Source organism: Bos javanicus, chromosome 19 (genome assembly GCF_032452875.1).
Source record: "Bos javanicus breed banteng chromosome 19, ARS-OSU_banteng_1.0, whole genome shotgun sequence".
Classification (NCBI taxonomy): Eukaryota; Metazoa; Chordata; class Mammalia; order Artiodactyla; family Bovidae; genus Bos; species Bos javanicus.
The window spans coordinates 39,895,553-40,023,052 of NC_083886.1; the positions used below are offsets into that span (position 1 = coordinate 39,895,553).

Below are 127,500 nucleotides of genomic sequence, written 5' to 3' on the forward strand. Positions count from 1 at the left end.
TAGTGGCTCAGATCACGGTCACAGCCTCTGGGGCCAGGTCAGGCTTCAGAGGCTGTTAGCCCTCTCGGAACATCCCAGGCAAAGGCTGACCCACATTCGATATCCAAAGCATTGAGAGTTTCTAGGCTTCATTTTAAGAACTCTTCTCTATCCACTACACTCACATCATCAACAAGATTTTGAAAAAAAAAAAAAAACAGGTAACTGTATGAGAAGCGCAGTCTTGGCAGCGTACTTTTTCTTTGCTTCTAGAGACACAGGGGTACCCTCTGCCAGGGTTTCAGGGAGCGACGCACTCACCCTGGGTTCCGGCTTCCACTACAGTGATCTGCAGAGCAGTGGCATCGTCTCCCCAGTCTATCTCATCACCCCCAGCTTCCTGAGTGGAGAGCAAAGAACCCCTGCAGTGTTGGGAGAACTTTCCCCAGCAAAGGGAGCCAGGATAAACTAAAGCCCTCAATAAGCCCAATGATGGCACATTTCAACTGTATGAAGAACCTGCAGCCCTGATGGAGGTGGCAAAGATGGCAGTGGGGCCCATGCATATAGGTACCACCTGCCTATACCCCACACCTGCCCCAAACACCAAGAGAAAGAGGTCAAAACTCTGACATGTCACTTTGGAAACTGCCTCCTCCCAAACTATATGTGGTCCAAGAGCTGTGAACTTCAAGTGATGTCTTTGAAGAGAAAGAGAGAAAACTTTTTTTTTCCCTTTGGCCACACTGAAAGGCACCCAGGATCTCAGTTCCCTGACCAGGGATTGAACCCTTGCCCCTTGCAGTGGAAGCATGGAGTCTTAACCACTGGACCACTAGAAAATTCCCAACATGTTTCTTATCACCAAAACAGCAATCACAGAAAGTCCTCAAGAGAGATGGACTGAGAGAGCATCCCAACCTTTGAATCCGATTCCAGGGAGATGCCCCAGTCAATTCCAGCAGTCTGGGCAGAGATGCCAGAGTCAGCCCCTTCAGAAGCCACCTCCACCCCAAAGTCACCCCAGTCAATCTAGAAGGGAAAAAAAGTGTTAGCTCAAAGAAGATGGGTGAGAAAAGGGGCCTGCCAAGTTCTTCTAGGTCTCAGTAGGGAGCACCAGCACACTGTTCAAACATAATGGCCTCCAAGCTTCCCAAAGGAGAGTCTGTCTTCAGAGAGCTCAGGGGACTGAAGGGTTCCCAGTTCAAAGCTGACCAGCCTCCTGGGCCTCTTCAGCACTCGTATACCCTGTGGTCTCAAGAAAGCCAGAAAAACGAAGGAGTAGGGCCTTCTGGGCCCTTCCACCTACAGTCTCTCTCACAGGAACACCCCTTTCTTCCCTCTGGACTCTAAGTTCAAAGGGGACGGGGGAGGATTGACCCGTGTACGAGGGGAAGAAGCGGCTCTCACTCGGCCTGTCTTACCGCGTCTTCTTCCACCTGCTCAGGGGGCTCCTCGAGGTGTGGCCTCTCCACTGCCGAGGGCTCCGTGCCCGTCCTCCACTCGTACACCGTGCAGTTCCCCCGCGTCTGCACAAACCGCAGCATCGGCAGCACCTGCTCTGTGGGGCTGCAATGGAGCGTGCCGCTGACCCTCCTGCTGCCCCTTGTGAGGCCAGGCCCACCGCTGGGCCTGGCACTCAAGTGTCACGTGGGGAGAGCACAAGTGGAGAAGAGAGCACAGCCGGGGAAGCAGCTCGATGGTCCCCGCCCCTCCTCCACAGGGGAGAAGCCAGGGCCCTCAATACCTTTCACACACAAACCCCACACAGGCCTGGTACAGGTCAATGGCTTCGCCCAGGGTCTGGGCCGCCGCCCCGATCTCGGCCAGCTGACTTGGTAGGTCCTTCACCAGGGCCAGCAGTTCTCTTCGGACATTGTCCCCCTAGAGAGGATCCACGAGGTGGGCTTAGACAGAAGTGGTGGGTAGTGGAGTCCAGCGTATTAAAGACAATGCCTGAAGATTAAAGATGGGCAAGAAACTGGCCCAAGAAGGGCCCAACCGGCAGAGAAGGAAAGCCCTCCGCAGAAGCAAAGGCACTGGGCCCAGGAAGACAGACAGAGGCCCCAGGCATGCGTCCCCCGCAGGAAACCTGGGCTGCTCACCGTGATGCCGTACTGCTTGCACGAGTGGTAGAACTGCTCCTTCATCTCGGCAGCCCCCGCCTGGCCCTCTTCCTCCTTGCGGCTGTATTCTTGCTGCAGCTGCTGGCACTTGGTGATCTGCTTCTTCAGGGAGGGGATCTCATAGTTGACATTCCGAACCAGGAGGCTGGAGAGTTCCACTGAGAAAGATGGGCCCAGGAAATTCACTCCAGACCCCCACACCTAACGCAGGCACGCCCCAAGGACATGCGCAATACCCTGGCCTGGTGGCAACGGGGGTTGACCTCCCAGCTCCTCCCCTTCCTGGCTGTGGAACCTAAGACAGTCATTTAACCTCTCCAATCCAGTCCTCAACTATAAAACAGGGATAGTAATATTTATCATGAGAATTAAGAGAATTCATATAAAATACAAGTATAATTCCTTGATTTAGTAAGTATTAATATTTGGTCAATATTAGTCCAGTAGGCTGCAGTCCATGGGGTCGCTAAGAGTCGTGTCACTTTCCCTTTTCCCTTTCATGCATTGAAGAAGGAAATGGCAACCCACTCCAGCGTTCTTGCCTGGAGAATCCCAGGGACCGGGGAGCCTGGTGGGCTGCCGTCTATGGGGTCGCACAGAGTTGGACACAACTGAAGCGACTTAGCAGCAGCAGCAGCAACAGCAGCAGCTATTATAATTATTTACACTGCTAGCAAATACAACCCAAACTACAGTCAGCCTTTTAGTTATTCTCTCAGGCACTTGATACAGGCCCCAGGTCAACCTGTGCCTCTTCTGCCCAGTGGAGCAGAGGGGTGCCGGGGGAGCTAGTCATCAAGAGGTGACCAGCAGAAGACCCATAAGCACCCGTCCAAATGCCCACAACCTGCCTGGTGGTCATCCTCCTCCCAATACTCATTGAAATTTATTTTCCCACCTCCCAAAATCTACACACCAGCCTCTCCTCTCACATGAACTGTACCTCCTAGAAGCCCAGTGTCTCAAACTTCGAGGAGGGAGCCTCCCTGTGGACACTGGGACTCCCAGGTTGGGCCCCTTACCTAGGTAGGTGTTGTCCTTCTCATAGAGGGCTACGATCTCCTGCCAATCCTAAGAAAAGAAACAGGAAGTGAGCCAGGAGAGCAGCCACATCCCAGCTCAATCCCCCAACAGGGGACGCTCTCCCAGTCTCTGCATCCTCATCCTCCTTCATAATGCTGGCTAGACCACTCACTTTAAGAGTATGGTGCCAACGAGCAATTCCCAAAGCAAATGTAAACCCAGGGGTAGGGGTCACAAAGAGTTGGACACGACTGAGAGACGGATACTTTCACTTTCAGGATCTACTTTTGGCATGAACTATGGGGACAGAGAGAAAGTTGAGGAAATATTCCACGGGGATATCTCCAATGGATCCTCAGCAAGACCAGACAGCCTCTGACCCCCTGGACCGGATGCCTCCAGCTGCGCGTTACCACCGTCATCCATACTTGCCTTCATTCGCTGTGAAGAGTACCGGCCAAAAATATTTTTGGTGGAGGCTTCAGTGCCTTTGAGAAGCTCCACAATTCTTAGGCAGTGGAAGTAGTGAATGTCTGGAAAGCAAAGAAAAACAAAGACTTTGAAAATAACAGTCTCTAATCCACCACTGCGGTCACCACACATGGCTGACTCATGTATATGCCAGTAACTTTAGAGGGCACAGCTCTCCCCTTCATCATTCTGTGTTGAAATAAACCAGCATCTATACCCCAAATAAAAGCCTCTCTTTCTTTAGAGGTCAGTCCTATGACTAAAGAAAAGGGAACAGCTCAGCAGATATATACCACCCCAGGAAAGAGGAGGGTCCAGTAATGCAGTCCTGAAGCACTCACAGGATCCAGAGAGCAGCTGGGCAATCTCTTGGCTCTCCGGCATGTCCTGGATGGCAGCATTGATCTTCTCTCGGATGGTCAATACCAGACTCTGCCATTTCAGGTTGCAGTGCCTTCTGTCTACCAGCCAGTCTATAGCACAAACCCAAATTATAGTATTCCCATGGCCAAAATTGCATCACTCATTCAGGTGATATATGCTAAGGCATTGGCTAAAAGTTGTACTCATATTGGTTAAGGTGTGGGGGGTCACAGGAAGATGGGAATGAAGACAGGCTCAAAGGAATCCTTGGGGCTAAATAGATTCCAGCAACCTGACTTTATCCACAATGTGACTTTTATAAAGTAACTGCCTCAACACAGAGTAAAGGAAAGCTTTGAATGGGTCCAGACATCAAAGTGCCACTTTGGACCACTCTAAATTCTCCATGATATTTTTGCTTCCCTGGATAATTATATCTTTCTTACTGACAGAGGATGCCATTCAATTTATACTTTCTCAGGGCTGGGATTAACCATGACAATGAAAAATCCAAGATGGTTACACCAAATACCAGATGAATGAACAACTGCAAAGCCCCTAAGGACTAAATAACACTGGACTACTCTTACCAGGGAAGCACCATCCTGCACATATGAATACCAGTGTGACTGACCTCCTGGATTCTGGGCCAGACCTGTTTTTAGTTGAGGGTATAGGTGCATAAGAGCCATGTACATTTCCTCATAGGAGAGAGCTAAGACCAAGACTTGTGGTCAGCTGGTCCTGGCTCTAATTACCAACTTTCTTGGGCAAGTCTCTCAACCTCTCCGTGCCTCAGTTTCTCTACATGTAAAATGGGGAAGATAAATATACTGAGTACAAACGGTAAAACACTGAACGTTGTGCCTGGCGCATGGCAAGGGCTCAATGAATTGTAGTGGTCTTCATTTTCATAATGTTAAGCACATAAAACAGCATTTGGTATAGAATAAACCCTCAATAAATGGTTGGGTTTTGGGACCAATAACAAGCATGTACATCAAGAGTGTACAGGTCCTGAAGAGCTGGGACAAATTCGAAATGAAGTTAAAGATGCTCCACTAAGTGGCCACCTTGCCCTTGTTAATAAATCTAATTGGTCAAACGCTGGGAGCCCACACTAGTTATCAGTTACATTCCCATTGCTGCACTCCACTAAAATCTTCAAAAACAAAAACTATGTAGATGTCACAGAAGTAGAAGCAAAGGGATGACATAGTCAAACAGATGTCATCTTAATGACACGACTGGCATCAAAACAATTAAACTCAAAGACCATTTAAAAATCCAGGAGCGGTGCACCGCCCTAGAGGGGTCAGAGTGAAGAGGTCCTTCCCTGGCTCTGAACTGGAGAGGAGGTATATAGACCCGATACAGACACCAGGGAGATGGCCTGGCCACTAAAAGGTTTTATTTTCGACTGGACCTATGTGCCTCTTCCTCCTAAAATCAAAGGAAAAAATAAAAAGGAAGAAAATTGTTTTTCCAGCATAATACAATACTGGAACCTGACAGACTTAGGTTCTAACTTCACATCTGCCATTCAGCAGCTGAACACCTTTAAGGTAAGCCTTTAACTCTCTGCTGTCCCTGAAAGATATGATTGACAACATGTTTTATACGTTAAAACAGAAAACACAGGTCAAGTATAGACTCTAAGCGTGGTTCCTTCCCGCTCCTTTTACTGAGGCAGGTCCAGCCAGCCACAGATGGGAGCACAGAACACAGCGAGTGGTCGGCGCTTCCGCTGTTGGTGACAGAGGGCAAGGGGGCCAGGTCTCCCCTTGACAGGTAGTTGAGCGGGGGCGCCCCTCCTACCGAGTAGCTTGCTGGTCTGGATGTCGATGGGCACGTGCTGATGGTCCTGGCGGGAAACACGGCGGGGAAAAGTGCGTGAGTGCTGCGAGCGGACAAGCCACTCGCGCGCTCACTTCATCCCCCCAACCGTCACCCTGCGGGGCCAGCACAACGGGACGGGGAGGGCCGCCCCCCGGAGAGAGCCTGAGGAAGCAGGTCAAGAAAGGACCGGCTGAACTCAGCCCAGGGGCCCCAGGGCAGCCCCCCATTTCCCCAGCTGCTGTTCCCCCACCTGCATCTTTCCTTCACTTCCGTTTCCGGCCTCTGACCGGGACACGCCCCACGTACCATTAATCCAGTGCTGTTGTGGCTGAGCCTCGGGTTAGGCACAGATGGGTCTTCTCTGGCCACGTCACCGCCTTCCTCAGAGCCAATCGGGACGCGCGCTCCATCCCAGGCCTCAAGCCCCACCCACCCCGGGGTTCCGAGTGGCTGAGCCCGGGAAGGGCGGGAGAAGAGGAGCCAGCCAATGGGAGACGCGAGGCGGGCTCAAGACCTGGCGGGAGCCGGGGCTCCAGGAAAGGGCTGTAGAGGCGGCATAATCCCGGCAGGCGGCGCCCTGGAGCTGGTCCCAGTCGCTGCCGGCCAGGCAGGCACGGAGCCCTCTGCGTAAAGATTAACGAGTCTACCGACAGGGTCCTAGCGCCTACTGAGGAACCTAGAGGTCCTTGATGTGGTTTAGATACGCTCAGACATATCCGACTCTTTGCGACCTCATGAATAGGAGCACTCCAGGCTTCCCTGTCGTTCACCATCCCCCGAAGTTTGCTCAGACTCATGTCCATTGAGTCGGTGATACCATCCAACCATCTCATCCTCTGTCGCCCCCTTCTCCTCATGCCCCCAATCTTTCCCAGCGTCAAGGTCGTTTCTAATGAGTCAACTCTTCGCATCAGGTGGCCAAAGTATTGGAGCTTCAGCTTCAGCATCAGTCCTTCCAGGGAATAGTCAGGGTTGACTTCCTTTAGGATTGACTGGTTTTATCTTGCAGTCCAAGAGACTCTCAAGAAGAGTCTTTTTAGAAACGCCCTATTGCCTCACTTTACCGTGGGTCATGGTTTAGAAGTCTTCTGTGGCACTTTTGTCACACACTACCTTCTCACTGAATTTATGTAATAGACAAGTGTTGAACACCTGCTACGTGCTATGTGATTAGGGCAGGGATCGGGAGGGAGGAGGGTCAAAGGAGGCATCCCAAAGATAACACCTAAATTGAGTGTTAAAAGAAGAGCTGCAGAAAGAGGGAGATGTGGGAGTGGTGTTCCAGGTGGAGTAGACTGTACAAAGCTTTGCAGGCTTTGCAACGAGGTGCAGGGAACAACAGGCAGGCAAGACTGGCACGATAACTGCAGGAGTCCAGTGTATAATTAAAATGCCCTTGTTAAAAATTATGAACTGGACTTCCTTGATGGTGCAGTAGATAGGAATCCACCTGACACTGCAGGGGACCTGGATTTGATCCCTGGTCTGGGAAGATGCCACATGCCTCGGAGCAACTAACCTGTGTGACAATTACTGGGCCCGTGCTCTAGAGCCCGGGAGCCACAACTACTGAGCTGGTGTGCCTGGAGCCTGTGCTTCGCAACAAGAGGAGCTACCACTTTGAGAAGCCCCTGCACCACTCTCTGAAGCTAGAGAAAGCCTGTGAGCAGCAACAAAGACCCAGTGCAACCAAATAAATATATATATATATACATATATATATATATAAACTGCATAGGTCTCACACTTATGAAGCCGGCCCTTCAGACAGGCCAGCTTCTGTGCCATGAAATGTTTGAGGCAGGGGTTGGCTGGAGAAGGGACTGTAAAGGCGGAAGGGTGGTATCATATCATATCATCTCAGGAAGGAACTTGGACTTCACCCCTGCAGGGAGAGAGGAACCACTGGAGGGTTTCAAGGCTTTGAGGCTTGAGGCAAAGAGGGACCTGTACAAACTGCCTGCAGAGACTGATGGATTCGTGGGAGGTAAGGCTGAAGGCAAGGAGACTGTTAAAAGGTTATTATGCAAGAGTTAGAGCTTGACTTGACACAATGGCATAAGGAGGAAGAGAAGAACTAGATTTCAGAGATGGTTTGGAGGCAAATGGACAGGTTTGGCAGTTGGTTGGCTGTGTGGCTGGAGAGTGGGACAGCAGGGTGACGCATAGGTGGTTGAGTGGGAGACCCCCACCTAATTCAGGGATGCGGGATGCTGAGCATCCTGCAGGGGGTGAGGAGGAGGGCATCTCAGCTTTGAACTTGTGGGGTTGGTGGCCCAGGGAGTCTCCCCTGTGAGAAGTGTGCAGGAGGCACTTGGGTCTGCAGCTCTGGATTTCAGGGGGCTGGAGATACAGCTTTGGAGAGCTAGACTGACTCATCTGCAGTCCAGGTTGTGGCTGAAGCTGAGGGAGAGCATGAGATGGGTCCAGAAGTGCAGAGGAGAGAGGGTGAGAGGAGAGAAGAGAGAGGGTGGGCAAGGGGGCTCACAGGGCTGGATGTGCCATTTTGCACCCTTCCCCTTCCAGGTTGTTAACTCCTCCAGGAGGCTCTGCTTGAGTCTTTCTAAGTGACCCATCTCCCCCACCACCTGTGCCCAGCACATCACTTGGGGCTTAGTAAATTTTTTATTGAACTGTGTGATGTGATAGGGCAGTGAGAAGACCTAGATTCCTGCCCAATGAGATCCTGGGCCATTTTGATAAGCTCTCTGCCAGCCACGGTTTCCTCAACATGGAGATAAAACATCCTGACCATCTCAGGGTATTTCTATTTACAAGCTTAAATAAACAAACCCACTAGATGTATGTAACTCTTTATAGTTTACAACATACTTTCATAGATTTTTTTTCTCATTATTTGCAAACTCTGTGTGTGTCTGTGAAACAGTAATCATTATTGTTATAGAAGGGGTTGAAAGTCTTCCATAAAAATGGCTCATAGGGCAGAACTAAGAGCCTCTTCAGGGCTCTCTCATGGGAATTTGGCTCCCATTGTAGAGTCCTGACTCAGGCTATAGGAATGGCTGGAGCTTCCCCATGATTAAACAAACTTACTGGGTTCCAACTATGTGTTCCTGGCTCCCTGGGACATCCCAAGAAGCATGGCCCTGCCCCACCCTCAAGGTGCATCTCTCCTCCTTGAACCAACAGGCAGGGCAGGGCAGGGCAGGATGAGCCTGGAAGGCCCAGCCCTGGTAAGGTGGTAGAGGCAGAGACCACCAGCACTTCACCCCCACCCCCTCGAAGCACCCCAGGTGACTCATGCAGAAAGAAGCGTGTTTGAGAACAGCTCTGCCCAGGTGCTAGCGTCAGGGTGGTGGCCCCAGAGAGCGTAGGGGTGCGGATTTTGTGCAGTATCTTCACTGTTTGTCCTTTTCTGAGGCCATCGAGAGGCTCAGGGCCAATGGGCAGGTAAGCACACAAGTTGTCTGGCCTCTAGGGCATCGAGATCCTTGGGGCTCCCATCCTCTGGATAGTGACAGGGAGAGGCTGTGAAAGGCTCTGACTGTGAATCTCAGTTCTCTGCTGATTTAGCAGGTGGGGTGCTGTCGGGGGAGGGGTAGCACTTAGGAAGGTGAGGGAGAAGCTAGGAGGCCTATGGAGGATTTAGACAGGAAAGCACAGGGCCCCGGGGTGCTGTGTATGCGGGCTGCCTTGCCATCCTTTGTTGTTAGCTTGCTTATTAAGTGATAGTCTGTGCCCAATGCCAGTGTAGATCTAAATGTTTTACAAGCCTTATCTAATTTGATCCTTCCAAACAACCTTATAATCTGGGTACTGTTATTAGCCAGGTTTTAAAGGCAAGGGAGCCAAAGCTCAGGTAATTAAGTAACTTGTCCAAGATCATAGAGCTGGTAGTTGGTGAGGCTGGGATCCAAACCCAGGCCTGTCTGGCTCCCCCGCCCGCATTCTTGTTCTCCGTGGGATGTGGCTTCTCTGGCAGCCCTGCCTGCTGCATTCACGCAGCTGGGCCACTGCAGCCGCAGGCTTCTTCCTCCCTCCTCTTCGGCCCAATTCCCACTTTCTCCCCTGATGTTGTGTCAGACAGTCAGCACCCCCACCCTGGCAATTCCTGGCCTTTACCAAAGTTCTTTCTTACCACGCCCCATTCTGGGCAAGAAGGTCCATTGCTTATGTTCTTGCAATATCTATAAAAGGAAGGCTTACCCTTGACATTCAAATAATCCATTTATTTTATCTACCATATGTTTATGACTTTATGGTCCATGTCTTATGTGTGTTTGCTCACAGCAACACTGACTGTGCTGTGTGTGTGTGTGTGTGTGTGTGTGTGTGTGTGTGGTGTATCTGCCTGCTGGGCTGAAGGCTCTGAAAACTCAGCATTCTCAGCTGGCCTCTTGCTGGTTGCAGTGTAGTCTCTGGGTTGGTCTTTGCAGTCTGTCTCCCCAGCTAGTCAGTGCGCACCTTGTGGGCAGGGAGTACAGGCCTGTTCATCTCTGGGACCCCAGCCCCTGGTATGACCCGGACACTGAGTGTCAGCTGCTTACTGGATGCTTGTGGAGGACGGAATGAGAGCAGATGCAGCGGATGCAGGGAGGTATTTAGCAGTGAGTGGGGACCATGATCACTCGGTCTGGGGGGAGGGCTGTGCATGCCCTGGTTCTTTTCTTCACCCCTCCCCCTACAGCTCAGGACTTGGAGTCACTCGGAGCTCGAGGGAGGAATTTCAGGCGAAGATATTAGGGCTGGTTAGCTTCATAAATTAAGCATAAGCCAGAAGGCCCATGAGGTGCCAGTCAGCTGGGTGGTGCTCTGGGACCCATGATAAACCCTGGCCACCATGCCCTCTCCTTGTTAGTCGTCTAAGGGAAAATAACTCACTGGGGAGTTTCATGAATTGGGTTCAACGTGTCATCTTCTGAGGATTGCCCCTGCGTTCCATGGTTTCTTCATCCCCATCATGGCGGGTGGAGGGAATCTGCTCTTTCACGGGAGGAAAACCAAGCCCATTGCCACACCTCTCACCTCTTTAGCCTCCCTTCTCATTCTGTTCAGTGTTAGTTACCCCCTATTTGTCAAGCACTATTGCCAAGATGGGCCTTCCAGGTGGCTCCGTGGTAAAGAATCCGCCTGGCAAAGCAAGAGAGTCAGGAGACGTGGGTTCAGTCCCTGGATCAGGAAGATCCCCTGGAGTAGGAAATGGCAACCCACTCCAGTATTCTTGCCTGGAAAATTCCATGGATGGAGGACCCTGGAGGGCTACAGTCCATGGGGTCACAAAGAGTCAGATGTGACTGAGCGACTGAATACATTTGCCAATGTGTTGGAGACCTTAACGTGAAGACACGGTCTCAGCCCTCAAAGGAAATGACTGTATGATATGTGAGAGGCCCACCACATTTTAAATCCCATGACAGCACATCCAGAGCCTAACTCTGTGCCCATACATAGTAAGTGCTTAAAAAAATCCATACAGACAAAATAAGAGGGATGCTTAGAGGGTTAAAGAAACAGAAAAGGGGGAGTATCCATCTCAACTCGGGGGTAAAGGCATGAGATGCGGGTGGAAACCGTCAGAGCAGATTCCTGGGAGAAGTAATACTTGAGCTGAGTCTGGTAGGATGGGAACGAACTGTGGGAGGAGGGAGAGGATGGAGGAGAGACATGTAAGAGATGGGTGTCATCCTAGGAAGAGGAAGTAAGTAACATGGATAAAGCACATAGGTGAGAGATGGCATGGCTGTTCCACAAGAAGTCTATTGTGGGATATTTATGGGAAGAGAAATCAGGTTGAAGAGACTGGCAAGATGAGACCACAAGGAACACTCAGGTCCCTGACGAAGGGTTGAAATTTTATCCTGTAGATCAGATTTCCCAACCAATAGGCAGCTGATATCTGTCAAGCTATAGAGTTGTGCAAAGAGCCCAAGAATCCATAAAAGCAGTTGTATTATTTTAGTGCTAGAAGGACAACAGTGGGCAGGTGGAGATGTTTTTCTGTATTGAGAAAGGATCTTTTTAGAGAACAGGAAACCCAAATGGCCAATACATGTGTGAAAAGACTCTCAGTCTTACTAGAAACTCAGTGTCTGATTAACTGGGGCTGCTGTAACAACTTATCACCAAACAGGTGCTTTAAAGAGCTTCCCTGGTGGCTCAGATGGTAAAAAACCCACCTGTAATGTAGAAGACCTGGGTTTGATCCCTAGGTTGGGAAGATCCCCTGGAGGCGGGCATGGCAACCCACTCCAATATTCTTGCCTGGAGAATCCCTGTGGACAGAGGAGCCTGGTGGGCAGCCCATGAGGTCCCAAAGAGTCAGACACAACTGAGTGACTGAGCACTGTGCTGCACTTAGGGTGCTTTAAAATAATAAATATGGGACTTTCCTGGTATTCCAGGGCTAAGACTCTGGGCTCCCAGTGCAGAGGCCCTGGGCTCAGTCTTTGTTCAGGGAACTAAATCCCGCATGCTGCAACTAAAAATACTGCATGATGCAACTAAGACCCAGCACAGCCAAATAAATAAATATTGACAAATAGAATAAGGACTTCCCTGGTGGTCCAGTGTTAAGAATCTGCCTGCCAACGCAGGGGACATGGGTTTGATCCCCTGTTCGGGAAGACTCCACATGCCTTGGAGCAACTAAGCCCGTGCGCCATGACTACTGAGCCCACGCTCTAGAGCCCGTGAACTGCAACCACCAAGCCCTCACGCTGCAGCTACTGAAGCCCGCGTGCCTAGAGTCCACACTCCACAAGAGAAGTCACCGCAATGGGAAGCCTGGGCACCGCCTCTGCTCACTGCAACTGGGAAAGCCTGAAAAAGTGGTGAGGACCCAGTGCAGCTAAACATAAACGGATGAAATAAAATAAAATTTTAAATAAATTAGAAATGTATTCTCTCACAGTTCTGGAGGCCAGAAGTCTAACATCAAGGTGTCAGCAAGGCTGGTTCCTTCCACAGGCTCTGAGGAACAGTCTGTTCCTGCCACTCACTCAGCTTCTGGTGGCTACAGACAGTCCTTGCTGTTCCTTGAGTGGCAGCTGCATCACTTCATCCTCTGCTCTTGTCATCGCATGGCGTTCTCCCTTCATGTCTCTCCTCCTGTAAGGACACTAGTCCTTGGATTTAAGGCCCACCCTAATTTAGTATGTTCTCAGCTTAACTAATTACGTCTGCAAGCACCCTATTTCCAAATAAGGTCACACTTCGGGATTCCAGGTGGACCTGAGTTTGGGGGACACTATTCAATCCAATGCACTAGAGCATGCTAGAGACTATTCGCTCAGTCGTGTCCGACTCTTTGCGACCCTGTGGACTGTAGCCCACCAGGCTCCTCCATCTATGGGATTCTCCAGGCAAGAATACTGGAGTGGGTTGCCATTTCCTTCTCCAGGGGATCTTCTCGACCCAGGGATAGAACCCAGGTCTCCCGCATTGCAGGCAGACGCTTTAACCTCTGAGCCACCAGGGAATCCCAGGGATCGAACCCACATCTTTTACGTCTTCTGCATTGGCAGGCAGGTCCTTTACCACTAGAGCCACCTGGGAAGCCACAATCCAGTGCTCTAGGGAAAAGTAAATATATAAAACACAAAAATGATCACTTCACTTCCGTCGCATTGGCAAAAATGTTAATGTCTCTGTCCTGGGTTGTGTTCTCCAGAGTAGGTGAAGTTTAAGGGGCAAGATGCTTACTAGGGATCACTTCCTGTGAGAGGAACCAGACAGAAGCAGGATTCGGCAGAGAGAGAAATCCAGCTGTAACGCAGGCCTTGCAGAACTTCCGTCAGTTTAGTGAAGTGAATACGGCCCCTCAGCATGTCCTTCATGGGGCTGAAATGGCTGGACCTGACATCCCTAGAAGGGCAGGCCCTTGGGAGAGATGCTCTCTGCAGCTGACGTGGACCCTGGAAGAGCTGACAGCTGGAGGCCAGCAGCTGAGGAAGGCAGTAAGTCCTTCTTTGCAGGGTATTCTGGTTGGCACACTCACTACCAGTCTGACAGTACGGAAATGGTCAAAATGAATAGTGTGGTAGGACAAAAAACTCATCTTCCAGTCCCCCGCCCCGCCCCCGCCGAGATGTCCACATCAAATCACTGGAACCTGTGGATATGACTTTGTTTGAAAAAAGAGTCTTTGCAGATGTGATTAAGATCATCCTGGATCGTCTGGGTGGACCCTACATACTCTCCCGAGTATTCTTTTTTTTTTTTTTTTTTAATTTATTTTTGTCTGTACTGGGTCTTTGTTGCTGCCCCCAGGCTTTCTCTAGTTTCAGCAATCAGGGCCTACTGATGCACAGGCTTCTCATTGTGGTGACTTCTCTTGTTTTGGAGAACGGGCTCTAGGGTCTGGGCTTCAGTAGGTGTGGCACGTGGACTTAGTTGCTTCATGGGAATCTGGGAATCCAACCAGTGTCCTCTGCAATAGCCAGTGGATTTTTAACCACTGGGCCACCAGGGAAGTCCCTCTCCCAAGTATTCTTATAAAAGAGAGATAGAGATTAGACAACATGAAAGAGGGGAAAGTGACGTGAGGATGAAGGAGACAGAGAGGGGAGTGATGTGGCCGCAAGCCAGGGAATGCCTACAGGCACCAGAAGCTGGAGGAGGCAAGGAACTGTCCCTGGAGACTCGAGAGTGATCATGACCCTGCTAAGACCTTCGTCTTGGCCAGTGAAAGTGATTTTGGAATTCTGACCTCCAGAACTGTGAGAGAATACATTTCTGTTGCTTAAATCCATCGAAGTCTGTAGTAATGTGTTATAGTAGCCACAAAGAACTAATACAAAGAGTGATAGGAAAATTGCTGGTGGGGATGCAAGTCGGTGAACCCACTCAGAGGCTCTATCTCAGAGTGCAATGAGGATTCAGAGTTCTAAGTATTTGCACAGTCCACATGAACACTGGCTGCTCGTATTCCCACTGCCCACTGAGGTCTCCTTGAAGGAGAGCAATGGCAGCCCCTCCAGTGGCAACCTCAACACTCACCTCAAACCTGCCCTGCCATCTTCCTGGCTGCACCTGGTATAGCTTCCAGGGACCAGTCTGTGGCCTTGCCCCACTTGCCCTTCAACCAGGCTGGCCACCCCCAAACTCTCATCTCCTGGCCTTCCAGAGGAAGGGGAGTGCTGAGGAGGATGGCAGGCCCTCCCTTCTCCCTGCTTTGGGAAATAAATATCCCTGGAGCCTAGATCTACTCCCTGGGCAGAGGTCAATAAACTAGGAATGATCTTTTGGGCCAGGTTAGATCTGCAACCCAGTGGGGCCCCATGCATGTCTAACAGGGCACCAAGGTCCTTGAGACTCCCTTAGGTGTATTTCAACTTGCTTTAGCCAACAAGGACACATTTCGGAAAACTTGCACATTTCATGTTCCTATTTGGAAAATTCTAGAAAACAATACAGCAGCCTTGTGGGGGTGATCTGTTTAAGGGATAGTCATAGTTTATAGCCTTATCTCAAACTCCTCTCCCAACCCTGCTCCTCCCAGAAATAAACCTACCAAAGGTCAGGGGTTGGGCCTAGCTTCCCAGGCTGATCCCTCCCAGGATGGGGAGCTGAGGCGGGCCTCTGCTCCTGTACCTGGCCCTGCTGGCCTTCTCTGAAGGGCAGGTCACGTAGGCATCTGCTTAAATCCCACCCACTGGGGTGCCTTCTCCAGAGTGGAGCTGAGAGAACATAATTCTGCCCCCTCTGGATTGCACACATCAGAAAGGCCTGGATTTTGAAGCAGGGTGGTGTGGGGTGAGAGGGGGAAGGGAGTGCGTATTTTCAGCACAAGTCCCTTCCTCCTGTACAGATGGAACAGTGTCCTGACCCTTGGTTACAGTCCCCAAGCTAGTGCTCATCCCATCGTCCTTCTACTATTTTCCCAATACCTCAGTTAACTTTTTAGCCTCTTCAGTATCTTCTGGACTGGACACTGACTCTCAACCAGGCTTTCGGAGAAAGTGACAGATCTAGAAATCTTCCTGGGACAGCTGTGTATACCTCTCACGAGAGTTAGGAGAACCTTACAAAACAATATCCTTCATTCTCATAGATCCCCAAGTGAGCATAGCTGAAACAGCCAGAAGTGAAATAAATGGGTTTTCTCTCACATTTACCTGGGACAAGTGGCTGCATTAAGAATTTCTTAAAGACAATACTTATATTTCTTATTTGTATTTTAAAGTTTGCATTAAGTACTAACTATGTGCCAGGTCTGTATCAGTGACAGACATCTTGGGGCTCAAGGAGCTAACTTTTTTTTTTTTAACTTTTTATTTTATATTGGAGTATAATTGACTAACAGTGTTGTAACAGTTTCTGGTGGACAGCAAAGGAACTCAATCATATATATATATATATATATATACACATACACATGTATCCATTCTCCCCCAAACTTCTCTCCCATCCAGGCTCCCTCATCACCTTGAGCAGAGTTCCCTGTGCTGTACAATAGGTCCTTATTGGTTACCCATTTTAAATAAATATAGTATGTACATGTTGATCCAAACTCCCTAACTATCCTTTCGCCTCATCCTCTTCCTTCTCTAAGTCTGTAGTCTGTTCTGTAAATAAGTTCATTTGTTTCATTTCTTTTTAGATTCTGCATACAAGGGATATCATAGGCTATTTCTCTCAAGGCGCTAACATTCTCTAAGGGAGGCAAATACGTGACTGGATCATTACATTACCATATATGTATATGTGTATGCACACACTTAATCATGGTATATGGCATGTTAAATAGAAGCATGTGAGGAAGCCCAGTAGGAGTAAGACAATTCTCTGGGGAGTAGGGGGCATAATAATTTGGGCCTTAAAGGATGAATAGGAGTTTGTCTTGGTTTACTCAGGGGGTGGGGAGACCATTCCTAATCTCGTCCTCTTAGATAGCTTCCATACCAAGGATGGCAAGCAGAGAAACGCCTTGTGTGCACGTTCAGGGAGAGTTTGGAAGAGACGTGCAGACTAGGAGGGCCAGGCCAAGTGGGTTCCACTCTGGGCCATGGGGAGCCTCTGCAGGACTGTCCACCTGAGGCCCAGGGACACAGGGGCTGTTTAGGATGGAGGCAAAGACGAACTCAAGAGGCCTTGAGAAGCTGAACCATGTAGACTCAGTGCTGAAAGTGTGGGCAGGTTTGAGAGCTGGTTAATTAGAATTTAGAATATAACTTGGAGGGGGTGCCAAGGATGGGGGAATTGTACGCTTTTCCTCTACCCAGTGCCCACCCCCACCCCACCCCCACCTCCAGATCTCCTCGGTCCTGGAATGGGCCACACAGTCCATGGCGGAAGGCAGAATTTCAAGGTCTGTGAAGACTGCTTCTAAGCGAGGGAGGAGGGGATGTAGACACGGGAGGTTGCGGTGGGTCTGGAGAACCTGGCCTAAGGAGGAGCTGGTGCCACTCAACCCCCTTCTAGGGAGAACTTGAGGAAAAGCCTTCAGGTCAGGAGGGAACCACAGCCTCCCACCCAGCACCCGCCTGAGGCTTGGGGTGGAAGCAGGCAGCCTGGGAACCGGTCTGCCAACCAGTTTGACCAGGGACTGGTTTCGACTCTTGAGTTCAAAGCAGCTGGGTGCTCCCGTTTCTCCCGCCAGCCGCCGGAGCAGCGGCCCTTAACCCTTTCTGGATTGTGCCTGGGGTAAAGTCTAGGTGGCAGTTCATGCTGGAGAGGGGTCTGGCCTCTTTGGGGCATGGAACAGGTAGGGATGACCTCAGTTATGGCTGGGGTGCAAACAGGCCCCTGAGAGTGGCAGAATGAGGCGAGAGGCTCCCGGGTTCTCCTCACCCCTGACTTCCCTTGGGGTTTCTTCTTCCTGGCCAGGCGGTCCTTGGAGGACCCTGTCTTCTGGGTGGGTGCAGGGGCGCTGGGATTGGATTTCTGGGGTAATGAATATTCATCAGCTGAGCCAGCCTCTGTTTACTTAGCCGGGAGGGGCTGGGTTTCAGGTTCACCTTGACTCCCGGAGCCACAGCGGAGCAGGTACCGTCCTGCACCTGTTTCTCCGCACCTGCTTCACAGCTGCTCCTACCCAGCTCTCCCAGCCTGAGCCTTGCCCGGTGCGGCAGTCCGGAGGCACCCCCACCTCCCCCAGTCTCCCGGGGCGCAGCTCCTGCACTCAGCTCCTTCTCTAGGGAAGCTCTCGCCTCCAGCCTCCCAGCAGTCGGGCTCACAGGTACCGGTAGAGGGTGGGCGGGAGGGGAAACCAAGGCATGGACCTCTGTCTGGGGGCTCAGTTCTGCTTCCATGGCTGATACGCCCAGCTGGGAAGGGGGCCCGGGCATGCCGACTCCCATCTCTAGGTGGGCAGGCAGAGCTCGACTCATCCCACTGGCTTCTTGGAGTCAATCCAGGCCTCCAACAGAGCTCCTTCTGGAAAAGTTTTACTCCAGAGCAGTGATCTGTTAACTCTTGCTGGACAGGAGCTTACCACCTGCTACCCCCTCCCCCGCTGGAGGATGTTTCTGGCTGTCTGGTAGGAATATATATCCCTGTCCTCTCCACGGTACCTGAGTGTCACACAGAGTGGAGAAGTACCACAGGGGCCATGCAGAGATGCAAGGAATAGAGGTTCTGAGTTTTGTCTTACTGCAGGAAGGCGACTCACCCCTTCAACCCCACCCCCACCCCCCACCCATGCCTCCAGCCTTCCACCTCCACCCCAGTCAATGGTTAACTTGTTCCAGCTCAGAAGGAGCCCAACCCTGTCTGGCAAGGCCCTTAGGGCAGTTCACAGAACCCAGCTGGCATGGTGGGAGCTGTCCTGGGGTGCCCACATGCATGCCAGGGTGCTAACCACCATAGGCACAGGGTGGTAGGCTATCCTGTGAGGCCGTGTGGATTCCTGAGCTGTGCAAACAGTGGAGGTGTAACTTGCATCTTCAGGGCTGATTTCTATCATCCGATGGATTGCAAGTCCCCGGGGCAAGGGCCTTGCCCTCAGTGCGCCTGCTCAGGCCCTGCAAAAGCAGGTATATCACCAGCTGCTGAGTCTGTTCAAAATTCCAAGTACATCCCCTCCCCCAGGTCCCTCTAGCCTCCTGTGACTACGCGTGGGCATGCTACTGTTGGCCTCTGGCTTTTTCCAACTTTGGATATCGGGGAAGTTTGACTGTTGTGTCACATTTTTTTCCTAAAACAAATCAGATTTTACACAATCTTGAGGTAGCTCACTATTTAAAAGAATCTTGTAGCCCCCTTGTTTTGAAAAACAAAGAATAGTCCTCTAATGTATCTGTTCTGCACATTCAGATTTCCATAGATTTGCCTTGCTTAAAGGGCTAAACACCTGCTTACTGGTGTGTCATGTCCTCCTGGACAGAAGGGACAGCAAGGCCTAGCAGAGAGTATTTTGGAGAGACCAGAATTCAAGGCCAGGAGCCAAAGGCACCAATACTTTGGTGCCATGGTGGAGGCTCCAGGGCAGGGCCCAAGGGCTACTCTGACCTCTTTCTGTGGTTTTCTGACAAGTGGCTCCCTTTACTCCAAGGAGAGTTAAGACCCATGAATGCCAAGTTCAGAGACCTGTTAAAGTGATATATTTTAAGTGGCACAAGCAGTGGGTACTCTCATGGAGCAAGGCAGTTTGGTGGTTACTGTTGTTTCAGGAGCTGAATCCTCCATTCCCCAAGTTCCTTAGCAGTCCCAGATGGGCCGTGGTGGGGTTGTGGGCTTTGCCCCAGACCAGGTGGTGACTGGGGCACCCATAGGCCAAGCAAGCACCCTGACCCTCCTTCCTGGCCCTCCCCAAGGCTCCTTCCAGAAACCTATTCTGGAACACCAAGTTCTGTGCAAGGCTGTGCTAAGCCCAGGTGGGGCAGGCTGCCAAAGCAAAGCTCTCAGGCTGTCTCCTTGGTGCACTCACCTCTCCAGGGTGCCCTGAAAGTATTTACCTGACCACTTACCCCTCCTTCACTTTCTAAGTGGGAGCTGCACTAGATCTCCTTGGGATTTTCTTGCTTCTTGAGCTCAGCTCGAGGGACAGAGCTGGCAAAGTGGGATCTGCTTCCTGGACAGAGAGGTGGGGAGGAACCCCCTTGCTCTGGGCAAGTGGATGGATATATGCAGGGCCAGGGGACAACCACAGCAAGGAGGCCACGGATGCAGGCACTCAGTTCATTTCAAGCTTAGGTCAGCATCCTGTTTTCATTTCTTTCTTTTTCTTTTTAAATACTTTTTTGGCTGAACCACACAGCATGTAGGATCTTAGTTTGCTGACCAGAAATCAAACCCATGCCCTCTGCATTGGAAGAACGGAGTCTTAACCACTGGACTGCCAACAAGTCCCTCTTTCATTATTTATGAATTTGACCTGCTCCCCCTCTAAAAAAAACTCCAGACTCATTATGGAAAATCTGGGAATCAAAATAATAAAATAAAAAATTTATATATATATATATATATATATATATGTAGAGAGAAAGAGGAGAAAACATCCCATATTCCTACTACCTAAAGAAAACCAATATTAATCATTTGTCATATTTCTTCAGGTCTTTTTAGAAAATGTAGTTAAGACCATCAGTTTTTAAAAGTAGGTGATATATTTGCCTGACCTTGGGCTGGTTGATCATCTAGCTTTCTGATGTGCTGGGGCTATTGCACCCTCCTCCTCAGGACCTGCACAGCTCACACTGATACCAACTCCAGGCTCGCTGTGCTCTCTACGTGACAGGCCAATGAATCAGAGAGATGAGGTGTTGAGGCAAGGAATACAATTTTATTCAGAAAGCCAGCTGACCAAGAAGATGGCAGACTAATGTTTCAAAATAACCATCTTTTCAGGGTCTGAATGCCAGGTTCTTTTATGGATCAGAGATGGCAGGGAGGAGGAAACAAAGTAAAAAGGCCATTAATTTTGCAAATATCTCCTAGAATGGCAAGCCTTAGGCAGGGGGATGTGTTAGTTTCTTCCTTCCTGCCGTCTATGGGTGGACAGGGTTCTGAGCAAAGGCACTTTAGTGTAACAGTCAGGCAGAGGGGCAGGATTCTCTGAGACAGGCCATTATGTAGGAGTATAATAACAAAAGCAATGGAAAGCAAGTCAAGGAAACAGTTTCAACATGGAGCCAGAATTGACTTCTCCCTGCAACAGTACCACAGAGTTCTGAAAATCAGACCACCAACCTCTCCAGGCCCAAAGATGTTTCCATTTCTCATCACTCTGCCTGCTCTTTCATTGATCTTAATATCTCTAGCCTATACTCTCTTTTTCTTGTGTCCAGATAACTTCATCTGCCAAAACTTCCACCAGCTCAGGCAGCAACTTCATGGACTAGTGAAAGGTGAGGCCACTACTGTGTCAGGACACATCATGTTGTCAGTGGAGAAGCTTGGATTTCAGAACCCTGCCCCACCTCTCATGGGATACCCTTATGGAGGGTCCAGCCTGTGATAACCAGACCCCACATGTACCTCTTGGCCCCACCAAACCTCCTTTCAAATGTTCAGGTTTCCGTCGAACTCCTGTCTTTATGGAAGCTGTATGGGCAAAGGGAACCACCCCTCAATAAGTTTTACTTTGCAAAGCATGTCTACCTTGTGGGCAAGGATTAACATTAGGGCTCAACGTTAGGTCTGGAAAGGACAGGTGGACATAAGGTCCAAAGATGTACCTTGCCAGAGGTCATGAGGCTGGAATAGTTCTTGGGACTTCCCACTCCCAGCCTGATGTTTCTCTCTCTTATAAAAACCCCAGCTGCTTCCTCAGCCCCAGTGGTGACCACTGGGAAGTCCAAATTACTCTGAACATCACAAATCCTGTTTAATTTTATAATGAATTCCAAAGAAAATGCATAGGGTATTTCTGTCTGTCTGATACCAGGTGATCACCTGTCTGGTCCTGGCAGCAGGGCCTGGAGGCATAGCGGGAAGAGTTTGGGAAGGTGGCCAAGGCCTAGTTGCTCTATGACCTGGCAAGCTATTCACTCTCCTGCAGCCCCAAGGGGCCTGGAGTGTCAAGCTGTCTGGCAGCGGTGTAGCTGTCCCACTGTCCCGTACGCCTGGCTCAGATGGCTCCCCCATGGATGTTTTCTTGACCGCCTCTTCCCCAGACCCTTGTCTCTCCTCATGTTCATCAAAAGGATTGCATCGCTTACCTGAATCCTGGGTTCACTTGGCCCCACCTTCAATTCTTTCAAACCCGGTTGGGAGACTAGAAAGGGCTGCTCCAAGGCCCCTACCCCTTCTCCCCACTGACCCCTTTCTCTACATCCCCTGCTCCTGCAGGAAGCCCCACCCTCAGGTCTGGGAACGCCATGACCGAAGTTGGTTGGTGGAAGCTGACCTTCCTGAGGAAAAAGAAATCCACTCCCAAAGTGCTGTATGAGATCCCTGACACCTACACCCAGAGTGAGGGTGGTGCGGAGCCCCCGAGGCCTGACAGTGGGAACCCCAACAGCAACTTTAACACCTGCTTGGAGAAGATTGTGGACAAGAACACCAAGGGCAAGCACGTCAAAGTCTCCAACTCAGGCCGCTTCAAGGAGAAGAAAAAGGTCCGAGCCTCATTGGCGGAGAACCCCAGCCTCTTTGATGACAGGGAGGGCAAAGGACAGTGAAGGGGGCCGAGGAGGACGCTAGCACCTTCCCGCTCCCTGCCATCAGCTGGGTCTGAGACAGGAGCTTGCCACGCTGGCCTCTTTGGCCACAGCTGAAGCCGTGGGGGGACTTGATGCCTGCTGGCAGGAAATGTCTGGTTTTAGGTTTGTATTTATGTGCTCTGGCTTTCTGGAAGGCCTGAGAGATCCCAGGTCCTCCTGCCCTCCCCTACCACATACAAAGGCACTTCAGTTCAAGGTTGAAAAGTCCCACTTGGGAAGGACAGCCCTCCTGGAAGCACTGGCAGCGCCAGCAGGGAGGTGGGCGTGGAAGGAACAGAGCAGGGGATCCGGACAGACCTCACCCCCTGCCGGGGCACAGGGTCAAGGGTGAGTTTAAATTACTGCTCCCTCTACTTTCTCTACCTGTGATTATTCTCTGGATCAATTCTGAGTGCATTTTCCAGAAGCCACGTGATGGGGGTGGTTTCCTGGAGCTGAGGTGGAGATGATGAACTTGAGTTCACCTCCTAACTCAAGTGAGAAACTTCCTGGAACTTTGTCCCCAGGTGTGAAGGGGGAGGGGACCCTGGCACTCCCTAGGAGGTGCTGCGGAAGGCGGGACCAGGGACCCCACAAGTTCTGCATGCACCCTCAAAGGGAAAGTACACAGCCCCTTGGGTCCAAACTTGGAACGGGGGTGGGAAGTTCTGGCAGGAGCCCTCCTATCCCTACTAGTATTTAAGATGGATCAGCTCCAGAGATGAGTACTGGAGCCTTGAATTTTGTTAAAAAGAAAAAAAATTGTAGGTTTCTTTTTGTAATAAACAATGCTGCAAAAGCAGAGAACCTATGTATGCTCTTGTCTTACATTTACTGAAATGCTGTTTTTCATGACTTTACTCTTTTTTACTTTGTGTTCAAACTATTCCTTTTGAGCATCAGGAAAGGTCCCCAGGTGAAAAAATATAGTTAGTGCACGGGGCATTAACTTCACCACCAAGCCATCTTAGCATCTGGAGATGGAGAGCGCAAAGGAAGGAGCTAGTTATACCTCAGCAACAGAAAGGCCTTTCAGGTGCTCTAAGAGAATGGAGCAGACCTCTGGTGACTGACCCCCAAATCTCAGGGGTTTAGTTTGGGATCCAGATTCAAATTCTGGTTCCTCCTTTAGCAGCTGGGTGATTTGGGGAACATTAAAAAACAAAAACAAAATCTCCTCTGAGCCTCAGCTTCCTCTTCTGTAAAAGGGGCTGTACTAATATCTATTTCACAGACCATGGCCAGTATAAGCTTCCCTGGTGGCTCACTGGTAAAGAATCCACCTGCAATGCAGGAGTCATAGGAGATGCAGGTTTGATCCCTGGATCTTCCCTGGATTGGGAAGATCCCCTGCAGGAGGGCATGACAACCCACTCCAGGATTTTTGCCTGGAGAATCCCAGGGACAGAGCAGCCTGGAGGGCTACAGTCCAAAGGGTCGCAAAGAGTCAGACATGACTGAAGTGACTTAGCACATGTACATGGTCAGTATCACATGACCCATAAGTAGTCCTACGTCTGTGCCTAATGCATATCGGTTTCCTTTCCTCTCTTTTATGAAGGAACTCCACCACAGCTCATGCTTCCGTTTAAGGATGAAGAGAGAGCTTACTCCCTATGCTGTTAGGTCTAGACCCTCCTCAAGCCCCAGGAGCTGAGAACTGGGAAAAAATTGGCCAAATCTCTGGAGCTCATGGTGGGAACAGAAAGAGACCAAGGTGACAACTAAACAATGTGATTCTGTGGCTTCCAGGTCAGCTCCTCACAGGCTGCTGGGCCACCCCAGGGAGGTTACTCAGGACATTTACCAAAACAAACAGACCTGTACAAAGGGGGCCTTTGTTAGCTGGCCTCACCCAGGCCACAGGCAACTCTGAAGAAGAGGGAGGGAGCCCAGGGACTGGAGGGAGGGAAGGTGGGCTCAGGTGTATGGCCTTCCCCCAAGCCTCTTCCCCATCCCGCCCCACCACATGGAACTTTCTAGGGTCCCCACAATCATTCAGTCCATAAAGCCTCCCATGGAGGAGCTGACTTTCCGCCGACTGCAGCTCTGCCCAGAGTTAGCACCTGATACTCAGAGGGTTTATAATCAGCCAGCTCTGTGGTGAGTACCCCACGAAGTTCCTCCTGTAAGCCTCTCATCATAGGTGCTGTCATTACCACCGTTTTCTAGTTTTCCAGCTGCATTAGCTGAGGCTTAAGAGATCAAGTCACCAGACCTGGGTCAGGGGTTCCTAGTGGCAGAGCTCGGACTGAGGCCAGATCTGTGCATATGGCTGCTGCACCACACAGCCCCCTTCCCCCTGGGTTTTTATCTGCTTAGGGAAGGGAAGCCTGACATGCTGCAGTCCATGGGGTTGCAAAAAAGTCAGACAGGACAGAGCAAATGAACAACAACAGGGAAGGGAAACTGAGGCTCAGAACAAGGAAAGGAGTACAGTCACCTTCTGCAGTGGGAAGGTGGGGAGAGAGGGTCATGCCTGGGCCTTGCGGTCCTGGGAGGCGAGCATCCTCTGAGGGGGCCGCCCAGAATCTGGAACCAGTGAGGAAAAGCCAACCAGCTTCAAGGGTGAGACCCCAAACCATAGGGACCTCCCGCTTCAGCCATCCTGAGGTTCCCTGAGGCAAGGGGTGGGGAGGGGTGAGAGGCTGGGCCCCAGGCCACTGACCTGTGCTTCTGTCTCATACGGGCAACCACCAGGCCACTATCTTCTCTCTTAGGTGAGAGGGTCTGTGGGTTCCTCAACCCTGTGCATGCCACTCCACTCCACGGCCCCAAAGTGATGGCCACAGAATCTCCCACGAAAACTCCACACATATCCTAAGTTAAGGGATGGACGGACGGGCTGGGGGCAGGCAATAAGAGCCAAAGGAGACCTGGCTGCCCAGGAAGTCAGTGCCCAGGCAGCCGCAAGTGTTCACCAGGCCAGAGGAGGAGGAAGCACGAGTGCAAATATGAAAATATGAGCAGGAGCGGGAGAGGCCACGGTTATTGACCACAGTTTCACTGGGACGGGACCCAAGAGGGGAAAGGGGGGCAGGAGGGGCCAACTAGAACTGGCCTGTGCTGCCTAGAAGGGGCCAACCCTGGGCATCGGGCTCCCCCTGCTGGACACCCAACCTCCCCAAGTGGAGAAGCTTAAGGTACGAGGAGTCGCTTAAATTCTTCAACTCCCCTCAAACATGGGGGAGGGGCGGGGGACGAGACCAGGCTAGATTGAATATTTACATCATCCATGGCTGATGAACTTTTATTTTAGACTTGGCACAGGGACTGTCAGACAGAGGAAAGGAAAGGAACAGCTGAGACCAGGCTCAAAGCAGGGGATATACACAGACCCCATAACATAACAGGACAACGTAGAGAAGGGCACTCCAGCCCCTCTCCTGCAAGTGGCCACAAGGCTAGCACTGTGCCTTCCTGCACCCTGGCTTAAGGAAGCCCGTGGGGGTTGGGGGTGGTCAACACCCAGAGGGCCGCTCTTGGAGGAGGCAGTCAGTAACAGATGCCAAAGCACACACCCATACAGTGGAATGAAGCGGTTTACAGAGTTGCAAGCTCAATGGCCAATGTATGCAAACAGTCAGTTCTCTGATCCTGGCTTAGTCACAGCAAACATTTGCCCAGCCTGGCTCCTCTCCGCAGCCTGGAGGCTACTCATCCACGTTACCCCTGGTCACCAGACTTGTGCTCGAAGAAGACTATAGCTCAGCACAGGCCTCAGCCAAATGCTACCGAAGAATCCAGCTGCAGAAGTGGTTGGTTTAGAGGTTGAGGCTAATCTGGTTACCTGGAAGCAGGGGTGGTCCTGTTTAAAGCAGTGTGGGATTCAATGGGTCTGGGGTAGGCTCCCAAGGGAAGCCAAAGGTGCTGGCCTGTGGACTACACTGCAAGTGAATCAAAGTCGCTCAGTCATGTCTGACTCTTTTTGACCCCATGGACTATATAGTCCATGGGATTCTCCAGGCCAGAATACTGGAGTGGGTAGCCTTTCCCTTCTTCAAGGGATCTTCCCAACCCAGGGATCAAGCCCAGGTCTCCTGCATTGCAGACGGATTCTTTACCACCTGAGCTACAAGAGAAGCCCAATGCAAGTAGCAAGGATCTATTAACAGGGGCTCTCAACCTTGGCTACACAGAATTCCCAAGGACCTTTGAAATGTCCCCAAGTCCAGGCTGCACTCACACTGGTCAAATCACCTCTGAGAGTGGGACTGAGCAGCAGGGTTTTTAAAGCTCCTGGGTAATTCCAGTGAAAACCAGTGACCTAGGAGTCATCATCAGTAGGGGTGGAAGGGAGGTAAAGGGATGTGTGTCAGAAAAGTACAAGCTCTATTATTTAATTTTATATCTGGAAAGTGAAATACATATAAATGTATGTATATATGTATTTCAGGTACATATGTGCTGTGCTAAGTCACTTTAGTCGTGTCTGACCCTTTGCGACCCTATGGACGGTAGCCCACCAGGCTCCTCCGTCCATCGCATTCTCCAGGCAAGAATACTAGAGTGGGTTGCCATGCCCTCCTCCAGGGGCTCTTCCAGATCCAGGGATTGAACCTACATCTCTTACATCTCCTGCACTGGCAGGTGGGTTCTTTACCACTAGTACCACCTGGAAAGCCCTCACATACATTGAGTTTTTATAAACAAATATGGAAAGTAAGGCCTGATGAGAATCTTCCTGACCCACAGGTACTAGCATGAGTTCCTTCTACAAAACTCCTGTCTGACAGGGAAAGAACACTCACTAACTAACCTACTCCCTCTTAGGCAGCTCCAATTGTTTGAAATTTCTTCCCATATTGAGATGAAATCTAACTTCATCTAACTTCCACCTATGGGTCCTTTAGAGCTACAGAGAATAAATTTAGTCTCTTTTCCATATTGCCCTTCTTCAGATAATGGAGGGCAGCTATCAGTTGGGTAAGAGGTTTAAAAATATCCTATTAGTAAATGAGTTAGTTAAGGTTTGTTATAAGCGCATCAATTCTGACTTGGTTTAAGCCAAGAAAAAATAAATCTCTCTTTTTTTTTACAGACAATGGGTTTTCTGAGGTAGAAGGAGGAATTGGACAACCCCAGGTGTGAGAAGTAGGGATCCGTGGATCGTTCAGAGAATTGCAAGAGCAGCAGCCAGAAGTTGCTGTTTCTAGGCCACCATTATTTACTTGGCTATAACAGCTCCTATGCTCTGAGTCTCTAGATTCCAAATTTTAAATATGAAAGAAAAGAAAAACCGATTGGCTAGATTGCCTCGGGTGCTTCTGCTGGGACCAATGGGCTCTGGTCAGACTCTTGTCATGTGACAACAGACAAGACTGCTGGGCCGCACCCCCTGTCACACCAGCCCCACTCCTACAGGGAGCTAGTCCCGAGATTTTCCATTTGTGATGGTCTGTGCCACTGTTAAACTCCACTAGACTAGCTGACTACGGAGAATTCCAAGGGTAAACACTGAAGGGCCCTGAATATAAGAGGCAGGAAGGGAAATGGGTTGAGTTTAGAAGGGTCTGGCCCCACATCCCATACCCTCTCTGGGGCACTGGCTCCAGCTCCACTCAGTGCCAACAGATTGGGAGTCAGGGCGCAAGTCTCTCATAGACCCAGTCTTCCTCGCCTCGGTGGGTCATGGGCCCCAGAGGGGAGTCTCCGGTTAGTAGGCCTCGTCGAAAGACGATCCGGTCATGCAGGCGGTTGGTTTGGCCCTGCCAGAACTCCATCACCTGTGGGTACAGGATGTAGCCACCCCTACAAGGAGAAGTAGACGGTTTGGTGCTCTGCATTTTTCTAGCCAGGCAACCCTCACCACCCTCCACGCCATCCCAGGGTCCCGTGAAGGAAGCTGCTGGCATGCATCTGACAAGGGTTTCCAGGGACGAGTATATCTGTAATTCCAAGCATGGCTTCAAGGAAGCATGAGGGTCCCAGTGTCCCTTTCTAGGTGACCCCCCCATATCACTCACCAGTATTTTGGCTTTGGCACCTCTTGTTCCTGGTAGAGTTGCTCCAGTTCCTTATTTTTCTTTCTCAGATACTGTCCAGGGGAAGGAAATGAAGGAAGGGCCAGACTCAGTCAGTGATTCATTTAATCACCACTTACAGGGCCTGTGCTCCGTGCCAGGTGCTGGGGACACAGGTGACCTTCGGGGGCACAGTTCAACAGGAGGGTCAGACAGACACAGGAGGCCTGACCCCTGCTCCCCATATTCACATTCCCCAGGGAGACTATCCATTTCACTTTTCTGGAGAGAGAGGGCCCTGGCATCCCCTGGGGACAGCCTCTGGGGCTGAGCCAAGGCACCCACCACTCAAAGGACTAAGGAGAAAGCCCCACTCACCTCCCGATCCGGGATCACGGAACTCTGGTGACTGACCACAGCCCCAATCTGGCTGCTTTTGGGGCGGGAGTGGAAGTAGCATTCAGCCTCCTCCTCAGGCAGCTTCTTCACGGGCCCCTCCACACGGACCTGCCCAGGGATGGCCCTGGTTAGATAGCATTCAAGGCCACCTGCCTTCCCGACCAGCACTGGCTCCAGTCTTCTTTGTTCTTCTCTTTATCCACTGCCCCATTGCACCTGACTCCAGGTAGCCCAGCTAAGTGAGAGTCATCTGAAAGGCAGGATGTTTACGCAGCCTGGGGACCTTCACCAGGTCCATCCATAAACTCACGCCCCTCCTACCTCCAGTCCACCCCCGGCTGTCCCAGGAATGCTCACTCACCTGACGGTGCAGGGGCTCCCAGTAGAAGACAAGGGAAGCAAAGGGATTCGAGTCCTGGAAATGGAAGAGAATCCACAGACGGTCATCAGGACAGCAGAGAGGAGGCCTGGGCACAGGGGGAAGCTAGGGGGTCTGCACCGCGCAGGCCCACTGCAGATGCATTCACTGTAGCATCTTGTTAAGTCCCCAAAGGTGGGCCTACTTTTACAGGCGTGGAGATAGGCTCAGAGAGGTTCACTAACACTCCCAGGTTCACAGAGTCAATGGAAGACCTGCGCTGAAAACCTCAGCCAGAGGGACTCCAAAGTGAGGCTTGCCATTTCTCTCACCCACAGATTTGCAAATCCTCTGAAATGCACATTTGACTGCACTGGACTTGGGGGAGAGCTACTCATTTTAGATTCATTAACTGAACGTATACGAAGTGCCAGCTCTGTGCTCAACACCAGGAGAGGTGCTGGGGGTTTAACAGAGACATCTCAGAAGCAGCCCCGCCCCCACGGAGCTTACCATTTAGCAGAGGACATAAACATTAATCACATAATCCCCCAAATACACGCAGTTAGAAACTAAAACAATGGCAGAAAGGAAATTTGTAAATTATAGTGACCAAAGTGAGAGGGGCTGGCTCAGCCTGGGAATCCAGAGGCTTCCGTGAGGAGGTGACGTGGGGGCTGAGACCCGAAGAAATAGGAGCTACTCAGATAAACAGCTAGGGAGGTGGAGGTGCTTAAAGCTTGCCCTCATTCACAGCAGAGAGAAGGCAAGTGCAAAGGCCTCTAGTCAGGACAGTGCCTGAGCATGGCTGGCAAGTGGACTCGGGCAGGGGTGGCATGAGTAGGCGACCAAGAAGCCAGGGCTGGACCCTGCAGGCCCAGGAAGGGTTTACCGTGAACCCTCACCAGCTCTTTTCCCTTTCGACTCTCGAAGTTAGTGAAGAAGCGGAAGCCATCCTTGCCAAAGCCCTTCAACAGCACCATGCGGGCAGACGGTTTCCCATCTCTGGGGCAAAGAGCAGAGCACTATGGTGAGAGACCCTCCCCACAGGATGTCTGAGCACCCCTACACCTGTGCCCCCTTATTCTGCACTCTCTGGGCACTCAAGCTGCCCACGGGAATTTGTCCCAGAGATGCAAGCATGACACCATTGCCTAGGGCCCTATAATGGACTGAACTGGGTTCCACTAACATTTTTGAAGCCCTCACCCACAATGTGACTGTATGTGGAGATGGGACCTTTAGGGAATGATTAAGGTTAAATGAGATCCTAAGAGTGGGACTTTAATCCAGTAGGACTGGTGTCCTTATAAGAAAAGGAAGAGACACCAGAGAACTCCCTCTCTCCCTGCATACACAAAGGGAAGGCCATTCGAGAACACAGCAGAAAGGCAGCCATCTGTAAGCCAGGACTCTAGAGAGGCTTTGCTAGAAACCAACTCGAAACCAACTCTGATAGCACCTTGATTTTGGACTTCTGGCCTCCAGACCTGTGAGAAAACAAGTTTCTGTTACGCCACCAGTCTCTGTTAAGGTGGCCCAAGCAGACTAGCTCGGGGGGTATCCAGGGGCACAGTACAAGAGCCTTGGCTCCAAAGCCTTATACTTTAGTGAGGAGGGGAAGAAGAGTTGAATAAGAGGCTAATACAAGAGATGTCTCAAGGGATTTATGACTGACTGTCAAATGAATGATACAAACCAGCACTGTGCTAGATTTTAAGAGAGGGAGATGGCTTTATGGAGATCTACCTCCCCAGATGGGAACTGGGGAGACTGGGAGCTGAGGGAGACAAGGGTGTGTGTACTGGGAGGTGGAAGCATCAAGGGCAGAGATGAATGAGGCACTACGTTTTATCACTAAATGGAATTGAGTCAAGTCTAATCTTTGGTTTACAGGTAAGGACACCGAGGCCCAGAGAGGACAAATTACTTGCCTGAGGCCACACAGCATGTTAATAATAGAACTAGTCATAAAGTTGTCATCCATCAAACTGAGAGCTTCCTAAGTTTGCTACTTCATCTGCACCCACCTACAGAAGGGCCCACGGCTATGCCTACCTTGTACACGTAGCCAGACACATGGCGTTGGCTTCCATTATGTCAGGACACTGAACAGCCTCCTCGAACCAGGCAGCAAACTGCTTCACAGGGTCCAGGGAGGTCAGATGAGTCTCCTCAAATGCCTGGGAAGGGAGAGTTTTATTTCATTTTACAAACACATGGAGTGTCTACTGTATACATGGCTCTGTTCTAGGCACTTTTCAAGTGTTAACTCATTTAGTCCTCATAACAAAAACCCATCCCCAGGAAGGTTCTGTTAGCCTCATCTTATAGGTGAGAAAACAGGTACAAAATGGTGAATAACTTGACAAATCAGGGTTTCATATCACGGGTGTCAAACCTATTACCTGGGAAGCCTAAAAAAAAAAAAAAAACTCCTGGGCTCCACCCAGTAAATTCTCATTCAGCAGGTCAATTGCAGAAAGGGGGACCCCTTCCAGGGCCTGAGGGCGGGCTCTTGTCTGACACTCAGAAATGAATTGTCCAAGGAGGTACACTTGTTGCCAAAACAAGACTTTATTGGGACGGAGGGCCCGGGTGGCAAGCAGCAGGGGAAGGGAACCCAGGAGGACTGCTCTGCCACATGGCTTACAATCATGTTTCATGGTGATGCTGTTGGTTTCTGGGTTGTCTCTGGCCAATCATTCTGACTCAGGGTCCTTCCTGGTGGCACGCACGTTGCTCAGCCAAGATGGATTCCAGTCAGAAGGATTCTGGGAGATGGGTAGGACATACAGACTGTCTCCTCTCTCCTTTTGACCTTTCTCAATTCTTCTAGTTGGTGTTAGCTTGTTAGTTCCAGGTTCTTTCCCAGGACCTCTGGTTTAAGATAACTCATGCAAGTGGTTACTTTGGGGCCTGGCCTGGGTGGGCAGTTTGGGTCAGTGGTTCCCCTAACAAGTCTGAGATTTAATGAAAAACTGCATGTTTCACAAGCATTTCTGGAAATGTTCACACGTAACTAGATTTGGTAACCAGGCTCTGGGCCCTAATTCCAAAATAGTTCTCTTGGTTTCTCATCTGAGGAAAGAAAAAGAAGATCCAGGAGCTTTCTCCTGCACCCCTAGGTAAGTTATTCCTCCTCCTCAAAGTGTTATTTATTTATCAAACATTTATTGACTTCCTGGGGTCCAGTGGTTTAAAACCCACCTGCCAATGCAGGGCGCTGGGTTTTGATCCCTAGTCTGGGAAGATCCCACATGCCGGGGGGCAGCCACTAAGCCCATGGCCTGCAGCTATGGGAAAACCGCACACCTAGAGCCCCACGCTCCCCAGTGAGAGAAGCCTTTGCCCAAGGAAGACCCAGAGCAACCAAAAATAGACAAAATAAATTAACTAGTTACATTTAAAAACAACAACAACAACAAACATAAGCTTTCCAAGTGGCTCAGTGGTAAAGAATCTGCCTGCCAATCCAGGAGACACATGTTCTAATCCCTGGGTTGGGAAGATCCCCTGGACAAGGAAGTGGCAATCCACTTCAGTATTTCTGCCTGGGAAATTCCATAGACAGAGGAACCTGGTGGGCTTCAGTTCATGGGGTCGCAGAGTTGGAGACAACTGGTGACTAAACAAGCTGATTATCACTGTTCTAGGCACTTTTCTCGGGAGAAGGCAATGGCACCCACTCCAGTACTCTTGCCTGGAAAATCCCATGGACGGAGGAGCCTGGTAGGCTGCAGTCCATGGGGTCGCTAAGAGTGGGACACGACTGAGTGATTTCACTTTCACTTTTCACTTTCATGCACCGGAGAAGGAAATGGCAACCCACTCCAGTGTTCTTGCCTGGAGAATCCCAGGGACGGGGGAGCCTGGTGGGCTGCCGTTTATGGGGTCGCACAAAGTCTGACACGACTGAAGCGACTTAGGGGCAGCAGCAGCAACAGGCACTATACTAGCTTTACTACTTTGGCCACCTGATGCAAACAGTCGACTCATTGGGAAAGATCCTGATGCTGGAAAGATTGAAGGCAAAATGAGAAAGTGGGCAAAAGAAGAGGGCAGCAAAGGATGAGATGGTTAGATAGCATCACCGACTCAATGAACATGAACCTGAGCAAATTTTGGGAGATACTAAAGGGCAGGGAAGCCTAGCCCCGTGCAGTCCATGGGGTTGCAAAGAGTCTGACGCAACTTGTCGACTGAACAGCAGAGGTATTTTACAAATATCAAAGTCCATAACATCCCCGTGAGGTCAGTGATATTACTTGTGAAGTGAGGAAACTGAGACCCAGAGAAGTGAGTAAACCGCCCTAGAAGTGCGCCCAACGACCGGCAGGATTCCTTCCAGGCAACTCCCGAATGAGCGCCCTGAGTGACTATAACGAGCTGCCTCTGGAGTCCACCTTCATCCTGGTTTCTCCAGAAACCCTCCCCCATTGATTGTCTTTGAACCCCCGCTTCTCCCATAGGGTAACCCCGAGCCCCAAGAGGTGGATCAGAAACCCCAGAGGATCCCTTCCATGCCCCTCCCCTCGGGAGATGACTGCGGAGGCCCTGCAGGGCAGCGGCACCTCTGGGTCCCCGCGGTAAGTCTTGCGCATCGGTCCCAGGTCCATGGCAGCACCGCGGCTGCAGAGGTGGCGGAGGCAGCGGGGCCACTCGGCAGGTCGCCCAAACGTCACGATGACGCTCCGCAGCCAGAATATCATGAGGCCGCTGGCCACGTGACTCGGCGTGGCTCCGCGCTGGGTTCCGTTGCGTTCGGAACCAGTATCTTAGCCGGGGAGTCTCCCGGCAAGGAAGAATTTATCAGTCACCAAGCCAGGCCGACAGCCTAAGTCCTCCGAGCCACTGGGAGCCAATGGGAAGCCAGAGTCGGTGGAGGCAGCCGGGAGCGGAGAGGCCATTGGTTGGAGTTTTCCAGGAGCGAGGCCAATTAGAACAAGAACAGAGGAACCCGGCAGCCAATGGACGGCGCCTCCCGGGGCGGGAGCAAAGAGACAAGGAAATGCTGTCACCGAGGTTAACACGCACGTGGAGGTTTGTTAAAGGTATAGGGACTGCAGCGGCCCAGGCGGGAGGGGCAAGGGATGAGCCCCTGGGGGCTTGTGGAGATAGTCAGTATTAAGAGGCCCCCCTCTAGCAGATGCCCGAAGGCTAGCTTAGAGATTGGCGGTCTGCAAAGGACAAACGGAAAATGGAATTAGGGGCCAGACTCTGAGGCAAAGTGTAGTGGAGACACAGAAAGGGGCGATCTGGTGGGGGGATGAAATTTGGGCTCGAGAGTGGGAGAGGCTGAAATGTGACTTCGGGTCTCGTGGGATAGGCGTGTGTATATAGTGTGTGAGTATGGGGAGGTACTCTGGTGTCTGGGAGGATCAGTTGGGTCAGGAGGAGACTATGGGTAAGAAAGCAGATGGCCTGATGGGAAAGGGGAAGAGGGAAATGTGGGATCAAACTATCCCAGATGAGAACCATCTTCCTCTTTCAGCTCTGAACTGCTGCTCTCCAGCCTCATTTCTGTAATGCAGGTCAGAGCATGCTCCTCCCTTTCCTCATGGTTTCCTCTTTTGTGGTTGCCCCAGAGCTCATACTACCCAGTGTTCCAGTAGATGGAAAGATTGCCCCACCGCTCCAGGGCCACCTCTCTCTTTGTTGTTTCTCCTTTTTCACATTTTGCCCCTTCTAGGTAGTTGGAGTCACCAACCATAATTAAAGGCACAGGGGAGCAGGTTGCCATGCAAAGTCACTTCCAGGCTGTGGACTAGGGGCTGAGTAATAGGACACTTGCCAGTGCCCATTCCAGCTTTGACTTGGCTGGGCAGCCTAGGGTCAAGGCCTCTCTGTAGTCCTTCCTGAACATCAAGAGGGGGAGCTGCAAGAGCCTTTTAGGCAGGCACCCCAGGCCTGTGTCAGGTAAGGGGAATGTCCCTGCCCTGCCCAGGTGTTTGCATTACTGCCAAGCTTCATTAAGCCCTGCATTAGATGACTGTCATTCTTTATTACGTGCTCGTAGCTTGAGCCAAATGGCATCTGGAAGACAATTTTGCTGCAAAGAAATAATTCATCTCAAGGTTTAATGATGTTGATCAATGGATTCTCCACTGGTTGAAATTTTTTTGTGTGGCCATCATTTTTCTCTATTGACACAACTGAGAGAGAGGTGACTGGACTTTCTTTCTTGTTGAGATTGTTCTTCCACATATGACCATTGCTTCCCTCCTCCCTGCATTTGAACCTGGATAAGCAGTGATTAGTACTCTTCAGCTCACATGATTTTGTTCATGGGGCTACACTCTTAGCACTGCTGGGTTATGCGACCCTGGGCCCAGATTCTGGGGCACGAAGACTAGGATCATTTGAATGACTTGCTTAAAATTTAAAAGCCAAGGGCTCAGTGTAGTGGGGAAGACATGTGTTAAAGACCAGGCACTGAGCTAGGTCTGAGAATATGAAGATAAAGGTGCATGGTTCCTGCCCACAGGGAGCTTACACTCTATAGGGGGAGACAGATCTGTAAACTGAGGATTTACAGGAAGTTTAACAGATGTATCTGCAAGGTAAAGGGAGCAAAAATGAGAACGTGGTCTCCAAGGGTTATGCAGTTGGGAAAGGCTTCATAAAGGGAACAGACGTTTGATTTGTCTTAATGAGTAAGTGTTCTCCAGATGGGGAAAGAACAGTCATTCCAGGAAGAGGGAGTAACTTGAGTGTGATACTGCCAGAGCAAGGTAGTGAGAAAACAGGCCAGGCAAGGAGGCAGGGGCTAGGTGACAGCTAAAGATCAGACAGGTGGCAAGGGCCAGCTTTAGATATCTCTTCTCAGTTTTCATCCTGTGCTGCTGTCGAACCAGGGTGTCTAATTCCTAGTTTTTTAAGGCCAGGTAGCACGAAAAAGTACTAGATTCTGACAGCCTCTTCCATCCTTGGCTGTTAGTGAGGAAATTTACAACTAGTTGCCCTTTTTTTTTTTTTTAAACTTGTTGCCTTTTTATATTTCCCCTTTGTCTTGAAGATAATCAGTAGGCTTGTATTATGCTTTTCTGCCTAGTGGAATTTGGTGTCTAGATCACAAAGGGGCCCTGCAGTGCAAACCACAGTGGGGACATGATGCCCGCTGTGGGTGCTGCTCCTCCTGTGACCCCAAGCAAGGGGTTTGACTGCTTGGGAGAAATGAATTTCTTTTTTACTGCTTTTCTTAAATATTTTGCTTACCACCCCCCAACTTTGTACATTTACTAATCTTTTCTTGGAGGTCTTTAATGAATAGAAGCTATATTGCAATACTGCATTGTACAGAGACACCCCAGTTTCTCAATATGCAGCAAAACGTTGGAGACATTGTTTGGGGACTATGCCTTGCCTGTTTTCTATTGCCTATTTTCTATTGCCTATTATTTCTTGCCTGTTTTCATAAATGCATAAATGCTTTTGCATTTATGTTCCTAAATCACCATTTTTAGTCTAATTGTTTGATTAAATTATACATTTCAGTTACATCTTGGTGGCTGGATTTTTGTTTGGGGACGTGGCTCTGGTTACCAGTAGGTGATGGGCAAAGGAGGGTGAGGCAGTGGCAGGGAGACATTGGGAGATGCTGTTCTCTAAGCTAGAGCTGGGAGTGGGGAGCCTGATGCCTGAGTTTGGGAGGTATGAAGTGGAGAGGAACGATTTAGCTCAGCAGGATGCCTTTAGGTGAGCTGGGCGGTGAGTGAAAGTGAAATTGCTCAGTCGTGTCCAACTCTTTGCGACCCCATGGACTGTAGCCTACCATGCTCCTCCATCCATGGGATTTTCCAGGCAAGAGTACTGGAGTGGGTTGCCATTTCCTTCTCCAGAGGATCTTCCCAACCCAGGGATTGAACCCGGGTCTCCCACATTGTAGACAGACGCCTTACCGTCTGAGCCACCAGGGAAGGTGCTATTCTTTAAAGTGAGGGCATGTTGGAGCAGAGGTTTCAGGGAAAGATGAAGTCGCCATCAGGCCTGTTGAGTGTGAGGGTTTATGGGACAACCACGTGTGGTCAGGTTGAAAAAGCCCTTCTGAAGCTGGGGGAGAGGTCTAGACTGATGGGATGGTTTAGGTGTCATGAGCCTCCAAGGTGGCACTTGAAGCCACAGCGAAGGATGAGAATGTCTGGGAAGGGAGGGGAACCTGGAGGAGTTAATGATGCTTGTGCAGTACAGCCCCCAGCTTTCCAGGGAACCAACAGCAGGCTGAAACCAACCCCAGGTTTACTGGGGACCCAAATCTCAGGAATTCTCTGGCCCGGCCTTGGGTGAACTCAGCCTGGAGCCTCAGAACGCACAGAGGGGTACTTGGTGCTCTGCTGGCAGATGCCTGAACCCTGAGTGTGGTTACCAGGGGACCCAGAGCGGGGTGCAAGGAGGCTAACCCTTACCCAAGTGTCCCACTTGCGGTTATGGGGTTAACCCCTCATGTGATCCTTTTCACGTGCTCACGGGCTGCTTCCCAAATATGTCCCTTCGTTTTCATATGTGTACCCCATGAGAAGCTCCTTCATGGGAAGGACTCCTTAATGTCCCCGGCTCCTTCTCACAATCCCAGCCAGGAAATGCTAATGTGTAATATTTATGCATAATCTGCTTTTCTTAAGCTTCTCTGAACCTGGTGAGTGGAGCTTGGGGTTTTGGGCATATGGTAGGACTGGAGGGATGTTAAGGTTTCCAAGGCTGAGTGAGCTCTGGGGCGTCTATCTTAGGCCCAGCACTGAGTGAGCCACAGGAGCGGGAGGAGGCCTGATGGGGTCTCAGCAGGCCCAAAGGACATGACCTTGTGGCTCCTTAGTTTTATTTAAGGACTCCTGGTCAATTGTCTTGGCCTGACCTGTGGTCATTTATTTCCTCTTGCCCAGGATCCCAGTGAGCAGGTATCTGATGCTCCTCTCCAAGCCGATTCTCTGCTTCTCCCTCCATTCTTTGCTTTCTTTTCACCCACACTTCTATTCTTTATTCCATCCTCCCAGGCTCACTTCCTGCTCTTCTACTCCCTGAGGGCCCCTTCACTAGGAAACCCAACTGTCACCTGTCCTGAGATTATTGCAGTTCCTTGAGTAGCAGTTCCCAGACCCAGAGACCTTGGTCAGATCACAAAAGGTCCCTGACCCCCAGGTTAGATTCCCTGAATCCACCACCATCTAGACCTCGGCCACGAGCCCCTGATGGGTCCAGTGACCTGAGCTGCTGCAGGTGGCTCCCATCATTAAACTCAAGTGCGGGGCCTCAAAGGGTAATTGTCAAGATGGGCTTAGTAGTTTGAAGGATGCCTGAGGTCTACTTGCTGGTTTAGTTAGGAAAAAATCGTGCCCGAAGTGCCTTCAGGAGAGGAGCGTCTTTCCCAGACCCCTTTTATTCAGCCTCATAATCCTAGTATCTGGGATGGGTGAGCTGCAGCATTGAGCATCACTGAACAGACAAGAGAGGTGGCCTTGGAGCACTGGACCCTGGGCGGGGAACTCCGACTGTGTGACCCCCACTCTCACGCTGCTGGGGGTGGCCTGATGGGGGTGTCATTTTCAACCAGGGCCAATCAGGTGTCCTGGGGAGGCCTCTGGCCTGGAGTGAGCTTGGGCTGCATCACTCTAACAGTCCCCACCCCTGCAACTCTTTTTTTTTTTTTCCCACCCCTGCAACTCTTAAGTCTCAGTAAGGGATAGATTGAAGCAGATGAGGCCTAATTACCACTGGGTCTCTCTGTTCTTTCCTCAGGCCATTAGCCATGCCAGGCAGAATACATCTTCCTGCTCCCCTTCTAACTCAGGCATCCCATAGGAGGTAGAGATGATCAGGTATGTGTCTCACTGGAGAAGGGAAACCCTGAGTGACAGCATGCTGTTCTGCCCGTTAGGGACTGGCACCTCATTTCCAAAGGATGCCGAGGAGTCAGGTCAGCTTCCACCCTTGAAGCATAAACCACAGTTCCCAGGAAAGGGTAGTTCTTTGTGCCTGAGAGCAAAGCCGGTGGGGAACATGTGGCAGAAAGAGATCAGTTGTTAACATTCCCCTTCTTTCCGCCAGTCCCAATCCAGAAGACAGTAAGGCAGCTTTCTGGTCACACACTCCATGCTTGAGAGTGGATGAATATACCTCATGTCTTCTGCCTCCTGCCAGTGCAGCGATGAGAGGTGGGGCTGCTGGGCTAGGTAGGAGGCTTCATGTCAGGGATGTCAGTAGTGGGTCTGGTATCACTCAAAGGGCTTAAGTATGCTTGTTGGACGGGCCTCCCTACCTTAATAAAGAAGTCATCAGGGCAGAAAAACCTGTGATGCATCTTTTTATTTCTTCAGCTGATTTGAGGGTGTTCAGGCTCTAAAGACAAGGTGTTTGCTTGCAAAAATGCAGGCTGCTGGTGGCAGAGGAAACTGAGTTAAGGGGGTGGAGAGCTCCAAGCGAGCCCTGCCACTCCTGCACAGAACGCTACCATGGCTGGATCCTTCTGAGGCTGGTTACGAGGAATTGTTGATATAAGAAGAGCACATACCGTTCTCTATATGCTTGAGAACAACTTGTCTCTTCTCCTTCAGGCCAGATGCTCTTCAGGCCCTTCCTAGGTTTAAACACAGGTACTGAACTGGCTCTAATCTCAGCCTGCCTACCATCACGAGGCCAGATCTCCTCATAGCCTTGCCCCATCCCCACCCCTCCAAAAATTCAGATCTGCAGTAAAAACCAAAATTAGCCTGCTGCCTTCCCTGGGGTGCTGGGGTGAGGGGATAGAAGAAAAACAGAATCTGTGGCCAGGGTTCTCTCTCGAGCTGGGTTCTGGCCTGGCCCTCCACTCTGGGAAGGGGTCTTGTGGAATTGTTTTCTCCAGATTCTTTAGCCTTCTGCAAGTGACTGAGGTGAAGTCCTTTTGGGTTTCTCTCCCAAGCTTCTTATTAACGGGCTCGGAGGCCAAAGCTCTCCTCCAGGGGTTGGAGAGTTGAGTGGAGGAATTCACATGCTGGTAAGGAAGGCATTGCTATTGACTTGAGCCTGTGGACAGAGTCTGCCTGCTTTGATCTGGGCAAAACCAGGCAAAACAAAGCAGAAACTCCTGCACCAAGCCCAGCCCTCTGGAGTCCCACCAGGTGGTCTGGGGGCTTGTGCCAAAGCCAGGTCCATGTGGCTGAGGCCCTTTCTGGGCTGCGTCCTGGATTTGCCAAGGGCAGAAGGGCAAGGCCCCACCCTGGTCCCAGTGTGGATTGCTCTGAAGAGACCAGGGCTCCCTTCTCAGGATTCCCTGCTACCAGGGAAAAGACAAAGGAAGCTGCATTGCCAAGTTGCAGATTTTGCCTCAGGCAACTAAATTTATTAGCAAGAAAAAATTTTTGTCAGCCCAGCGCTGACCAACAAAGTACATCGTTAATAAAGGATAACAAATCTGTCACTTAATTCATAAAACATACCTCAAGCAGTTACAACTAAAAATAAAGTTGGATTTTTGTTTTAATTTAAAAGCCTCAAAAATAACAAGCAATATGTTTTTAAACATGTAGTAGACACAATTGTCTATTATACAATATACACTGTACACAAGTAGGGCTCGGGCTGGTCAGGGTTGGGGAGATGATGGGGAGAGGGAGGAGGTTCAGGATGGGAAGGTGTTTCATCTGAATCCAGATTTGAGTTGAAATGCTGTGTCATTTAGAAAAGAGAATTGCTAAAGTGAGAAAAAAAATTCATATGCTCATCATTGCCCCCCAAAAACCCTAAACTAAAAGCAGGCATGGGGGAGGTGAGTAGCAAGGACAGGAAGAAGGGAGCAATTAAATAAACGTCTTTAAAGCACACACACTACACAGTGTTCATCATCGGAAGTAGAGTATAAGGCAACGCTCTCCATAGAAAAAGGGGGATCAGGGAGTGGGTGGGTAGCTTTACTTTTAAATAGAAAGTTGGAATGTGCTGGAGGAGAGTCAGGGTGGGGTGGGGCGTGTGGAGTGGAGGCGGACTGGCTGCCAGTGGAGCCCTGGGTGCAGGGCCCCGGACGTCCAGGCGCCCGCAGTGGCCGAGGGGGCCAGGGAGGTACAGGAGAGGGAGGGGGGATGGCACGATGCGACTCCGGCAGTGTTGGGGGGAGGGGGCTCACTTTGCTCCTCGACGGAGTGAAATTCATGTTTTTCCTTTGGAAATAAGGGTTCCCACTCGTCCTGATTTAGAACGTCTCATTGGGCATGGCCAGTGTCCATGGTTTGGGCAGGCCAGGAGCTTGTGGTGAGAGGGGAGGGCCAGGGCGGAGCCAAGGGGCTTCAGAAGGAGGTGCATATGGGGCAGCAGAGCCCCTTCCTGTGGGGACAGTCGCACAATAGGAACGGGGGTTGAGGCGGGCCCATGACAGCGTGGGCCTCCTTTCTGTCAGAGGCCCAGGCAGGTCTGCATCTGTGGGGCCTCTGCCTCAGTTGGCCTTACAAGTTCTTCGTGACCAGGTGGGTCTTGTAATGCTTGGTGAGGTGGTCACTCCTCATGAAGCGCTTCTGACACTGGGCACACTCGAAGCGTTTGTCCCCTGGGAAGAGGAGATGCCTGTCACTCACAGATATGTGTCCCTCTGCCTAACCCCGGCTCAAAGCCCTCTCCCCTCTGACCTGCCAGCCTGAGCACTAACAGCCCGAATCACACCCACCAACCGGGCTGGGTTAGCTACTGTTCTGAGTATTGACTCTGAGGCTACAGAGGGTGGGTGAGACCTGCCCCTCCTACTGGCCTCGCATCCCAGGCCCAGGCCACGTGTCTGCTCAGTGGGAGCATCTGCTAGAATAGCAGTTCTCAAAGCATGTGCTGTGGACCACTGGAGGCAGCCAGGTTTTAAGTGGTAGATGGATGAACATTTTTCTACTTTATAGTTTTGTATTTATTTGTCAGTACATTAAAACACTTAGTTATGGTCTCAAGTCTGTGATGTGAAAAGTTAATCCTTCACTGGACATAAAAGAGTAAAAATAGTGAAATGATTTAAGGAAAATCATTTGTTAAATAACAGTAGGAAAGCTGGGAGCCAGAGGGCCTGGGCTGAACCAGCTCCACCAGTCACTGGCTATGTGACCCTGCGCCCGCTCCATGCCTCAGAAAATGGGCAAAATCATAGTACTGTTCGTATAGAGTCGTATGGCAATTAAATTAGTTAATGAGAAAATGTCTAGGAGATTGCAAGACTCAACATCGACATCTTAGGAATCAGTGAACTAAAATGGATGGGAATGAGTGAATTTAATTCAGATAACCAATTCCTTAGAAGAAACAGAGTAGCCCTCATAGTCTACAAAGAGCCCGAAATGCAGTACTTGGGTGCAACCTCATAGACAACAGCATGATCTTGGCTTGTTTCCAAAGTAAACCATTCAACATCACAGTAATCCAAGTCTATGCCCTAACCACTGATGCTGAGGAAGCTGAAGCTGACCAGTTCTATAAAGACCTACAACACCTTCTAGAACTAACACAAAAAGATCTCCTTTTCAGTATAGGGGTGGAATATAAAAGTAGGAAGTCAAGAGAGACCTGGATTACAGGCAAGTTTGGCCTTCAACTACAAAATTAAGCAGGGCAAAGGCTAACAGTTTTGTCAAGAGCACACACTGGTCATAGGAAAAGACCCTTTTCTAAGAACCTAAGAGACAGCTCTATACATGGACATCACCAGATGGTCAACACCCAAATCAGATTGATTATATATTCTCTGTAGACAAACATAGAAAAGCTCTATACAGTCAGTAAAAACAAGACCTGGAGCTGCCTGTGGCTCAGATTATGAGCTCCTTATTGCAAAATTCAGGCTTAAATTGAATAAAGTAGGGAAAACCACTAGGCCATTCAAATAGGACCTAAATCAAATCCTTGTGATTATACAGCAGAGGTGATGAATAGATTCAAGGGATTAGATCTGGTAGACAGAGTGCTTGAAGGACTGAGGGTGGACGGAGGTTTGTAACCTGTACAGGAGGTGGTGACCAAAACCATCCCCAAGAAAAAGTAAGAAGGCAAAATGCTTGTCTGAAGAGGCTTTACAAATAGCTGAGGAAAGAAGAGAAGCAAAAGGCAAGGGAGAAAGGGAAAGATAAACCCAACTTAATGCAGAGTTGCAGAGAATAGCAAGGAGAGATAAGAAGGTCTTCTTAAATGAACAATGCAAAGTAGAGGAAAACAACAGAACAGGAAAGACTAGAGATCTCTTTAAGAAAATTGGATATATCAAGGGAACATTTCATGCAAGGATGGGCACGATAAAGGACAGAAACAGTAAGGATCTAACAGAAGCAGACAAGATTAAGAAGAGGTGGCAAGAATACACAGAAGACCTATACAAAAAAGATCTTAATGACCCTGATAACCATGATGGTTTGATCTTTCACCTACAGCCAGACATCCTGGAGTCTGACATCAAGTGGGCCTCAGGAAGCATTACTACAAACAAAGCTAGTGAAAATGATGGAATTCCAGGTGTGAGGAGATATTTAAAATCTTAGAAGATAATGCTGTTAAAATGCTGCAGTCGATACGTCAGTAAATTTGGAAAACTAGGCAGTGGCCACAGGACAGGAAAAGGTCAGTTTTCATTCCAATCCCAAAGAAGGGCAATGCCAAAGAACGTTCAAACTACCGTACACTTGGGCTCATTTCACATACTAGCAAGGTTATGCTCAAAATCCTTCAAGCTAGGCTTCAGCAATATGTGAACTAAGAACCTCTAGATCTACAAGCTGGGTTTAGAAAAGACAGAGGAATCAGAGCTCAAACTGCTAACCTTTGCTGGATCATAGAGAAAGCAAGGGAATTCCAAAAAAAAAAAAAAAATCTACTTCTGCTTCATTGACTACTACTCCTTTGACTGTGTGGATCACAACAAACTGGAAAAATTCTTAAAAAGATAATACCAGACCATCTCACCTGTCTCCTGAGAAACCTATATGCAGGTCAAGAAGCAACAATTAGAACTGGACAGGGAACAACTGACTGGGTTCAAAATTGGGAAAGGAGTACAACAAGGCTGTATACTGTCACCCTGCTTATTTAACTTACATGCAGAGCACATCACATGAAATACTGGGCTGGATGAATCACAAGCGGGAATCAAGACTGCTGGGAGAAATGCCAACAACGTCAGATATGCAGATGATACCACTATAATGGCAGAAAGTGAAGAGAAATTAAAGAGACTCTTGATAAGGGTGAAAGAAGAGAGTGAAAAAGCTGGCTTAAAACTCAACATTCAAAAAAAACTAAGATCATGGCATCCGGTCCCATCACTTCTTGGCAAATAGAAGGGGAAAAAGTGGAAGCAGTGACAGATTTTATTTTCTTGAGCTCTAAAGTCATTGCAAATGGCGACTGCAACCATGAAATTAAGACACTTGCTCCTTGGAAAGAAATCTGGACAGCATATTAAAAAGCACAGACATCACTTTGCCAACAAACGCCCATCTATTCAAAGCTATCGTTTTTCCAGTAGTCATGTACGGATGTGAGAGTTGGACTATAAAGAAGGCTGAGTGCCGAGAAATTGATGCTTTCAAATTGTGATGCTAGAGAAGACTCTTAAGAGTCCCGTGGCCTACTAGGAGATCAAATCAGTCAGTCCTAAAGGAAATCAACCCTGAATACTGGAAGAACTGATGCTGAAGCTGAAACTCCAATATTTTGGCCACCTGATGCAAAGTACCAACTCACTGGAAAAGACCCTGATGTTAGGAAAGATAGAAGGCAAAAGGAGAAGAGGGCAACAGAAGATGGGATGGTGAGATAGCATCACCGACTCAATGGACATGAATCTGAGCAAACTCCTGGAGAGAGTGGAGGACAGAGGAGCCTGGCGTGCTGTAGTCCATGGGGTTGCAAAGAGTCAGACATGACTTAGAGACTGAACAACAACCACAAAAACATGCTTGGCACAGTGCTTGTTAAATAACTATGCAGCTATGGCAGAAGTCATCAAGGCATGCAGTGCAAGTGACCTCACTGTGGGAAACACTGTGAAAAAGGCAAGGCTTGTGAGAACCTCCCGGGTAGTCCTGCACTGGAGAAGCAGTCTGTACCCTGCGCTCAGTGGGGCAGTATACCATGGCCAGGCCAGAAATCGCCACGTTGCTGGTGGGGAGCTGACATGGGGTGGGTTGGAGGGCGCTGCAGGGGAGGGAAGCAGACCTGTGTGGGTGCGGGCATGCCGCTGGAGCTCGTCGCTCCGTGTGAACCTCTTGCCACAGAAGAACCAGTTGCAGACAAAGGGCCGCTCGCCGGTGTGCAGGCGCACGTGAGCCCGCAGCAGGGACGTCTTACGGAAGGTCTTGCCGCAGTCGGGGATGTGGCACACGTGCTTCTTCTTGCCCTGCTCTCCAGACCTGGGAATTGGGTTGAAGGTGGGGTAGAGGAACAAGCAGAGAGAGTGGGAGGTAGAGATGGGGCAGGACAGGATAGAGAGAGGACGTGGGGTCAGGCCGGACAGCACAGGAAGGGGAGGAGGCCAGGTGGCAGGAACTGCTGCCTGTCCCCTCTCTGTGTTCCAGAGAGGGCTTGGGGAACAGGGTACACGCTGGGCTGGCCACCTGGCCAGTTGCCTCGAATTACCTCTTGTCCCCGTCCTTGCAGTTGGGACACGTGCAGGCCATGCGGCGCCGCTTTTCCCCAGGCTGGGTCTCTCCAGCCAGGGCCTGTTCCATCTGCAGCTGGATCTGGGTGGGGCTCAGCCCACTGATGGTCAGGTTGTTTCCAGATACATTCTGCACAGTCAGCTGCTGCTGTCCTATGGGAAGGACGGGGGCAGAGTTCAGGGTGAGGAAGCTGAAAGGTGCAGAGGAGGGAGCCTGACCCCTGTCTGGCCTCCTGCACAGGGTGAGGTTGAGAGTCATAGTGGCTAACAGTTTTCAGCCTGCTGTGTGCCAGATACCATCTTAGAGATCTTAAATGTTGGTGATGGACAGGGAGGCCTGGCGTGCTGCAATTCATGTGGTCGCCAAGAGTTGGACACGACTGAGTGACTGAACTGAACTGAAGCTTCATAAGCCCATGAAATAGGTACTGCTGCTGCTGCTGCTAAGTTGCTTCAGTCGTATCCGACTCTGTGCGATCCCATAGACGGCAGCCCATCAGGCTCCCCCGCCCCTGGGATTCTCCAGGCAAGAATACTGGAGTGGGCTGCCATCCCCTTTTACAGATGAAGAAACTGAGGCTCACAGTCACACAGCCAGAACTTGTAGAACTTGGCTCTGAACCCAGTCATCAACTTCATAGTCAATGCCCAGAACCACCATGCTACACAGGCTGAAGTCACTTCCAGACACTGCCCACCTGGGTCTTATCTTGAAACGCTTTCCCAGAATCTCCTCCAGCTTTAGGTCCTTGTGAGACACCAACTCTGCTCCCAGAAAAGCATCCAGGAATTATTGTTCATAGAGGGAGAGACAGTGCCTTGCGCTCTGGAGTAAGTCAAGTCCCCCAGGACTTGCACAAAGCCATCAAAGCAGGGGAGTGCCTGCAGGTGAACTCCTCCCAGCTGCTAAACCAAAGGTGTAAAGTGCCCAAAATTCATTTGAAAGGATGAAGGGAGGAGATTCAGACAGATTCAACTACTCTGAATAGTGCCCTTCACCCAGCTAAAGAATGCAATGAACCATTTTTGCTCAGTAACTAGTGTTTTATTAGCTGCAAGGTGGCTTTCATACTGAAGATATTACTAAATATTGCCACCGAACTGAGTGCCATACAAGCCAGTCTTGCTACCAAAGGCTCCCTTCTCTTCTATCAACCTTAAGTCAAGGCTTTTCTTCAAGTACCTTTACCCAGAGCCTCCCTTGAACATGTCTTTGGTCTGCACCAAACTATTTTGTACGCATATGTTAGCTGGAAAGTTTTCCTGAGTGCATCTTATGCTCGCCATCATATTCAAGGTCTTTAGCTGTTGGAAGGGCCAACATGTGTCTTAAACTATCTCACAAAGCTGCCATAAGGACCAAGGAACATGCTTCTGAGATGGAAGGGACCAGGCAAACATCAGGCCCATGTGTGGGACGCACAGGCATGCTGCCCACACCCCGGCCCAGGGGCCTTCCCTCACCGCCAGTGTTGGTGATGGTGACGGGCACGCCCTGGACCTGGACACCATTGATGTTGATGGTCTGCATGGCCTGGGCCGCCGCTGCCAGCTGTGCTGCGTTCAGGCTGATGATGCTCCCAGCAGGAGCGATCTTTGGCAGGGGTCGTTCTTTTCGGAGAATTGCAGCCGAGTGCTTTTTGCTGGTCCCACTCAGATGGGCAGCACGGGACGCGGGGCTGCTACAAGTGGTGGTGGAGGCAGTCGCAGCTGTTGCTGGGGGGCTGTCCTGGACAAGGACCGTCTGTACCTCACCAGAAGGCGTACGGATGTAGACCTGGGAGGGGCCAGAGAGAAAAAGTCAGTGCCCCCTGAGAGTCCTGGCACCTGCCACGTTTCAATGCAACACCATCTCCCTGCCCCAAGAAAGAAATGGGGACCTCTTTGTCCACCCAAGTCTTCTCCAACTAGCCCAGACCTACATTTGCCCGCTGCTGATGCCCAACAAACAGGGCTGATGGCATCCCTGTACTAAGCTGACAGATGTTATCTGCTGATTTGAAACAAAACAGTTTACTTAGCATAGAAAAATATAATGCCAAATCTCCGAACTGAAGAATTAGAAGGCAGCTAAATGATGACCTCACAAAAGATGCACTGTGAATGCTCTTCGAACAAATGAAAACAGCCTTTAGGAGATCCTTTTGCCACAAAGGAATCACTGGGGCAAGTGGTGAGACCTGAATGGAGTCTCTGAATTAAAAAGTTAGTGTGCATCCTTGCTGGTTTTCTATGCTTGATGGTTGTGCTGTTGTTATATAGAATGTCCTTCTTGTGTATAAGAATTACACACTTTCTATAAAACATTCGGGAGTAACAGGGGCAAGATGGCAACTTATACTCAAATGATTTGTTAAAAAAAATTCTGCTATGATTTTGATTGGAGTTATTATTCTTTTTGATTGGGATTATTTTTGATCCTTGGATTATTTAGAACCAGATTTCTCAGTTAAAAGCAAACAAACCTCATGTTATCTATTATTAAGTACACATCTCATCCTCAATTTTCTGGTATGTGCCTGCCCCTTTTGAAAATCATTGCTAAAAAAAAAAAAAATTATTGCTATTTTCTGCATATCTGAAATTTCTGTTACTAGAACATTTTCTTTCTCACAATATAGAGCAGAGTCCAACACACTTTTTCTCTAAAGGGAAGATAATACATACGTATTTTAGGCTACGCAGGTCTTGAGGTCTCTGTCTTACAGTGAATAACCACACAAATTGGCCAGATGTGACCTCAGGACTGAGGACTGCGAATCTCTCATAGAGAGTACAGTACACATTTTTAAAAACATGCATATCCTTTGACCCAATTTTAGGAATTTATTTAGTGATAAGATTGAAATTAGCCTAGAAGATCCATAGTTAATAGCTGGGTTTTAGCTGGATAACAGACAGTACCTCAGGAAATATACGATCATTAAAACATGACGTTGTAGCGCTAATCTTTCTGCACATGTATCCTTACTTCCTTAGGAGGACCCCGATTTTAAGCCCTGTCTCCATCAGTCTCAAGACCCGGAACCTTAGGGGAGAGAGGGAGGCACCTGGAGGCTGCAGCACCTGAGCAGTCTTGCCTCAGTTCTTCACCATCAAGGTAGGTCTGATAAGGGAGGCTCACACGTGCTACAACAAATTACACTGATTCATAGAAAGCCACTTGGCAGTGTGCAATATACCAGAAGGGAGGAGGCACTTAAGGGCAGGCCTCAGATTTCCTCCCCAGGGTGCTTCTTCACCTGCACAACTCCCTACTGTCATCACTCACCCCGATGCCCTGGTTCTCTCTACAGACAGCTGGATTATAAATTCCTCCATGGCAGAAGCTGGTTTTTTATATTCAAAAAGAAATCCTTATACAATTTTAACTGTAGCCCCTGCTACACATAACATAGTGAGCCAGGGCGGAATAAGGGAAAAAAAGTGTGGGTCTGAAATCTGAGTTGAATCCTGGCTCTTTATGTTGAATCCACTTATTTGTGCTCTATTAGATCTGGATATTAATAATTTCTCTGAGTTTCAGCTTCTCCATCTGCAACATGGGCCTAATCTCTGGCTTTTACTAAATTTACACAAAGTATAAACGCTGCCCTGCAGAGCCATATAAATTTGAATATTACAGCCCCCTAATAAATGCCAAAAGTAAGTTCCTGTTTAGGTCAGCATCACAGATGGATGTATCCTAAATGTTCCTGCTATAAAGCTAGGGAGGGGTGCCTCTTCTGAACTTTTGTCATTAACAATGATTAGCATTTTTCTCATTAGTTTTCTTACTTTATATCAAATTCTATGATTCTGACTAGAATTTTTTCACTCTTACTATCATTCTGAGTATGTAGTTCTAGAATACAAAAACGTTTTTTTTTGCGGCATGTGGGATTTTAGTTCCTCTACAGGCATTAAACCTGTGTCCCCCTGCAGTGGAAGCAGAGTTCTAACCACTAGATTGCCAGGGGAAGTCCCTGAACTTTACATATCTGCCACCTACTCATCCCCCTACCAAAAGACTCCCCTAAAGGAAGTTTTCAAAATATGGGTATATATGCATGTTGTACTTGATTTCTAAAGACAAGCAGTATGTGGCCCTACAATCTGGCAGAAATGGGCCCTTACTACCCATCCCAAACGATCCTGACTCCCAACGCTGAGGTCAGATGGGAAGATGCACCAGCATCACCTAGAAAAGCGAGCCAAGTGGAACGGAGCATCAGCCATTTAGAGCTGAGGAGGAGAGGGAAGTGCTGCGGAAAGGTCAGCGTGATACCTGAGTAGGTGACGGCTCAGCAGCCTGGATCTGGAAGTTCTGGGAGGGCTTCTGGGGGACGGTGGGGAGTGTGGCGGACGCTGCCTGTACCACCCGCAGGGCCTGCTGTGGAATCTGCACCACCTGCTGCTGCTCGGCCTTGGGGGGCACCACCTGGACCTGCTGGACCACGGCTGGCTGGCCCCCGCCGGGGCTCTGAACAATGAGCAGGTTGTTTCCTGCTTGGATAATGTTGTCTGCGGTGGTCTCGATCAGCACCGTCTCCACCTGCTCGGCCACAGCCACAGGGGGCTGGGCGGCAGGAAGACTCTTCTTCCTGGCTTTCTTGTTAGTCTTAGACAGTGGGGCAGGGGGGCTCTCCGTGAGGAGCTGAGTGGCGGCCCCGGGGTCGCTGGTGTTCACGAGGTTGTTGACAGGCAGAGTAAGGGTCACATTGCCACCGCCACCTGTCAGCTTCACCACATTGGCCCCGCTCTGTGCCGAAGTGGTGGTCGTACTTGACTTCTGGACAGGGGCTGGCTTGATGGGGACGGGCTTGTGACTGGACGGGGACGGGGTGATGATGGCTTGGTTGGTGCCAGGGATGATCTGGATCTGGTTGGTCAGACTGGGCTGCACCTGGATGGTCTGAGGACTGCTGGCCTGGATCTGAGGGACCGCCTGGTACTGGATACTGGTGTTCGATCGGGTCCCTTTGTTGACCACGGTGGGATTCTGGATGGCAAACACCAGCTGCCCCCCAGGGTAGGACGTGCTCAGCTGTGACCCCTGAATCTGAAGTATGTTTCCCTTGGAGGACAAGATTCCAAAACTATTCTTGCTGGGGCTGAGAGGGAGAGGGGCGGGTTTGATAGGGACGAGTTTCCGTGGAGTGGGCTGGGGGGGAGCAGGAGGCGTCACCGCAGCTTCAACAGCTGGAGGGCCGATTTTGCTACATGTCGCGGCAAGCAGCGCTAAGGGAGATGGCTGGGAGTCCTGCAAAACACCAGGAGGAGACCAAGAGTGAGATGTGAGGCCTGCTGCCCAGGAGCCCCACCCTTTAGGATCCTCTCCTCCTGGCAGGCTCCTCCCCACCTGACGAGTGGGGTGCCAGCATCCTTCCCCCGCCGTTGTCCCAGTCTCCCCATCCCCAGTGGTTTCTCCACTGAGGAATTAACAGAGAAAAGGTGGAAAGTGTCCTTCTCAGGAAGGAACTCCCCAGAAGCACCCCTTGACAGGGTGAACTAGCAACATGAGCTGACCTCTTACTCCCTGGGCCGAATGGTGTCTAATGGGGACCTGGAATCACCCTCAGCTTCTAGATGGAGCTCTATTAGCCTCCACCCCACCCCAGCGATAAAGGATCCTTGAGTCATCAAGTGAGGAAGCACTGAGGCAGGGAAGGAGAGAAAGACAAGCGGAGGGGACAGGAGGAATAAACCCTTTGGAAAAGTGTTTTCCAGTGCTTGGGACATGACATTTTCGATGGAGGAGGGCTGCTCTTTCGAAGCTACAAGGAAAGAGCCTCTGGGGTACAGGGACAATCTCTGTTTTCCTTGTATGGTCAGTGGGGACTGGTGGAAGGACCTTGAGTTGCATTCTGCTTTTCCTCCTGACTCAATTGTTGCACCTTAGATGAGCTACCTTGGTTTCTTAGGTCAGAAAAAGTGAAAAACTGAACCCAACTGGTCTCATAGCCTTGGGGAGTTATAGTGAGCCAGCACAGAGCTTCAGTTGTGGTTTCATGTCAGCTTCAGCAAGTCCTTGCAGGCTAATGCAGCCCCCAACCCCCAGAGCCCACTGCCCACTCGCCTGGGTGGTAGAGGCGGCAGGCTGCAGGTAGTCACTGGGACTGACAGCGGCAGTGGCAGCCATGCTGGTCTGTGGATCTGTTGGAAGAGAAGAGATGGAGTAATACTCATGGTGCTTGACAAGAACCCTAGTCCCCTGGCCTCAGATTTTCTTTTTGCCTCTATTTGCTGTTGCTTCTCCATGAGAGGTTGATGACCTTTCCCCACACTACCCTACTCAAAGTTAGCAACCCTACAAAGACCTCTCTTTCTCAGACTTAGCCATCCAGGCTGTGAGGACAGCTGGTCCTGCCTCCACTGGGCTGTCTTCCAACCATCAAAAAGTCTAGAAGAATGTAAAGATACCGAGACTATAAAAACATGGGCTTCAGTAACTAAGCGGTGCCACCTAATGGAGCCCTCTCTGCCAGGCACTGCTGACTCTCCCCAGCTAGACTGGAGCCCCTGTACGGTGGGCAGGGGCGTCTCCCCCAGCTATTCCTGTAGCTCTGACAAGGGCTTCTGCTCACGCCTGCTGTAACCAGATGCCAAGCCAGTCTGGGAGAGAAGCATCGCTGAGCTGGGATCTCTGACAAGAAGGACACATCCACTCCATGTAAAAGTCTAGATCGCTTTATGCTCAGCCTTTATCACATGAACACAATGGCCTAGGTATCGAGCTATATACATATATATAGAGAGCGAGCGAGCACGCATATGAATAATTACTTTAAATGAACTTATAGTTTTACATAGCATGATAGGCATGGCCCCATAGTATCACCGAGACTAGGAGAGTTAATAACAATGTAATGAGAATGAAAATTTCAAAAATCCTACTTTTTTTTATATGTGTATGTAATTCTATATATGAATACAGCAGTGAAAAAATCTATTAAAAAAAAGGCTAAAATGTTAAAAGCCATTATCTCCTGGTGGTAGATTTTTGCTTCATTTAAATAATTTTCCCCATTTTTCTGTATTTTCTCATTTCCCCACAATGAATATACTCTACTATACTTTCATTTTAAATAAGGAAAATAAAGAACGTTGAGCAAGTAATGAAGGAATCTCTACTCTGAACTTAGGTCTGATCTAAGAGAAACATTAGACAAGTAAAATGGAAATCAGGGGAATCTGAGACTCTAAGCCATCTTATAGTTTATAGATCACAAGAAAAAGAGCACCATGCAGAGAGTCAGACTTGTATACACCTCAGACCTTTGGAAAGCAGGTTTCAGGAAGTACAGAAACAAGAAGGGCATCACTCAGAGACGGGAAGAGGCAGAACGGCTCAGGCATTGAGCGCTGGGAACCACTCACAGTTTGGCTGGTCTCTGACTTCTCTTTGGGAGAATGATTCTTAAATGAGAAAAGGTAAAGAAAAGGTAAAGCAGCAAACTGCAGCCCAGGACAGGTTAGTAAGCAGGCTTGTCAATGCCTTAGACGGTTTCCAGGCCCCGAGGCCACATGAGCTGCACTCCACAGTAGGCAGAGACTTTGCAGCAAACTGTGTGAGGAGCCAGAGGGCAGCTCTGGGCAGATTGCACAGGTGGATCCTGAAACATTACAGACACTGATCCTCAGCAAAACCCTAGAACAAATGACTAAACAGCACTACTATTACTAAGGTAAGGAAGGCAGTGATCTCAAGGAATAAGCATGGGGTTGCTAAAACCAAGTCATACTGAACAAACCTGTTTCTTTTTTATGGGGTTTTGGATGGCTACACTGAGAGAGTAGTATACAAAAGCTCTGTATCAACAGGGCATTTGATGGAAACGGTCATAGTATTCTAATGAACAAGGCAAAGAACTACATGCAGGATAATAGTCTAGTTTGGGGGCTAAGCTGAACATGCCTCCACCTAAGCGCTGAGATCCAGTCTGTCCTGAGCAGTGTGCTGCTGTGAGGTCATCCAGGGTCTCCTGCTAGAGCTGGGTCTCCCAACCGGGTCGGCAGGGTTCCCCTCGGAGGCTTTTTCTAGCAGAAAGTTTTATTCTTGTGTTTTCACTGCGATGATCATCTTTTAAAAATGAACATATACTGGGACGTCCCTGGTGGTCCAGTGGTTAAGATTTCGCACTTCCACTGCCGAGGGCATGAGTCTGACCCCTAGTCAGGGCTAGGATCACGCACTGACTTGTGAGGCAGCCAAAAAAGAACATGTAACTACAGATGAGTAACTGCTGCGTAACCAAGATTCGCACATTTCTGGGCCTCTGTGAGTTGTGCACAACTGTACTGGTACCAAGTGGCACCACTCTAACTACATGGGCTTAAGACAACTTGATTCTGCACATTTAATTCAAGGCACATTTATGCAAAGTGATGGATGATGGCTCTTCAGAAGCCTCGGAGGACCACGTCGCTGGACACTAGAGACTGCAGGGTGGGTGTGCAGAACCCAAGGAGCCAGGGTGTCAAATCTGTGCTGAACGTACACTGACAGCAGCAATTTAGGTTCAGTCAACTTCTCCCCCCACCAAATGATGCTGCTGATTTTATTGGCTTTTCTTTAGTTATTGAATTAATTTTATAGGAACTACATCTATGAACTGATAAACAGATTATTATACATAATTATGGTAGGTTGCAGCCTTACAGTATAAACAACCTAAGTTGACTGAAAAAACATCTTCCCTTTAGAGCAGTGTTTAAACTATTTAGACCATGAACCACAATCATAAAAACAATTTACATCAAGACCCAGTATATGCACATACACCCCCACATACTTCCCTGTCCTGTGCTCATGCAGTAAGAATTTCCTGAAATAAAATTTGCCCTTGCTACATGTGACGGGCTTTGATATTTTTCTACTCTATTTCACTTTTTTAAATGCCAGTTGTGACTCACTAAATTGGTTTTGTGCCCTACAGGCTGGAATCATGGCTTCAAAGCAGTCTATCCACCACCCAAGTTAGGGAAACCATGCAAAAGACCTAGAAGGCAAATTAACTTTATGGATGTCACAAAACTGAGGATTGTAAACACAATGGGTGTCTGTACGAGGGTTCAAAGAGAACTTAAAAAAACTGGTATGTGCAGTGCTTAAGAGCATGAGGCTCCAGACCAAAATGAGCATTCAGACTGTGGGACGGCCGGGGCATTCCTCTCCCAGCCTCAGCACACCACCTGTAAAACAGAGGTAAGGTCGTCCTGACACGATTCTAGGAGGCGTCAGTAATGAAAAATATTGAGCCTAGAGTGGGTAATCAATAAATGGTGGTTTAAACTTTGAAGTTGAGTAAACACTGCATTTCAGTTAAGAAGAGAAAAAAAATCACATGCATATAGGACAGGAAGACAGAGCTTAATCGTGTTTCTCAAGTGAAAAAGCCCCAGTGGTTTTGACTCAAAGTTATATGGGAAGCAACAGAACCTAGATGTGGTTGCCAAAAAAGCTACTGCAATCTTGGGCTGCATTTCCAAAAGTTCAGTCATAGAAAATAATAGTCCTCGTCTGCTCTGTACTGGGCCCCGCCTGGAGTGTCGGGTTCCGTCCTGAGGGATGTTTTGAAAGAGGGATTTTCAAGCGGAGCTTGAGGGCAGCTGTGGTGGTGACCAGGACACCAGAGCAGCAATATCCACCAGGACATCTATTCCACACATGTACTGAATGAGAAGAACCAAGACTTTGGGGTGGACATTTCAGTTTTCTAGAGGGGAGAACTTTCAAACACTGGGATCAGTTGCCTCTTGAGGTAATGTTCTCCCTTCTCTGGAGTCATTTAGCCAGAGGTGCGATGTGTGTCCCTCCGGTGGGGTGGGAAGGTGCATGAAATGATCTGATCTGAGAATTTAAATCTTTTTATAATCCTCAAACCTCACTGCAGATAAAAACACAGGATGAGTTGGTTGCTGGCAGGGCTGGGAAGGGCAGGCAGGGGCTCTTCCAGGAGGCTCCCCTGGGCTCAGGTTCACTTAGCTAAAAATGGCGAATGACTCTCCCTCTGACATCCCGTTATGAAACAGGAGGACACCAGGAAAGGATAGAGTGCAAACAAAATGAAAACTGGCCCAGTGCTTATTCACCTCCCTTTCCCATCCCTCTCCCTCTGCGGTCATTAGCACCCTGGAGTCAAAGTGTCTAGAGATTCCACTGGGCTGAGTGGCTTTTCAGTTAGGAAGTTACAGCAGAGTCCTGATGCCACTGCAGAATGAAATCCCAGGATGTGGCAGGGAGATGAGTCTCCATATTGGTTGTCCAGCTCCACAGCCCGGGGGCCACAAAGCTCTGCGAGACTCTAGGAGAGAAACCACTGGTTTGAGATCTAGAAGAATACTTCAGGGGCCGGCCGGGGAGGAGAATGAAACCAACCAAGATGGTGCAGGGAGAACGCCCTCAGTCTGCGCTGGCGTCAGGACTCTGCTGTAACTTTCCCCTTTCCCTGTCTCATGAAGTTTTATGGTGATTTGCTATACCAGCAATTGCAGCTGTCTTAGGCTCCAAGGAAAATTTCCAAGGCTGTCACACAAGGCTTCCAGGCAGGGGTTGGGGGGTGTTCAGTGCCTGACGGGTCCACCCTTGATTTTCCTTTTCCCTATACTGGAAACCAACTTAATTCCAATTTAAAACCATGAGTGTCCCAGATCTGGATGAACATACGATAGTTCGTCTCCACCTCCATCCCTCCAGCTGTAGCTTCCTCATTCCTTGGCCAAACTTAGTGGAAAAGCTGCCAGCACCCTGCTGTCCCCCTCCTTTCTCACCTCCTCACTTGGACTTGCACCCCAGGTCTCTGCTGATACTGCACTTGCCAGGCCACCAGGGGCCCCCTCATTGTTAAATTCAACAGACCCCTGACCCTTTGACCATTTCCTCCTCTTGAAATCCCCACAGATTTCCTCCTACCTCTCCAGCCACCTCTTCCCTTTGTGTGTGGGCTCCTTTTGCCATTCCTTCAATACGGATGTTCCTCACTAACATCTTCCCCACCCAACACCCATTCCAGAAGTGACTGTGCCCAATCACATGGCTTCAAGTACCTTTCCCAGGCTGATGAGCCCTAGGTCTATGAATGGCCTACACATCTCCCCTCTGAGTGGTGGACCAGTACCTCCAGCCCTCTGTGGTCTTTTCACCCAGGACTGCCAATGCTGAGCTGTTACCTGGGCCCATTCTCTTCCCAGCCTGCTCATCCCCAGTCACCACGGGCCTCCTTCCAGATCCCTGAAGAGCCTCCATCTCTTCCCAGTTCTCATCCCTGCCCTGTCCTTGCTCAGAACTTTCTTCTCTCTTCACTAGCTAACATGACTCACCCTTCAGATCTCAGGCTGGTTTTTTTTCCCTCAAAAGTCCACTGTGTAAAAGGCATGTCATTTCCTCGGAGAGGCCTTCCAGGAGCCTTGAGATGAGGTTAACTCCTCTGGTAATTCACCATTCATTAAATCATTATGGGCTTAATGTCTCTCTTCCACACTCATGGAAATCAGGGGGCTCAGGTCTGTTTTCACTGCTGAGCCGCTACATCAAGCCTATTACACAGCACAGTGACACAGTGACACCAGTGCCTGAAGGCTGAATGGATAATAAATATTTCTGGTTACCCAGACGCTCTTTCAGACGTACTTCCAGAGTTCCATCCTCATCACCACCCAATCATCAAGTCCTCCTGGGTCTGCCTCCTAAATATGAATCTCTCTCCATCTGCCTTATGCTAGAGTTAACCACCTTCAGCCCAGCCCGAAATACGGCCCAAAGCCTTCAAGATGGCTCCCTAGCCTCTGGCCTAGCCACCTCTAATCCAGCCTCCACAATCTTGTCTGAACAATCTTTTAAAATGTAAATTCACTCAACTACTCCCCCAGATTAAATCCTTCAATCAGTTCAGTTCAATTGCTCAGTCGTGTCCGACTCTTTGTGACCCCATGAATAGTAGCACGCCAGGCCTCCCCGTCCAACACCAACTTCCAGAGTTTACTCAAACTCATGTCCATCGAGTCGGTGATGTCATCCAGCCATCTCATCCTCTGTTGTCCCTTTATCCTCCTGCCCCTAATCCCTCCCAGCATCAGGGTCTTTCCCAGTAAGTCAACTCTTCGCATGAGGTGGCCAAAGTACTGGAGTTTCAGCTTCAGCATCAGTCCTTCCAATGAACACCCAGGACTGATCTCCTTTAGGATGGACTGGTTGGATCTCCTTGCAGTCCAAGGGACTCTCAAGAGTCTTTTCCAACACCACAGTTCAAAAGCATCAATTCTTCAGTGCTCAACTCTCTTCACAGTCCAACTCTCACATCCATACATGACCACTGGAAAAACCATAGCCTTGACTAGACAGACCTTTGCTGGACAAGTAATGTCTCTGCTTTTTAACATGCTATCTAGGTTGGTCATCGGAGAAAGCAATGGCACCCTACTCCAGTACTCTTGCCTGGAAAATCCCATGGACAGAGGAGCTTGGTAGGCTGCAGTCCATGGGATCGCGAAGAGTCGGACACGACTGAGTGACTTCCCTTTCACTTTTCACTTTCATGCATTGGAGAAGGAAATGGCAACCCACTCCAGTGTTCTTGCCTGGAGAATCCCAGGGATAGGGGAGCCTGGTGGCCTGCCGTCTATGGGGTCACACAGAGTCGACACGACTGAAGTGACTTAGCAGCAGCAGCCAGTACTCTTGCCTGGAAAATCCCATGGGCAGAGAAGCCTGGTAGGCTGCAGTCCATGGGGTAGCTAAGAGTCGGACATGACTGAGCGACTTCACTTTCTCTTTTCACTTTCATGCATTGGAGAGGGAAATGGCAACCCACTCCAGTTTCTTGCCTGGAGAATACCAGGCACAGGGGAGCCTGGTGGGCTGCCGTCTATGGGGTCACACAGAGTCGGACACGACTGAAGTGACTTAGCAGCAGCAGCAGCAGGCTGGTCATAAATTTCCTTCCAAGGAGTAAGCGTCTTTTAATTTCATGGCTGCAATCACCATCTCCAGTGATTTTGGAGCCCCCCAAAACAAAGTCTGACACTGTTTCCACATCTATTTCCCATTAAGTGATGGGACCAGATGCCATGATCTTAGTTTTCTGAATGTTGAGCTTTAGGCCAACTTTTTCACTCTCCTCTTTCACTTTCAAGAGGCTCTTTAGTTCCTCTTCACTTTCTGCCATAAGGGTGGTGTCATCTGCATATCTGAGGTTATTGGTATTTCTCCTGGCAATCTTGATTCCAGCCTGTGCTTCTTCCAGCCCAGCGTTTCTCATGATGTACTCTGCATAGAAGTTAAATAAACAGGGTGACAATACACAGCTTTGACATACTCCTTTTCCTATTTGGAACCAGTCTGTTGTTCCATGTCCAGTTCTAACTGTTGCTTCCTGACCTGCATATAGGTTTCTCAAGAGGCAGGTCATTTGGTCTAGTGTTCCCATGTCTTTCAGAATTTTCCACAGTTTCTTGTGATCCACACAATCAAAGGCTTTGGCATAGTCAATAAAGCAGAAATAGATGTTTTTCTGGAACTCTCTTGCTTTTTCCATGATCCAGCAGATGTTGGCAATTTGATCTCTGGTTCCTCTGCCTTTTCTAAAACCAGCTTGAACATCTGCAAGTTCATGGTTCACATATTGCTGAAGCCTGGCTTGGAGAATTTTGAGCATTACTTTACTAGCGTGTGAGATGAGTGCAATTGTACGGTAGTTTGAGCATTCTTTGGCATTGCCTTTCTTTGAGATTGGAATGAAAACTGACCTTTTCCAGTCCTGCAGCTACTGCTGAGGTTTCCAAATTTGCTGGCATATTGAGTGCAACACTTTCACAGCATCATCTTTCAGGATTTGAACTAGCTGAACTGGAATTCCATCACCTCCACTAGCTTTGTTCGTAGTGATGCTTTCTAAGGCCCACTTGACTTCACATTCCAGGATGTCTGGCTCTAGGTGAGTGATCACACCATCGAGATTATCTTGCTCATGAAGCTCTTTTTTGTACAGTTCTTCTGTGTATTCTTGCCACCTCTTCTTAATATCTTCTGCTTCTGTTAGGTCCATACCATTTCTGTCCTTTATCGAGCCCATCTTTGCATGAAATGTTCCCTTGGTATCTCTAATTTTCTTGACGAGATCTCTAGTCTTTCCCATTCTGTTGTTTTCCTCTATTTCTTTGCATTGATCACTGAGGAAGGCTTTCTTATCTCTCCTTGCTATTCTTTGGAACTCTGCATTCAGATGCTTGTATCTTTCCTTTTCTCCTTTGCTTTTTGCTTCTCTTATTTTCACAGCTATTTGTAAGGCCTCCTTAGACAGCCGTTTTGCTTTTTCGCATTTTTTTTTCTTGGGGATGGTCTTGATACCTGTCTCCTGTACAATGTCATGAACCTCCATCCATAGTTCATCAGGCACTCTATCTATCAGATTTAGTCCCTTAAATCTATTTCTCACTTCCACTGTATAATCATAAGGGATTTGATTGAGGTCATACCTGAATGGTCTACTGGTTTTCCCTACTTTCTTCAATTTAAGTCTGAATTTGCCAATAAGGAGTTCATGATCTGAGCCACAGTCAGCTCAGATGAATTTAACTCAGATGACCATTATATCTACTACTGTGGGCAGGAATCCCTTGGAAGAAATGGAGTAGCCATCATGGTCAACAAAATAGTCCGAAATGCAGTACTTGGATGCAATCTCAAAAACTATAGAATGATCTCTGTTCGTTTCCAAGGCAAACCATTCAATATCACAGTAATCCAAGCCTATGCCCCAACCAGTAACGCTGAAGAAGCTGAAGTTGAATGGTTCTATGAAGACCTACAAGACCTTTTAGAACTAACACCCAAAAAAGATGTCCTTTTCATTATAGGGGACTGGAATGCAAAAGTAGGAAGTCAAGAAACACCTGGAGTAACAGGCAAATTTGGCCTTGGAGTACGGAATGAAGCAGGGCAAAGACTGATAGAGTTTTGCCAAGAGAACGCACTGGTCATAGCAAACACCGTCTTCCAACAACACAAGAGAAGACTCTACACATGGACATCGCCAGAGGGTCAACACCAAAATCAGATTGATTATATTCTTTGCAGCCAAAGATGGAGAAGCTCTATACAGTCAGCAAAAAAATCCTTCAATAGTTTAGGCCAAAACAAGCTGCCCCTCCCTGACTACCTCCCCCCTCCCCACCCCCAATCTCTCCTACTTTATCTCTTGCCCTTTCAACTCTCTCCACAAACATTTCAGTTTTTTCCATTTCAGGAACTACAACACATTCTCACCTGGAGCCTAAGCACACTCTCTCCCATTTGTCTGGCCAACTCCAGTCCTTCAGAGCTCATGTGTAGCCCTCCTGACGTCTGGGGCAAGTGCTCCCCACGTGTGAGGCAAGTGCCGCTGCTCTGTGCCAGTGTATATGCACCATGGGACCTTCACAGAACTTTCCCCCCGCAACAGGGCACGGAGCGCAGCTCGTTCTAGAGCTCTTTCCATAGGCTGCCTCAGGGAGCACCACGTAACAGGAAGAAGCTTCAGACGGGACCCTGGAGCCCTGGCCATCAGACCGGGGGTTGTTTCACTAGTCTTTCACTGGAGAATACTACTCTTGAGCCAGGGAATGAGAGAGAAGGGAAACAAAGAAACACAACTGAGAAAGAACTTGGCTCAAATTCCACAGCCAGGCCTTGGGGGTACTTGTTTTTACTGTGTCGTGGGGTCTTACCACCCTAACTATGGCTTTCTTGGCTGTCTGCTATGCTATTTCCCCTAGAGGAATTTCACTCTGTGCAAACAGTTCTTCTGTGGCTATTTTGGTCAGCTCACCTGGGCCTGAAGCCAGCAACAGTTCCTAGGCCCAGTCCAATTGCCTAGCCTGGAAGAATTCAGAGCTGGTAAGGGAAAGACTAAACCATAGCTGGTTTTAGGAAACTAAGCTGGACCTCAAAGGGAGCTAAGAATGGACTGAGAGAGAAAGGATCAAGAAAGACTCTAAAATACTCTGAGCAAAAAATCCAACAATTAGAATAATCATATAAAAGAGATCCGTAACAGTAGAAGGAATTTCATTGATTTTCATGAAAAGAGAATAGTTCCAGGTGTGGCTATTGCCAGAGGCAAGTAAAGATTGCAGATCCTGTCTCCACCCACTTATTGAGCCCTCCAGTCTTCTCCCAACTTTGACCTCAGCCTCAGCCCATGTGTGTGTCCAGAATTTCATCAAGAAGACTCCCTTTATCAGCCAAGATCCATTATTTCTCTCCTTATCGAACAAAACTCCTCGCAACAGCCACTGTACTTGCTGTCCCTCATTGCTCTCCTTCCAGTCTTTCTTGAACCTGTTCCAGCCAGGTTGCCCCTTTCCATCCACACCACAAAAATCACCTCCCCACCCCCCCACCAGGGACCTCCACTTTCCCAAGCTGGATGGTTAATTCTTAGATCTAGGCTTGTGTTATCTGACAGTTGGCCCCTCTTCCTCCTTGAAATAACATCTTCACTTGGCTTGCAGGGTGGCCTCTTACCCCTCTGGCTGCTTCTTCTAAGATTCCTTGGCTGGGTCTGTCTCTCAAATTCTAAATGCTTAATCTGCCCCAGGGCTCAGTCTTAGGTCCTGTTTTTTTTCTGTCTACACCTGTTTGTTGGGGGATTTCATCTAGTCTGGTAGCTTTAGAAACCAATCATATATATAGGTTCATACAGACCTAGTCCGGGCTTCCCTGGTGGTTCAGTGCTAAAGAATCTGCCTGGAATGCAGGAGACACAGGTTCGATCACTAAGTCGGCAAGATCCCCTGGAGAAGAATATGGCAACCCACTCCAGTATTCTTGCCTGGAAAATCCCATGGACAGAGAAATCTGATGGGCTACGTTCCACGGGATTGCAAGAGCCGGACACAACTTAGTGACTAAACCACCACAGTCCTGATGACTCCTAAACATGTATTCAGACTTGTATATCTTGACTGCCTACTGTTATCTCCACTTGGATGTACTGGTAAGCAACTCAAGCCTGCCCTAGCCCCAAAAAGGGCTCCTGTTAGCTCCCTAATTCCGTGCCTCCTTCAAACTTCCCCGGGGCAGTGAATGGAACTCCACTTTTTCAGCTATTCAGCCCTAAAACCTTGGGAGTCACCCTCGATCTTTCTTTTTTCCACTCTGTGTTAGTTGCTCAGTCCTGTTGGACTCTTTTGTGTCCTCATGGACTGTAGCCTGCCAGGCTCCTCTGTCCATGGAATTTTCCAGGCAAGAATACTGGAATGGGTAGCCATTCCCTTCTCCAGGGGATCTTCCCGACCCAGGGACTGAACCCGGGTCTCCGCATTGCAGGCAGATTCTTCACTGTCTTAGTCACTAGGGAAGCCCACTCTCTACTTGTCAAGAAACACTTGAGCTCTATCTTCAAAATATATACAGAATCTGACTGCTTTCACAACCACTTCTTTTTATCACCCAGGTTCAGGTCCCCATCATCTCTCGCTTGGATAACTGTGAAAGTCTCCTAGCTGGGCTTCTGACTTTGTCCCTGCTGGTTTTATTCTCAACCAGCATCCCGAGACCCATCAAACTTAAATGCAATCCTGTTACTCCTCTGCTCAGAGTCCCTGCTACTGCTATTGCTGCTAAGTCGCTTCAGTCGTGTCCGACTCTGTGCGACCCCATAGACGGCAGCCCACTAGGCTCCTCTGTCTCTGGGATTCTCCAGGCAAGAATACTGGAGTGGGTTGCCATTTCCTTCTCCAATGCATGAAAGTGAAAAGTCAAAGTGAAGTCGCTCAGTCATGCCTGACTCTTAGCGACCCCATGGGCTGGAGCCTACCAGGCTCCTCCGTCCATGGGATTTTCCAGGCAAGAGTACTGGAGTGGGGTGCCATTGCATACTATCGCCCAGTCAAATTAAGAGTCAAAGTCCACACCACAACACATAAGGGGTCCATGTGACCTCTCTGACTTAGCTGTCACTCTCTCACTCACCGCTTAGGCCATGCTGGCCTCCCTGCTATTCCAGTACATGCCAGCTAGGGCCCCTCTTCAGGGCCTTTGTACTCACTGTTCTCTCTGCTTGAGTTCTTACCGTCTGCCCTCCACAGATTGTTGTTTAGTCGCTAGGTCATGTCCAAATCTTTACGACCCCATGGACTCCCCAGATTAAGCCTGGCTCAATCCCTCCCATCCCTCCTTCAGGGTTTTCTCAAACTCCCTTCTCTGACAGCCCTACGTAAACCATACCCCTCATGTTCTCCTGTCCTCTATTCAGTTTTCCCCTTAGCACTTCTTATTGTCTGATATCCACTAGTTACTTCATGTCTTCTACCAGATGTACCTTCCTTACCTACTGGCAAGGAAGACACTTCATATATAGAAAACCCGCAGATCTGCATGTCCTGGCACTAGGTGCTGGCATCCACTCACCAGGTCAGCTCAGCCGATCCAATCGCAGAAGGAACTCAACTCTGCCGGTCACCTCACATGGGGACAAGAGTCTATGTGTGGACCAGCACAGTCGAGTCTTTCTCCTGGACAGAAACCTCAGACGTGCACCTCATCACTACACACCAGATGCCGCATCTCAATGCCTCTTTCAATGAACAGGTACTGGGGAGAAATTCTTTCACAAGTGAGTTAAGACGATGCGGGTCCCTGCTGTCTGAAGACCTCTAATCTGTCTCCACCCTGCAGCTCTCTCCTGAAAATGGGACCGTATCATTTGCTAGCTCGCATCCTATCAGACTGGAAAGGACCCTAGAGAAGTGAGTGGGGACATGGGACAGCCAGCAGGGGATGGTGAGAAAGAGTCCCAGGCAACGGTACAAAAATACTGGGCCTCAGAACACTGTCAAAAACAGGAAAGAAGAAACCAAGACACACTTTTTCCCCTCTAAAGAATATCATTATGTACAAACTTTATGTACATGCTTTCTCTGCTTTGACACATTTGTGAGTCACTCTGTACATTCGTCTGGGACATAACTGGTTAAAGTTAGTGGTGACTTCATTTCCCCTGGGACGAGACAGTCACCATTTATTCTTCTGATGGCTGGGAAATGTTTGGGTCTGCTCTGAGGCTAGTCTGAGAAGACTTCCAGTTAGACACTAGCTGGGGGCAGAAAGAGTCCACATCCAGTCACACGGCCCTGCCTGCCGTCTCTTCCTCCCTATTCACACCCTCTGAAAGGCGGCTTTGTGGTTCCACCGAGTCCCCTAGGAGAGATAACAAACACTCCACAGAGGAAGCTCTAGAAAGAGGACATTTGGGAGTGTGCAGGCCAGTGCCTGCTGCTTTCTGAGCCGTTTTCACTGCGTGGCTGGGATGAAGAGACCACCTAACAGCCTCAATCATGGCTTGGGGACAGATGCATCCAGTGAGGTGGGGCTTCTGGCTAGAGACAACATGCAGTGCCGATGCGGAAACAAACTGTAGCTCAGGGGAATGAGATGGGCAAAGGGAGGATTCCGTTGGGTCTGCAAGCACCTTCTTCCTGTGCCAAACAGCTCTGACGTCTCAACGTTGCTTGGAGTTGCTCACAGAGGGTAAACTGAGAAGCAGCAAAACTGAGCACTTTGTTCTTTGTATGCCTCTGCTCCTGAGCAGCACTCATCTCCCAAGAGCACGCCAGCTTGAAGGCCAAGCTGATGAGAAGCAACCCCCCAGGCCAGTGGGGGCCTCAGAATACCCAGGAGAGTGTAAGCCAGACGAGCAGTGGAAGTGGCAGCGTCCCCAAGCTGCCAGAGCTGATTCAGCTTGCTTCTGGGCTCGCTTCTCACCTTGAGTGAGGCAATACAAAAACCCGTTTTCCATTTCGGAATCCTGTCAACTGGAACAAATCCACCAGTGGGAGCATCTTCACAAGGGCAATCTCTAACCTCTTTCCTACTCAAACAGATAGTGCCCTTGAATTAGCACTGCCCCACATTTTCACCTTCTTCATTCATCTTTCCACCCAGCTTCAACAGACAACTGGCAAACTGACAGCAAAGTGAGACCCTCCCCGCCCTGAGGTCTCCAGGAGAATGCTGCTAGCCAAGGAAAGATCTGATAACCGAAGAAGTAGTTCTTAACAGAGAAAAGTGACTCTGAACTATGTTTCAGAAATACAAAGATCTAAGTGCTGACTCTGTGTAGAAAGGAATAAAGAAAAAATTCTTTTTCCTTCCTTCAATAGAAGGAAGTCACTTGAGGAGATCCATGTGGATTCAAAACAAAAGCAAAGCAAAAACAAAAAAGCATCAACAAATGCATTCCATAATGATATCCACTTCTTAGCCCATCTTGGCCTCCAGCCCAGCTGGTTTAGAACTTGCTGGGAAGACATTCACAAATCCAGTTAAGCTGCTCAAAGGGAAACTCCAGATATAACACCCAATACACTAATAAGAAAATACTAGAGTGCCTCCGAATAGATTTTGCTCTAAGTCTGCAGCTCACGAAGTTTCAGATTGGACAATGTAATCATTTAAACTCAGAAGTACTCATATCTCTACATTTTCTGATACTCTATGCACCCTTTAAAGCAGTTTTTCTCTGCACCTTTCATTCTGTGGCCATTGTCTATCTCCTGCAAAATAATTCCTAAATTTTTCAATCTCTCGACATAAAGCTTCCAATTTGTGTGTTGACAGAAAACAAAGGAGGTAACATTACATCTTAGAAGAATATGTTACATTTCATCATAGAAATGTGGGTGAGCAAGGTCTATAAGATTGCTAAACCCAAGCCAACACTAGGGTCTACTGGTTAGCTGCAACAAGCTTAAATGTTTTCAAAAAGGCCTTGGTTGGGCAATCCTTGCGTAAAGCAAGCTTGTGAATGATCATATACCTATAGCGAAAGCAACTGTTTAGGCTACAAGAGACTGTGCAACTTCTCCAAAACGCTACTATTCACCAACAGAAGAACTAGAAATTTCAAGGCCAAAGATATCAAAATGAATTGTCCTCTCTGCTGTTATGCCAGGAGGCTCCTTTACCCAGACATTTGCCAGAATCTTCTTAACGCTTCTTCTCTCCTCTGACAGGCCTGCAGAGGCCCAACCTTAATAGAATCTGAGAGAAAAGAGCCTATCCGTCTATAAGAAGCCAAATAGTGAGGCCAAACTCTTTCTCCTGGCATCAGTTCTCCCTGCAGAGCTGTGAAGTGACGCTCCAATGATGAACTAACTCTACTTGGGTCTCCTTGACAAAGAGACCATGTCTTTACAAGCCTAGCCCAGAGGGTTCATAATTATGTCAGACCAGCTTTTTTTTTTTTTCTCATTGTTGCTGCTTTTAAACAAAGAGGTTAAGCCTCTGTATAACCTAGTGGAAGAACCAGAATTAGAAAACTTACCAATCACCCCAGCCAATAAGAATCCATTTCCAACAGGTATTAATGCCTGTTAGAAGCCACTGGTCTGACAGAGTGTGGTCCACTGGAGAAGGGAATGGCAAACCACTTCAGTATTCTTACCTTGAGAACCTCATGAACAGTATGAAAAGGCAAAATGGTAGGATACTGAAAGGGGAACTCCCCAGGTCGGTAGGTGCCCAATATGCTACTGGAAATCAGTGGAGAAATAACTCCAGAAAGAATGAAGGGATGGAGCCAAAGCAAAAACAATACCCAGTTGTGGATGTGACTGGTAATAGAAGCAAGGTCCGATGCTGTACAGAGCAATATTGCATAGGAACCTGGAATGTCAGGTCCATGAATCAAGGCAAATTGGAAGTGGTCAAACAGGAGATGGCAAGAGTGAACATCGATATTCTAGGAATCAGCAAATTAAAATTGACTGGAATGGGTGAATTTAACTCAGATGACCATTATATCTACTACTGCGGGCAGGAATCCCTTAGAAGAAATGGAGAAGCCATCATGGTCAACAAAAGAGTCCGAAATGCAGCACTTGGATGCGATCTCAAAAACGACAGAATGATCTCTGTTCGTTTCCAAGGCAAACCATTTGATATCACAGTAATCCAAACCTACACCTCAACCAGTAACACTGAAGAAGCTGAGTGGTTCTATGAAGACCTACAAGACCTTTTAGAACTAACACCCAAAAAAGATGTCCTTTTCATTATAGGGGACTGGAATGCAAAAGTAGGAAGTCAAGGAACACCTGGAGTAACAGGCAAATTTGGCCTTGGAGTATGGAATGAAGCAGGGCAAAGGTTAATAGAGTTTTGCCAAGAGAACGCACTCACTGGTCATAGCAAACACCCTCTTCCAACAACACAAGAGAAGACTCTACCCATGGACATCACCAGATGGTCAACACCGAAATCAGACTGATTATATTCTTTGCAGCCAAAGATAGAGAAGCTCTATACAGTCAGCAAAAACAAGACCAGGAGCTGACTGTGGCTCAGATCATGAACTCCTTATTGGCAAATTCAGACTTAAATTGAAGAAAGTGGGGAAAACCACTAGACCATTCAGGTATGACCTCAATCAAATCCCTTATGATTATACAGTGGAAGTGAGAAATAGATTTAAGGGACTAAATCTGATACAGTGCCTGATGAACTATGGACGGAGATTTGTGACACTGTACAGGAAACAGGGATCAAGACCATCCCCAAGAAAAAGAAATGCGAAAAAGCAAAACGGCTGTCTGAGGAGGCCTTACAAATAGCTGTGAAAATAAGAGAAGCGAAAAGCAAAGGAGAAAAGGAAAGATACAAGCATCTGAATGCAGAGTTCCAAAGAATAGCAAGGAGAGATAAGAAAGCCTTCCTCAGCGATCAATGCAAAGAAATAGAGGAAAACAACAGAATGGGAAAGACTAGAGATCTCGTCAAGAAAATTAGAGATACCAAGGGAACATTTCATGCAAAGATGGGCTCAATAAAGGACCGAAATGGTATGGACCTAACAGAAGCAGAAGATATTAAGAAGAGGTGGCAAGAATACACAGAAGAACTGTACAAAAAAGAGCTTCATGAGCAAGATAATCTCGATGGTGTGATCACTCACCTAGAGCCAGACGTCCTGGAATGTGAAGTCACGTGGGCCTTAGAAAGCATCACTACGAACAAAGCTAGTGGAGGTGATGGAATTCCAGTTCAGCTAGTTCAAATCCTGAAAGATGATGCTGTGAAAGTGTTGCACTCAATATGCCAGCAAATTTGGAAACCTCAGCAGTAGCTGCAGGACTGGAAAAGGTCAGTTTTCATTCCAATCCCAAAGAAAGGCAATGCCAAAGAATGCTCAAACTACCGTACAATTGCACTCATCTCACACGCTAGTAAAGTAATGCTCAAAATTCTCCAAGCCAGGCTTCAGCAATATGTGAACCATGAACTTGCAGATGTTCAAGCTGGTTTTAGAAAAGGCAGAGGAACCAGAGATCAAATTGCCAACATCCGCTGGATCATGAAAAAAGCAAGAGAGTTCCAGAAAAACATCTATTTCTGCTTTATTGACTATGCCAAAGCCTTTGATTGTGTGGATCACAAGAAACTGGAAAATTCTGAAAGAGATGGGAATACCAGACCACGTGACCTGCCTCTTGAGAAAGCTATATGCAGGTAAGGAAGCAACAGTTAGAACTGGACATGAAACAAGAGACTGGCTCCAAATAGGAAAAGGAGTACGTCAAAGCTGTGTATTGTCACCCTGTTTATTTAACTTCTATGCAGAGTACATCATGAGAAACGCTGGGCTGGAAGAAGCACAAGCTGGAATCAAGATTGCCGGGAGAATATCAATAACCTCAGATATGCAGATGACACCACCCTTATGGCAGAAAGTGAAGAGGAACTAAAAAGCCTCTTGATGAAAGTGAAAGACAGGGAAAAAGTTGGCTTAAAGCTCAACATTCCGAAAACTAAGATCGTGGCATCTGGTCCCATCACTTCATGGGAAATAGATGTGGAAACAGTGGAAACAGTGTCAGACTTTATTTTGGGGGGGCTCCAAAATCACTGGAGATGGTGATTGCAGCCATGAAATTAAAAGATGCTTACTCCTTGAAAGGAAAGTTATTGAAAAGCAGAGATATTACTTTGCCAACAAAGGTCCGTCTAGTCAAGGCTATGGTTTTTCCAGTGGTCATGTATGGATGTGGAAGTTGGACTGTGAAGAAAGCTGAGTGCCGAAGAATTGATGCTTTTGAACTGTGGTGTTGGAGAAGACTCTTGAGAGTCCCTTGGACTGCAAGGAGATCCAACCAGTCCATCCTAAAGGAGATCAGTCCTGGGTGTTCACTGGAAGGACTGTTGCTGAAGCTGAAACTCCAATGCTTTGGCCACCTCATGCGAAGAGTTGACTCATTGGGAAAGACTCTGATGCTGGGAGGGATTGGGGGCAGGAGGAGAAGGGGATGATAGAGGATGAGATGGCTGGATGGTATCACCGACTCGACGGACATGAGTTTGAGTGAACTCCAGGAGTTGGTGATGGACAGGGAGGCCTGGCATGCTGTGATTCATGGGGTCGCAAAGAGTCAGACACGACTTAGTGACTGAACTGAACTGAGAAGCCACTGGAACACTGACATCATCAGCCCAATTGATAGGCTGTCTAACAGATTCGCCCCCTTCATTGCACACAAGAATTTAAAACAAAACAAGACACTGCAGTTATATTCATTATTGCAGACAACAGGTTTCTTTATGCTATCAAATCTAAATTACTCCTATGGTGTGGATTCTACCATCATTCCCTTCAAAGCCTACGAGCTGGCCAACACCCTAAATGTTCTAGCCTGAAAAATCATCCAAAATACCAACTCAACACTTAGTCCTCCACTGTCATACTTAATGCCTTCCGAGGTACAGCATGCAAGGTTACTGCATGCCAGTGTACTGCCCAACAGTCATCACTCTTCTATCTGCAATCAAACCCGTGTAATGGTGACCATGGGTCAATTCACTGTTTAAAGTGGATTTACCAGTTCCTCCCTCCCTTTCTCTAAGAAAGCAACAGATAAGTGAGCAAGAAGTAGTCTCAGAAGAAGACACAAACTTCGGGATAATATGCACTGAGAAAAGCCAGACTGAGGCGCCCTGGATCAAGTTAATTAAGAAACAATTAAACACGACAGTATCTTGGAATCAAAACCAAGGAATGCCGTGAGGACAGGTTTCTCAACTGCTCAGAAGAGAAGACACAATTCCTTTTCATCTAAAATTAGAAAGCCACCCAGAACATAAACCAAGAAGCATGGGTAGAAGGCTGAGAATCATAAGCTAGCAATGGGCATGGAGGTGGGGTGGAGGAAGAAAGTAAATATCCATATTGTTTTACTTCTTCTGTTATTCATTAGGTTTGCTCCTGGCCTTTGGGATTCGGCAGTTCCACCCTCCCCACACCCATGGGATATCAGGCAACAGGCTGGGAGCTCTGTCCACAAGTTCTTAAACGTCTCACAATTCTGCTAAGCGTTGGCAGATATCTAGCTGGAAGCTCAAAGATGCAAGTGAAAATATTAAAAGGTTTCTGCCCACTCCTCAGTCTAAGGCGAGAGGTCATCTACTTAGGGAGTGCCCTTGTGTGTCCTGATACCATCTCTAGACTTTCTACCCAGAGAACTACGTTGGCTTCCACGCCCATCAGTGCCCATGTGTTGGCGCCGTCGGAATTTCAAGTATTCCCCCGCCCCTCTCTGCAGTCGGGAGAACACTGAATCGCTGGTGGGCACCTAGAGTCAGAATGCAAGAGGGTCCCGGAACACAGGACAAGCGCACAGGGAGCCGACCGCCTCCTCAGAGCAGACCCAGGCAACGTCCCCGGGCCGGGAAACACTCAGGTGGGCCGGCGACCAGGCAGACGGGGTGCCAGGTTTGCCCTGGGTGCCCGCTCCTCTCGCCAGCCCCGGAAGCGCCTCCCTCCCGCCTAGCGGGCTCCGAGGGGGCGGGGAGTCGAACGCCCCCTTCCGGGTGCCTCCGCCTGGCTGGCCAGCCCCGCTCCTCCTCCGGGCGGGAATCCTCCCTCCCCGCCCCTACCGGAGCCGGGCCCCGGCGCCAGGTCCGGCCCCAGGGGGGAACCCCCAGTCCCGGCTCCCTCTCCCTGCGGCCTCTGCCCGTCTTCCCGACCCTTGAGAGCCGGGAAGACCCCGCCGGCAGCGGTCAGGACCCACCGCTCATTACGACATCTTCCTCCCTGGCCTCCGCCGCCTCCGCCGCCACCGAGAGCCTGACACCGCCCGCCTAGCACCCGCCAATCCCGGAGCCTGCCATCGCCCGAGCGACGGCAGCGTTCACCAATAAGAGCTCGGTACATTGGGGACCGACAGCACTATCAACCAATCAAAGAGAGGCATCTAGAGCGACGTTGGCTTGGCCAATAGACCTGTGAAATGTCACTGACGGACGGTAGAGGGCACCAACCGGAAGCTTACTGAAAAGTGAACGACATGTTCGCCAGCCAACTGAAGGGAGGCAAAGTCCCACCTACCAGGTGGTTGATGGACAGCAACAGGAAGCTAGATGGGGAGGGGCTTAGCTAAGGAGTGGTTTTGTATTGGTCGTGGTTGACCTTCCACCCACCTTTAATCCAGAAGATGAGTGATAGATCTGCCCTAAAACCAATCAAAAGTCCTCAGGGTGAGGCCGACAAATGCCCTATAAATAGAATCTACTTTGATCCTAAATCCAGCGTCGCCCTGGTGTGGTAGGGGTGTCTCGCTCTTCTGTTGTTCAACCCGTTGCCTGGTGAGTTGAAAGCCACCAGCCTTTTATTCAATTTTTTATCTTTCATCGCTTCTGAAGAGGGAAGTGAGCCTCCAGGCGACTTTGTCAGTGAGACATTGGCAGCAGGCACAATAGCGGGAGTTGGGGCTGCGTGACACTTCTCAAAGTATTTTCACCGTCTCAGTTCAAATCCCTCACAATCCTCTCCTGGTTATTGCATCAACCTGCCAACGTGGGCATCAGAATCACCTGAAGCTCTCTAAAAGATTCTAGGACTGCCTCTTGTGTCCGGCGCACGACAGAAATATGCATTCTAACGAGCGCCTCTGGTGGACAGAATTGGCCTCTGCCCCCACTTACCTCCTTGAATGAAGTGCTGTTAGTACAGCACTTGGCAGGCGCGACCTGGGTAGGTTTATCTTCCCTATAAGATGTGTAACTTTGGAACGCGTTAGTGAGAAGGAATCCACTCTGGTGTCAGACCAGCCTGGGTTCGAAACTCGCACGGCCTACTTACAAGAGAGGTAGGGTACCGAAACTCCGTGCATCTTAATGTCCTCATCTGTGAAATGAGGCTGCTCACACCTACACCTTAGAGCAGGACTTTACTTTTTTTTTTTTTATCATAACCCCACAGTGAGAAATACATTTGCATTCTCACCCAGTACAATTATACTCCTGTGAGTGTATGATAAAATTTTACAGAAACAATACTTAACCCTTCCTACCATGATCCACTGATGTTTTCTGTCTTGTCCTATCTTTTTCTTTCTTCCCTCCCTCCCTCCCTCCTTTCCTTTTTTTTTTTTTAAATATTGAAGTCTAGTTGATTTACAGTATTGTGTTAGTTTCAGGTGTATAGCACAGTGATTCAGATATATATATGTGTGTGTGTGTTTGTATTCCTTTTCAGAAGGAATGTATTCCTTCTGAAATACATACACAGTGTGTGTGTATTCTTTTCCCTCATAGGTTACTACAAGTTACTGAGTATAGTTCCCTATGCTATACAGTAGGTCCTTATTGGTTATCTATTTTATATATGCATGCATGTTCAGTTGCTGAGTTGTGTATGACTCTGCGACCCCATTGACCAGGCTCCTCTGTCCGTGGGATTCTCCAGGCAAGAATACTGGAGTGGGTTGCCATTTCCTTCTCCATGGAATCTTCTCAAACCAGGGATCAAACCCACATCTACTGCATTGGCAGGCGGATTCTTTACCACTGCACCACCAGGGAAGTTGTTATTTTATATATAGTAGTGAAAGTGTTAGTTGCTGAGTCATGTCCAATTCTTTGCGACCCTATGGACTGTAGCCCATGGGGGCTCCTCTGTCCGTGGAATTCTCCAGGCAAGAATACTGGAGTGGGTAGCCATTCCCTTCTCCAGGCGATCTTCCCAACCCAGGAGTCATACCCAGGTCTCCTGCATTGCAGGCAGATTTATTACCATCTGAGCCACCAGGGAAGCCCTATGTGTATATGTTAATCCCAACCTCCTCCTATTTTATCCCTTCCCTTACTTTCTTTTCTTGATCATGACCAGCAGTTTGAATAACATTATCATGAAGGGTTGATGTAATAAAATACAGAGCAGTATGCCCAGTATTGTTGAATTGTTAATTGTTGAATAATTGTTACTAGTCTCTTCCAGGCTATCCCTTTGAAAAAAATAGGACTTCCAAAGAATTCACTTTTTCAGTTAAGATCCTTCATTGGCTCCCTTCGCCCTTCTGGATAAAAAGTCCATACTCCTTTCTAGGCAAACAATGGCCTTCACACTCTTTGTGTACCTTTCATGTTTCATCTCCCTCTGCCATCCTATTCTCTTTCCATAATCCTACCTTTTTGCCTCAAGAAAAGGTTCCACAGTTCCTAAACACATACTCCTCTATTTCCTGTCTTACTTTTTCCTTCCTTTTTCCTGGTAAACTCCTATGCATCCTTCAAGAACCTGCTCCAAGTTTGATCTCCTGCTAAGCCAGAGCCTTTTCCTTCTCTGGGCTGTTCTTGGCACAGGCAAAGGGCTTCACTCTCTCACACTGCATTACCCACTTTCATTCTTCTGACTTTTGACTGTGGACTGCAGTGGAAGTTTTGAGGCCAGTACTAGAAGACTGGCAAGAAATGTATGCTGAGCTAAAGAATGAATATTTGCATACAATTACATCTACATATGACTTGTTTATGTAGACCGTACATTCTGTTCCCATGCCATTATTCAAGGTAAGATTGCTTCACTTTTGAGCCAAGGACTCCACCCAGGTTCCATGAGTCAGCTACTTTAGGGTGCAGGGATTTGAGGGGCGAGGTGGGGTTGAATTTCCTGCTGGGCTGCTGCCAAACCTCTTGTGAGATGAAGGCTGGGGCTGCTGTGCTTCTTGCACCCCAGAAGCCCCGTCATGAAGCCAGCAGAAGCAGGAGGGATTTGCATGTGTGGGTAGTGGGCAGGGTGCAAAAACTCCGAAGAATTTGGCAGCAGTTTTGAGTAGTTTAAATGGTTCTTTCCTTTAAAGACCACCATGTTTCTTGTTTCCACCAAAGGTACAGCTGAGGAAGGGGGTACCTGCCATGGAGAGGACCCCCTTGTACTTTTGCCTGGACCCTTGGAGTCTTTGAGCCTCACTTACAACGCACTAAAGCCATCACACAGTTTCTCTTCCCACAGACCGCTTCCCACAGATGGCCCCCAGACTCTACAGAGAGGACAGGCAAGGTTGCCAGCTCCTAATGCCTGCTTTCCCCTGGCTGCTCTTTAGATTCACTGCTGCTGCTGCTAAGTCGCTTCAGTCGTGTCCGACTCTGTGCGACCCCATAGACGGCAGCCCACCAGGCTCCCCCATCCCTGGGATTCTCCAGGCAAGAACACTAGAGATTGTTTAATAAATTCTAAACCATGGCCAAGAAAATCAGTATCTCTGGGGGTGCAACCCTGGTGAGGGTATTAAGTTCCTCAGGTTATTCCAACAGGCAGCTAAATTAGAGAACTGCTTGTCAGCCCAAAGATGTTTTCTGGTGGGGGTCCTCAGGTAAACCACTATGAATAGTCTATAACCTCCACCTGTACCCATTCCTGTCCCTCTTCCTGAGTTTCTCCCCTGCCCATCCTACCTGCTTCGATCTCCACAGAGCCAGGGCAGACAGGTGGTTCCAGCTGCAGGTCTCAGCATCAACCAGGAGAAGAATCTCTTCCATGGGTGCGTCTGGATATAGCTTCTCCTTTGGTGATCTTCCATGGGTGCATCTGGACATAGCTTCTCCTTTGGTGATACCTGCCTTATTTCCAACCACTTTCAGCCTCTTCCTGCTCTAAGTTGTCACTTTCTCCCCATTTCTAACTTGTAAAGTTAACCTTTTCTCCACCGCTAAAGTCCCTCTATTTGTCTTGTCCACCACAGCACCTTCCACTCCCAGCACATTGCTTGATATATAGCCGGTGCATGGTACATGCTTGTTGACTGACTGAATGACTGCGTCTGGAGGAGTCCTTGGGCCTAGAAAAGAAAACAAAGGCCCTTGCTAAACCATCTAACTTCCAGGAAAACAAAACCGAACTTTTAAGTCCCACCCTGGTGCTCCGGGCTGGTTGCATCTACCTGGGACTTAACCACCCCCTGCCCAAAACTTCCCGCCCCCTGTTCAACTACAAATGCCATCTCAACCAAAGATTACCCAAAACGTCCCGCCTGATAACATTTCCCTTATCGCTTCCACAAACCTCCCTTTAAATATGAAGCCTCCCTGATCCCTCTGGCGCTCAGCCTTAGGCCGACTGTCGCCCCTCCTTGCCTGAATAAAGGTAACCTACCTCCATTGAGGTTGTCTCTCCTTTTCTGCCTCAGCTGAACTATACCTTCCATTTTTGGTGCTGAAACCCGGGAGAGGGCACGGCACTCCTGTGTCCTGTCGCTCTCGCTCACTCACTCACTCTCGCTCTCACTCTCCCTCTCGTTGTTTCCCCTGTTGCTGGAATCTGGAAACGTGAACTCACTTTCTGCCAGGGCTCATAAGTTCCCCTCAGGGATGCCTAGTGCCTTTGTGAGTGGTGCAAGCCTTGTCCTAAGGCTTTATTGGTGCTTTATGTACCCACAGGCCTCCGGCTCTATCCCCTTCTCTCTCTCTCTCTCTGACAGCCTCCGGAATAGGGAACTCTTGCCATTCGACTGCTCTACATGCAACACTCCACTCAAGCCGGCCCCTAGATTAAGGTAAGATCTGGACGGTGTTCTAGAGGCACCCTAGAACCCAGTCCTCTCCGGGTCCTGGGGACCCGTGGCCTAAGGCCACTCTGTAAGCAACCGTGGGGGATGCACCTCGACACAGAGCTCTCTTTTCATAATTCCTATTGTTATGGATGACAACTTGAACTCCCAATAGGAGTCTCTGCTTGCCTTTCAATTATGGGGTCTGGCCAGTCTGTCCCAAAAGATTCCCCTCTGGCCTGTGTTCTCAAAAATCTCAAACCACTCTTACTCACTGAACTTAAAGCTAACCACTTAAAACAACTCTGTATACAGATCTGGCCTCAATACCAATTGGACAGTCAAGACCACTGGCCTGAATTTTGCACATTTGACTTTAACATTCTTCAAAATCTCACCGACTTCCCTAAACGGAATGGCAAGTGGGAATGGCAAAGCCTTTTAGGCCCTTCGGAGCAGGCCCTCCCTATGCAAGGCCTGCTCCACCCATGAGGTCCTTCTATGCAGCTTGTCTCCCAAACAAAAGGGCTCTTCTTCAATTAACCCCCTATGGTGCCTTCCTCACCCCTGGAGTTTGACCCCACTGACGAGCCCCCTCCCTACCAGCCACACCTCCGACCCTCTCCTTCCCCTTCATCCAACTCACCTACTGACTCCGAAACCTCTCCTGACTCTCCCTCAACCCCACTACCGCATCTTCCCAACCCGACCCCTTCCCTCCGCCCCGCCCCCCGCCCCCCACCACAGGGTCAGTACCCACAGAGTCAGTACATGTTTCCCCTGAGAGAGGTGGCAGGACCAGACGGCCCCACCCGAATCCACGTGCCATTTTCATTGTCAGACATGAGCCAGATAGAAGAAAAGTTAGGATCATTTTCTGTAAATCCTGCCAGATACAGAAAAGAATTCCTGAGACTCTCCAAGACCTATAACCTCACATAGAGTGACGTATATTATATCCTAAATGCCACTCTCACCCCAGATGGAAAAGACCGTATCTGGCAAGCAGCAAAAGCCCATGCTGATCACTTACATAACCAAGACCTGGATAGCCCAGCTGCTGATGAGGCGGTCCCTCAGTTAGATCCCTGCTGGACTTACCAGCCCAGTGACCCAGGTATCAGGAGACTCAATCATGATTACCTGCCTTCTAGAAGGAATGCAGAAAAATACTCCTATACATGTCAGTTATGATAAAGTCAGGGAAGTCACCCAAGGGGCGGACGAAAATCCAGCCTTATTCTTGGCATGCCTCACAGAGGCAGTCCAGAAGTATACCAACCTAGATATCACCACCCCTGCTGGGTTACTGTACCTTCATGTTCAGTTCATCAGCCAGTCCGCCCCGACACTAGACGCAAGCTTCGACAACTAGAGAAGGGCCCTGAGACCGCCCACAAAGAGACCTTCTAGAATTAGCCTTCAAGGTGTTCAATAATAGGAAGAGGCTACGAGAGAAAAAGACCGTGAGAGAAAAGCTAAATATGCCTTTTTGGTGGCAGCAATTAAGGGAAGAGATCAGCCTGGCCCAAGTCATCCTAGGCCGGGGCATAAGACCCACCCCCCCGGACCCTGCTTCCAATGCAACCAGTCAGGACACTGGGCAAAGACATGCCCAAACCCACGGCCCCCGACAAAAGCATACCCAAACTGTGGTTGTTTGGGACACTGGAAAATGGACTGTCCCCAGGGATGCCCTGGCACTCCTGGGGAGGACCCCACCTCCCAGACCTGGAGAATGTAATGTCCACAGGGATGCCCTGGCACCCCTGGAGAGATCTCCACTTCTCCCCAGAACCCCAGCATAACCCTACGAGAGTTGTTCCAATGACGGGACCTGGGTTCCAGCCCCCCAGCCCATGTCCTGGACACAAGCTTGGAACTTAGGGTAGACGGGGTAGTGGCTGGTGAAAAGACCTCCTTTATAGTAGACACTGGAGCCACTTTCTCTCTCAACTTCCTACTCTGGCCCAACTCAAGACTCAGAACTCACAATAAAGGGGGTCTCTGGAGAAACCTATATGCAGGTCAGGAAGCAACAGTTAGAACTGGACATGGAACAACAGACTGGTTCCAAATAGGAAAAGGAGTACATCAAGGCTGTGTATTGTCACCCTGCTTATTTAACATATGCAGAGTGCATCATGAGAAACGCTGGGCTGGAAGAAGCACAAGCTGGAATCAAGATTGCCGGGAGAAATATTAATAACCTCAGATATGCAGATGACACCACCCTTATGGCAGAAAGTGAAGAGGAACTCAAAAGCCTCTTGATGAAAGTGAAAGTGGAGAGTGAAAAAGTTGGCTTAAAGCTCAACATTCAGAAAATGAAAAAAAAAAGAAAAAAAGAAAATGAAGAGCATGGCATCTGGTCCCATCACTTCATGGGAAATAGATGGGGAAACAGTGGAAACAGTGTCAGACTTTATTTTTTTGGGCTTCAAAATCACTGCAGATGGTGATTGCAGCCATGAAATTAAAAGACGCTTACTCCTTGGAAGGAAATTTATGACGAACCTAGATAGCATATTAAAAAGCAGAGACATTACTTTGCCAACAAAGGTCCATCTAGTCAAGGCTATGGTTTTTCCAGTGGTCATGTATGGATGTGAGAGTTGGACTGTGAAGAAAGCTGAGCACCGAAGAATTGATGCTCTTTAACTGTGGTGTTGGAGAAGAAGACACTTGAGAGTCCCTTGGACTGCAAGGAGATCCAACCAGTCCATTCTAAAGGAGATCAGCCCTGGGTGTTCTTTGGAAGGAATGATGCTAAAGCTGAAACTCCAATACTTTGGCCACCTCATGTGAAGAGTTGACTCATTGGAAAAGACCCTGATGCTGGGAGGGATTTGGGGCAGGAGGAGAAGGGGACAACAGAGGATGAGATGGCTGGATGGCATCACCAACTCGATGGACATGAGTTTGGGTAAACTCCAGGAGTTGGTGATGGACAGGGAGGTCTGGCGTGCTGCGATTCATGGGGTCGCAAAGAGTTGGACACGACTGAGCAACTGAACTGGAGTTCCCTTAAGGCCAAAAATCAGCCCTCCATTACTGTCAGTTTGGAAAATCGACCCTCATACACTCATTCCTCATAATGACTCAGTGTCCCATGGCACTCCTAGGGAGAGATTTGTTATCCAAATTGGGGGTCTTTATTACCATACCCCACCTCTATAGAGTCTCTATATTCTGCATGAAGATGGCACCTGGACTGTCCCTATCCCTCACCCCTGGCCTTCCCATGGATTTACCCACCTTAGACCCCCAAGTCTGGTACACTGATCACCCATCCATAGCCAAACATCATCCCCCACTCCACATTACCCTAAAAGACCCTTCGACTATAATCATGCAACAACAGTACTCTCTTACCCCAGAGGCCCACAAGGGACTTAAGCCTATCATAGACCATCTTCTTCAAGTCTCCATCTTAATTCCTACCGATTCACCACACAACACCCCTAATTCTGGCAGTAAGGAAGGGACCAAACTCTTGGAGACTGGTCCAGTATCTGCGAAGAATCAATGAGGCCATCGTACCGACATTCCCAGTAGTCCCTAACCCTTACACCCTTCTGTCTGCCATACCCCCGACTGCAACCCACTTCACAGTATTAGATTTCAAAGACGCCTTTTTCACCATCCCCCTCCACCCCCTCTCCCAACCCCTTTTTGCCTTCACCTGGCAAGACCCCAAGACTCATGTTTCACTACAACTAACATGGACAGTTCTCCCCCAGGGGTTCAGAGACAGCCCCCACTTTTTTGGACAGTCTTTACAAAAGGACCTACAGACACTCGACCTAGCCCCAAGTCATCTCCAATACGTGGATGACCTCCTCCTTTGTAGCCCAACCCGAAAACTCTGCCTCCAACATACTGCCAAACCTTTTGGAGCCCTGGGATCCTGGGGTTATCAGGTATACCGATCCAAGGCCCAAATAGCCCAGACAAATGTCAACTACCTGGGGCTCTCCATATCCCACCAACAAAGAACTATTCCCCCAGGTAGAATCCAGGCCTTGATTAACTATCCACTTCCAAAAACAAATAGGGAGCTCCTGTGTATCCTCGGCCTCCTAACTTTTTCAGTAGCTGGATCCCTAACTTCCCCCTCATTACAAAGCCGCTCTATGAGGCAACTAAAGGATGTCCAGATGAGCCCCTCTTTAACCCCTCCTCGCTGGCCAGTCCTATTTGCCAGCTCACCCAGAGCCTCCTCCAAGTGCCAACTCTCCACCTGCAAGATCACACCAGACCATTCTTTCTATTTGCACACTCCAACCAAGGACAGGCCCTGGGACTTCTGTGTCAGTGGGCTGGAGGCACCTGGGCTCCCGTAGCCTATCTGTCAAAACAGCTTGACATGGTGACCCAGGGATGGCCTCCCTGTGTACAGGCCATGGCTGCTATCACAGTGCTCGTACCCAAAGCAAATAAACTCTCTAACATGCCCCTTTAACAGTTTGTTCTCCACACACCTTTCGAGACTTACTATCACATCAAGCGCTTCTCTCCCTTCCCCCTTCCAGGGTACAGGCCCTACATGCCTTTCTCCTCAACCCTCAGCTCTCATTCTCCCCCTGCTCTCCCCGTTAACCCCGCCAGCTTATTACCCACGTCCTCTACAACAGACCCCCTCCTACATAGCTGCAGCCTAATGGTAGATCTCACCCAAAACCCCTTCCAGCATTTCACAGATCAGCCCATCCTCGACCCAGACACCCCACACTGGTTCATTGATGGCAGCTCTCAAAAATCCCACCCTTTGCAGCCGGATATGCCATCATCCAGGGGGACTTTCGTCACAATCACGGGACGCAGACAATTGAAGCTTCACCTCTGCCACCTCACACCACCTCCCAACAGGTAGAACTGATAGCTCTCACCAGAGCTTTAACTCTGGCTAAAAATCTAAGGGTTAACATCCACTCAGACTCCAAATATGCCTTATAACATTCTTCATGCAAACATCCTAATATGGAGAGAAGGAGGTTTCCTAAACCAAAAGGGATCCCCCACTATTAATTCAGACCTGATCCACAAACTTCCTAGAGGCAGCACTCTGACCAGACAAAGCCATCATCCTCCACTGTAGGGGACATCAAAAGAGAAGTCTCATATCAACCTACAACAATGCCACAGACCAGAAGGCAAAGGAGATAGCCCTGTCCCATCCTTCCCTCCAGTCCCCTGTCATCTTAGCCCTGACTCCATCCAACCCTCCCACCACCAGAGAAATCCTCTCTTATCTACACTCACTCTTTGATCCCTCGTCCAAGACACTCCAACAGTTCCTCCTCCATAACCACTTCCCCATGTCGACTGCTGACCAACAACATTTAGATAACCTTACCCGCTGCTGTCAGACATGTCAACGTACTAGTCCCAGTTCCCAGCGTAAACCTACACCCTTTCCAACCCATCAAATGCGAGGCAGCCTCCCAACACAGGATTGGCAGACAGACTTTACTCCTATGCCCCTGGTTCGGAGATTCAGATACCTCCTGGTCCTTGGGGACACCTTTTTGGGATGGGTAGAAACATTTCCTACCACAAACAAAAGAGCCCACACTGTGGCCCAAATCCTCCTCACAGAAATTATCCCCAGGTTTGGCTTACCTTCATCCCTACAGTCTGATAATGACCCAGAATTTATGTCCAAGGTCACCCAACAACTTGTCCAATTCTTACAGATACCCTGGAAATTTCACATTCCATTTTGTCCCCAGTCCTCAGGAAAGGTAGAAAGGATGGATAGAATAATCAAAGAAATTCTTACCAAACTATCCCTCGAGGTACATCTGGATTGGACTAAACTTTTGCTGATTGTTTTCCTCAAAGTACGGGCTTTGCCCAGAAAGCCCCTGGGGCTGAGCCCCTTGCAGGTGATGTACAGAAGGCCCATGCTTCCTCCTGGACTCCCCCCTGAATCTCTTCCCATACCAAGCTTCCTACACTCCCCTCTGCTGATGGAACTCTACAATGCCCTCTAGAAATACGTCAACCACAACTTGCCTGCCCCTGACCCCCAAGCCCCCTTGCCCCTTTTACAAACTGGGGACATGGTCTACCTGTCTGATAATCCCCAGGGTGACCTAACCCCAAAGTGGCAGGGACCATTCAAAATCCTCCTCCTCACACCGACTGCAGCTAAACTCAGAAGGTCACCTCTTGGGTACACCTCTTGCCTAAAACGGGTCACCTCCGACCCTGCTCTGCCCTCCTTAACTGACTTATCAGGTCTCCCTCACAGGACCCACATCCTTAAAACTCACCCAGCGACAACCCCTGTCAGCCATCCCAGAGGACACTGAATGACCCGGACACTCCTTAACCTACGACTGTTCCTGACCCAACTACTACAAGACCTCTGGACCAGCACCCCGACTGGAACCTCCTTCGAAGCTCTGACCACCCCGGTGTCTCATCCGTGGCTCCAAGGGACCTTCTACAACCTAAGTCCAGAAGAAATTGATTTCTTTACTCTCATACATGAACACTGTTCCTCCTCAGATTTAAGCAACCACCAACTTGGGGCCTTCCGCCCCTCATCCTGACTGGCCTCTCCCCATCTCTCTAACTATAACTGCACTCTTAATCTTAGTCCTTGCTATAAGCCCAGTAACTGTCTCCCCTCAGGACTGGTCACCTAGCCTTCATCTCTTCGTCGGTATCGCCTACATTGTTAGCTGTGTTCTACTCCTAGGGTGCTATTTCCTCCACACTGCCTAACTAACAGACCCATGACTCCCCCTGTTCTTATCCTTCCTGCACTCCCCTGTCTTCTGGCTAGTCCCTGCCCCTGCTCAGACATCTATTCCTATGTTCATTCCTCATGTTATAATATGGCTCCAAGACCATGAACCTTGGTGGGGCAGAAGTCTAAATCCCTACTCACTGTTAAAGTACAGAAGAGAGGGAATTTCGTGAGCACCTGCCATAAGCTAAATGGAAGAAACATGTTTTTATCCCATTACCCACTGGGGGTACTCAGACAGCAGTCGCTGCTGCTGCTGCTGCTGCTAAGTTGCTTCAGTTGTGTCCAACTCTGTGAGACCCCATAGATGGCAGCCCACCAGGCTACCCCGTCCCTGGGATTCTGCAGGCAAGAACCCTGGAGTGGGGTGCCATTGCCTTCTCCGATGGGAGTGGGGTACTAGATTAATATCGGGAAAAGAAACAAGAACAAGTCATAAAGAACATAATTTCCCAGTTACAGGCTACCCCTGAGCCTTATAAATGCCTAGAGCTCCTTTCCCAATTACGGCATCTCCTAAAACCTCCCTCTGACAACCAACACCTTACCCGCCTTCTCAACTCTTCCTTCCAATTCTTCCAGTACACACAACACACATCCCAGTGTTGGGTATGCATGTCACTGTCTCCCTCACCGCACATAGCAGTTCCCTTACCCTCAACCTGGCTGTCACAGGGCGACTATACCTCCCTCCCCAACAAAAAACTACACAACTCACTGGGCCAGTCTCTGACAATGTCCTACTCTCAGCCTCTTCAAACCTAACCTGTATTAACTACTCTAGTCCCAACTACACTGGTCTTACAAACTCCGCTCCCTCCTCCTGTTCCACTTGGGTTCTCTGGAACAGCACAAATAATCGCACCAACCCCGGAATCTTCATTCTCTGTGGGACCTACGCATATTCATGTCTCCCCGTTGACCCCCTTGGACCTTCATCTTGGTCTTCCTGTCCCCAGGTCTAACATTCCTCAAAGAAGAGATAGAACAAATAGTCTACCCCCAAGGGGAACTTTCCCACAGAAAAAAACGAGCTGTCATAGCCCGCCTCCTGACTGGGACAGGCATAGCAGCAGCCCTAGGCACCAGGAGCGGGGGCATCTCGACCTTGGCCCATTTCTACTACAAGCTGCCCCAAGAACTTAATGAGGGTATGGAGCAGGTAGTGGAGTCCTTCGTTTTGGTCCAAAGACAAATTAACTCATTAGCTTCTGTGGCCCTACAAAATGGGCGAGCCCTGGACCTTCTCACCACGGAAAAGGGAGGGGCCTGCCTTTTCCTAGGAGAGGACTGCTGCTCTTTGTTAATGAAACGGGCATAGTCCAGGGCAGAGGCAAAGAACTTAGGGACAGAATTGAACACCCGCAGAAAAGAGTTACAAAACCTTTACACTCCCCAAAACCTGTTCCAACTGGCCCTCCCTTGGTTGCTCCCTTTCTTGGGACCATTGGTACTTATCATTTTATTCCTCTTATTAGGACCCTGTCTCTTCAATCTCTTCCCAAGGTTTCTCCAAGAATGAATTTGGGTCATCTCTCGAGACCAGGTCAAGATCATTCTTCTTAAGAACCTCACCCCGACCTCAGGAAAAGGAGACCCTGGGCCTTAGGACGATCCTCCGTTCCAGACCCAGAACCATCGTCCCTATCCAGCAGGAAGTAGCCAGAGAGATACAGCGCCCTTTTTCCCATTTCTTATGATTTCAGGGTCTGGAATGAAGGAGTGCTTGGGCCTAGAAAAGAAAACAACAGTCTCAAAGGTCCTTGCTGAATTATCTAACTGCGGGGGAAAACAAAACCGAACTTTTAAGTCCCACCCTGGTGCTCCGGGCTGGTTGCATCTACCTGGGACTTATCACCCCCTGCCCAGAAACCTCCCACCCCCTGTTCAACTACAAATGCCATCTCAACTAAAGATTACCCAAAACGTCCCCCACCTGATAATGTTTCCCTTATCGCTTCCACAAACCTATTAAATATGAAGCCTCCCTGATCCCTCTTGTGCTCAGCCTGGTCGTTAGGCCGACTGTCACCCCTCCTTGGCTGAATAAAGGTAACCTACCTCCTTTGAGGTTGTCTCTCCTTTTCTGCCTCGGCCCAAACTATACCTTACAGCATCCTTTTAACATTTTTCATGTACTAAGATCCTTCTCTTCCAGTCCCGGCTTCCTCCACCTCCACTTCACTTCTCCTTCCTTGTCTGTCTCTTAACCCCTTTCCCTCTTCATTTTCCCATGTTTTCCCTGCTTCCTGACATTTTCCTTTTCCTCCTTTTCTGCATGTGGTTGCCCCCATCTGATTCATCAGTACCAGATAGTGAGCATCTATCCCTGAGGATGCCGAGGGCACCAGAGGGAGGGAGGGATGGCTGCAGAACCACAGTCTTTGCCCTCAAGAAGCTCCACATTCCTTCTGGGACCTCTTATGAAAGGAACCACCTAGTGCAGCTGCTGTTGGATGTCCAGAAATCAGAAGAATATCAATGTCCCAGCACTTGACTTTCTGTTGATCCTCACTCATCACTACAACCCAAGCTTTAGTGTTATTTTTGAAGAGTTGCAGCCAACTCAGCCTTCTACAGGCTGCTCGTTCTGCCTTAAGGATTTTCCCAGTAGCCTCTGCTTCTCTTTCCCTCCTCTGGTTTTCTACATTCTCATCTCCTCTTGCCACCTACAGAAAAATCAAAGTTGCAGACTTTTCAAACCATTCCTGACACTCTTACATCCCAAGAGAAAGATTTGATGGGACATAGACCTAGTTTAAATGAACCATTGTGTTTTTTTTCTCCCAGGTCCATCTATGGTTTCAATTATCCAGATTTCCTTAGTCTTTTCTGGGCACGAAAAATTTAACAGAAGCTATAAAATGTATCTCCCGGCTTTTACTTTGGCAGCTACCTTATCCTCACTCCAGGTGCGCACACACAGCGACCCCTCCTTCTCCACTACCCAGAGATGCCTAGCCTAATACTGACTCATCAACTCCCTCTGTCCCGTGGTTCCCCTGCCCAGACCTATGGCTGTCCTCCACCAACTGCCATGGAATCTTCCAGCGAGGACATTCCACTCATCCTTCCCCACAGAGTTCCTCCCCTTCCCCAGCTTCTCCCTACTCCCAGTCCCCTTGGGATGAGATCTGTGAAACCTCCAAAAGGCAGCCCCCACAGGATCCTTTCAGGATGGAAGGCACTGGCGGCTCCCCAGCCTTTGTGTGTCGCCACCAGGGGGCGTCCAAGGCATTTCCAAACAGCGGACGCTGGGTGTTTTGCTTTTTTAATATTGGAGCAGAAAGATAAGCTTGAAAATCCAATTTAACAAGCATTCATTGAGTACCCACTGTTTGCCAGGCTTGTGCCCTGATTCGCCTGAACACAGAGCACGTTCCAGCCTCTACAAAAGACTCCTTGAAAAGAACCATTTGCCTCTCCAAGGAATCATTTTCTACCAACCAGCTCCTCTTACTGCCTGTGGTAACAGCATCCTCTCTCCCCCTAGGCCTCTTGCCTGCGTTCAGCCCCTCCCCACCCTTCCTGACCTTGTGAACAAAGCTCCATGTCTGCTTCTCAGAGCCCAGATTCCCCACAGCAGACTGGAAACATCCCTAGGAACGTAGAGCAGTTGTGAAGTTCCCTGGGTGGGCACTTTCTCTTCTGGATCCCCAACGCCCTTCTGTCAAAACTCCATCTCCTTCTCCGTCACTAGCCTCCTGAGAGTCCCCCAGACCCCCTGAGTGTGGAGAGTGGGCATTGAGTGAGGCCATTATCTGGGACACTGGGCTCAAGAGCACGACTTCTTCACTTGGGAGTTCCGACCCAGCTGGCAGAGACTCGGGAAGTGGTGATAACAATAACCATAATAATATTAATAATAACGTTGGGGCCCACAAAATGGCTGTGAAATCCTCTCTAATGATCCCTTATATTTATAGATCTCCTTCCTCCTAGACACTTCAGAGCCATTGCCCAACGAACCCTGCTAGCTTCCCTAGGAGGGACAATTAACCCCCTATTTTATGGTTGGAAAACTGAAGCCCTGAGAAGGTGAGGGAGTTGGCCGAGGTTACGCAGGGCGGTAGTGATGGCAGAATTTGTGGAAGTAGCACTCTCGCTTTCCTTTCCTTTCCATCAAGACCCACCTAAGTGTGTGTGCCCAGGAACACACATGCTCACTGTCCATCCCGAATCGGCCTTGCCAGGGACCTCAACGTCTGGGAGACGCCGGAACCTGAGTAAAGGCTTGTTGCCTAGGGCAACAAGGAGGGCCATCCTTGTCATGACCAAGGAGGGTGTCTCAGGGTCAGCCAAGGTTCTGGGGAAATCTGCCTCTGTCCTGTTGGACACATCTGTGTCTAGCAGCATGCCAGTCACAACCAGGCCTTCCCAGACTTCAGGACTCGTGAGGAAAGAAGGGTGGGCTGCTTGCACAACAAGTGCCCCGCTGACAGGGCCAAGGACGTGTTCACTCGGAAAACCAGGATGGATGCAGGATTCCCTAACCCCATCCAGTCACAATATTAAGGATGGCAGTGCGGCTCCAGGAAGAAGAGATGTGGTAGTCCTTGAGGGGAAGGAAAAAGTCTCCCAAACAAGAATGGCAGTTATTTGGCCTACATAGGAAGACACTGTGGTCATCAGCAAGGAAGGCAGGGAGAGCTGCTGCTGGCACGGCTGACTGAATCTTAGCTTCACCAGGAGAGTACAGAGAAGTAAGGAGATGAGTTTTTCTAGTCTGAACTCAGAATGGAAAGGGGGAATGTGCTGTCTTTTGCAGCAGGAGGGAATAAGTTTATCTAATCTAAGAGCTTCCTGGTTTACAAAGGAATGCCCTGGAGCCAGTGACAGGGATGAGCGCGGTGACTTGTGGCCAATGTGAACACAGGTTCCAGTTAGCTTGGATGCTGGGACTGGGAGAGTCACACGTGGGTGGGTCCCTCCTTGGAGAGCAGTGGAGACAAGGGTGACCGCAGCCTGGCCTGGATCCTTCCAGTCACTGATCCTTCCTGACAGGGCCCCCACCCACCAGCTCCACTCCTGACTCTGGTCACATCCCCGAGCCCTCAGGGACAGTGACTCCCCCAGCTCCTGGTTTCCCGACTGAAACCGAGGCTCCGCATTGCTGAGATTTTACTGGAGTGCCCAGCTGGATCCCACCTTTGATCTGGCTTCAAAAAATTAAAAAAAAAAAAAAGCGCAGTACCAGGAGAGTAATTTTGCCGACCTGCTGGGAAGGAAGGCAGGCTGGAGGCAGGTCCTGACCAGCCCAACCCACTCCTCCTTGGGCCTGTCATCTGAAGGGGGCTAGGGGCCAAGGGAGCAGAAAGCCCTCTTTCCCCTTTGACTCCCCCCTCCCTTCTGGAGCGCTGACCTTGAGTTTGTCCTCCTTCCCTGCCCTGCCCACCTGCCTGCCAGTCAGAGAAAGGCCAAGAGGGACAGTACAGCTGCACCCCACCTTCTCCTGAATACGGGGCTCCCCACCCCAACCTCTTCCCTGGTGGGCTGGATTCAAGTGGTGCCCTGCTTGGACTGGCAGTGCCTCCGTCTCCTCCCCACCGTGCCCCGGCCTGGTCCTGGGGGTGCTGACCCACCACTCAGGGTGGGGCCTGGCAGTGAGTCTCTGTCCACCTGGCTGGGCACCCGAGACATTACTCAGTTAGCTGTCTCAGCGCCAGCTCTTGTCTTGGGAGGCTGGACTAAGGGGCGTGGAACGGAAGGCTAGGCTGGAGAGAGGGTGGGTCAGCCTTTTATGGGGCTTCCTCCCCGTCCCTCTCCCTGTGGCGCTGCCAGCCTGGCCCAGGATTTCCATCTTCTGGCAGCAGCCCCGCCCCCTCCCAGTTCAAAGGCTCTGGATCTCCACCTGTCCCACGATGCTCACCGGCCCCTTTCAAGTGGTTTGCAGTGCACCCCTCCCCCACCCAGCTGAAATTTAGGGCTTCTCAATACAGGTGCAGGGGACGTGGGGGACCAGGATGATGGGGTGCCGAGTCCAGAGTCAGGGAGGAGACCAAAATACACCCTTGAACCAACTAAACTGCCCCCGGTGTGGAGCCCTAGACACAGATAATCCTGCCACAGGTGGGGAAGGAGCCAGAGGTTTGGCCCAGGAGAAAACTGGCAGCTGAGTTGAGTGGGCAAGAACTGAGGGTGTGGGGCTGAGTCAAGTGCCTTCCACTCCCGAGAGTCCCAGCTCAGCTTTTTGGCTCATTGGCTGATCCAAGAGAGGGCCGCTGAGCTCCAGGGTATTCGTTGTTTGTGTGTTCTTATTGGGCCATCCTTATCTCCCTTCAGGTAAGACTCCTACCCCACGGACACACTCTGAAAGCGCTCCCTAAATGTTGAGACTCTTCCAGGATTGTCGGGAACCCACCCGCGCTCCTGCCCCCACTTCCAGGCCACTGTTGCCCTTTCCTTGTCTGGGAAAAGGGACCCTGAGAGCTTGAGCCCCACGGTCCCCAGAGGGAGGCACTCCTGGAGGTTGCCCCTCTTCCTCCCCACCACATAGCCCCAGGCACCTCTCCCTGACCTGCGGGCAGAGAAGAGTCCAGGGTAGGGGAGGAAGTTGGGAGTCACCTGGTGGGGCGGGGTCCCCGCAGTGATAACCATCTTTCTGGCAGCTCCAACCTGTTCTCGTGGTGAGTAATTTTTTTTTCCTAGAGGAGAAAGGTGAAGGCTTTGGTGGGGAGTTACCCTGGCTCTGAAGTGTCCTCACAACTTCCCCAGGTCCCCTCCAGGCCTTGTGCAAGAGCTGTAAATCTCTCACCACCCACAGGCCTGGGGGGTGGGGGGAGGCTGCAGCTGAGACTTTCATGTTTGGAGGTTTTATGCATTTGCTCCTCAGTCAGGCTCCACAGCTCCCGCCTGGGGCCTCTCCCCAGCCTGTAAAAATCCAGTCCCATAAATCTCAGCTGCCCCCCAGAGGCTAGCAGCGTTCTTCCCACTCCACCCCCTACCCACAAGCATCCCCCCACCCAAGAGACAGCAGACACAGAGCAGCCACAGGGGATGGGGAGGGGGCAGAAAAAGTTCTGAGCAGGGCACAACAGTTGGGAGAGGGGTTTTCTGCTCTTGCTGCAGCCTAGCTGGGTCCTGACCCTGTCACTGGGTGATCTGTTGCAGCAGCTTCCAGCGCTGGACAGGCTTCTGGGGAGTCCCTGATGGGGAGCCCCTGGCCTCCACTGCCTGCCGGCATCCACCTGAGCCTCCTGAGACAGGTGGCTGTCTGTCTGCCAAGCCCCCAGGTGCAGTCAGAGGTGGCAGGCAGCCCAGTGACTATGCCGCTCTCCTGGATCAAAAATGGGGAGCCTGAAGAATGGGAAAAGGTTATCATGGCTGAGACCCAGAGGGATGACCTGCATGGTCCAGGGGGATCAGAAGTAAGACACAGGTCGCAGCTTCGTAGCCTGATGGGGGAGGCTGGACACTCACCCTGGACCGAGGGGAGAGACAGGGTCTCAGGTTGCAGGCCCTGGGGAGTCTCAGGGCAGGGACAGGCAAGGAAGGGATGGGCTGGTGTCCGGTACAGGAGGGGCTCAGGAAGGACCAGATGAGAGCTGCAGAGTGTGCAGGGTGTTTTTCAGAGGAGGGAACAGTCTGTTCAAAGACTCCCAGGGGGAGAAGACGCAGCCTGGGCCGCAGGTTTGCCAGGAATGTGAGGAGCCTGTGCTTGGCTCTGCCCTTCCTAGAATCAGAGGTAGGAAGAGAGGAATAGCTTTCCTGCTGAAGGTCAGGAGAGGCAAGGTGGGCCGTGGGAGAGAGGGCTGTGGGGAGCGGAACACAGCCTCTACAGCAGAGGATCTCCCATCCTGGGGTCTCACTGACCCTCCTGGCTTTCAGGGCTCTCTGGCCCAAGGTTAGAAGCAAGTAAGTGCAAGTGTTAGTCACTCAGTGTCCAACCCTTTGCAACCGCACGGACTGTAGCCTGCCAGGCTCCTCTGTGCATAGGGATTATTCCCGCAAGAATACTGAAGTGGGTTGCCATTTCCTACTCCAGGGGATGTTCCTGACCCAGGGATGAAACCTGGGTCTCCTGCACTGCAGACAGATTCTTTACCATCTGAGCCACAGGGAAGTCCTAAGCTTAGAAGGGGTGTCCTTAAAATGGGAAGGGAAGAAGCCATCCAGCGCGGTGACTGTGCAGCCTCTGGCTAAGACCCAGGTAGACAGGTCAGGTCCATTATCCCCAAGAGGAAACAAGGAGAGCTGTGTTCAGCATGGGCAATCTCGGAGAAACCTTTGGGAAACCCAGCTTCTCTGTCCTAGAAATCATCTCATCCACCCCGCCACCCTGCTTCCCCCCATGTGGAAATTCAGCCTGACTTACATCCCATCTCTTCACTCCCATCGCCAAGCTAGGAGAGTGCTAGTGGCTACAATCATTCAACATTTATTACATGCCAGGCTTACATGCTCTAAGTGCTTTGTATGTGCTTAGCCCCACTTTACAGATGAGAAAGCTGAGGCACAGTGAGCTTAAGTAACCTGCCCAGAATCAGCAGCTGGATAATGGCACAGTCAGGTGCAGCCTGGCTTTGGAGCCCGTGTTCTCCTCCCCTGCCCTCTACCGCAGAAGCAAAGGTGCTGCGGCTGAGGCCAGAGCAGAGAGCATGCCTGCACTCCTCCTGACTCCCACAGAAGCCAGGGGGTGGTATCCTCTTTCCCAGGTTAGCAGCAGTGTGGCCTACCTACCATTCTGGTCCCCTCTGGGGCCCTTTGCCTCCCCGGGGATGCCTATTGCAGAAGCAGTATCATGTACTAGCAGCTGACTCCCACTGGATGCCCTGCTTCCGCTAGCACCCAGCAACCATGGGGAGGCTGCAATAACAAAAGTGAAACTAACTCAGCCGGTTTCCCGCCCCCACCAGGGGAAGAGGGAGCAGCCTCAGCTGGACAACAACCAATTAGGCACTTTTGATTGCCCACACTGAGGACTGTCATAATCCCCAGAGCTTGGCCAGGACGAAGAAGAGGAAATGGGATGGGACGGAAGTCCAAGATGCCTTCAGAGTTCATGCTAGCCATCTCTCTTCTTTCAGGTGGGAGAATGTTCTTCCTTTGGGAGAGGCCTGCAGCCAGGGAACTCAGAAGGTCTTCGTGTTTCACAACAATTCTTCAGCCTTGGAAAGGGGTTTTCTCTTGTTCTCAGGGAAGAGGAATCCCAAGTCTGTTTATTCCGGGGATGGGGTCGGCAGGGACCTAGGCTCACACCTGGGACCTGGACGCAGACATGGAAGCCTCTGGCTCGTACCAGTGGGATGTTGGCATCAGGGATCAGGAAATTGCTGTTTTTTCAAGTACAATCTGACTCTTCTCTCAGATCATCAGTGCCCTCCTCCAGACTGAACATTCCTCGAGACAGGTGTTTTGGGACTTCTGGTGGTCCAGTGGCTAAGACTTCACCTTTCAAAGCAGGGAGTGTGGGTTTGAGCCCTGGTCGGGGAACTAAGATCCCACATACTTTGTGACCAAATAAATCAGTAAATAAATAAAACTCTTTTAAAAAGAGATGTCATCCCAAGAGAGGGCCAGGCGTTTGTCCACTGACCCTTCCATCAAGTGCTCAGAGCCTTGTCTACAGTGGGCACCCCACTGTAGACACCCACAAGGGGTGATAGACACCCCTGCTGTCTATCAAACAATGATTCTGCCTTTGGCCTAAAGGGAGGCTGGGAAATGTAGCCATAACCTTCCTCATCTATAAAATGGAGTAATAATAAGACCAACCTTAGGGTTTGTTGTGAAGGTTCAACCAGAAACTGTGTGTGCTTGATCCACAATAAGAGCTCAGTAAATGAGAGCTTTCATTAGCTCTTTGGGCAGCTGGCAAAAGGGAAGAGACGCCTTCTTGGGCAGCAGCTTTCTGCCAATCAGAAACTAGATGGGACCCCAGTCTCCTAGGTTTAAATGGGAGTAGCCAACACCAACCAGCCTGTTGGTTCTGTGTGGGTCTCTGCATTTCATTGCTTCAGAATACTGGGGAGAGGTGTGATGGTTTCTTTTTCTTTTTTAACCACACTGCATGGCTTTTGGATCTTAGTTCTATGACCAGGGATTGAGCCCAGACCAACGCAGTGAAAGCACGAGTCCTAACCACTGGACTGCCAGGGAATTCTCAGGCATATGATGGTTTCTTTGCTAGGGTGGTGGTGGTCTCAAACCCAACAGAGATGCTCATTCAGCATAGGCAGGAGGATGGACACAATGACCTCTCTGAGACCATGGATTCTAAAATCACTTGAAGGAGGTGAAAACACACCCAAGCTGAACACACACACCTTCTCTGTTGTGGATTGAGAAATGCCCCTGAGTTCAGAGTGGTCCACAGGCTGCTTCCCATATTAATACTGAATCTTGTCACGTGGAAGGGGACCTTGGGGTTGACAGGTTGACAGATGTCGGGAGGAAAAGGAGGCACTGCCTCCCCAGCTGGTTCTGCCCTGAGTAAGGACCCTGGGTGGGGCTGAGCAGGTTGACACTTGGCTTGGAGCCAGGGCCCTCAGGCGGGCAGGACAGGCCAGTGGGAGGAGAAGGGAGAACCGTGACAATCCAGAAGAGATGGGGCAGACCCTCTGCCCTCTGTCTTGGGCCTCCAAGGAAGAAGCAAGTGGGAAAGGGAAGAAAGGCAGGGTGGGATGAGGCGCTTTTGAAACTCTTGGGGGAAAATGCTTTTTCTTTTTCCTTCTTTTCAAATTAAAAGTCTCCCCCACTCGGAAGGAAGCCTTTCTCATAAGCTCCTCTCACTCCCTGGGTTTACCTTTGGGGTGATCTGTTTACAGGACTGGAGAAATGAGTGTGCCTGCCTTCCTCCACCCTCATCCCTCCCCAGGGCTGGCTGTTGGTTCTGCCTGCCAGTGGGCAGGGTCCTGTGCCCAGCGCTGGGAATAGGTCCAGAAGGAGACTGTTTCAGGGAGCTCTTGGTTAGGTAGGGGAGACATGATTCTAGACCACAAAGATTTCCCAGTCTGAGGGCAAAGACAGAACACATCCCTGAGTCGTCATCAGAGTCCAGAAACAAGGACACACAGCAAATGAATGAAATCTTGAGGTGGTGCTGGAAGGATGGGGAGAAAATCCAGCAGAGGGGCTTCCTAGAGGAGAAGGTGAAGGAGATTTAGGGAGAGAGGCAAGTGAGTGTCACTTATCCTTAAGCTATGCCCATTTATCTGAAGAAGAAACTGCCTGAGACTTCACGGTAAATCTCAGCTTGGTTTCCAAATCCCCCCTTTTTCCCAGGCTGGGGGAGGTTGCAAAGATAAGGTGCAGAGGAGGGGAAGCGGCAGAGAGCAGGACAGACCCGAAGGGGAGGGGGTAGGGGAGTGTGTCATTTGGTGAAGTTCCTCCCTGGCCCATGGATGACCCAAAGTCACTGAAATGACAGAGAGAGGCAAGTTGAACAGGTCCCTGTCTGGTGAGTCAGGGAGCCGGCTGGCCGTCTGATCCTATGAACTAAATCCCCAAATCTCTGGGATTTTAAAGGCTCCCCGTGTCCAGTTTCGACCACCACGTAGGAATCTGCCCCCTACCTGACCCCCTCCTCTTCCTGCTCTCTGGCTGCTCTCTGACCTCCAAGCCTGGGGCCTGAGGGACCTGTTCTCTCTGAAAGGCTGAGTTACTTCTCCCCCTGACCAGATTTGGGGTAGACCTGGATCAAAATGTCAGGATGAAGAGGCCATGCAGATGGGCACAGGGCAGGGGAGGCCAGAAAAATCCGTGTTGTCCAGCTGCTGAGAAACCTGGTGACTGCTGGATCCCGCTCCAGTAACTTCCAGTGGAATTTACTCTATTTAAGAGAGTGCCAGGGGTGGGAGTATGTCACGGGAGAGAAGGAAGAGTTCACAGGGGTCCCCGGAGCCCCTATCTGTGGGTGTTAATTACCATTAGAGGGAGATCATTAGAAACAAACACTGCAGGGACTTTCCTGGCGGTCCAGTGGTTAGGCCATCCAGGCCTCTGTGCTTCCACTGCAGGGGCCTGGGTAAGATCCCTGGTAGGGGAACTAAGACCCCACAAGCAGTGTGGAAAAAAGGAGGAAAAAAAAAAAAAAGAAGGAGAAGGAGGAAGAAATACTGCAGGGAACCAGACCCTTTGGCTATGAGTCTGGCCCCTTGGGGACATTAGGAATCTCCCATAAGTCCCTGCTCTAGGGAGGCCTAAGCCAGGCCAGCCCAGGGGGCTCCCCAGACACTTCCAAATTCAGACACTTGAACTGTGTGGCCTCTCCATGGGAAGGACCTCCTGAGGTGGTGTCTAAACCATCCCCCTGTCCCCAGGCACATTCATAGGAGTGGGTCTCCTTGGCAGAGTCAAAGGTTCTCTATGCCCCATTCAGAGCAGGGTGGGGCATAGGGGAGCAGGACATGAAGTCCTCCACTTTGTTGGAGGTAGACCCTGAGCTCTGGACGCTTCTCCCCCAGGCTCCAGGAGCTGGCACCGCAGGCTTGCGCCCGACTGGCGGGGGAGGCTTGGAGCCTGGCTGAGCCCCAGTCTTAGGAGGGAGGGAAGACGGTGGCGAGGGGGTGGGATGTCTCTTCCGCCTGGTAGATTAGTGACTCTGAGACAGGAGAGGGCCTGTCACCGGGCCCATAAATAAAGCAGCTGAGTCTCTCCCTCCATCTGTGTTTATCTGTCTGGCCTTGAGTTTCCGGGAGAGGAGATGTCTCCGCACCCCCAGCATCAAACGCCAGGCGCAGAGGGGAGGGGGGCAGCTTCTTCCCTCTGCTCTCTACCTCTACCGTTTCTGCTTCCTCAGGCCCTTCCTCTCAGCCCCTTTCTCTTTAGCCTGGTCACTGACTCCAGGAGGACCTCTGAGAGCAGGAGGAAGGAACAGGTGGGGTGGGGAGTATGGCCTGGGGTCTCTGCCAGATGGCTCTGCCATCCCACCCGGTTGGTGCTGACCCTCCATGGACTCCAGAGAAGGTGCCCTGCTCCCCATGGGAGGGGAAGGGCAGGAATCAACAGGCTGCGGTGGAGCAAGGCCCTCCTCAGGAGAGGGAGCCAAGCCTGCTCCTTAGGAGACAGGGACCGTGAGGGACCAGTGAGCCGCCCTAAGGAGACCCTGCACCTCCGCTCAGACCCCCTGCTCATTCTTCCTCTCAGCACCTTCCTCCCCTCTCTCTGCCTCCCAGGGGCCTCAAAACTCCAGGATGTTCTTAGAATTCAAAACATACCACCAGGGATTTATAAAAGACTTTTGAAACATTAATCTTTTTTTTTTTTTTTTAATACTTATTTACTTATTTGGCTGCATGGGGTCTTAGTTATGGCGCACAGGTTCAGTAGTTGCAGTGCGTAGGATTTAGTTCCCCAACCAGGGATCAAGCCCACGTCCCCTGCATTGCAAGGCAGATTCTTCTTCTTCTTCTTCTTCTTCTTTTTAATTCTTTAAGTATTTATTTATTTATTTGATGGCTGCAATTTGTCTTCGTTGCACAGGTTTCTCTAGTTGTGGAGACTGGGGGCTACTCTCTAGCTGTGGCTGCTTTTGTTGTGGAGGACGAGCTCTAGGACCTCGGGCTTCAGTAGTTGTACATGGGTTCAGTAGTTGTGGCACACAGGCTTAGCTGCCCTGAGGCATGTGGGAGCCAGTATCTCCTGCATTGCAAGGCAGATTCTTCACCACTGGACCACCAGGGAAACCCCCACTCCCCTTTTTTTAAATTTTATTTATATATTTTTGGCCACATCCTGTGCAACTTCCCCAACCAGGGATTGAACCTGTACTCCCTGAATTGGAAGGGTAGAGTCTTAACCACTGGGCTACCAGGGAAGTCCCTACCAGGGTTTTCTATCCCCAGACCACTTGCATGGATATCATTGAGCAAGGGGAGGAGAAATGCTTGTCTAAATGCACATTCCCAGGACCTCAGAGACTGCCTAAATCAAGACGGGCTTGGGACCTTTTGTTTTAATAAGCATCCCAGGTGATGCTGGTCTAATTCAAGCTTGAGAACAACCCCCTTGTGCTAAATGAGGGCGGGCACTCCTCACCACACCTGCAGGCCCAGCTCAGTTCTTGGGACACGGTAAATGTTCAATAAACGCCCGTCAAGTGAATGTATTTCTAGCGATTACTCCTTCTTTCACTCCAGCTTTCTTCCTTGGCCCTCTCCAACAATCCAAACCTACACTTCCTGCTTTCTGCTGAGGTGGTAACCTGTCAGCCGGATCCCTCAGGGTCACAGGTCTTTAAATAGATGTCGCCTGCATTTATTACTGGCACTCACAGAAACACTCTAATAGCAGGGATTTTAGGTTCATGGGCAGACTGGTGGGAAGGACCCACTGGGGCAGGTGAGGCCCTGCAGAGTCGACGTGGGGAACCATCTCTGTCACTCAACTACAGGGAGTATGGTGGGGTTTGGGGCTCCTGTGCAGAGGGCAAGGAGTGGCAGGAGCCAGAGAAGGAGCAAGTCATAGAGAAGGAAAAGCAGATTAATAGAAACTGTGTGAAAGAAGCCCCACAGGCTAGATGAGGTCCAAGGAAGAAGAGAGCATACCTGTTGCACATATCAGGTCAGTGGCCTCTGGAATCTTCCAAAGGCCCCAGCATCCCAGCCAGGAAAGCATTCTATCTAAGCCTCGGTTTCTCTGAATTGCAAATCACCACCTCTGGAAAGAGAGGCAAGTCTCCTTCAGATGTGGAGCCTCTTTGTATCAGGTTTGCATTGCATTTGCATTAATTTTCTTGGGCTGGACAAATAAATGTAGTATACGAATTAATACCAAGTGGCAGGTTCCCAGGTAAGGAGTCTCTCTGAGGTGAAGGCAGAGAAGCTGTGAATGAGCGACACTCAGGAAGATGCATGCAGCGTCAGTGGCCCCCCCACCCCCTCAGGCTTACTCTGACAGGTTTTCCAGCCCCGGAGTAGAGAGGATAGACTAGGACTTTCGGATCCCAGACACTGCCGGCCCCAGGAAGCCTAGGAGGGCAGTGAACAAGGGACCTCCAAGCATTCTGGCAGTGGTGAGGGCAGTTCTAATGAGAAGTGTTCTCAGACCCCCCAGGGCAGCAGAGAGACTGAGAGCCAGCCCCAGGATCCCACTAACAAGGCAGATGGCAAATATTTGCCCTGAGGTCTTAGAGAGGGATGACGGAGGCAGGAGGCTAGGAGAGGAGGAGGGAGGGTAGGAGGCAGATTCCAGGCCAGTTTCCTGAGGAAGAAGCAGAACGACCCCCAGGCAGGAGAGGGAGATGGCAAAATCAGCCACCTGGCCATGGCACGAAGTTGAAGGAGAAGTTGAGAAATCAGCCAGTGAAGAGCTGGGAGAGGCAGACTGTCTGGGTCCCTCCTCCCCTGAGAAGGGCCCCTCCTGAACAAGGCTCTAGGCAAGTCAGGGAGGCAGAGTCCTCAACCCTAGGGGAAAGTCCTAATCTGATGGTAGAGACACAGTTCCACCCAGGTGGGGGCCTCTGTCCCAAGGACACCGTCCAGGCCCTTAGGAAGGCCCTAGTCCAATGGAAGAGACACAGTCCTTGCCTGCAGCCTGTGCTGGGGGCAGGGGGCGGGGGCAGAAGGGGATATTACACACATTCTCAAAATTACTTAGGAGTTCTTTCAGCAACAATAACAACACAGCCAAACTTAGGGGACAAACAATGCCTTTCACAGACGGAGGGGCCCCAACATAAGGGAGCAATCAGTTCAGCAGGCTTAATCAGGGGAGGCTTCCTGAAGCAGATTCTGAGCGAGATTTTGAAGAGAAAGTCAGGGGTTAGGGGTTCACTCTCCGTGGAACTGGAGCAGGGAAGGGTGGGAGCTGATGGGGATGAAGATGGGGATGGTGGTCTCAGAGGTCTCTGGGCAACAACACCAGATGGCCCTGAGATATATGGAAGAACTTTATTCCAGAGGTGGTCCTTTGACATTCAGAGGAACCAAGCCCTAGAGAAGGGCTTGAACCTAGAGAAGTGACTTGAACAAGATAACCCAGCAAGTTAGGGGCAGAGCTGAGACCAGAGACCAGATTTTAGGGGCTCCTAGTCTGAACTCTTTCCCCTCCCACAGTTGGCACATGCATAACCTAGGGTTGTTGCCAGAAGGCTCCAGGAGCCCTGCCATCCTCCAGGTGGGCTCTTAGTGCAGGGGAAAGTACCTGAATTTCTTGAGGCCTCTTTTTCCCCATCTGTACTTTGGGCTCTTTCATCTAAAGAGGGGAAAGTCCTTTGCAGGAAGGCCCTAAATGAATCCAAGGTATTAACAGGACTTTCTAACAGTTTTCCTGTAGCAAACATGGGTGGATGGAGAGTCGGGGGTGGGAGGTGGCGGGGCGGTGGGTAAGGTCAGCGGAGGCTGAGGTACTCCCAGCTCATCAGGCATATCTCACTTCCAAAAGGGCCTGATCCGAAGATTTTTGAGGGGGGCAATAAAAGAAGACAAATTTGCATTTGATTTGCATATCAACTGTGTGAATTCCAGGTCTGGCCACGTGCTCTGGAATCTCCCTGGCTCCTGCTCCCTCCTCTGTGGTTTCCCACCTGCCTGGGAGCCTCCCGGTTGCCAGTTGTGTGGCCACAGCTGGGGAAGAGGGGTGAGGGGGGTTCAGATGCTGGCCACTGGCTTCCCCAGGACTCGCACAGAGTCGTCCGCGCCCCAGCCCCGCCCTGGGTCCTGCTCGCCCCGCTCTCCTGGGTGCCCAGGAGGCCTCCCCGAGGCCTTGTGGGAGGCTCCGGGCTGGCTGAGCGATGGCTCTAATCATGCTGAGGGCCTCCTACAGCTCTGCCTGCCCCAACCGGGACCCCCTCTGAGGGTAACCCAGCGGGAGTCCCTCGGGCCCCCCTGCCCGCGGGGGCCGGTGAGAGCGGTCCCTGCTCTCTCAGCCCCCGCGCCCTCGGCGAGGCCGGGTGCTCAGCGGCAGTGGGCCGGCGAAGGGCTGTCCCCTCCCACTGGAGCCAAATAATTGCCTCCTGCTTTGTTGTGTGGTGTCTGGGGCCCGGGGCCTCTCATTTGTGGGGACGTGCTGTGGCGAGAGCCTCCCAGCGTAATTACCCTCCTCCCCATCGCCGCCGCCGCCGCCACTGAGCCTCCTGCGTCCGCTGGGCCTTACTCACCCCCGCCGGCCTGCAGCTCCCCCCGCGGCCCAGACACAGGGAACTCCCCTCCCCGGTCCCCAAGTGTCCTTTCCCGGCAAACTACCTCTCGGCCTCCCCCCCACCCACCCTTCCACGCCCGCAAGCCAGAGTGGGGAGGAGCAGTCCCGGCGGTGGCCGGGGTCTTTGTCCGGTACAGGGACCCGAAAGGCTATTTCTGGTCTGGACAAACCCCCACCCCTGTCCCTGCCCCGCAACCTGATCCAGGCCTGGGCTTTGGGCACGTGCCTCGCTTTGCGCAACATCTGGACAGGCGCTGCACCTGTCCGGACTCGCTCCCAGGGAGGGCTGGAGCTACCTGCGACCCTGATACCTGGAAGAAAACACTCCACTCTAGCCTCTTCTGTTGTTTTTTTTTTTCCCCCCTCCCAGTTGCCATTTCTCAACCACCTGTTTACCCATTTGCTGTAAAGGAAAGGAGGAAAAGAGAGAGAGATTGAGAGAGAGGGCCTAAGGCACACCCAAAGACAAATGAAGAAACAGACACACACGCAAAGAAACAGAGACTACGGAGAGCAAGAGGCACACAGAGACAAAGGACAGAGAAATGCAGAGGCCTTCACTTAAAACGGTGACACAAGAAGAAACAGAAAGAACAAATAAAATTAGAGAAAACAAGCTCCTTATTTCTTGTATTCTATTAAACCTTGGGTAACTCTTGGAGCATAGATCATTGAGGTTGAATGAAAGTTGGACTTGGAGGATGAAGGGAGGTAGTAAGAAGCATTGAGATGAGCCAAGACTTTTTTTTTTAATTGAAGTGTAGTTGATTTACAACATCATGTTAATTTCAGGTGTACAACATAGAGACTCAATATTTTTATAGATTATACTCCAATTAAAGGCACTCCAAAATAATGTCTATATTTCCCTGTAATGTACAAAAACTCTTAAATTATGAAAAGACAGTCACATATCTCAAAGGTTTGCTCACAGTAGGTGTTCAATCCATCATTGTTGATGGCAGATGACCCCTCTCTTCTGAAGCTCCAACAACTGAAAATTTGAATGGCATTTATAGGGATGTAGGATGGACTTGAGGGGGACTTTTCAAGCATAAGAACCATTTGTCATTCAGCAAATGTTTATAGAGCTCCTACTATGGGCCAGTCACTGTTCTGGGTGCTTCTGATATAATTAATGAACAAAACAAGGGTCCTTGAGAATACGTCAGAAGGTCAAGGACTCTGCCTGCTGGAAGGAAGCTCAGAAAAGTACAAATCCCTCTTAGTGTGTTTTAGTGGAGCTACTTAGAGAGGATGAGTTCAACGGGTGCTGAGATTTGCCAGAAGACTAGGGAAGGTGGCTCTCGGCTCCAGGTTATGGAGACCGTCAATCAAACCAGTGGACACCAGGTCTCCCCACTAAGTTAGGAGCAGGAAAGAGTGGGTCCCTCCTGAGGTCACATAACACAGGCAGAGGTTCAGTGTCTGATATGACTGTGGGTTCTGGGCTACCCACTGAGAAACCCAGACATTTATGCCAACCAGACAGACAACGTCAGGGGAAGCACCATCATTGTGTTCGTGCATTTCTCTCCTGGTTCTTTCCTCGGTCCCTTCACACACGTCTTGCCACCTCAGTTATCAGGAAGTTGTCCCAAAGGTCCAGCTCAAAACCCTCTCCCTCAGTGACAGTAGAAGAAAGCAATGCCTCCTACCCTTTTCCAGGGTGGAGGAAAGACAAAGAAGCAAGGATGTCATTTGATGAGGTGGAGACCAAAGGCTCCTCCACGAACACCCCTCCACCTCTCCCCAGATACCTCTTTAGGCCCTGAAGCAGAGGAGGAAGATGAAAGGGACAGAGCTGACCTTAGGGGATGGGGGGGTGGAGAAGGTGGGAGCGGACTGGAAATGGATTTCAGGAGCAGATAGAGGGGGTGGGGCAGAGGAAAGCAGAGATTCTGACAATCTCATTGGTTCCCTGGGCATCAAAGCATCCATTGGCTTTTAGCAAAATAGCACTGGTTAGCGTGTTAGTATGAGTATTGGGGGGGGTGGTGGCCGGAAAAGGGGTGCAAGAGCCTCTCCCAATGTGTTGACTCTGTACAGTTTCTTATCCCCCTTCTTATCCACACACACACATACAGTCCAGAAATTCTCCAGGAATCTGGCCCCACTAGGTCTTCATTCTGGAGTGATCACTATGATCTTCTAGCCGAGGAAAGAGACCGATATGAGAGGTCCTTCAAGGATTCATAAAGCATAGTTTTGGCTTGATATGTAAAAATCTTTTAATGCAAACATTTATTGAACTATGAGATGCATATAGAAAGGTGGCTCAAGAGGAAGATAGGATATGTGGCTGATTTGTTGTAAGGCAGAAACCAGCACAACATTGTAAAGCAATTTTCTTCCCATTAAACAATAAATTAAAGGAAAACAAACAAAAAGAGAAAGGTGCCACAAGTACATGATAGAAGTAAATTAAAAAATGAAGTGAAAATTCACAAAGTGAACACACTTGGGTAACCAGCACTCAGCTCAAGGAACAGAATTTGACCAGCACCCCAAAGCCCTCACTGTGTCCCCTCCAGTTATTAACCCCTACCCAGGAGTAATAGAATATTCTGACTTCGAAGAGCATATAGTTTTTTTTCTGCCGATTTTTCGACCGTCATGTAAATGCAGTCATATAGTGTGCTCTTTGTATCTGGCCTCTTTCACTGCAGGAGTTTGCGAGATTCATCCTTTGCTCAAGTTTGAACCCATCCGTGAGGAGACTGAGGGATGTATCAGAGATCATTCCCTTTGGGTCTCAAACTCAGGCTCCCCTGAGATCCCTTTCTGTATCCCCAGTTCCCAAACAGGAAGAACACTCTGGGAGACCTTGTTCTCTTGGGGCTCCTATCCAAGCAGGGATCTGGGAACTGCTGGTCCCAGACCACACCCCTCTAAAGGGACTCAGAGGAAGTCCCCAACCTGGGCAGGGTTAATTAGATGGCGCTTTGAGATCTCAGGATGAAAGGACAGCCTAGGGCCATTGTCCTTGGCCTGTTGTCCAGCTTGGCAGGGGAGGGGAGGAAGTACGCTACCCCCTCAGGCCCAGGGATGGGGCATCAGCCTACTGGGGTTGGCACTGCCAGGTTCTGGAGGATTCTCTGCTCTGAGAAGCTCCTGCCCAAAGAGGCAGGAAGCCCAGGGCCGGGAGACTGGGGAGAGGGGATTCAAGGGCCCACGCCCCTGGGGTCTGCCTCCCTGCCTCCCGGGCAGCGCCCAGACAGCCCGGCTCTGGTGCCGTGTGTGGTTTCAGGATAAGCTGCCGATGCCACCCAGAGCGCCCTGCTGACAGACAAGGATCTCACCCGCTTTCAAAGACGCCCTTTCATCTGCCAGGGCTAATTACACCTGCAGAGAGGAGGAGAGGGCACTGGAGCCAGCCCCCTCCCTCTTCCCCCGTCCCAGCTCCCAAGCCCCCTGCCTCAGGAGCCCTTCTCCTCCCTCCCATCTGCCTGTTCTAAAGCCCCAGCAGCAGCCTCAGCACCTGCCAATTATGGCTCCTCTAGTGACAAGTGGCCCTGACTCCTGGGAGGGAGGACCCGTGAGGTCAGCTGGCTGGAGGGTGGGCCTGTGTGTGTACAAGAAGCTTGGGGCTTGGGGGTTCTGGGTGGCATTAGGAGGGTTGCTGAATGGCTCTAGAAAGTAGGTCCTGAGAGTGTGAAAGTTCAAGTCCCCAGCGGAGGCAGTTTAATGGTGGCCATGAGCACCTGGGCTCTGACTCAGGAAGCTCTGGATTGGAGTCTGTGTTCCATTACCTTATCAGCTGCAAGACTTTCCTCTAATTTATTCAAGCCTCAGTTTTCTCTCCTGTAAAATGGGGATATTAATACCTACCTCACAATGATTGTGAAGCCCTGAGCCTTTAGCAGGAGTGCATCTTTAGAAAGGGAAAGATGCCACTCTATGTGAGAAGACTCTTGGGACCCCCAAGACTGAGTAAGTCCCTATAGTACTTGATGTCTACTCCTCTGCAGCCCTTAGTGCATGCTTGGCAACAATTGTTTATTGGTTTGAGTCGCCTATCCCGTCACCTTGCAAATTCCCTGAGGCGCCATATTGGATCTGCCTCCAGCCCGGTGCCCAGAACACAGCAGGTGCTCACTATAGGATCTGCCGGTGAGGAAGGGAGAGTGTGTGATGGAGGCACATGAGTGCAGGGCTCCTCTGGAGTGAGGGTCTCTGCGTGAGCGTGTGTGTGACCTCTGCAGGTCACAGTGACACCATGAGGGAGTATGTCCGTCAGCCGCACGTGTGGTCACTGTGGGCCGACAGGGAGTGGAGTGACTCCGAGGTATCTGTCTGTGTTTGGTTCTGAATGAGCCTCTCAGTGAGTGATGATCTATGAGAGTGTGTGGATGAGTGCAAGTGTGTGTGTGGGTGTGATGGCAGAGGATCGACGTGACTGTGTGTGAAGCTGTGTCTGGAGTCTGAGGGTGGTGGGGGCCACATACAAGTCTGACTGAGCCTGAGGGTTGGTTTAGGGTTTCCAGTGGTGATGAGGTCTTTAGAGGAGCAGAAAAGGTCCCCAACCAGGGGGCTTCTTCCTTCCCAGGCCCCTCACCTCAGGGCTGGGAGGGAAACACCGTGCGAGCCCACTCCCCAACACCACAGCCCTCCTCCCTGTCCTGGTCCATGGGAACAGGTGAGGTGCTGGTGGCGAGTTTCCTTGGGAGGCCTTGGAAGCTCGGTGGCTCCAGGGGAGGGGGGCGGGGGAGGGTCAGAGCCCCCTCCTGCCCTGCCCTAGCCCTGACTGGCTGTAAAGCCTAGCAGTGATCTGCCCTTGCACGGAGCCCTGATTCCACACTTCTGGTGTTGGCTGGGGGGCTCTATACTCAGAGCCTTATTGGTCCTACCACCCCAAAGCAAGGGAGTTCTTGGGGTCTAACCCAAATTTTCTACATGCCAGGCCCACCCATGCCCTGCCCTCCCCTTGTCAGCATCCTGACATGGACACAAACCACTGATGGTGGGTACTCTGGATGCTCAAGTCAGGGGGCACCATCGACATCACATATTTGCCCCTTTCCTTCTAAGCGTCATCATTTCTCTTCACCTCCCCACGTTCCCTCCTCTGACTCTATGCATCTCGGGAAACGCGATTGCCCAAGCTCATCCTGACAGCAGGTCCTGCTGGGAGTCTAACTGACTTTCTTCATGTTCTCAGGCCCTGTTTGGGGGCAGGCTCCAGGCGGACCCCACTGGAACAGCGTGATGAGACAGGATCTGACGGCCAGCTGAGGTCACCGGCCACTGAAGTACGTCAGCGGAGGGTGTGTATGTCCCAGCTGGCCACACAGCCTCCTTTCATCCTTTGTTCTGCCTGCCCGGCCCATTCCCACCACGGATTCTTGGATTCCCAGCGTGGCATGTCCGATGAGCCAGAGTCTTCGCCCGGACATGATCCTTTCCATGCCCTGCCCTCTGCTCATCTCCTCCTCCCTGTCTCTCTTCCAGCCACTTTCAGGGTGGAGGGGTGGGGGCAGTTGCTTGCAGTCTGCCCCCGCCACCTCCACCATCGCCCTTCTCCTTACCAAGCCCCCACTGGCCACCAGGGGAATTGTGGTCAGACACAAGGAAGTTTGTTTGTTTGTTTTTTTCACAAGGAATTTTTATCAGGAGTATCATGTGGCAAGGCCCCACTTCCCTTGGGAGCAAAGGAGCGCTGGTCAGTGGGTTGGGAGGGAAGGGAACGCGTGTGCTTGGGCAAAGAGTGGATGGGGGACTTCTCCCTTCTGCCCTTCATGTTGTCCCCGGCACCGTTCACCACAGATGTCTGGCTGCTCCTGTCTGGCAGCCAATCCCCAAAGATTTCTCCATTCACCCTGGCATAAAACTGGGTTTCCACATCCTAGAAATGGTTGTTCACATTGGACCCTGCCAGCGGCCTGTCTGACCCCGTAGTTGTCCTGGCTCCCAGCTCCCTCCCAGGCGTCACGATGCTGCCCCAGCCTGAGCCCATCTTCTTCCTCGTCTCCAAGTCTCCAAGGATTCTGTGGCTTGGATCTTTCACTCCAGGCATCTCCTCACATCTTCCTTCCCCTTCTTTTCCAGGGAGTCCTCACTCGACCGTGCTTCCTCCTTCCTCCCCTGCCCCTTCTCCCCAGTCCTAATGCCCCTGTTTTCTCAGCCAGAGTCTGCCAGGGTGTGCACTGGGTCTTGCATAAGTAAGCCAGGAGCTCCCTGAGGATGCAGCCTGTACCTCCCTGACAAGAAACACACCAGGGATAGGAACCTTGATATTTTCCTAATTTCCAAAAAAAACCTCCATGAGGGCAGGGCTGGGAAAAGTGAGGGAGGGAATTAGAGGGAATTATCAGGAGCTGATGGGAAAGAATTGACAGGAGCTGAAGCACAGATAAGCACGGAGTCTCCCTGAGCCCTGGCCTGGGAGCAGGGCAGAGAAGAAGAAGGAAGAGTCTTGAAAGTTGAGAGGGGAGTGGCCGGGTGGAAAGAGAGACAGTCTTGGTGGCTTCTCTAGCAGGTCTGACAGAAGGTTCCCTGGAAGAGTTTACCAAAGTGAAGGCCCAGAGAGGTGAGGTTTCCTGCGGAAGCCAGCCCTGGGGGTCAGTTGTTGAGATGGAGGGAACCTGTGTAACTGGTCCCTCTTTCTTGAGCCCTATAAACCTGGCAGTATTTGGATGCCACGGGCTCACTGCGGCCATCCCAAGTCAAAAAGTTCTAACTGAAGTCTCCAGGCATCCTCCAGTCTTGGCCTGCAAGAGAACCCATTGGGTTCTAATCCTGGATCTGCCATTAATTAGTTTGCTGAGTGATCTCTGGCAAGTCCCTCCACTTCTCTGTGCTTCCCTTTCCTGTCCCCACCTCTCCATCCCACGAACAGGTGCCTGAGGGAGTAGGTGGTAAGAATCTTTTTGCTGCCGGTGGTCAGAGCCTGTCTCTGGTCAGTGGAGGAGGCTGCCAAGGAGGACATAGCGCTGTTTTCCTCCTAATGGGGACATTACTCTCTCCACACCTCATCCCTGCTCCTCCTCAGGTGCCTCCTGGGCCCTGGGCCCCCTCCCCTGACACGCCCATCTTCCTGCCCACCTGGGGCCCTGCATGGGAGCAGGAGAAACCCTCTGGGAGAGAGACTAGCCCAGCACTCCTGATGAGCAATAATTTGTTTTATGACAGAAAAGGAAATTGTCTTCAGTTTCACAAGAGCGAAACGAATTCGTTTGAAGTAGTTTGCCCTGCGGCAGGCAGGAGAAGGTTTCTCCTGAGCCTGTCTTCGCACTCCTTCTCCCCCTCGCTCCCTCTTCCCTTCTAATTACTGCAGCTTCCAAGCTGTTGGCATGAGTTGATGCCAGGCTGTCAGGTGCCAACTGCCCCAGGAGCTCACCTCTTGGGTGTGGATAGGGGGATGGAGCCACGGGAAGAAGGTGAGGTGGCTCTCAGTTCAGCTTCTGCCATACCCCAAGACTGGCACCACCATGGAGGGAGGAGGTGGGCCAGGGCAGAGGGCAGCTCGCCAGGGCCCAGGAGGGCCAACAATTCCAGGCTTGGGAGACCACTAGCACTGTAATGTCCAGGGAGGGGTCTGTCACGGCCTGGTGGGCTTTGCCTTATGGACCACCTATGTTTCCTGATCAGCCCTCCTCCTCATCCTCTCTGATTGCAGCCTAGAAGTTGAACTCCTTGGTGGCATCTGGGCAAGTGAATGGACCATGGCCACCTACTGGCATCAAGACTCAAAGATTCATTTGGGGGCAGCCAGGATGGGGAGGAGAACACCAGTAGATCACCAGTGCTCCCACTAAGAAGTCCAGTGGGCCGAAAAATCATGGGACCCTCCTAGATGCATTCTAAGGTCCCCTTCCTTCCTTCCTTCCCTCCACCTATCCATCCTTCCATTCATCCATTCAGCAAACTCATAAAGCCTTCATAGAGTGCCAGGCACCTTTCCAAGAACTGGGAGGGAAATGATACACAAACCCCCTGCCTCATGAAGCCTGCTCTCCAGCAAGGGGTTTGTTTAGCTACAGAGGAGAGGGGCTGTGCCCAGCCTGGGCCTGGGACAGAGCAGACACTTATAAACATTTGCCCAATCTGAATCAGAGGTGACGCTACAAAAGGTCAGCTAGTGAAGGAAAAAAGGAACCCCTTGTTTAACCCCTTCCCTGCCATCTCCACCTCCAGACTCCCTTCCTCTCCAGGGAGTCCTCCTGCAGAGGTCCTGACTGCGGGTGTGAAGCGGGAGCTGTGTAGCAAAGCATGCAGACGCCAGGCTCCAGGCTGCCAACCTGGCACCGCTGCTTGGCGCTGGGCACCCTCTAAAACAACAAACTTCATGTCTCTGATTCAGCACTTCCTGTTTGTCTTGATATTATCTCCTGTCCTTGAAGCCCACAGGCCCAGTCAGGGATAGGGTAAAAGGCTAGAGCTCTGGGGATTCAGAGAGAGGCAGAGGCTAGGGGACCCTCCCATGGAGGTTTCTAGGCTGTTTCCAATGGCACCAGGCAGAGGTTAGTGGTCTCATGTTCCAGGGCCCTCAGTGAGGAGCCTGAACCCCTCCCTGTCCACTCTAGAGGAAGTTTCTAGATTCTGGGTTCTGATTGTTGCAGGTTCTTGGAGCAATGATACACCTTCCCCTCTACGACTCTTGGTTTTTTGGACACTGCAAAACAGGGGGAATTCATGGTGGAAATCACCGCGATTCACTGACCTCTTTTATTTTCAACATGGCTGGAAAGTTCTCGATGTCTAACTTCAATGCCTTCACTAGCCTTTGGGGAATGACTCTGACTTTGGGTGCTTTAACCCCTATGTCTTACGTGTCTCAGGTTCCTGAATCAATATTGTAGGCTCTTTACAGACGAAGCTTCTTCTAGACTTTAAAATCCTTCTGGGACCAGCTGTCTCCCATAAAAGCAGTCCCCCACTGGGTGAGCGTGTCCACCATGTTAGGCATCAAGATGGCGGCCCCGTGGGTGGTAGGATCAGGGCAAATTCCAGACAGGCCCCCACCCCGGCCAGAGGGGCAGCCTCTGCCACCCCCAGAGCTCCAGGTAATAACCTAGGGGCCACGCCAGGCTCGCCAGCACCTGAGCCACCGGCAGCAGATAATGACTGGGGAGCTGGGCAGGCAGAGCCAACCCCTCAATCAGGAAGCAAATTAAAAAGGGGAGGAATCTCCCAGACAGACCACAACAATGAGACCGGCCCCCTTTCCAGGGCACTGCCTGCCTTCCCCCTTCCCTGTCAGATTTCGCCTGCCAGGTTCTGAAACCCAGCCCTCCCCTCTAATTCTCCTCTCGTGCAATCCAACTGGAGGTTGTCCGGATGACCCTGGCTGCAGGTTGGTGGGCAGTGCCCAGCTGGCCACAACACAGGACACTGGGCCTCTCAGTGAGCCACATCTGCCAGCCTGATCTTGGGTTCCTGACAGGGCCCTGGGCATAGTTGGGGGTGAAAGAGGAAGGGTCAGGGCATGCTTTTGTGATTTTGGTGCTCCATCTTGATGCCCCGCAAGGCAAACCCCGGGTAGCTGAGACAACAGGATTTATAGATAACCCACAATCCCTAGCCTGGCAACCCCTTCTCCTCAGCAATTCAGTTCAGTGCACCATCAATTTATTACACACTCAGCACTAGTCATTGTACGAGATGCTGCAGGGATACAAAGAGGAACAGAAAAACTCCAGTCTCTCAAGGGGCTTGTGTGCGCACACACACACCTCTAACTGTATCACCCATCAGGCCGTGTTCATCCCTCTGTATTTTAGGACTCTGGGGAAAAAAGGGTAACTTAGAGAACTGGGAAGTCTTCATAGATGAGGGGAATATATGAGTTGGGCTTCAAAGGATCAAATAGGAGCTCACAGACAGAGAAATGAGGAAGAGCATTTCAAACAAAGAAGACTAAGGGGTGTAAAAATGTATGGACAATAAGGATGAGAAGCAGCCTCCTGTGGCTGGAGCCTGGGAAGTGAGAGGGGTAAGGCTGAAATGGTAGGCCAAGACCTGATGGGGAAATGGGGCTTAAATTCCAGGCCAAAGTGTATACCTGATCAGATTTCGCCTGCCAGGTCCTGAAACCCAACCTTCCCCTCTAATTCTCCTCTCGTGGGATCCAGCTGGAGGTTGTCTGAGTGACCCTGGCTGCAGATTCCCTGTTAGACTTCCTCTTATAGGGAATGGGGAGCTATCGAATGTTTTTAAACTGAGGCATGACATGATCAGCATCTGGTAAGAAGAACTGTAGCTGCCCACAGAGGGTCAAAGGGGATTCTGCTTTTTCTGCCTCTGCTTTCCCCCATGGCTGCTGTGGAGCCAGCCCTTTCTCCCAGCTCCCACTCACTATCCTTGCCCCTTTTGTCCCAAAAAAAGAGTTTTGTCCAACTCTTTGTTCCAAGCAGGCTAACAGGGCAGAGCATTTCACTGCTCTAGCTCTCACTCCAACCCTTCATGTCCTTCCACCTCCATCACACAACTGGGGAGGGGGTGGGACAGCTGGTGGGGAAGCTGGGTTCACTTCCTTCATGGCTCTTTGGGGATCCAGGTGCCTGTTGTGCTTTCCCTCCTGACGCAGGTTTCTGCCTTCACCACTATGCTCCTCAACTAAGGAGCTTCTGGAAGCGTCAATTCCAGGGATGTAGTTTTCCAGTTCCCTCAGCTGCGGCTTATGTGCCCTTCTCAGAGAAAGGCGCTGTGCTGAAGACCCTGTGGCATGAAAAGGACATGGTTCCTGCCCTCCAGGAGTCTACTGACCAGTAGGGAAGATAAGACAACCCCATGGAAACAGCGTGTGGAAATCCATGCTACGGAAGTTCAGAGGAGCGAGGCAGTGACATGCTGCTAGGAGGTGATTCCACAGAGAAAGCACGAGCCGGGAGCGTGAGGATGAGAAGCTTTCTTGAGGGCATAGGCGGGGTGATGGGTGGAAACAACTGGAGCAAAAGTAGGAAGGCTAGACATGTTTGGTGAAGATTAAGGCCAGCGGGGGCTGGGCTGGAGGGTTTGAACAAGGACTAGTGCAAGTGAAGACTGTGAAGGTGATGGAGGCCAAGTAGAAGGTCTTTTTCTCTTTTTTTTTAAGGAGGGTCTTAAATGTCACAGTCAGCACTGGGGAGCCACTGGACATGTTTGAGATGAAAGACGAAGTGGCATTTCAGGATAATTAATCTGTTATTGGTCTGCAGGACAGTTTGGGTGGGTGGATACAGAAGTGGCAGAAAACCCCTGCTGCTGCTGCTGCTGCTGCTGCTGCGTCACTTCAGTAGTGGCCAACTCTGTGCGACCCCATAGACGGCAGCCCACCAGGCTCCCCCGTCCCTGGGACTCTCCAGGCAAGAACACTGGAGTGGGTTGCCATTTCCTTCTCCAATGCATGAAAGTGAAAAGTGAAAGTGAAGTCGCTCAGTCGTCTCCGACTGTTCGCGACCCCATGGACTGCAGCCCACCAGGCTCCTCCATCCATGGGATTTTCCAGGCAAGAGTACTGGAGTGGGGTGCCATCGCCTTTTCCCAGAAAACCTCTAGGAGACCTAAAAATGAATCCAAATGAGAAGTAATTCCTGGCAGCTATTCACTCCAGTTGGCCTGCTATCCCCCTCAGAACCTCCTACCACTTAATAAACCCTTGCTGTGCTTTCTTGGGGAAAAAAAAAGTAACTCCTATCACCAAATTGGCACCTCTCTAGAACTTTCACAGATCAGTGCTCATTCATTCATTTGTTCATTCACTCATTCAATAAATATTTAAGCAAAATTTGTTGCTATTGTGCTCAGTCATGTCTGACTCTGTGGCCCCATGGACTGTAGCTGGCCGGGCTCCTCTATCCACCCCAGTTTTACAGGCAAGAGTACTGGAGTGGGTTGCCATGCCCTCCTCCAGGGGATCTTTCGACCCAGGGATTGAACCCGCATCTCCTGTATTAGCAGGTGGATTCTTTACCACTGTGCCACCTGGGAAGCCTTTAAGCAGTGCTTGCTAAGTACTAAAAACTGTTTCTTCATTCCTTTCTCCTCTCTGTCTCTATCTCTGTCTCCCTCACTTACTTTCGGCTTTGAAGACAAAGGTAAACTTTCACCCACACACGTCTGGGGACCTTAGTCCAGCCTCCTCCTCAACCCCTCCCCCACCCCCCACCCAAGCTAACCCAGTAGCTCTTGTCTTTGGAGCAGGTTTATGGGGAAAAATGAGAGAGATAACCGCTGTAAGGATTTGGAGGATGGCATGAGGTAGGATAATCTGAGGGCAGGAGGGTAAGCAGCTTGGGCAGCAGAAAGCTCTTGATGGCAGGGAAAAGCAAAGTTGAGAGCTGAGTGTAGAGGGGACCTGGGATGTCTGGGGGAAGGAGGCTGGGGAATGAGGACAGAGGTGGAGAGAAGAGTGGGAGACAGGCCTCTGGGTGAGGATGGGGGCCAGGAGGGAGGAGGGACAAATTAGAGAGCTGGAGAAGGAAGTAGAGTCTTAGCAGCTAGAGGTGGGTGAGGGAGGAGGTGGGGACTGGGAGGCGAGGGCAGAGGAAATGGGCCCAGGCACTGGAGACAAAAGTCTGCGAGTCTGAGCCTCTGAGGAGCCACCTGGAAGGTGCAGGCAGCGGCAACATCAAACTTGGGATCGGAGGGTTGGCTCTGGGAGTGAGCTGGAACTGGGCGGGGGGCGGGGGGTGGTGGCTGGAGGGGGAGCTGAGAGCAAGAGAGGGGCTTGAATCTGCGATGAACCCTGCTGGGTCTTCGGCTTCATCCAGCACCCCCTCTTTCCTCTGAGCGCTGGAAGCCTGGGCTCCAGAGTCCCACCCCCCACATGCAGGTTGGGGCCCCATCGCACCACCCACCCCCACTTTCCTACCTCGTCATTGGTGGGAAAGCACTTTGTTCCAAGGTGCGAATAGAGAGGAGGAAGGGGGTCTCCTGTCAGCTAGGGTCCAGATGAACCAGGATCTGGGTAAAACCCCTCCCCGCAAACCAGTCAGGGTCTCCAGGCACTCTCTACTGATCGGAGAGCTGGGGAGGGGTGTGGGCCAGTAGGTCCAAGCCAAGGGCTTCATCCTTTTCCTCCTCCCAAATCCCCCACCCCAAGATTCTCCCATTTTGGACTGGACCTGCTACCTAAGCATATGGAACCGATTGAAAGAATTTGTATGCTCACCTTATAATTTATGCAAATCAACTCTGTAATTAACTGTAATTTGGAGGCATCCTTTGGTATTTGAGACATTTATCCATGAGGAAATGCCCTAGTGATAATGCTCCCGTATTAACATTATTTACTCCACCTGTGTGGTCTCCTCGGCTTGTTTCCCCCCTCACTCTGATTTTCTGGGCTGGAAGGTGGGGAGGGCCAGGGAAGCCCCTCCCTGGAGCCTGCCTCCATCCTGACGCCTGGGCTCCCCCAGGGAGTTGTACATGAGTCCTGTCCTCTTAATTTTGCCTGGAATTAAAGGAGAGGGTGCATCCGTGACTCCTAAGCCCCTTACCACTCTACTCTCTCCTGCCTGATGGGTGGCTTTCTGATGAGCTTTTTTGTACTCTTAAGGGCCTCAATGTTCTCATCTCTGAAATGGGTAGAAGAAGGACCTGTCGGGGCCTTTACAGGATAATTACTGAAAAGCTAATGAAGGGACTGGGAATCCCCCAGTCTAGAGATTTCTGGGGGTGTAGGGGGAGGAGCAGGACAAAAGTTCAGGGTGCAGACGCCCTGACTCACCCTGTGGGAGACTTGGTGGGGGAGGTGGCAGGCAAGCCCTGGGCTATTGGGATCTGTGCGTGCGTAGAGGGTGCACAGCAGCTCCTGTCCCCAGTGCCGAGGGCACTGGGCAATGGTCAAGAATGGGATGTGGTCACATGAAAAGTCTCCAGGCTATTCTATGTGGGTCAGAATTCCTAGCTTAAGAGAGCTTTGGGAAACTGGTCTTAGCCTGTTTCATCTGCTTTCCCCTTCCTGATCTTCTGTCCCTCTCTCCTCCAGGACATGCTCCTGTTAGTCAGCATGCCTAAACACACAACCACTCTACCATTCAGTTTGTGTGGTTGGGGACCATGCGGGTCCACCTAAACCCACCTCTAGGCCCCTTCTCCCTTCGTAGGCTGTGTTCCCAGCCTCTTCACTCTCCTGGCATTCCACGATGGCCGACCTCCTTATAGGAAGTTCTTGGCTGGGCTCTGCCTCTGGTCCTAGGTGAACTCTTGTCCATCCCAAGCTGCCCCACCCTATCCTAACTCAGGGAGAATGTCTTCCCTTCCTATTTGACAATGAGAGATCCTAGATCCAAAAATGTGAATTACATTGGACCCTCCTGGCAGTTCCAAGTTGAGAAGTAACTGAAAGGGGGACAAAAAAAAGGGAGAAGGAACAAGGCTCCAGTAGAGAATGAGAGACCCACCTCAGCTGCAGAACAGCCAGGAACACTGCTGGGGAGCTCTTCAGGGAGGGACCACGTGAAGGGGTGTGTGTGTGTGTGTGTGTGTGTGTGTGTATGTGTGTATGTGTGTGTGTGAGGTCTTAAGTGCCTTCTTTCTTTCCCCGTCCATGGAGGAAACAAAAGGAGGGGGATGGAGTTGGAGAGCTCCTGCCATGCCAGCTCTTTCAACTGGCGATGCTCTCATTTCCTCCATTCTGGGAGAACCACGTTGTCCCTCTCCCATCACCTGTTCGACCTCTGGGGAGGGAAGGATGTCCAGCATACCCCCATACCCACTCCAGCTGCCTCTTCCAGCTGAAATCCTTCTTTCTTGGCAGACGTCAGAGACTCAGATCTCAGCCCCACCACTCCCCCAGGACAGCCGGGGGCCACTGTTTCCTGGATTATCCTAAAAGCTTCCGAGGCCATGAGGACTTGGCAGCGTCCCTGCCCGAGTCTCTCACCTCCCCCTCTGGCTCTGACTGTTGCATCCTTTATAAAGCCTGACTCTTCCATCACCCCCACTTGCCCCTCACTGCTGCTGCCAACTCTGGGCTCCATGGACTGGTAAGAGGGGCTGTTCGCTGTCCAGTTTAGGGCACCAGGTCTCCACTCCAAAGTTGGGCTCATTGAGAAGGGGTTAAAAAGTTAGATTCTCTCTGAACTGGGGAGGGGAACATAAGAGGGAGATCTTGGAGGGGTCTACATGGAGAACAAAAGAGGATTCTTGGAGGTCTCTGTACTGGGCTGAGATCTGACGGAGAATTTCATTCTGAGAAAATAGAAGGGCTAATATAACAGACATACAGGGCACACACTCAACCACATGGAAGTCCATACATGATAGCATAGCTGCAAAAGTCATAAGGGGGAAACAACCGTTCATGTCCTGTGAGGACCATCCTTTATGATGGAGGAGAGAGGACCAGCACCCCACATTCCAGCCCTAAAGGTACACACAGGTGTGGTGAGTACACACACATTTTTAGGCACACACACACACATAGAGATGTACTAGCCTCAGTTGGGTTCATCTTTCAGAGTGAGAGTGAGTGTGATGCTAGGGACATTTGGGTTTATAACAGAATTAGTGCACAAGTAGTGCTTTGGGAAGACCCCCAAAGAGGGAAGGAGAAGGAAATAGCAACCCACTCCAGTATTCTTGCCTGGAAAATCCCAGGGATGGATGGAGTAACCTGGTGGGCTACAGTGTATGGGGTCGCAAGACCGAGCAACTAACGCTGAATGCTAAGTGCTTGGCCCTGGGTAGGCTCTCAGTAAGTGTTAGTTCAGTGAATAAAGGATGATGAAAGAATAACATCTGACTCCAGCTCTGGACTCTGTCCAGTTTCCCAGGAGCTTGGGAGAGGTGAGGGGGTGGGCAGGAGGGGATATGAGGAAGCTATTAGTGTCTGTGATCACCAGCTTGCTGAGTGCAACCTGGAGTAGAGAAGAGCAAGCAGCTAGGACACCAAGAATCAGGAGACTGGGGTTCTGGCCCCTGCTCTGCATCTAACTTGTTGTGTGACTTTGAGCTACTTGCCTCCCCATTCTGGGATTTAATTTCAAAATGAGGGTTCGCACTGGACAATTTTTATGGGCAGAATAGCTTTGATATTCTCATAGTTCAATCTCTACAGAGGGACACGAGGTTTGGAAGGGACCACAGCAAACCAATCCAAGATGGGACCGGTTTGTCCTATCTGAACATCAGGATCTTAATGGCTCTGTGCTAGGGAATATTTTAAGAATTTCGTCCTCTTCACCTTCAGGATCTAGGGAGCCAGACTTCCAGGGCCATCACTACTGCTGAGGCTAGATTGAACAGGGGGCAGAACGTGTGCTTTAGAGCCTGACAGATCTGGAGTTGGTTTCCTTCTCTGTCTCTTAACAGCTCTGTAATCTTGGGCAGGTCATTTAACTTCAGCTTCCTCATCTGTACAATGGGGGGGGGAGATAATAACAACTACTTTGTTGCATGCTCATGAGAATTAGAGATGTTTGTGTGAAGCACCCGGAACACAGTAGGTGCCCAATAAATAAATGCTGGTTATGCTGAACATGGAGACCAACAAGGCTGCTCCAGCTACAAAGTGGATTGCTGACTATAAATGAGGCATGAGAAGGAGAGGAGTGGCAAGAATGGGAGACAGACACTTTTGGCAAAATCTGTTTACCCCCTCAGGGGGACGAGAAATGGCCCAAGCCCTGGACAGATCTCGGTGGGCAGCGTGCTTCAACTATGAAGTGAGATATCAATGCAGTGGGCAGGGGCGATCTTGGCAGTCACATTAGACTATGAGCATCATTAAGTAAGGAAACTCACAGCAAGTGGGAAATTGAAAGGGCTGGAACCAAAGGAACAAAAGCAGAGGGGGATCTGGAAGAAAGAAATTGTCCTGAGTCAGAGGCAGAAACCCAGGGAGGGCAGGAAGTGAGGAAGGCTGACTTTTCTGAGACAACTGCTCTGTTGTTGAATTTCACAATGACAATGAGCTCCAAGGCAGATGGAGGGTCTTTGCTTCTGGGAAACCCAGGTGGCTATGGGTCAGGACCGGGCGGGGTTAAAGGGGGGCAGGGTGAAAGCGCAGTGGGATGTCTACCATCCAGGGACAGTATACTTTTCCGTGTTCTTTCCAGGGAAAGATGGAAACAGGAAGACAAGACAAGCTGGTGCCTATACATAAATGAGAGAGGGGCTCGGGTTTCCCACCAAGAGTTAGATCTATGCTCAGGCGTTAAACCAGAGGTCAGTGGGCTGCTGGGAGGACGAGGAGGGGGGAGAGAATTCCTAGGGGTCGAATCAGACTTAACCCAGAAATTCGAGTAGCAGGCTCTTCGATGTGAGCCTGTAACTCCGTTCCAGATGTGGTTATGAACTCAAGTGCAAATCCAAGTCAAGATTTGCAGGCTGAATGCATGGAAATAAAACCATGTGGACAGAAAAGGGTGTTCATTTAGCTGTGGCCACAAAGACCCAGAGCCGTTCTTGAGACTTGACATCTCAGGGGCCCAAGAGTCAGGAATGAAATCCCAATCAGAAAGTGCAATCCCTGACACCTGGGCGGCGCCGCTCGGCTTCCTAAGTGCCCGCCCGTCCTTTACCCCACAGGGCGGCTGCTCTAACCGCATTTCACTCATGAGGAAACTGAGTCTCAGAGCAACCTGATTCACCAGATCAGCGTAGCAAATGCAGGGCTCAAGATAGAATTTAGATCTGTCAACGTTCAGTCCAAAGATCTTTGTGAATATACCTTAATCCAAGAAACATTTGCTGGGAACCAACTTATTTAATAATTATAACACTATAAACGATACCTTCCCTTTACTACAAGCTTACCAGGGGCCCCACGGGTTAAATGCTTTAGGAACATCAATTTCTCCAAGCCCCAGGAAACCCTCCCGATTTGTACCCAGGTTGTCCAGATGAGGAAACTGGGTCTTACAAACGAGGGATTTGCACAGATGAATCAAACACTGATTCTGGATATGAGAATGTGTATGTTTGGTGGTGGAGAACCATACACAAAAAGATCGATTTTCAAGTGCCTTGTGGACTCAGTTTGGCAGTTTAATAGTTGCACTTACTATTCAGGACAGGTAAACCAACTGCGGTGGAACCGGGGCTCTATCTGTGAAAATGAATCAGCCTAAATTCCACTCAGGCTGTATGAAATAGATGTAAAGACAGAAACGAAATTTAAAAAGCAGATGGCAGAGCGCATAGGGAAAGCCAGCCGGGGCAACGAAAAAAATTAGGAAGTTGATCAGAATTCCCCCTACAACAGAAGAGTCACTTCAGGAGGTCGAAGCGGTAAGTACGGGGAGGCACCCACTGGGAAGGGAGCCTCCTAACCCGGCGACCAGGCCAGGCTGGAGGGGAGGAGACGGGAACTCCCCGACTCATCCGCACTGGTTATCTCAATCAACTCCGATCTGGACAGAAGTTTGTAGGTGGGCGTCGCAAACGCCCTGAAACTTTGCAGAGGGCTGCGCTGTGCATTTGGTTTTCTCAGAGAAATCCAAGACCTTTCCCCAAAGTTATGAACCTTGGGTTTAGACATTCAGATGAGAATTGGGAAGGAGTGAGGCGAGGGGTCGCGCAAATCTTTGCAGAAGTGTCCTTTTCCCAGGCTATCCCGGCGCCTAACCCAGCTTTCACAGTCGGGTGCCCCAGAGGGAGACAGGGGCTGGGCGCAGGCTGAGAAACTTCGGGTCCGAGGGGAACGCGACTGTATTTGAAACGCGGACCTGGGAGGCGCTGGGGTTGCTGCCCAAGGGTAGATGGAGAGTGAGAGCTGAGGGGGCAGGTAGAGACCGACCAGACGGGTGGGAAGAGGAAAGGAGGAGGTCACTCAAAAAACGGTAAGTAGCCAGAGAGTCGGGAAGCAAGAGAGAGCGCAAAGAACCTGGAAAGGTGGTGGTCGTGGAGAGAAGCGGCTGGGGGAATGGTGAAGGAGGGCAGCGGCCAAGACCAACTTCTCACGGCCCAGGCCTGGGGTAGACCGGACACATACTCGGCGCTCAATCCCGTTTCTTTCTTTCCTCTCCGTTCTGGGGCAGCTCTGCCCAGCCGGGGTGGGCGGGTGGGTGGAGGGCCGTCGAGGCAAACGGCGCCCTAGGGTGACTCGGTATCACCCTTAGGACCCACCTCCTCCTCCATTCCCGCAGGGTCTGAGTCCTGCGTGCCCGCCGAACTGAGCCAGCTCGAGGGCAGTACTCCGCTCGATGGGGCGGGCCCCAGAACCTGGGAGACACTCCGCCCAGGCCCCTCGCCCCAGCAGTGGAGGGGCCAAGGAGGAGCAAGGGAGGGGGCGGAGTGCGACCTAGTTAGAGATCAGCCCCCCTACCCCCGCCCGCCCGCCCTCTACCCCGGGCCAGGCCCGCTCCGGCCGAGCCCGCAAGGGTTAAAGGCGGCCGCAGGTGAGGTGGGCGGGGCCGTGAATTCGGGGAAAAAGGAGCGCAGGGCAGAGGATGAAGGCAGAGAGCGCGGTGAGTCACGGGCGGAGCTGGCCTCGCTCGCTCGCTCGCCGGCTCCCGCCCGCCCTCCGCCCTCCCGCCGCCTCTTTCCGCCCCTCCTCCGCCGCCCGCCGCCGGGTCTGCTCGCTGCTCTCGCTAGCCCTCGGCTCCTGCCGCTCGCCGCTGGAGAGCCTGTTGGCGCGCGGGGGTCAAGAGCGCCCTTCGGGAGCGCGACAGCCTGCCGTGGCCGGAGCCCGAGCGCACACTCGAGGTAGGAGCCCTCCCGGGTCGGGGCGGCAAGGGGCGCGCGCACCAGGGATCTCCTCGGAAAGACGTGCCCGGAACGCGCTGCAGCTTCCTCTGGCCTCAGGGGAGGTGGTCCTAAAGAATCTGAGGAGTTTAGAGTCCCGGCGGAGTGAAAACGGGGCGGAAGGGAGAGGCTGGAGACTGGGGAAACTGGAGCGACTGGGACAGCTGGAGGACTGGAAACTTGTGGACCGAATGTACGGAAGTCCTAACCACCTGAACTCCGGTGATGGGAGAGGCAGCCGGCGGAAGAGGGAAGAAGGGTGTCTCTACCCTCCTTCCCGCCTGGGGAGCCGCAAGCCCGGGTACGCGCCCGGCTGTCTCCCTTACCGAGATCTCGATAGCAGGCTAGTGCATCCTAGGATTGGGCTCCCTGGCCCTGTGGCTGGAGAGGCCACTCTGGAGCCTGGATCGTTAGCTTGTCCCCCAACCCCCACTCCAACCCTGGGGCAGTTCCCAGGCGCCAAAAGCTATTAGGGTCCCAGACCTCACTGCTCCCACCCAGCCCCTTCTGGGTTGCCCCGCCTGGGCCTGAGGCTCTGTTCCTGCCGTTTCACCCAGTTCCTTTCTTGTGGTGAGGCAGCAGGAGCTTGAGTAGGCGCCCTAGTTCCCTTCTCCCTCCCTCTCCCAGACAACCTAAGCGACCTCCCTGGTCCCCCAGAAACAGAAGATAGTAAGGTCATCCAAATACTGATTTGGGAGGGGAAAATCCCTGCCCTAAACCACTGTCTCCTCCCGCCACCATCAGCGAAGGTCCAGGCACCCGAACTCACACACTCCAGGCATCAGGGCAGGGCTCCCAGATCTTACTGAGAGGTGGTGAGATGAGGGGGACCTTCAAGTGACAAGTATGTGTTCCAGAAAGGGGCCCACTCTTTCTGGAGGGGAGTGGTCTTTGGTTTCCCAATGGTTTAAGGAAGGAGAAATAGACCAGGAATGGAGAGACCTGGTTCACAGAGATACATACTAGTTGATTGAATGAATAGATTGAATGTCTTTTTTCAAGTGACTTTTCCAATTATGGCTGTTTCCTCTTCTTTAAAATGAGGATTGAAAAATAAAATAAGAGGATTGACCAGGAGCAGTGGTTCTCAACACTTGGTTGCATGTTAGAATCATGTGGAGAGCTCCTAAAAACTATCCAAGTCTAGAATGCACTCCCTGTATAATATCTCTGGGTAATTCTTCCTCTTAATTTCTGTGCTATTCTGGCTTTTCCTGTTGCTTCCCCTACTCTGTCCCTGAATCCCTTACAGGGGTGGCAATTTTATCTTCCTGAGCTTGCTGGTAAGCTCGTCTCTGCCTGACCCCTTCTCCGGGGAAGCAGACCCCTCCAAGCTTCATATCTGGGTCTCCCCTAGATTGGACGAGGGCAGAGGTAGCAGCCAGAAAACTGACTGGGCGCTGGTGTAGGTCAGGCCAGACAGGAGGCTTAGCTTTCTCTGGTGGAGAGACGTTCTCTGGAAACTGGCACTGTAGCTGTACCCCGGGAAGGTGAAGTCCCCGGTAGAGACAAAGGGAATGGGGGCCAGGTATGGGAATGGGTTTGATGGGGCTGAGGCAATCCAGCCAGGCAGGGAGCTGGGGGGAGTAGTGTAGGGCAGAGAAATGCTCTTCTTCACTGAACATGCCTCAGGGATGGAAAGAGGGCTCTTTTTCTAAAACCTCGGAACCTGCTTGGGGCTTTGGGAAGTCAGGTCACCTTAAGTTTTGGGTTAGAACACCTCCCTCTACCCAGCTGAGTCCTGAGTTAAGGTGGGGACTTAAACTGGAGATGAGCCTAGATTCTCCATTGTGGCTGGCAGCAGATCTGCGGGGGGAATTTTGGGGGAGGGATATGGGAGCAATGCCACTGCCCCTCACACCCAGCTGGGCAGCTAGGATGATTCTAGAACTGTAATCTAGGTAAATCTGACCTGCTCACCTGGGACCAGCCCAACTCCCTGGATGAGCTGGGTCCTCTAGGAAGGATCACCTAGGAGAAGGTGAACTTCTATCAGCATCTGCCCGCGGTGGAGGGCCTCGCACCCTCAACCGTTCCTAGTACTCTTAACTGGTCTTTAGTCTACAACCAGAGGTTCTTTCCCCCACTTTTCACCTGGGGGTGGGAAAGAAGCACTTGGCCCAGGAGGGGATCTGGGCTGAGAAGGAAAATGAGCCAGTTACTTACCTCACTTTGTCTCTTCTTTGCCTCCTTTAGGTCCCACCTGAGGTGCCCTTGACTATCCCTGTCCCCCATCCCACCCCGGATCCCGGCAATGCTAACCGCCGTCTGCGGCTCTCTGGGCAGCCAGCACACGGACGCGCCTGCCGCCTCCCCGCCGCGCCTCGACCTGCAGCCTCTCCAAACATACCAGGGCCACACGAGCCCGGAGGCCGGGGACTACCCCTCCCCGCTGCAGCCTGGAGAGCTGCAGAGCCTCCCGCTGGGCCCCGAGGTGGACTTCTCACAGGGCTATGAGCTGCCAGGGGCCTCCTCTCGGGTAACCTGCGAGGACCTGGAAAACGACAGCCCCTTGGTCCCGGGACCCTTTTCCAAGCTCCTGCAGCCGGACATGTCACACCATTACGAATCCTGGTTCCGGCCGACACATCCAGGCACTGAGGATGGCTCGTGGTGGGACCTTCATCCGGGTACCAGCTGGATGGACCTCCCCCACGCTCAGAGCGCGCTGACCTCACCGGGCCACCCCGGGGCGCTACAGGCTGGCTTGGGGGGCTATGTTGGAGACCACCAGCTCTGCGCCCCACCGCCCCACCCACATCCGCACCACCTCCTTCCAGCCGCCGGAGGGCAGCACCTCCTTGGGCCTCCCGACGGGGCGAAGGCGCTGGAAGCGGCAGCCCCAGAGTCCCAGGGCCTGGATACCAGTCTGGACGGGGCGGCCCGGCCCAAAGGCTCCCGGAGGTCGGTGCCCCGCAGCTCAGGCCAGACCGTTTGCCGCTGTCCCAACTGCTTAGAGGCGGAGCGACTGGGGGCTCCATGCGGGCCCGATGGGGGCAAGAAGAAGCATTTGCACAATTGCCACATCCCAGGCTGTGGGAAAGCTTACGCCAAGACGTCACACCTGAAGGCGCATCTGCGCTGGCATAGCGGCGACCGTCCCTTCGTGTGCAACTGGCTCTTCTGCGGCAAGCGCTTCACGCGTTCTGATGAGCTGCAGCGCCATCTCCAGACCCACACCGGCACCAAGAAGTTCCCCTGCGCCGTCTGCAGCCGGGTCTTCATGCGCAGCGACCACCTGGCCAAACACATGAAAACCCACGAGGGCACCAAAGAGGAGGCAGCCGGGGCAGCGGCGGGCGAGGGCAAGGCTGGCGGGGTGGAGCCCCCCGGGAGCAAAGGCAAGCACGAGGCTGAGGGCAGCGCGGCTCCCTCCAACTGAGCTCCTCCGTCCTGCCTCCCCGCTGGTCTTCCCTGGGGCCATCAGAAGAGAGCCCTCGGGCCGATGCCCTGGTGGGGGGGCAGCTTGAGTAAGAGGAGAAAGTGGTTATTTATTGAGAGGGAGGAAAAGTGGTGTGGGGGTCAGGGAACCGGGGCGCTAGGGGTTTCGTACGTAGTCTCTGGAGCTGGACGGGACAGACGCGTTTGACTGTTTTGACTGGGCAGGGAGGAGCTGCGCATGCCGGTCAGCTCTCCCCTCTCTCTATTTCACTCACGCCCCTGGGCTGGGGGTTGGGGAGGGATATCCCTGTGGCGGCTGGAGGGCGGAGGGCACAGGTTGGAGGAGACGTGTCCCGGGAGCAGAGGGGAGTGGGGCCGCCCCGGGCGCTGGGGGTAGCTGTCTGGACACGTCCTTAGCGCCTGGGAACCGGGACATAAAAGGGCCTCCAGAGCCGCCCTGCGCCCCGGGTCCCTTTCATCCCCTTTAGATTGCTTTTACCCCAGGGTTTCCGGAGGAAGAGCTGAGATGGGGTATCAGAGGCTGGGGGTCCCCCTAAGGGAGGAGATTCTATCTGGCTGGGAGGGTTGTCGCCACAGAAGTAACGCCTTTGATGTGCCTCCTTATTAAGCCTTCCAGACCCAGTCTGATGGAGCCATGAAGGAAGAGGGGAAGAGGGCCAGAATCCTGCGACAGCTTCCAGCAAGACCGGTGGGGTGGAGGAGAGAGCTAGATGTGGGGGTTGAGCAAGGAAATGTCTTAAAAAATGGGAGAAAGGAATTTGGTCAGGGAGTGGAACTAAGCCTTTCCCTCTCTAACTCTGATTCAGTCCTTAACTTTTGATCTTTATAAAAATAAAGTTCAGTAGCCCACTCTGATCTGTTACCCCAGGTAGGCCTTCAAGGCAGCCAGGAGACCCTGCTCCAGAATTGATGTAGTTCCTCACCCTAGGTCCCTTGGCATTTGCCTTCCCTTTAGGGATAGAAGGAAGAGGGTTATCTCGGCTGCGTGGAGTTAGGTGGGAATGTCCACCTCCAACTGTTTGGCTCTGAGTGGAGAAGTCTGTCCCTGCCTGGCCATCTTCTCTTCCCTGCTTCTTAGCGGAGAAGCTAAGCCCCACTCTTTCTTTAGCTCGACCCTCCCCTTTCCCGCTGCCTACCAGCCTTGCTCCTCCTGTAGAGTGTGTTAGGAGGCTCCCCTTCCAAATGAAGAGGTTCTCTCGTTGCAAAGGGTCTGCCTTCTGAGGTGATGTCCAGGAAACATCCTTGTTCCCTTCTTTAGATGCTAAAAATCATCCTGATGGTGATCCTGGAGTGGGGAACGTGGGGCCGGGGGAAGCCAGCAGAGGCTGAGCCAGGCACTTGGAAGGAAGCTGATGGGGGAAGGGTCTGGTGGGCCATAGGACCCTGGAGCTAGTGGGCTTTCCCAGGCTCCAGATAGCGGTCTTAAGGTTTCCCCTGACCTCCTTTTTCCCTGCCCTTCTTTCTCCACCCAGAGCCCTATGCAAGGGTTAGTTGTGTATTGATTTTTTAAGTTATAAGCAAAGGGTATTTTATTTAATATTAGGACATGTGTGTGCATGTTGTGTGTACCTATGTATGTGTGTATTTCTGTGTGTATGTGTGTTTCTCTACTGAGCCTGGGGTCTCCAGCCAGGGAGACCCCGTCTTGTTCAACCCAGCCAAGGTCCTCTGGCCTAAGGCCCATAGCATCTTTTCCTTGGGGATGCTGGAGCCCAGTCCAAGGACTGGGTGCTTTTTGGGAAGTGGGGCTGGAATCTGGGGGGTGGGGGTGGGGGAGGGGATATGTTTGTGTAGAAGAGAGCCCTTCTTATGAGGGGTAGGGTGACTCTCCCTGAAGGACCCATGGGGTAGGTTAAGAAGTCACGTCCTTTCTTTATGCTCCCTCTGTCCCTACCTCCTGCTTATCTGACCAGAGGTCCCTTTCCTTGTGGAGAGAGTTGGGGGCAGAAGAGAATGGGCAGTGCCTGCAGGTTGCCTGGCCCGGTGGGCAAGAGGGAGGGAGAGAGGGTTCCGTGGGCGTGAGATGTCGTTTTCCTCCACCCATCGAAAGCAGCCACCCTCTCCCTGTGCCACCAGGATAGTCTTTCCCAGTGACCATTCTCAGGGGAACTCCCTAGTGGGTGTTGGGGAGGGGGGTGTGGATGTTTCCCCCATGGAGGCCCCGAGCTCTAAGGTGTGCAGGTGAGGGCTTTGGATAGATTTTCTTCTGCTCCCCTCTTTTATAGACCGAGGTTGCTTGGCTGTCTGCCCTCTTCTAGGCAGCCCCCTAGAGGAGAAATGTAGGATTTTTTTTTCTTTAACTGCTGTGAACCCACTTTAGGGGGGTGGGGGGAGGAGGAGGAGGAAGCGGCCTGTGTTTTTTATGCCATAATAAAGTCATCAACCACATCACTGCTTCATTTGTCCTCTAGCTCTGGCTTCCTTTTTGACTCAGGGTCCCTCAGCAGTGAGGACCAGGCTGGCTGCAGGGTGGGTGGACACTTCTCTTTGATCCTGTGGCCCTGGGCAGCCTCCCCTTCCTTTGTTTGGGGGCAGAGCTGAGCTGATTGAAGGGTCGGACACTGCCCTGCCCGGAGGTTGTTGGTGCAGGAGGAGGGTGGGGTTCCCTCGGGGTTGATAGCTGGGCCGACTGTCCTTCCCTGGTCGTCACCTGTGGAGATGGAAAGATTCTAGATATTTCCTTCCTCTTCCACATGCAAGCCCCTTCTTTAGCCTCCCCCACCAAGAATGCTGGTTCCCTGCCTTCCCAGAGATGGCCAGCCTCTTGACCCCCTCTCCCCGCCCCTGTGGGGGTGTGCCTGTCAATCAGGCCTTTTGGTTGTGAGTGAGGTGGGGGTGACTGACAGCGATTTCTTCACCCAGGATGATCCCTATCAGGGACAAGGTGATGAAAGGCAGCCCAGCTATCTGATGGGCTCCCGCCCAGCTGGAAAGTATGAAGGAAAGGTTCGTACTGCAGCTCCCAGCTAGAGACCCGCCACAGTTACACAATCGCGGTGTGCACAGAAGTACTTCACTGGGTCCATGGGGCACCCCCAGATATGTGCAAATGCATACTTTTCCAGGCTGCTCCGTGTCTGGTGCACAGTCGGTGCCTGACACATGTCAGAGTAAAAGCCTCATGACTCCAGAGTCCCAAACGTAGGAAGGTTGATAGGGATCAGTTTTTAGCTCCAAGGGTGCAGAGTAGGTTACTATAGTCTTCCATCTTCCCATCCTACATGATGACCAAAATTATCTACCCTAGTGGGACTCCTATTCTCCTCACTCTAACCCTAACCGATTTTCTCAGAGCCAAGTCTGGTACCCAGGTTGGCCAATTCCATCACTTGTTTGGGAGAGTCCGATGTTCCAGAATTTCTTAAATGGCATCAGCATGATTTAGGGATTACAGTGGAGAGCAGACTGGTGAGGGGGTCAAATGTTTATTTTCATATGCTGCTGGACTTAGACGCCTGGGTGGAGGCCCATTCCTGTGACCTCAGGCCCACTCCACTCCCTGCAACTCTTCTTTTTGTCTTCCCGGTTCTGGGGACTCAGACCCCAGGAAACTGGCGAATCCTCCCCTCCTGTCCCCCTTCGCTGCCCCCAGGGGACAGGAGGGCAGCTGTGGGGCCGGCTGGGCCTGTCTGGGCAGGGCTGGGGCCACCCCTCCTCCGCTTGCAGCTCCTCCCGCTGACCTGCATTCTTAGCGGGGGCCTTTGGTGGGGCTCTGATGATTAGTCGCTGGCCCTGGCAGCAATGCTGCCTGGCTGCCCTCTCCCCCCGCAATGGGGCCCAGGGCCACCTCTGACCCCTCAGTTCTGTTGTCCCAGGCAGGACAGTCCTAGAGGGGCTGAGAGCAAGTTTGGGAAATAAGAACATGGGTCTTACCCCTCTGGGCAACGTCTCTGAGCCACTCTCTTCTCTCCTGGGAAGTGGGAGTTGAAGCCCTCTAGGGTGGGTGAGTGGAGTCAGGAACGGGAAAGTGACAGGGGAACCGGCAGCCTGGGAACTGCAGCTGGAGGCTGTGCTGTACGGCCCCAGGCCTCTCCTCCTGCCTGTTCCTGCCCCCCAGCGGGCACCTGGGGAAGTGCACGACGTGAACTGGCTTTCCAGCCCAGCGAGGCGGCTATTCAATGTTGATCACCACATAGCCTTGATGTTTGCTTCTGGAATGACGTCCACTGGCAACCTCAAGAACCGCCCCCCGCACCGCCCCACCCCCCGGCCCCCCGC

General features: G+C 50.8%; 5 protein-coding genes and 1 long non-coding RNA gene across 16 annotated transcripts in view; 3 read left to right on the plus strand and 3 right to left on the minus strand.

Moving 5' to 3' along the window:
- CDK5RAP3 (CDK5 regulatory subunit associated protein 3) overlaps positions 1-6,307 on the minus strand; it is a 9,620-nt gene extending 3,313 nt beyond the window's left edge. Inside the window, exons 1-10 of one of the 3 annotated variants that reach the window (XM_061391533.1) lie at positions 6,108-6,307; positions 5,781-5,826; positions 3,941-4,072; positions 3,561-3,661; positions 3,128-3,176; positions 2,085-2,263; positions 1,727-1,863; positions 1,404-1,548; positions 901-1,011; positions 301-379 (exon numbers count right to left, since the gene is read on the minus strand). In XM_061391533.1, coding sequence (XP_061247517.1) covers positions 301-379; positions 901-1,011; positions 1,404-1,548; positions 1,727-1,863; positions 2,085-2,263; positions 3,128-3,176; positions 3,561-3,661; positions 3,941-4,072; positions 5,781-5,826; positions 6,108-6,110 — 982 coding nt within the window. In that variant the 5' untranslated portion in view covers positions 6,111-6,307. Of the gene's footprint in view, positions 1-300; positions 380-900; positions 1,012-1,403; positions 1,549-1,726; positions 1,864-2,084; positions 2,264-3,127; positions 3,177-3,560; positions 3,662-3,940; positions 4,073-5,780; positions 5,827-6,051 lie in introns of all 3 variants that reach the window. The other 2 variants (XM_061391531.1, XM_061391532.1) reach the window with 2 other exon arrangements.
- Positions 6,308-17,331: 11,024 nt separating this feature from the next.
- On the plus strand, positions 17,332-26,439 carry PRR15L (proline rich 15 like). Of its 4 annotated transcripts, XM_061391537.1 has the most exons (3): positions 17,332-17,466; positions 20,990-21,049; positions 21,993-26,439. In XM_061391537.1, the coding sequence occupies exons 1-3, from the start codon at positions 17,427-17,429 to the stop codon at positions 22,322-22,324; spliced, it is 432 nt and encodes a 143-aa protein (XP_061247521.1). In that variant the 5' UTR covers positions 17,332-17,426; the 3' UTR covers positions 22,325-26,439. The 4 variants fall into 4 exon arrangements, with proteins under 4 accessions (XP_061247521.1, XP_061247522.1, XP_061247523.1 ...); XM_061391538.1 differs by lacking the exon at positions 20,990-21,049 and having other exon boundaries at positions 17,338-17,466; XM_061391539.1 differs by lacking the exons at positions 17,332-17,466; positions 20,990-21,049 and adding an exon at positions 17,705-17,940.
- On the minus strand, positions 25,562-33,922 carry PNPO (pyridoxamine 5'-phosphate oxidase). Its single transcript, XM_061391534.1, has 7 exons — positions 33,640-33,922; positions 31,124-31,248; positions 29,971-30,070; positions 29,069-29,122; positions 28,687-28,815; positions 28,312-28,382; positions 25,562-28,096 (listed from the first exon to the last, which is right to left on the minus strand). The coding sequence occupies exons 1-7, from the start codon at positions 33,775-33,777 to the stop codon at positions 27,928-27,930; spliced, it is 786 nt and encodes a 261-aa protein (XP_061247518.1). The 5' UTR covers positions 33,778-33,922; the 3' UTR covers positions 25,562-27,927.
- A 6,576-nt stretch (positions 33,923-40,498) lies between these two features.
- On the minus strand, positions 40,499-87,378 carry SP2 (Sp2 transcription factor). Of its 5 annotated transcripts, XM_061391528.1 has the most exons (9): positions 85,249-85,337; positions 76,031-76,195; positions 75,334-75,716; positions 51,709-51,785; positions 49,918-50,892; positions 47,115-47,427; positions 45,629-45,803; positions 45,209-45,402; positions 40,499-41,576 (listed from the first exon to the last, which is right to left on the minus strand). In XM_061391528.1, the coding sequence occupies exons 4-9, from the start codon at positions 51,769-51,771 to the stop codon at positions 41,476-41,478; spliced, it is 1,821 nt and encodes a 606-aa protein (XP_061247512.1). In that variant the 5' UTR covers positions 51,772-51,785; positions 75,334-75,716; positions 76,031-76,195; positions 85,249-85,337; the 3' UTR covers positions 40,499-41,475. The 5 variants fall into 5 exon arrangements, with proteins under 5 accessions (XP_061247512.1, XP_061247514.1, XP_061247511.1 ...); XM_061391530.1 differs by lacking the exons at positions 76,031-76,195; positions 85,249-85,337 and adding an exon at positions 87,321-87,378; XM_061391527.1 differs by lacking the exon at positions 76,031-76,195 and having other exon boundaries at positions 85,249-85,336.
- Positions 71,850-92,761, plus strand: LOC133232300 (uncharacterized). Of its 2 annotated transcripts, none has more exons than XR_009731362.1 (4): positions 71,850-72,631; positions 76,356-76,430; positions 82,684-87,890; positions 92,214-92,761. It is a non-coding gene; the product is annotated as an uncharacterized LOC133232300 (long non-coding RNA). The 2 variants fall into 2 exon arrangements; XR_009731361.1 differs by having other exon boundaries at positions 71,850-72,243.
- A 26,685-nt stretch (positions 92,762-119,446) lies between these two features.
- SP6 (Sp6 transcription factor) lies at positions 119,447-125,035 on the plus strand. Its single transcript, XM_061391540.1, has 2 exons — positions 119,447-119,841; positions 122,077-125,035. The coding sequence occupies exon 2, from the start codon at positions 122,135-122,137 to the stop codon at positions 123,260-123,262; it is 1,128 nt and encodes a 375-aa protein (XP_061247524.1). The 5' UTR covers positions 119,447-119,841; positions 122,077-122,134; the 3' UTR covers positions 123,263-125,035.
- Positions 125,036-127,500: the final 2,465 nt, after the last annotated feature.

Coding starts and splice junctions, on each gene's coding strand:
- PRR15L (XM_061391536.1), top strand. CDS start 20,797: ATGGAAAGCAAGTCAAGGAAACAGTTTCAACATGGAGCCAGAATTGAC. Junction 21,050..21,992: donor ACTTCATGGACTAGTGAAAG/GTGAGGCCACTA, acceptor CTGCTCCTGCAG/GAAGCCCCACCCTCAGGTCT.
- PNPO (XM_061391534.1), bottom strand. CDS start 33,777: ATGATATTCTGGCTGCGGAGCGTCATCGTGACGTTTGGGCGACCTGCC. Junction 31,249..33,639: donor CTTACCGCGGGGACCCAGAG/GTGCCGCTGCCC, acceptor CTCCCTTCCCAG/GCATTTGAGGAGACTCATCT. Junction 28,097..28,311: donor GTGCCAAAGCCAAAATACTG/GTGAGTGATATG, acceptor TTCTCCTTGTAG/GGGTGGCTACATCCTGTACC.
- SP2 (XM_061391526.1), bottom strand. Junction 47,428..49,917: donor CTGAGCCGTCACCTACTCAG/GTATCACGCTGA, acceptor GGCCCCTCCCAG/GTCTACATCCGTACGCCTTC. Junction 41,577..45,208: donor GCATGCCCGCACCCACACAG/GTCTGCTTCCCT, acceptor TCCTCTTCCCAG/GGGACAAACGCTTCGAGTGT.
- SP6 (XM_061391540.1), top strand. CDS start 122,135: ATGCTAACCGCCGTCTGCGGCTCTCTGGGCAGCCAGCACACGGACGCG.